This window comes from Peromyscus californicus, unplaced genomic scaffold, assembly GCF_007827085.1.
Source record: "Peromyscus californicus insignis strain IS unplaced genomic scaffold, ASM782708v3 Scaffold_14__1_contigs__length_90479793_seg_2, whole genome shotgun sequence".
Lineage (NCBI taxonomy): Eukaryota > Metazoa > Chordata > Mammalia > Rodentia > Cricetidae > Peromyscus > Peromyscus californicus.
Genome location: NW_026294436.1, coordinates 7,218,515 through 7,340,410, shown reverse-complemented (window position 1 = coordinate 7,340,410; position 121,896 = coordinate 7,218,515). Strand labels below are relative to the sequence as shown.

General features: G+C 49.4%; 3 protein-coding genes across 3 annotated transcripts in view; 2 read left to right on the top strand and 1 right to left on the bottom strand.

Moving 5' to 3' along the window:
* The first annotated feature begins 7,538 nt into the window (after nucleotides 1-7,538).
* Nucleotides 7,539-14,579, top strand: Tmem37 (transmembrane protein 37). The gene is made up of 2 exons (XM_052736540.1): nucleotides 7,539-7,963; nucleotides 13,739-14,579. Exons 1-2 carry the CDS (start codon nucleotides 7,943-7,945, stop codon nucleotides 14,309-14,311), a joined length of 594 nt encoding a protein of 197 aa, XP_052592500.1. The 5' UTR covers nucleotides 7,539-7,942; the 3' UTR covers nucleotides 14,312-14,579.
* A 3,272-nt stretch (nucleotides 14,580-17,851) lies between these two features.
* Sctr (secretin receptor) lies at nucleotides 17,852-69,550 on the bottom strand. Its single transcript, XM_052736743.1, is given in 14 exon segments — nucleotides 17,852-18,256; nucleotides 19,412-19,453; nucleotides 24,228-24,354; nucleotides 25,348-25,439; nucleotides 26,424-26,493; nucleotides 27,052-27,112; nucleotides 34,288-34,441; nucleotides 35,919-36,051; nucleotides 37,090-37,187; nucleotides 41,967-42,070; nucleotides 48,699-48,762; nucleotides 48,764-48,807; nucleotides 57,148-57,265; nucleotides 69,211-69,550. Coding segments are annotated over 14 exon segments (1,380 nt in total). The 5' UTR covers nucleotides 69,313-69,550; the 3' UTR covers nucleotides 17,852-18,085.
* A 12,685-nt stretch (nucleotides 69,551-82,235) lies between these two features.
* The window catches only part of Cfap221 (cilia and flagella associated protein 221), an 81,075-nt gene continuing 41,414 nt past the window's right edge, over nucleotides 82,236-121,896 (top strand). The window contains 7 exon segments of the mRNA XM_052736742.1: nucleotides 82,236-82,524; nucleotides 84,486-84,671; nucleotides 88,349-88,449; nucleotides 92,745-92,831; nucleotides 93,001-93,099; nucleotides 95,914-96,014; nucleotides 116,618-116,721. Of these exon segments, the coding sequence (XP_052592702.1) occupies nucleotides 84,533-84,671; nucleotides 88,349-88,449; nucleotides 92,745-92,831; nucleotides 93,001-93,099; nucleotides 95,914-96,014; nucleotides 116,618-116,721 (631 nt within the window). The 5' untranslated portion in view covers nucleotides 82,236-82,524; nucleotides 84,486-84,532.

Here is a 121,896-nt window from a genome sequence, read left to right as displayed (position 1 = left end):
AGAAGGGGGAGGGGAAGGGAAAGAATGGAGGAAAATAAAGGAAACAGTGTTCAGCTGGTGGTCAAGAGTTTACAGAGGTGGCTGTGGGTGTAGCTCAGTGGGAGAGTACTTGTTTAGTATGTTCAAGGCACAAGGTCCTGGGTTTGCTCCCCAAGAACACACACACACACACACACACACACACACACACACACACACACACACACACATACACACAGGTATACAAAAGCGATAGAGTAGCAAGTTTGGGGATGGGGAGGGACTAATGTGGCTGGAGAAGTCAAGGTGGTCCCCACAGACACCCCAGGAAGATCTATCACATGGACAGCAGTCTGTCCAGAGCCTCTGAGAGTAGGCAGAGCTCTGTCCAGGTCTGAGCAGGCAGGTAGAGTTGCAGCCTTGAACACGAGGAACTGGGACCAAGATACAGGCCAGATGGCTGAGGGAGAAGTCCCTCTGGCCTCATGGTCTTTGGGAAGGGTTAATGAGGATACCCAAAGGGTACAAAATGAAGGTGCTACACAGAAACCTGTGTTAGAGAAATGAGGATACCCAAAGGGTACAAAATGAAGGTGCCACACAGACACCTGTGTCAGAGAAATGAGGGTGTGAGGTGGGCAGAGACAGGGTAACTAGAAGGCCAGAGAGGAGAGGGTAAGAGAAAGACAGAGGGAAAATACGGGGCTATATCGGTGTCTTAGTTACGGTTACTACTGCTGTGATAAATACCATGACCAAAAGCAACTTGGGAAGGAAATGGTTTATTTCACAGTTTTATATAACAGTTTATCATCAGAAGCACTGAGGGCAGGAACTCAAACAGGACAAGTACCTGGAGGCAGGAGCTGATGCAGAGGCCATGGAGGGGAACTGTTTACTGGCTTGCTCTCCCCTTGACTTGCTCAACCTGCTTTCTTATAGAACCCAGGACCACCAGCCCAGGATGTCACCACCCACAACGGACTGGGCCCTCTCCCATCTAGTCACTAATTAAGAAAATGCTCTGCAGGCTTACTGCAGTAGGATCTTAGGGAGGCATTTTCTCAACTGAGGCTCCCTTTTCTCTGATGATTCCAGCTTGTGTCAAGTTGACATAAAACCGGCCAGTACAACTGGGGAGGAAGGGATGGGAATAGAAATGAAAAGGAGGAGATACTTTCAAGGATCATTTCTATAATTCAGAAAATGAAATGTGTGCGTGTGCATGTGTGTGTGCATGTATGAGTGTGTATCTGAGTGTGTGCATGTCCATGTGCAAGCGAGAAGCCAGAGGAGGGTACCAGCTGTCTTCCTATATCACTCTCCACAGCTGAGTCATTCTCCTCCTTCCCTCCCTCTAACCGTTCCCAGTTTACCCCCGCCCCACCCTGCTCCATCTCTTTCCTTTGTATTATTACATATGTACATCTCAATGTATAGATACACCCTGCTCAGTCTAGATTTAGCATTACTTGTATGTATATGATTGCAGGGCTATTTGGTATTGAATAAGCACTTAGGGGTCTCATCCCTGGGGAAGACTGTTCTTTCTGCTCTCAGCATTCCTTGGTTGCCTGTACTTCTTTTTCATGGATGGGGCCCCGTGAGATTTCCCTCTTTCATGTTAGCAGGTCTATTGGTGCTATATTTCTTCAGGTCTTGTTTAGGCAGCCATGATGTTGAAGTGTCACGGGGAGAAGCTTCTCTGTCTTTTCTAGGAGATGATCTCACAGCAGACTTCGTGGTCCTCTGGCTCTTACGATCTTTCCACACCCTTTCCCACGATGTTCCCTGAGCTAAGGTGCAGGAATTGTGTGGTAGACGGATGTATTGGGGCTGGGCAACCCTCGATCACTTATCCTCTGCATTTTGACTGGTCATCTTCTTTTTTTTTTAAGAGTAGTTTCTTTGATGAGATGTGAGAGCTAACTCATCTGTGGGTATAAGGGTAAATATTTAGAATGCAGTTACATACCCGGAGAGGATCTGAACCCTGGTCCTCATCTCACACAGGAAGGACCTTTATACACTGAGCCATCTCCCAAGCCCTGGGAGAATTTACCCCTAAACCCAAACACCTTTTCCATGGAGACTGAATTTGTCTCCCTTCCATGCTGTTTACTTGGAGTGTGTGTTCCTGGCCAGCACAGTGTTGCAGATATGGTAAGTGAGTGATTCAATTAATGTGTGTTAGGTATTCACCGTGTGCCTGGCTGTTAGAGCCTAGCGAAGTCCTTGGCCTGTCTGAGCTGTTAGAAATCATAGCTCCAGGCAGAGTGACACAAAGCTGTCATTCCCAGCCACTCAGAGGGCTGAGGCAGAATGATCAGCTGATGGACCAGAGCTCCAGGCCAACCTGGATCCAACAATGAGATCCAGTCTTTAAAGTATAATGAATTAATCTTGCCTGTGTGTGTTCATGTGACTGTGTGCGTATATGCAAAGACCTCAAATCTTGTCCCTCTGGAGCTTTCCACTTTGCTGTCGCTGTGGTGTGTGTGTGTGTGTGTGTGTGTGTGTGTCACACTCGTGCGACAGCGTGCATGTGGACAACTTCACAGAGGCTGTTATTCTCTTCAACCTTCATATGGGTTCTGGGAATTGAACTCAGTCTTGCAAGGCAAGTAAATGCTTTATCCACTGAGCCGTCTCATTAGTTGTTCCCAACCCCCACCCGCACACACCCTCCTCCATCTTTTTGTCTTTTCTTTCTTTCTTCTTTCTTTCTTTCTTTTTTTTTAAGAATCTTTCACTGGCCTGGAGATCACTGAGTAGGCTAGACTGAGTGGTCAGCATGCCCCAGGATCTCTCTTCTCTCAGTTTTGGGGATTACAAAAACCAACTCAGATCTTCAACGCGATGAGGCATTGACTACACCATTATTGACTGGGGCATTTTCCAGCCTTAATTAACCATTGAATTTGCAGGTCACCTGCCTGCAAGGAACCCGTTATCTGCATTCTGAGAAATAAGGATTAGAGAGACAACCCACCTCCCACAGGCCTACTTCCTTCCTGATAATGAGGCTTCTCCCTGGTTAATCCTTTCCCTCCAGGTAGCTGGAGCAACCTGATGTTAAGCTGATGCCAGGGTTTTTCTACTGTCTCCACCTTGCAAGGAAGAAAAACCAAAATGATCAAACTGCCTTTTTGTTTCAAGTTTCTGTTCTCTTCAAGCTCCCTTTCGGTCTATAAAACCTCCCTTGCTCATCTTAATTGGAGCGTGTGTCCTCTCCTACGGCATGAATGGTCTGATTTATGTGCTGTTGTTCCTGGACAGAGCTGACACTGTGGAGGAAGAGGGGGTGTGAGAAGGAAGGGGAAAGGGAAGAGGGTGGGGGGAGCTGTTGTAGATGTGGTGGCCTTGTCCTTTCTCAGGGGATACCAGAGCCCAGAACCCAAAAGGGTGAGTGGTCTTAGATGTTAACAGCTTTTATTCTTTCTCTTTTCCCTTCCTTCCTCTCTTATATTTTATTTACTTTGTGTGTGTGTGTGTGTGTGTGTGTGTGTGTGTGTGTGTGTGTGTGCACCTGTGCATGTGTGCACATGTATTTTAGTCAGAACACAGGATGACTTGTAGGAGTTGATTCTCTCCTTCTACTCAGTCCATGAGACTCAGCAGCCAGTGTCTTAGCCTGACAAGCCATCTCACTGGCTCTCTCTCTCCCTCCTTCCCTCCCTCCCTCCCTCCATCCATCCATCCCTCCATCCCTTCATCCATCCATCCCTTCTTTTCTGTTTGTCTGTATATGTAGTATGTGGATTGGTGTGTGTGTGTTAGAGATAGAGGCTGAGACAGACAGACACACACACACACACACATTCGACTGGAAACTCCACTTGGGGGACCCCACTCCTCCTTCTCCAGACCCCATCCCCTCAGAAAGACCCCCGAAAGTCCAGGCTCTTCCCCCAAAGCTCAAGGCCTTGCCAAGAGGGTATTTAAGGCCCTGCATCTAGATATACCATGTGATTTCCCGCCCCCACCCCCACCCCCAGTCTCACCTCTGCGTGGGCTGGAGAGTCACCCAAGAGTGCTTGACCCAATAAACCTGGTCTTTTTAATTCAACTTGATATGGCTTACTGCATTGGCAGAGAAACCCACTATCGTGATACAAAAAAACCCTATCAACACACACACGCACACGCACACGCACACAGGGGTGGGGGAATCTGAGCTGTCATCCCTCAGGTGCGTCCACAGTGTCCTCTGAGACGTGGTCTCTCCCTGTCCTGAACTCACCAAGTAGGCTTGGCTGGCCAGGGTGGACACCTGTCCCTGCCTCCCTGCATTGGGATTGCAAGCATGTCCCAGCGCCTAGCTGGCTTTCTGGGGGTTCTGGGTGTTGAACTCATGTCCCTGTGCTCACAAAGCAGACATTTTACCGACAGAACTGTCTCTCCAGCCCTCGTTTCTTTTTCTTTGTGGTGCTGGCAATCGAACCCCGGGACTTGTACACACGTGTGACGTGTGTCCCTGATAGGCAAGTCCTCTCCCATTGAGCTGCACTCCTTGCTCAGGTGTGATGTGTTTTGGGCAGAAGTGGGACCGTACACAAAGCCCAAGCTTAGTGGGAGAGCCGGGGACAGGGCTTGGTGACCGACCAATGAAGTTAGTGCTTACTGGTTCACCAATCAGCATCAGTTCCCCCGGGAACTTCAGGGCCCGTGCCTGGGTCCTATCAGATGAGCGTGGGGGCCAGGGGCCAGGGTTCCTCTTTTCATATCATTCTTTTTTCTCTAAGTCTGACTAGGTTTATGACTAGCAGGAGGGGGCAGAGGCTCAACCTGTCATACCGTCTGGAGAAAAGGCAGAGAACGTCAAGGAAAAGAGGTTCTGCGCTGTCTGGAAGGCCACCAGGCCGTCCATGCTGCCTCTGGCTCTAACCCCTGGGGCCCCACCCTGCCGTCCCCGTCCCCGTCCACCGTACTCCGTTACACCCACATTCCTGCTGTTCCTGCAGTTCTAAGGGTCACAGCCTGGACCCTGGCAACCTGACCAGACTGACTCCGCCACTGATCCCCAAGTGGCCAATTAGACAAGTGAGTGAAAGAAACAAGAGCGAATCAAGACGTCCTGTGACCCCCAAGTCCAGCGAGCCCCGAGTCCAGCCCCAGGGTCCTGACGTGAAGTTCAGGTTTAAACTGAGGGCAAGAGGTGTGCATTGCTAAACAGTCCTGGTTTGGTCCCGTCCACCACTGACCCAACATTGTCTCAGCTTCAGTTTCTCCCGGAAGGTGGTCTAACGAGTTGCCAGGGTTGTGCAGACTCTCTTCCTGGAGCCAAATCTCCGCTCTCTCTGGTGCTGGGCATCAGCCCATCCTTCCCCAGCCTGGGCTTCCTGGGGAAATTCCAATTCCTTGGGGTCTGTGTCTGACAGCCAAAGGGAGAAAGGCATGAGGCTTCCTCCCCTCCCCCTCAGTTTTCGAGACAGGGCCTAACAATGGGGCCCTGGCTAGCTGGGAAGTCACTATGTAGATCTCACAGAACACAGCCTGCCTCTGCATTGGGGGCTTAGCGGCGTGCACCACCTCACAAGCACGGGGGTCTCTCTTTGGAACACTTTTGTTTCTGCCGGGACAGTGTGTGTCTGTGCTGTGCCACTGGGAAAAGGGTGTGCTGAGGGAGTGTCGTGGGTGCCTCAAGCCAACAGGGTCAGATCCTGGCACAAGCCCCACCCAGACTCCAGGCCTCTGTTCCTGTGCCTTTTGGGAACTGGACAGACACTTCCTCATTTCTGCTTCTTAGACCTTCTTGCTGACAAGGCATGCTACTCTCAATTCAACTGATTCAAGACTTTTCTATTCTTATAAACATCAGCTAACAGGCACCCTTCCCACAGACATGCAGTCCAGAAGGCACGATATGGGTGCAGATTATGAAATCGACAACTCCTTTTTTTTTTTTTTCTTTTTGAGACAAGGTCTCATGTGGCCCAGGCTGGTCTTAAGCCGGGTGGTGGTGGTGGTGGTGGTGGTGCGCGCCTTTGATCCCAGCACTTGGGAGGCAGAGGCAGGCGAATCTCTGTGAGTTCGAGGCCAGCCTGGTCTACCAAGCGAGTTCCAGGAAAGGCACAAAGCTACACAGAGAAACCCTGTCTCGAAAAACCAAAAAAAAAAAAAAAAAAAAAAAGAATGACTAAACTTCTGATGCTCCTGCCTCCACCTCCCAAGTACCTATAGCATCCCACCCCATCATGTGGTGCTGGGGATGGGACCCAGGGCCTGGTGCATGCTAGGCAAGCACACTACCAGCCAAGCCACAGCTTCAGCTTAGCTCTTTCTGGTGCTCACTCCAGGCACTGGCCAACCTCAGGTCAGGTGAAAAAAAAATCCCTCTGGCAGAATATTCTAGAGCTGCTTGAATGGATGGCCAGCCCCCCAGGTTGGGGGAGGGCCAGGTCCTTCTCTGTGAGTTCTTCCACTAGAGTCCAGCGCCCCAGAGAAATGAATGCCTGGCTTCTAGAATCCTGGACTGGGGAAAGCAGGTGGTGCTGTGGAGAGAAGGCCTAAGGGTGAAGAAAAGCCCAGTGACTGGACTTGGCCGCCTGCCCTTGGCCGGAGCTCAGGCTTCTAGCCCTAGAGCAGCACCAATGCCACTCACTGCAGGTGTCACCCCAGTCCCACTGGTCAGAAGTTCTGGGAAGGGGCCCAACAGTATGCTTGCCAGTCTCTTCGGGTGACGCTCACTCGGAACCGGAAGGCAAGAGAAGGCTAGGAGAGACCTCCACACCCCATCTGCCTGCCCCAGGAGCGGCCGAGGGTTTCTCTGACGGTGATGGAACCAGATAAACATGGAAGTAGAAGATGCATGTGTGACTGCGTCTTCCTGTTCATCCCCAGGACTCTTCCAGGGAGAGGTACGTGTAATGCTTTCAGTGTCCAGTGTCCTTAGACAAACCAGAGAGATCTTCCTGCTGGCCAGAACAAGCTAGAGGATTTAATCCATCCAATCTATCTTGTAGTCGGCATCTTGTTTTACCTTAAGACCCCACCTACCCACTTCCCCACAGCGGATGAGGAGGTATAGTGCTGGCAGAAACCCTTGCCCTGGGGCAGACCTTCCATCCTTATGAGGGTGGGAGTATTTTAGTATACCCATTTTTTCCCTTCCTATTTACTTATGTTGCTGGGAAAGGAACCTCAGGCCTTGTACATGCTAGACAAAGCTCTTCACCTCCCTCCTCCTCTCCTTCCTCTTGTCCCCCCTCTCCTCCCTCTCCCCCTCCCCTGTTTCTTCCTCTCCTCATCCTTTTTCCCATCCCCCTCCTCCCTCCTCTTTAGGTGATCACAGGGTGTCACTTTATACCAGGACGCTCTGGAACTCACCATGTAACCCAGACTGGCCTCCAACTCGAGGCAATCCCTCTGCCTCAGCCCTTCAAATGCTGGGATTACAGGAATCTGCCGCCACATTGGTATAATATTTGCTGATAGTCCCTGAGGGGATCAGGAGACAAGGATGCTGTCAGTCCTCCTTAAAGGGTAAACTAAGGCAAGTGATAGCCCCCAGAAGGTTCTGGCCCGCTCACACGTCACAAAAGCCCTGCAAGAGCCCAGCCAATCACTCATTGTCTCACTTATTAACCAAGGCTCAGCGACGTTAAACTAGCAGTCCAAGGTCACACAGTGGGTGTAGAAGCCAGAATACTGGCGGGATCCTCCACCTTTTGCCCCCAGGTGCTTCTTCGGGACTCGCGGCCCTTCGAGCTTGGACTGGAACCAAATTTCCCCGCCCTCGAAGAATCTGCATCCAGGCGAGGATCGCGCTCGCGAGCGGGGTCACCGGGTACCCACTCTCTGGAACCCAGGACGCTGAGTCAGCGTAACCCGAGCAGCCTAATGAGCGAAGCCCCCGCCCCCTGACTTGCGCCCCGCCCCGGGAGAGGGCCAGCCCCGCGGTCGAGCGCAGCCGGAGTGCGACAGCTAGGCCAGGCAACAGCGCGGCTGCCCAGGGCGCAGCATGACGGCCATCGGCGCGCAGGTAGCCTCAGGGGCCCGCGGGGAGCAGAGCCGGGGTACAGCCTACCATGGGGGAGGGCTGGGGACCCTCCGTGACTGAAGCCCTGGGTCAGGGTGACAACTCCCCAAGGTGCCCATTTCTTGCTGGGAACCCCGCCTCTCCCCCCCCACCCCCCGGAAGGTTTCTCTGAGAGCGATCTAGGGGTACCTGCTTCCCCCGCGCAGCTCGCTCTCTGCAGTTTTCTCGGCCCCTGAGAGCGCCAGGGGCCACCAAACTTTCCTGCGGGGTCACCAGTGAGTGACCTGTCGGTTAGGCTTTTCGCAGGGGGTCGTTGGGAATTTTTAAAAACCGGGCATCTGGAGTGGAGGACTGTCAGGATGGACTTGCAAAATGCTAGGCTTGGTTTATGTAACGGTGGACTAGTTGCTTGTAAAGCCAGAACTTTCTGGGAGCCAAGATTGCAAATATCATCTTCCCCTAAATCCGTTTGGGGAGCTAGGTAGAACTGAGGTGGGAGTGTACTCACTGGGGACCTGACAGCCCAGGAAAAAGGCTCCTGAGACAGGAGCCTCCGCTTCCCCTAAGATCTGGCTTCTTTTGGAGCACTGCTGAGTGTTTGTGTTGGCTGAGAATCTCCACATTCCTACCCCCTTCAGAGGGCAGTCGGGAAGTGTCCACTACCCTGCGGGCTAGCTTCCTGCTCACCCAGGCATCCCGGTGGCTGGCTGTTCTCCAGGCTGTCCACTGTCCGGTCTTGTTCTGAGGAGCACAGAGAGGTCAGTTGACCCTGCCTTCAGATGCTCAGGCCCCATGACACTGATGATGTTAGGTCGTGTCCCACCCATGAATCGCCATTATTATTTTTATCATTATCGATACTGCTTGACACAGATAGGATCTTGCTTTGTTGCCCAGGATGGTCTCAGACTCCAGGGCTCAATTCACCCCCCTTCCTCAGCCTCCTGAGTAGCTGGCATTATAGGCATAGGCCACCCCTACAGCTCTACCCATTTTACAGAGAGATAACTGAGGCTCAAAAGTGACCTGACCACAGAGGGTAGCCAAGTGACAGAATGTAGACAAATTCAAGTCTTCCGGCCTCCAAACTTCACTTACCCTTTTGGCGAAAAGAAACCGGCCCTGCACAGGCCACCCCCAAACCCTTTAAGCAGAACTCAGTTGCTAGGGTGTGACGGGGACTTTGATTTGGTGGCTTCTTTTTCTTTGTTCCTGGGCATATTCCAGACCATCTCCAGGGAGGGGCCTTGGGAGGAAAACATACGAAGAAGAGAAGATGAGACCAGGTGTAGGCATCCCAAAACAGGTGTGGGGCACCTCAAAACAGGTGTGGGGCACCCCAAAACAGGTGTGGCACCCCAAAACAGGTATATGGCACCCCAAAACATGTGGAACACCTCAAAATAGGTATGTGGCACCCCAAGGAGATACTTAGAAACCAGTGTGGATGTGGGAGGAGCTAGGCTAAGAGGTACAAAAACCATAGATAGGAGCCCCTTTCCAGGGGAGGAGGAGGAGAAAGAAAGAGGAGAGGGAGGAGGGGAGGGGAGGAGGTGGGGAGAAACAAGGCGAGGAAGAGGAGAAGCCTATGGGGAAGAGGGGAGAGACAAGGAAAAGAAGTGATGGAAGAGGAGGAGGGAGGAGGAGGAAGGGGAGACAAATAGCCGAGGGAGAGACAGGGAGTGGGCGGAGGAGGAGAGGAAGAGGGGGTAAGAGGAGGGAGGGTGGGAAAAGGAGAGAAAGGAAAGGAGGGAAGAGAGGAGGAGGGAGGGCCAGAGAGGAGGAGGGAGGAGGAGGAGGAGGAGGAGGAGGAGGAGGAGGAGGGAGGAGGAGGAGGAGGGAGGAGGAGGAGGACAGTCCAGTCATATTTGCCCCAGGCTCAGGTGTGCGGCGGCGGCGGGTGAGGAAGATGAGCTACACCAATGTCAGTGCGGGACACAGAGCTCACTTGTCCCTGCTCTGAGGAGAACTTGGCCAATGACCCCATCCCCATAGCAACCTTAGCACTTAGGTACGATCATCACCTTCAGTGGAGAGGAGGTGAAGGGGGAATAAGTGATAGCTGGAAAGCAAGATCTGTTAGTACAGGTCTTCATACCCTGCTCCTTGGGAGGCTGGGGCAGGAAGATCCCAGGTTCGAGGCCTGCCTGGACTAAAGTGAGTGTAAGGCAACTTAGTCAGACTCTGTCTCCGAATAAAAGACTAAAAAGTGTGCGGCAGGAGTAGAGCACTTGCCTAGCATGCACGAGGGTCTGTGCCCAGCAGCAAGAATGGGCACAAGGCCTGGATCAAGCAAGTGCAGGCAGAGCTGAAGGGAACAGCTAGGCTGGCTCCTCAGCTGGCTGCAGAAATGGCAGTGTGTTAGGAGAGGTATGCTGGGATGGTAACCCGAACCAGGCCTGGGCAGAGAACGCATTGCAGAGTGGCGGATACAGGAATGTGAGGAATGAGTATGAATTCAGCGTGCATACTTGAGGTGCTGTCTGTCTTGGGGAGCAGAGGACAATATGACATGGCATTGGGGTTGGCCTCAGTAGCCAACAACAGGTCAGCTGGGACACAGGGTCAAAGAGGGAATAAAGAGGGAATGACCAGTGTTATCATCGGAGGAGGTCCAGGCCCTTACTGAAGGAATGGCCTTAAGGTTCAAGGAACGGAGGAGAAGCAGATGGCACGGGACCAGCTGCCCACTTCCTCTTTCCCAGCCCTTCCACTCAGCTGCAGGTCCCTACACACACCCATCCCTCCCTGCCCCACCTCCAGGAGAGGATTCCCGCCCCCGGGGTCACTGGAAGTTGGTGGAGGTGCCAGCAGTGTGGGGGTGAGGTACACAATGGTTCCAGATGAAGGCTAAAGTATGCACGATCCTTGCTGGTGTTGATGACCACTCTCAAGAATCAGGAGGCACCTGTGGCCACACATTTTGTATGTGGGGACTAGGGGGACCCGGCAACCTGAAGTGCTGTTCCTCCTCCGGCTCTGTCTACCTTGTTTTCTGAGACAGGGTCTTGCACTGGCCTAGAACTCATCAGCCAGGCTAAACTGGAAGACCAGCAATTCCTAGTGACCGGTGGGTCTCCCCAGTGCTGGCATCCACTATACCCAGCTCGCTTGCTTTCAACATGGGTTCTAGGGATGGAATTCATCTTTGTGCTTGCAAGGCAGGCATTTTTCTGACTACCCTGATGATGTGGCCTGGAACTCACCAAGTAGGGAAGACTGGCTGGCCAGTGAGCCCCAGTGGGCCACACATCTCTCCCTCCCCAGTGCTGGGATTATAAGTATGCACCCACATACCCAGCCTTTTTTTGTGGGTTCTGGGGCTCGAACTCAGGTCCTCACGCTTGCGAGCGCTCTACAGACCTAGCGGTCTTCCCAGTCCCACACGTCTCTATCCACAGGAGCCTTTAATCCTTGCAGTTCTACTAGTGGTCGGAGAGTTTAAACGAAGGCTGCTTCAAGTCAACAGCAGGAAAGGTGACACCAGCTCTCTGTCACCTCTGTCTGATCCCAGCATGGCAGCGTCTTAAGGCCTGAAGATTAAAGTCCAGTCTGGGCCTGGGACAGGCGGGGCTGAGGAAGGGACTGGATGTGCCTGTTTTCCAGACAGCGTGAGGCCTGGGGTCAAAAGGTGTCTGAGCTGGCCTGCGTGTCTTGTGACCCGTTTATTTCTCTGCATCTGTGGCTGCCCCATCCTGTGACCGTATTAGTCTCTAGGGATTTCACAGCCTTGCCAGGTGCCTTCCTGCAGGGATTGCCAGCTTCACCGGGCGGATGAGAAAACGAGGGGACAGCCTGGAGATGGGGCTCAGTCGGTAAAATGCTTACTTAGCAGGTGTGGAGCCCTGGCTTCACACCCTAGCACCGGATGAACAAATGCGGTGATGCCCGCCCGTCGTCCCAGGGAGGAGGGTTAGAAGTTCAGCGTCAGCCTTGGCTGTACAGGGAATCAAGGCCAAGCTGGGATGTATAAAACTCTGGCTCAAAGTAAAGGGAGAGAAGTGAACCGAGAGAGAGAGAGAGAGAGAGAGAGAGAGAGAGAGAGAGAGAGAGAGAGAGAGAGAGAGAGAAAGAGAGAAGAGCATGCAAGTCCATTCGTTTGAGACAGGTCTCACTGAATCTGAAGCTCACTCATTAAGCTAACCTGGCTGGTGAACGAGCTCTAGGGATCCGCCCATCTACCCCCCAGCCCCACCCAGCCCTGGAGTTACAAATATGGCCCTCTACCACGCCTGACTTTTTATGTGGGTGCTGGGGATCTGATCTCGGGTCCTCGTGCTTGTGTGGCAGGCACTTTAATGGCTCCCATCTCCCAGCCCTAGCAGACAGCCTCCTCAGGGCTCTGCCTACAGTCTCCCGGGACCCAGGCTCAGTGTCACGTCGGCTCGCACTTGCCTTTGGAAATCTTATTCACAGCCGACACACAGTGCTCCCCACGGTCTCCTTTTCCTCACTCCCTTCATGTCCCAGCCCCAACCATTCTGTGTTATCTGTTTTTCCTGCCTCCCAAACAGTGATGTAACGTGCTTCTGTGCATCCTATAAATGAGTCATTTAGCTTATTGTCTGGGCAGGAGGCTCAGTCTATAAGGAAACTTGACCAATTTCCCCAGTGCTCTTCCTCCAGTACCCACCAAGTACACAGATCTAACAGCATGCCAGGTACCACAAATACAGCAGTCTCTTGACATGTCGCCTTGCCCTCTAGGGGCACACAGGGTCCCGGTAGGACAGTTACTCCAAAACACCATCAGAATGGAGTGGAGAGCAAAACAGGGCACCTGGTGGAGCAGCAGTAGAGGACCTGGTGGGCTGGCTGCCCGGGTGGGAGCGGCCTCTCCGGAGAGAATGAGGAGGATAGAGAAGGTGTCATTCTTGGGGGTGACAGAGCAGCCCAGGAGCTCAAAGAGGGGGCCAAGAGGTCTGAAAGAGGGATTTCCCGGGCCTGGAACTTTGTGCGTGTGTGTGTGTGTGTGTGTGTGTGTGTAGACCAGAGGCCAACTTCAGCTGTTATTATTTAGGCACCATCTTTCTCTCTCTCTCTCTCTCTCTCTCTCTCTCTCTCTCTCTCTCTCTCTCTCTCTCTCTCTCTCTCTCCTTCCCTGTGTGTGTGTGTGTGTGTGTGTGTGCCTGTCTGTCTGTCTGTCTGTCTCTCTCTTTCAGACAGGGTCTCTCGCTGGCCTGGAGTTCACCCAGCAGGCCAGGCTGGCAGGCCAGCAAGCTCCAGATCTGCCTTTCTCTGCCTCCTCAGCACTGGAACTGCACACACTTATCATCGTGCTTGTCTTTTTTTTTTTTTTTTTTTTTTTTTTTTTTTGGAGCTGAGGATCGAACCCAGGGCCTTGCACTTGCTAGGCAAGTACTCTACCACTGAGCTAAATCCCCAACCCCGTGCTTGTCTTTTGTAAATGTGGGTTCTGGGGATCCAACTGTGGTCCTCACGCTTGCAAAGCAAACACTTTACCAACAAGGCCATCTTTCCAGCTCCGATTTGGGCTTTTCACCCTGGGTAGAGATGCTGAGAGGAAGAAACAGTGAGGGATTAGTTTGCAGTTGGTAAACTCCTGGCGGGCTCTGGCAGAGGAGGAGGACAGGTAGAAAAAGGAAGGCCCCCAGTGGAGGTGGGTCTACAATGGGAAGCCGGGGAGGGTCACTTCATGGTTTCCCACGATATCAGAGCAGAAAACAGGGCTGGAGGAAGTGGGATTGGCTGCTGGGAGTTTTCTTCCCTGGTGTCACAGGCCCTTGCCAACTCACTAATTCCTGTGGTGTCTTCCAGACCCAGAGGCTGTTGGGCCCTAAGAGGCCCCACCGGTCCTTCTTCGAGTCCTTCATCCGGACCCTCATCATCGCGTGCGCTGCCCTGGCTGTGGTACTCTCTTCGGTCTCCATCTGCGATGGCCACTGGCTCCTGGTAGAGGACCGTCTCTTTGGGCTTTGGTACTTCTGCACCATCAGCAACCACAGTGGACCACACTGCCTGAGAGACCTGAGCCAGGCTCACGTGCCCGGGCTGGCTGTGGGCATGGGCCTAGCACGCAGCGTGGCTGCCATGGCCGTGGTGGCTGCCATCTTTGGCTTGGAGCTGCTCATAGTATCCCAGGTGTGTGAGGATGTCCGCTCACGGCGCAAGTGGGCCATCGGTTCTTACCTCCTCCTGGTTGCCTTCATCCTCTCCTCTGTGGGCCTCCTCACCTTCATGATCCTCCTCAAGAATCAGATCACCCTCATGGGCTTCACCCTGATGTTTTGGTGTGAGTTCACTGCCTCCTTCCTCTTCTTCCTCAATGCCACCAGCGGCCTTCACATCAACAGCCTCACTCAACCCTGGGACCAGCTAAGAAAAGTCTAAGTCTCCTCCTGGGGGCCCTGGCTTCTCTAAGGAAGTGTGGTCATGACGGGACTTCTCTGACATGGGACCTCTGGCTGGGAGTGAGTGGGACAATGACCTTGAAGCTGCCTCTTAGACACTAAGCTCTAGAAATGGCCCTTGGGAATCTCTTCAACTGCCCTCCAAGCCAGAGGCCAGAGGAGCGCCTCAGAACCACAACACAGCGAGTTGTAGAGGTTAGCCAAGCTATTAAGATGTCAATTCTAAAATAAGAATATTCTAAAACTTCTGCCTTGGGTGTTTTCTTCCCTGGACTGGAATAGACTGTGAAAAACACCAGCAGTCGGTTCCAGGCAGGCTGCCCAGCTAAGTCGGGTTCACACCTGTTTCATTGATTGCACCAGGATGTGGGCTACAGGGGCCCTGGGATACTTTTTTAATTTTTCTTGTGTATATGTGTGTGCTGTGTGTGTGAGTACAGTCTTCACACGTGTATGAGTTCATGTATGTGTAGATGTCCATGCAAGTGTGTGCAGATGGAGATGTAAGGTTGATGTCTGGACTCATCCTCAATTGCTCTTCTACCTGATTCATGGAGGCAGGGTCTCTTGGTCAAACCCAGAGCTCACCCGTAAGGCTGGTCTCACTAACCAGCTTGCTCTGAAGATGTGCTGTCTCTGCCTCCCAGGCTGGAATTACAGGTCAGCCACCACACCATCCAACACTCTGTGAGTTCTAGAGAGCCCAACTCTGGTTTTCTTGCTCACACAACAAGTACTTTAACCACTGAGCCATCTTCCAGCCCAGCCCTTGGGACTCTTGAGGTTTCTAAAAATGGCTCAGTCCTCCACCTCAGGGACCAGTCAGTGGCTAGGATCTCCCTCAGCTCTAGGGGGCTTTGCATACATTTCCCTGGTTTAGCAGGATTCCCCCAGAAAGCCTTTTGAATAGTAGGTTTTCGATCTGTTGACTTAAAGTCCCCCCCCCCCCCCCCCCCCCCCCGGTCCCTTGTGTGGACCCACAAGCTCCGGAACACCCCAGTTTCTAGAGGCTGGACTCTCAAGCTCCAGAACACCCCAGTTTCTAGAGGCTAGCTGTCCTCCTCCTGGGCTTAGTTTGAAGTCTTCCCCAAGCAACGTCCCTGCAAGAGTGCTCAGGTGATTTCCAGCATAGTCTTCCCTGAGGCCAGTTTAGACGCAGGACTGTTTGTGAGACTGTCATTTGTAAGGGTCAGGTGACCTCAGCGTCCGTTTCTGATCCTGGAACACATTTCAAAGAGCACATGCTTGCCCTGCTGAACTCCACAGCGGGTGAGGGGACAAACAGATGTTGAGTAATAATTAACAGCTTGCAGGGGATAGGTGGAGGTAAAAGCGGTCAAGAACCTGTGGAGATTTCCTTACTCACTGGAAGAACTACTCTCTCACGCACGCACACGCGCGCTCTCTCTCCCTCTCTGTGTGTGCACATATGTGCATGTGCATGTGTGTGCAGGTGCATGTGTGTGCAGGTGCATGTGTGAGCACCAGTATATGGAGGCCAGAGGACGACCTAGGCTGTGTTGTTTCTCAGATGCTATCCACTTTTTTTTTTAACCTTTGTGTGTGGATGTGGGCATGCACACATCATGACACACAGGTGGAGTTTAGAGGTCAATATTCCCTACTGCCCTTCACCTTCCATGTTGTTCCTGAAAGGGGTTTTTTATTGTTCTCAGCTGCATATGCCAGGCTAGCCAGCCTGTGAGCTCCCAGGGATTTCCTGCCTCTCTTTTCACCCTACAAGCACTGGGATTGCAGATGTGATCACTACCATACCCAGCTTTATGTGGGTGCTGGGAACCCCATCTCAGGTGGTCAGGTTAGTGCAGCAAGCGTTTCTACCCACTGATACACCCCCAGACCCATTTTGTTTTTCGAGATGGTCTCTCTCTGGTCTAGAATTTTCTGGGTGGTCTAGCTTGGCTGGTCGGTGAGCTCCAGAGACCTCTGGGTCTCATCTTACCAGAGCCGGGATTACAGCTTTTTTTACACTGCTTCTGAGGATTGAGCTCAGGTCCTTGTGCTTGAAAGGTGGTTAATGAAGCCACTGAGCCATCTCCTCAGCCCCCAGATCTGTTGGCTCATGGTGTTGCTCCATTCCCAGTTCTTCACCTCCCAGGAACAGGTGAACTGTTTTGCGTTCTCTAAGGTCCTTTCTCCTCCAGCCACTGTGTGTGCATTCTTAGACTTTGCCCTGATCTTGTCACAAGGGTCCCTTGAAGGGCTAGATGAATGCACCTGTGATGATTTTTTTCTGGTGCTGGGGACCAAACCCAGGGCCTTCTAAACACTAATCAAATACTTCACCACTGAGGGCCCATTTTATTTTGAGACAACATGTTGCCCAGGCTGGTCTCTCCTTTGTGGGCTCAAGTGATCCTTCTGCCCCAGCCTCCCCAAGTAGCTTCTATTGTGATTTTGTGTATGTATGCATACATATTCACGTGTGAACACTAATGTGTGTGAGGGTACACAGGCATGTGAAACTCAGATGCTATCCCCTCCAACTGAGCCAGATTGCCATTTCCACCTGAGGAGTTCATGGGAGCTGTCTGGTTTTTACCAAAAGTAGAGTTCATCGACCACCCATGCTGGGTCTCAGCCTGGGAAAGGGGTCCCGCAGCAGCCTGCAGGACGCAAATGGGAGGCCCTGTCTCCATTTCTGTTTCGGTCTCCCTGTTAAGTTTTGTTTCAGAAGAAGGTTCAAACATTTCGTCCTCTTTCATGCTCTTACGGAGTCAAGGAGTGCAAATACTCAGGCATGAAGAGCCAGGGTAATGGGAGCTTAGAGTGCAGGGAGGCGGGTCTCTGTCCTTCCCTGTTGGAGAGGTGAAAGGTAGGAAACCAATGCCAAGCTCAGACGTTTAAAGTAAAGAGCTATGCACCAGGGTTCCACGGAGATGGAGCTCAGCTGGTACAGCGCTTGCCTATTGTGCCTGAAGTCATGAGTCTGATTCCCAGGACCACACAGACCAGGCTTGGTGGTGCACACCTGTAATTCTAGCACTTGGAAAGTGAAGGTAAGAGGATCAAGAGTTCAAGGCCATCTTCAGCCACCTAGGGACTAGCAGACCAGCCTGGGCTACAGGAGACACTGTCTCAAAAAACAAGAATTCCAGATCGTTACCAAGTAGCTTGGGCAAGTCTTGGGCCTTCGAGGAGCTGTCTCCCATCCACAGGGAGCATGGCTTAACTTCCTGATGTGCCTACTTTCCATGGAGTCCTCCATGCCACATCAGGGATAACGAAAGGGGCTTCAGGTGCCCCGCGACTTCATCAGCTTAATTTAGCTGCTGTCCTCAACGCTCTGAGGCAGCTTTAGGGCAGATGAGTTGCCGTAGGGGACAAATGAGAGCTGTCTAAGGCCAAGAGTCTTGATTGCTCATGTTTTCTGAGCTTGTCCTTAAAAGCGAGCTGGTATCTGAAGGCAGGGAAGCTCCCTGCTCCTGCAGGGAGAAGTTGGGGAGGGGGTCTAGAACACCCCCCCTCCCCAGGTGGTAAAAGATTGATATACACAGACTAGGGTTTTCTGGGTGTCATTTATTCACCTGCCTCTTCTGGAGCCCCTGACTTTCTCTCAGAAGAACAAGAAAGACCGGACCACAGGCCTGTTTCCTGTGCTCCGTGGTGACCCAGTCTCGCTTAGCTCTGAGGAAGCTCAGACCTGGAGGAAGGCCTTTCAGCCACCGGAACACAGGGAGAGAGCCGTCCTACTGAGCGTCCAGCTTTGTCCGCGGCCGGCCTTGCCGCAGCCTCAGATGACACTGGCCCTGGGAGTGCTCCGGCTCTGCTCCGAGGTGCTGGCCTTGGTGCTGTGGGTGGGACCACTGGCGGCGTGGCTGAAGGAGCTGCTGAGGGCCACAGGGCGCAGCGGGAACCCTTGCAGGTACCACTGGCGCCATTTTTTCTGAACTTCCAGCTGCACCTGCCCGAGACCGGCCGTCAGCTGCAGCAATCGCTCGAGAGGGAAGGCCGGGCCTGTGCCTCGAACCTGACTCACTGATTAGTCCCGGTGCTCCTGTTCTCACGGCCCTGCTGTGTCCCCTCACCTATAGGTCTCTGACTGACCATTTCCGGCCCATGTATAGAAAGAAGGTACTGAGAGCCCTCTCTACCCTGGGGCCCTTGTACAGGCTGTCTTTAATTTTTTAAATTATTTTTTACTTTATCGATCATCTATCTATTTATAGAGACAGGCGTGGAGACACATGTGTGCCATGGCATTCTTGTGTAGGTCAGGGGACAACTTGACCCCTCCTTCCTCCTCAGTTCTGGGGGTCAAAGTCGGGCTGTCAGACTTAGGGGACAGCCCCAGTCACCTGCCGAGGCATCCTGCTGGGCTGCACCTGCCATCTGCTAACGCTGTTCCTCAGAAAACGTGTGAGATTTGCTCCATAAACTGCACAATCAAGTGTCCAAACCTGCATGCTCGCTCCCATAACCGCCTCTCTCTATCCGGGGTCTGAGGGTTTGCTCTGTAGACATTCCCTCTGTGGTTCCCAAGAGAACACTCGGACCTCTGAATTCGGGTTTGATGTTTGATTTTTGGGAAACGTCTGAGGTCATATTCCCATTCAAGTGTGTGAACCAGACAGACTGGCCAACAGCCACAGAGACACTTGGCTTGTACGTAGTACCTGTTTAACCAGGGTCAATGACTGGAGCTTCATATCCTGAAACCTTAGTCTCTGTGCAAGGCCGGGCCAGTTCCAAGTGACCCACTTCACTCAGGGGAAGACTGAGCTCCAGGCCGGAAGTGACCCAGGTCACCCACAGACCCAGCAGCAGAACTGTCAGGAACTTGGTTTCTGAGTGGGAACTGGGCTCCTCTGGGTTTGCTGAGCTTGCCCACGGATAAGAAGCACCCAGAGAGTTTGGTAAGGAACACTTAACAGGCCCAACCCAGCCCCACAGAATCTATTTCTGCTGGCTCTATCCTGGGGACATTGCCCAAGATGTGACTTAGCATACTCCCAGGTGACTCTGCCAGGCACTGCCCCGGCACCCTTCCCAACCCCCTTCTACTGCTCTCTCCAGGGAGCTCCTGTCTTGGAATTCCACGGTTCCCCAGGACACTCACCTCACCATTGAGGAAGCAGTAAAGGATGGCTACCACCAGCCCCTGCCAGAAGGAACTGTGTTAGTTCATGGGTTGTAGACTTAGCTGACGATCCCTCCCACCTGCTCCTGCCCTTGTCCTTGAGCGAGCACACACACACACACACACACACACACACACACACACACACACTCACGTACGCATGCACGCATGAATGCATGTGCACACACGCACACCTCCCCTCTCTTTCGTGGTCTTTTAGCCTGGGGGGATTCCCTACCTTGGGGTCCACAGTACACTGATGTGACATCCTTGCTCAACACAGACAGGAGTCACTTACATCTATTGACCCTGAGGCCTAGCAATATGGCTTCCCAACTCCCGTGCCAGCAGTAATAAGGGAAGAGCTTCTGATTTGAACCCTGACTAATGGGATGGTTCGGGTCTCTGGAATTGATAGAGAGGCCCATTCAGGAGAGCAGAGACAGGAGGCCCCGGAAGTATCACCCCCAGCCCATTGTGAGGGCCAGGGTCACCCCAGTGGGAGATCCTGGGCTCACAAGGAAGATGACCAATTCCTGCTGAAGAACAGACGTCTGGTCAGAGCGAAGCATGTGTGAGGGCAGGTCTAACAAGTGGGAGCAGCTCTGGGGTCCAGGCTGTGTCTCCGGACATGGAGGGTGGAGTTTATCTGGACCTTCTCTGGGAGCTCCTGTTTTCCCGATGCCATTCCCCGGGTCCCAGCATGCATCCGGCCCCGGTTAGGGATGTCAGTCTGCAATGCCTACAGAGCCACGGGTGATGTGTGATGATTGCTACCGTCAACTTGATGGAGACTAGAATCACCTAGGAGGAGAACCTCTGAGCATGCCTGTGAGGGGTTTTCTAGATTTATCAAGGTAGGGAGACTCTCCCCAAGTGTCCAATGGAGAGAAAGTCAACTGAGCACCACAGTGCCACCAGCTGCCTCAGGCCCTGCTGCCAAGATTTCTCCACCATCATGGGCTGTACCCTAGAAGTGAGGCAAATTAAAGCCTCCTCCTTCCCTACACTGCTCCTGTCAGGGTGTTTTATCACAGCAATGGGAAAGTGACTAATCCACAGAGAACCTGCTCCCTCCCTCTCTTGGAGCCCGCCTTACCATCCCGCCTTCTTCACAGGCCTGCCCTCTGTCTCCCTGATAATCTTCCTCCCCCAAGGGGCTTCCATACACAGCTTAAAACTTCAGCTGGCCTGGCCTCTCTTCTCTAGCCTTTAGCTACTTACCGCATTGAAAGACCCCCAAAGGGCAATGGACCTACCCCTCCATGGTGGGCTTAATATCTACAAGTGCTCAGGAATATTGGCTTTGTGAGGTATGTGTGTATACATGTGTGTATACGTGTGTGCGTGCGCATGCACGCACGTGCGTGTTTGTGTACACTTATGTGTAAGTACACGTGTGCTGACTGATGAAGGCCTGAAGTCAACCAGTCCACACCGGTCATTATCCTCAATCAGGTCTCTGCAAGCTTTTTAAAGACAGGTTTCTTTGGACTCTTAATGGCCAGACAGCTGGCTCATGAGCTCCCAGGATCCACCTGTCTCGGGCCCCTCAGTACTTGGGTTACTGGCACCCCCACCCCAGTTTTTTACATGTGTGTCAGGGGTTCTAACCCAGGCCCTCAGACTTGAGCAGTGAGCACTTTGCCCACTGAGGAATCTCCCCAGGCTGTTTCTGAAGGGGGCAGGACTTGAAGGCAAGGCCCATGCATAGTAAGCACATGTTCTACCATGAGGGTATAGAGCCAGAATACTCTGGTGAGTTGTTGTTGCTGTTGTTGTTGTGGGTGTATACGTTTTTTTCTTAGAGATTTGTTTTTACTTATATGCAGTTATGTATATTTGTGTGTATGTGTGTATGCTGTATGTGTTCAGGGATCTGTGGGAGCCAGAAGAGAGTACCAGATTCCCCAGAACTAGTTACAGGAGATTGTGAGCCACCTGATAAGGATGCTGGGAACCAAACTCGAGTCCTCTGCAAGAGCAATAACAACTCTTAGGCACTGAACCATCCCTCCAGCCCACGGCCCCCATCTCTTTTGTTTTAGGAGACAGGATCTGGCTACATTCTCTGGGATGGTTGGCAGATGCAGGCTCATTCTGCTATTCTCTTCACTTTGGTACGCAGAAGAAACTTTGATATGTTTATGTATGAGTACACATATGTATAGATGGGTACATATACATATTTCATTTAAAGTATTTGTATACATAGGAACATACACACAGTTTTGGGAACAGAATCTCACAAGCCACTGGCTGGCTTGTGACTTGCAGTGTAGCCCAGGCCTGCCTAGAGTGTCTTCCTGCCTGTGCCTCCCAAGGGCTGGGATGACCACCAAGCCCAGCTATTTATACATTTTTAATGACCTCATTTATAAGCAAGTCCATGGGACATGAGGAAAGCGTTCCTGTTTTATTTTTATTTATTTATTTATTTATTTTTTAATCTTATCTTCCCAGTTCTGGGAACAGGAAGTCCCTATCTACATGGAGAAGCCGTTCTGGAGACCCCAAGCTCTCTGAACGCTCACTGCCCACTTTGGTGGTCAAGCCAAGTACTTCCAACGGCCTGGACCTCAAAGCCCCCGACGGGATGGGTCATGGTGAACCCACTGTTACGTGTGCAGTAGGAACGGGGTGCTGGCAGAGGCTCTGGTCAGGGAAGATCCTCAGAGAAGGGTACAAGGGACAGCCTGGGGTTGGGTTTGAAATAGGAGAGAGGTCACGATCTGTGTCCCCAGTGAAGAGTCTTCCCTGGAATCCAGAGCAGTAGTGATAGCTCTGCCTACCAGGAGCAGAATCCAAGGGATGAAGGAAGAGTGGAGGCCTCACTTTGAGGAGGCTCCCCTCCCCATTGGCAGGGCTCTGCTAGAGTCTTGCTGCCTGTGGGAATATTAGCAAGGAAAACTAGCGGGGATGGGGTGGGGGTTGGGGGATAGATGTCCTCAAGCCCTACAGCATGATCACAAGGCTTTTTTGGAGCAATGGGCTTGCTTTCATTGGTGTTTAAGCGTGTGTATGCGTGTGCGTGTGCGTGTGCGTGTGCGTGTGCGTGTGTGTGTGTTGGTGTATGTGTGTGTGTATGTGTTGATATGTGTATATGTATGTCTCTGTCTGCATACGTGTGTGAACACATGCATGCACAGATTGTACTGGGGATGGAACCCAGGGTCTCAGGCATGCAGGGCAAGCGCTCGACCAGTAAGCCACAGGCCAAGTCCGCTGGCCTTGTCTAATGGATACTGTAAGTCTGGAAACAAACTGTTCTTTTGGCTTCTGGAAAGCTCCAAACCCAGGCTGACCTCAAACTTGCTCTGGAGTGAAGGATGACCTTGACTCCCACCTCCTCCCAAGTACTTGGATTACAAAGTACACTACCAAACACCAGGTTTATATTTTTTTCCACTGATAAGTCATCTACATATTTTTTCTCCCTCTGTTGTTGCTGAAAGTGACTTTATGTTATTTTTGGAAAGAAATGGCTACATGCAAAAAAATAAAGTAACAATGTGAGGCTTGAGACTCCAACTAGGAAATCTTCTCACCCTTTTTTTGTTATTGCCACCCTAACTTCACAACATCTTGGTGAATTAGAGGTAGGTGGCCTCCCCCACCTCCCGTCAAATGATTCTGGTGAAAACCCCAACAGCCAGGGGCTAAGAAGACTGCTCAGTGGGCAAGCACCAGGCCCTGAGTTCCAACCCAGAACCCATCTAAAGTATCTGCTGTGTGGCGCACCCGGGAGACAGTGATTGGCAGGTCCCTGGGCTGGCTGGCCAGCTAGCGTGGTTTAGCCTACTTGGGAAGTTCCAGGCTCCAGGGAGATCCTATCTAAAAAACAAACAACAAAACAAAACAAAACAAAAAAGTGGGCAGTAGCTGAGGAATGCTGTCCCCTGGCACACTCACGAGCACACACACACACACACACACACATACACATACACACACACGTCCAGCATCCTCTTGCCACCCACTCCCACTTCCTGCTCCTGGGGGTGACTTGAGTCCAGCCTGAACTCCCTTAACTGATTTTTAAATAACATGCTGATGGTGTGAGTTTCCAGTTTCTCAGCTTTCGGCGTTTCCTCTGGACTTTGCAGTAAGAAGAGGAGGCTCATCTGCCTGCCTGTGGTTTTCCACCGTGTGCCCCTCACTGGGGCTGGGAATGTCCTACCAGCTAAGGTTGTATAACACTCTGTACGCCACGCTCGGTGGATTTCCGCTTTCTTTCTCCCAGGAGTCAACCTCCCCCTTTCCAGTACGCTTTTACTATTGGAGACTGAAAATCAGTTGGTATCCTAAGGTCCTCCCGCTGTGGCCCCTGGGTTGACACTGTATGAGACTGACGTTCAGGCTTGCTATCTCTGCAGCCTCATTTCTCTCTAAGGAGATTGAAAGTGCACGCGCGCGCGCGCGCGCGCGTGTGTGTGTGTGTGTGTGTGTGTGTGTGTGTGTGTGTGTGTGTGAATGTGTACATGTGTGCAGGTGAATGCATGTACATAGATGCGGAGGTCTCAGGTGTCCTTTGTGTTTATCATAGGGTCTCTCATTGGCCTGGAACTTCTCCAAGTAAGCTAGGCTAGCTCAGTAGTGAGCTCCAGGGATCCCTGTGTCTCTGGTCCCGTCTCAGCATCAATGCGATTACAGGCACGCACTCCACACACAGGTTTTCTGTAGGATCTGGGGGCTGAACTCAGGATCCCGTGCTCTCCATGCCCGTGCTCCACTGACCGAGCCATTGCTCTGGTCCTGAGGAATCCTCTCATGAGTCACAATCCCCAAAACTTACCTGGAAGGAGCCCAGGGCCAATTCAAAGAACAGCCGGACCTCCATGGCGTCCTCTGTGGAGAAGGCGAAGACAATGTAGTGGATGCCGAAGAGGGGGATCAGCAGGAGGGTGGACTTGGCCAGGCGCCTGGGGACACAGGGACATGCTGCCACTCCTGACCTGCCTCAAGTTCTCCTCACACAGGGTTCGACTCATCTAGGGCCTGATTGTTTCAAGTTTTACTGCAATGTCTCCAGATATTTCTTTAATTTGGGGGTTTGTTTGTTTTTCTGGATCTATCTATCTATCTATCCATCTATCATCTGTCTGTCTAACTATATCTGTTGTCTGTGTACCTAGCAGCGATTTATCTATCATTTGTCAATTATCTTTGTATGTACCTGCTTATCTATCATGTACCAATCAACTGTTTATCACCTACCTATCTACCATCTTTGAATGTTTGTATCTGTACGTATCATCCATCTACATAACTACCTATAGTGGCCTCTACCTGTCTACCCACCTATCTATGATCTGTGTATTTTGCAGTGCTGGGTGCTGAACCTTGGCCCTCACTCACGCCAGGCAAGTATTCTGTTACAGAATAACATCTCCAACATGTTTTCACTTATTTTGCAAAGTCTCCAAAGTCCCTGCATGCTCATCACCCAGACGCAACACTCGCCAGACTCATGGCCAAGTCTCAGTGCTTCCGGCCACCCACCTCTATCGGTAACATCTAAATAAATATCCATTCAACAACTTGACTAGCGTATAAACCAGATGCCCGTGCTAGTGCTGCTGTGCTCAACAAATGTGGAAAACCAGCTTTCTGCCTTGCTGTGCCCTTTCTACCCCACCTCATCTCAACACCTCCTACCCACTCCCCCCCCCACCCGCCTCCCAGGCTTGCGGTGGTCAGATCTCTGCTTGCAGGCTTCCTGTCTGATTTCAGTTTTCTCTCTCCACAGTGTCCGAGCCTTCATAGTCAGGCATATTTCTACCCACTCACCCCAGTTACACCATAGGTATGCCTTGGGCCTGTCTTTGTACTTGGCACTACTGGAGTAAACAGTAGGTGCTCAATAGATGCTTGCTGATGGCCCCAGCAGGCCAAGTTTTTTGCCTTACACTTACTTATACTGGTTCACTTCATTTCCTCTTGTTTCTTGGCTTCTGAGTTTTCTCATCAGGATTCTTAGAATGTTTATAAAAAAGATGAAATTGATCTGCAAAGCACAAGGCAGAGGTCATGCTAAAGGGATCTTGTTTCCTGAGTCCTCTGTCCTGGCCCAGACCCCTAGAGCTGGGGACAGGAAAGACTCCCCAGCCAGGACAGCAAATCATGGCTGTTCATCCCTGCGCCCAGAGTTCCGGTGACACATAAATCCAGAGACCACAGCTGGAAGCGAAACACCCTGTGTCCCGGCTCAGTGGCTCACGGGTCTAAGCAATTGCCAGCCAGACCACTCGCTCTTGGGGCTTGGAGTCCCCTGTAAATCTTGATGAATGCAGGTTTGGATGAGCCTTGGAGTCCATTTTTTTAAACTTTATTACTTTAATTATATCTGTGTTTGCACACATTCTCCCACATGCGCACACATTCTCCCACATGCGCGCACACGCGCACACATGTGCACAGACATGCGTGTGGCCGTCAAAGGCTAACTTGCAGTAGTCACTTCTCTCTTCCACTGCAGGTTCTGGTGATGGAACTCCAGTGGTGAGGTGTGCACAGCAGGGGCTTTTTCTCACTGAGCATCGTACCAGCCCACACTTTTCTCTTTAATACAGCATTCTACAGCGGAGCTCAGACAAGCCCCAAACTCTCAACTCTCCTGCCTCTGTCTCCAGAGTGATGAAACTAACACCATGCTTGGGAAGGATTCGATTTCTGTTTGTTTTGTTGTTGGTAGTGAGTTTTTTTTGGGGGGGGCGGGATATTTTGGAGTTGTTTATTCTCAAATCTATGAGCTCTAGGTCCTAGTGAGAGACTGTGTCTCAAGAGAGAAGGTGAATGACTCCCAACAAGCCTTACTCACTCCGTCCTGCACTCCTTAGGGAACAGTTTGCCTGCCAATCTCTGGGATCCTGCAGTTTCTACCCTCATGGCACCCGCTGGGAACTCAAGCTCCAAGCTGTCCAACCCTCGGGTTACTCACTGGTCCAGTGTCCCCTACTTGTCCCCAGCTCAGGAGAGGATGGCTACTCACCAGGATGGACAGAATCACAGGCCCTCGAATAAGCCACCAGATATAAGTGTTGGAGTTGATGTCCCAGCATCTATGGAAGAGAGTGTTTAGGCATCATTAGGAGTGGGGACCTAGGCTGACTGGCAGACATGTTTCCCAGGGCAACCCTTGGAAGGAAGACTGTGTTTATGCCTTTAGTCATCACAACATGTGCCCACCACCATTAAGGTCTGTTCCTCTCAGGGCTGGAGAGATGGCTCAGTGGTTAAGAACACATACTATTCTTGCAGAGAACCTGAATTCAATTCCCAGCATCCATGTAGAGCAGCTCACAACCACCTGTAATTCTAGATCCAGGGGATCCAATGCCCTCTTCAGCTTCCATGGACATCTACACACACATGCACACACCTACACATATGCACATAATTAAAACATTCTTTGATCTTAAGGATATATCTATCCTTCTCTGCTACATCCAGTTAATGCAGTGCTGGAATCAAACTCTGGGCCTCATGCATTCGAGGCAAGCATTCTCGGGCCAGCAGCATGAGGCTGGTTGAATGCCTAGCTGCAGAACCAGCTGCTCCAGAGGCTGGCTGTAAAATGCCGTGCCGGGATCTTGCTTCTCCTCCTCCTACCAGCTTACCCGATATCTTCTAGGAAGTGCCTGGAGATAGCCCATGAAGCAACAAAAATGGCCGGAGAACCTGATGGTCAAAACAAAGGGAGACACAGTGTGATGTTTGATGTTGACTGTCGGCTTGACAGAGTTTAGAATAACTGAACACACAAGACTCTGGGTGTGTCTTCAAACGAACCCTTTCTTAAGCTGCCTCTGTCAGGATATTTTCTCACAACAATGAGACAAGCAATTAATACAAGTAGGAGGGAGAGAACTCCTGCGTCAACACAAGGCATGGTGAGTGGACATTTATCCTTGTCTGGGTACCAGGCAGATGACAAGATTTTATTGCCATAGAAACCCCTTTGGCATCTTAGATTAGTATGCAGCCACATGCTTCTGGGGTTCTGTTAACACCCCAAGAACTGCAGTGGGTTCATATGGAACCTGAGAGCCACATGGGGTTAGGATAGTCCCAGGAACCTGGGCCAGATTCCTGAGGACTTCCAGAAGGGAGAGAAAGCATATGGATGCAGTTTGGTGAGGCCCTGGTTTGAGGTAGGATATACCTGGAGGAGTGGGGTAGACAGAGGAGGAGCCAGCTGGAGGAAAAGCCGTTAACTTTGCTGAAGTATTGCCTTATGAAAACCTTGTCCCCTGGGGCTGGGGAGACGCACAGTGGGTGAGAATGCTTGGCTGTGTGGTCAGGAACTCCTGAACCTGAGTTCCCAGAAGCCACATAAAAAGCTGGCACCAGGAGCCCACAGCGTCAGGTCTGGCTGTTTGCTTTGCTTTACTTTTTCTTTGAGACAATCTCATTTAGCCCAGGCTGGCCTGGAACTCAATACGTAACTGATTTCAACGTAATTGAACTCCTGATTTTCTTGCCTCTACTTCTTGAGCTGGGCTAACAGGTGAGCACCAGCATGCTGGGTGCTAGAGACCGAACCTAGAGCTTTGTACCTGCTAGGCAAGCACTCTACTATCTCACTGTGTGAGAGACGAGGTTTCCCGGTGTTAGCAGTGGCCTCCAGCTCCTGGACGGAAGCCACACTCCCGCCGCAGCCTCCCTGGTGGCTGAGGCCCCAGGAGAGCACCACTGTGCCCAGCTTGCTTAGTTTTTCACTGAAGTTTATGCAGTGATTCTATTGGATTTGCTGGTCTATACAGTAGATGGAGAGAGGTCAGGTGCCCAGGCTACTATGTTTTTAGATCTCTAGGAGGCAAATCTCTACCTCACTTTGCTCCGCTGACTCCAACCAAAGGCATTAAAGGATGCTTTTCAGAATAAACTGAATGACCCTAGACAAAAGGCCTAGAAATAGGGCTGCTGAGATGGCTTGTTGGTAAGAGTGCTTGCCACTAAGCCTCATAATCTAAGTTTGATCCCCAGACTGAAGAACCGACTCCCACAAACGGTCCTCTCACCTCTACATCTGTACTGTGGCATGTGTATGTACTGCACAACACACACACACACATACATACACAGATATACATACACACACATACATACACATGGATACATACACATACATACACACACATACATACACACACATACACATACACATACATACATACACACACATACATACACACACATACATACACACATATACATATACACATACCTGTACATAATAAACAAATAAACTTTTTTAAAAAGCCTAGAAATAGCTGAGGACCCCCAATACAGTAGCCACTTCCAGGCTGGTTTCCCTGGGAAATGGGGCTTTCCATCAACACTGGACTGACTCATTCTTAACCAGGAACAGAGAGCCAAGGTCACGGACATCAGATTACATCAAAAGCTAGAAACAAAACAACCAGAGAAAAGGGACTGAGAGGAAACAGACCATGCAGGGAGCAGAAGGAACTTGAACAAAACAACCCCAAGGAGATCACAGAGAGTCGGGAAAGATTACATCTACAAGAGACAGCAGGATGCTGCCAACCGGGAGCATCCAGAGAACAAAGAAAGAGGGCAGAGAAACGAACACACGGTTTCCAAAATAAACAGTCAGTGGAGGAGCTGGAAGATAACAGCAAGATCCCCGGAAGGCAGAAGAGACCAACAGGAACCTCGGGAGGCAGAGCAGGAGTTGAGAACAAGGGAGGATGGATCAGTGATTAAAGAGTTTCAGCAGAGCCTGAAGCCAGGGCAGGAGGAAAGGATCTAAGAGATAGCCTAGGAACATTTTCCAAAGCCAGGACGTGGTCTGGTAAGATGGCTCAGTGAGTTGCACCCCAGGGGCCTATATGGAGGAAGGAGAGAGTCAACTCCCACAAGGTGCCCTCTGTCTCTCCATACACATATCACACCATACACACTCATGCACAAGTGCATGCACACACATATTAAATACATTAATACTAAATATAAAAGAAAGAAAGAAAGAGAGAGAGAGAGAGAGAGAGAGAGAGATAAAGGAAGGAAGGAAGGAAGGAAGGAAGGAAGGAAGGAAGGAAGGAAGGAAGGAAGGACCAGAGCCACTAGCCTGTAGCCTGTAATTGTAACCCTGAAGAGACTGAGGCAGAAGGATTGCATGTTCAAGGTCAACCTGATCTAGATAGTGAGTTCCTATCTCAAAACAAAAACAAAAAATACAAGAAAAACAAATGGAGACATTCATTTGTAGAAGAAAGGGCAACCAAATGTCAGAGGAGGGTAGGGGGGCAGGGGAGGGCAGGGGAAGGCAGGGGAGAGCAGGGGAGGGGAGGGGAAGGGCCAGAGGAGGGCAGGGGAGGGAAGGGTAGTGGACAGGGGAGAGCAGGGGACAGGGCAGGGGAGGGGAGAGTAGGGGAGGGGAGAGCAGGCAACAGGACAGGGGAGGGGAAGGGAGGGCAGGAGAGGGAAGCTGTGTTAGAGTACATCCTTGTGACAGTCGAAAACACAAAACATCTCTCATTTTTTTCTTAATGTTTTTGTGGTGTGGGGTTCAAGCTCAGGGCCTCCAGCATGCCAGGCAGGGCCATACCATTGAGATACATCTCTAATCCTGGCATTTTTGAAACCAGTCTTTAGATAACATCCTCTCTCTCTCTCTCTCTCTCTCTCTCTCTCTCTCTCTCTCTCTCTCTCTCTCTCTCTGTGTGTGTGTGTGTGTGTGTGTGTGTGTGTGTGTGTGTGTGTGTGTGTCTCTGACTAATTGCTTTTCAAAAAATTTTAGGTATACATGGCTGGAGAGATGGGCTTAGTCAGTAAAAAGACTCCTCTCCACAGGTGTGAACCTGAGTTCGTATCCCCAGCACCACAGGGAGCTGCAGAGATGGCTCAGTGGTTAAGAGCATTTGCTGCTCTTCCAGAGGGCCTGGATTCAGTTCCCAGCACACACACACACACACACACACACACACACACACACACACACACACACATACACGGTGACTCACAACTGTTTGTAACTCCAGTTCCAGGACACCTGATGCCCAAATCTGGCCTCTGTGGTACACATACATACATGAAAACAAACACACATAAAATAAAAGAAAATGTATCTTTTTTAAAAAGGCATGGTAGTAGGTGTCTTAGCATGGGAGAGGGAGCAGACGCAGGGGCAGCCCTGGACTCCACTGCCCTTCGGTCTAGCAATCAGTCTGCTCTGGTTCAGCCAGAGACCCCATCTCAAAAGATAAAATGGAGAGTGGCAGTGGAAGACACTTGACAAAAACCTTTGACTTCTACATACATGTGCACACACACACATCTCACACACACACACACACACACACACTATACTCACACTAGACACACACACTACATATACACACACACACATAGACACACACATTACACACAAAATTCAGGTTGACAAAACATATAAGAACTTAGAGATTTCCTATTGCATTTAATGATTTGGGAAATAAGACTGAAGGGTTTTTCAGAGGATTTGGAAGAATTAGTAAAAATAGTCTGATTGGTGGCCTCTCTTCTGGTCTACCGGAGAGACGAGCCCCTAGCACCTGGAGACTTAGACAAGCAGAAGAGTCAGAGGAGGGCATTCCTAGGAGAGACACTTGTTAATTCAGTGCACAAAGGAGGGAGAGGAGCTGGAGAGATAATTTAATGGTTTAGAGTACTTGCTGCTCTTTTAGAGGATCGGGTTCAGTTCCCAGCACCCAGCTGGTTGGCTCACAACTGCCTGTAACTCCAGCTCCAGAGGATCTGATGCCCTCTTCTGGCCTCCACAGGTACTGCACTTACACACACAAAGCCACAGCAACATACACACACACACATACACACACACACACACACACACACACGTACATATAAAATAAAAAAATAAAATCTTTAAAGGTACCAGGGAGAAGCCAAATGAAGCTAGCAGTTAGGAAACATGGTTATCTCTCTAAACTTTGAGTCACTCACAGGAACCTGAATCTGCCTAAGCCCAATAGGTAAATTACATCTGTATGTATCAAAATAATAATAATAATAATAATGTACAAATAAAATGTGACTCCAGGAACAATAAAACATTAAATAAACAGAAAACAAAATAATTGCACACCACTTGGCTCACGGTAAACGGTATTTTCACAGCTCTGATAACGTTCACACTGGATATGTAAATGAATACGTGGGCTTAAGCCACAGCTGTGAAAACTAGTAATAAGGAACATAGGTGCAGATGAGGAGTTCTGTACCTTTATCTTCCATCGGAACTCAAAAACAATATTTCAGGTGGAAGATCAAGAAAGCGTGGTGTGTTGTTCAGGAATGTGAGAACACGGGCTGGGGAGACGGTTCACTGGATAAGAAGCTTGCCTTGCCAGCATGGGGGTCTGAGTTCAAGTCCCAGAACTCGAGAAAAAGCTGTGTGAGGTGATGCATGCTTGTAATGCCAGCACTGGGGAGGTGGAGACAGGCAGCGTCCTGGAGCCTGAGCACCAGTCAGCCCAGCACTTAGAAAGTTCAGCACCCATCTTCCTGGTGGATGGATCCCAAGACATGATGCCTGGGGTGGTCCTCTGGCACGCACATGGGTACCCTCTCAAGTGCACCATCCCCCATAGAGAGAGGAACACGAGGATGAACGTTAGGAGGAACAGTGGAGCTGAAGAGCAGGGCTGGGGAGTGTGGCCCAGTGGTAGAGCACGTGTGTAGTATACAGGAGGCCCTGGGTCCAATCCCAAACACTTTCACATCTCCCTTCTTGACTGAAGTCCTGTGGGTGATGAGATTGCTAATCTGGTGTTAGTAATCTTTACATTGCTTTAGTAAATATGTGTGGGAGACAGCATCTCCTGTTGCCCAGACTGTCCTTGAACTCACTGTGTGTAAGAGAACCGCCTTGTATTTGCGATCCTGGGATGACAGGTGTGCACCACCAACCAGATTAGTGCGGTCCAGGGAGTCGATTCATGAATGGAACACAAGTGCTCTACCAACTGAATCACACCCCCAGCCTTAACTCCTGTACTTTTGTGAGCACTGAACACAAAGAACTGCTTGGCATTGAGTCAATTGGGGTCCTGATCTTATAGATTTCCCAAATCCTGACAGATTAGGGCTGTGGAGCTCCGTGAGCTGCATTCTAAATCAGGGGCAGTCCAAGGCAAGTCCCTGATCCCCACGGACATCTGCAGGGCCCCACAAGCCCCTGCTGGTCAAGGGTCATGTGCTAAATAGGCCGAAGTTCTGGAGCAGGAGGGGCAGTGTGTTTTGCCAGCCTCCCTGCTGGTCTGATGGAGAGATGTGACTCTAGCCTGTGGGGATTTAGACAAGCAGAAACCCCAGAAGAGGGCTTCCCTTGCAGGGTCACTCATAGTTAAAGGCACCAGGCAGACACCAAACGAAGCCGTGAACCACTCCTAGGAACCTTATTCTACCTAAAACCTTGAGGTTACTTACATATGTGATAAATCAAAAGAACAATAAAAGGGTAGGTAGATGGACAGATGGGTGAACTGATGGATGGGTTTGGGCTTCATAAGTGATGGCTAGATAGGTGTATGGGGAGGTGCATGGGTTTATGAATGGATACATGGGTAGGGGTATGGGTGTGTGTATGTATGTACGCATGGGTGGGTGGGTATAGATTGTGTTCACAAGTGGGTAGATGGATGGGTAGATAGACAGCTATTTGGCACCTAAGTGACTGAGTGGGTGGGTGGGTGGATGTTTGTTATTGGCAGGTAACCCTGGATCCACCCTTGTCTAGAGTGTGAGTTGAACATATGTGTCCCATCTCTGAGCTCAAGTCTCTGAGAGACTTCTGGAGGTTTGTGACTTGATTAAGTGACCAGTGTAAAGCACCAAGCCACCACCTGAAATATAGTAAGTGATGGAGAAATGGAAGTTATTTCCCTTGGCTAGAAAGGACAGGAGAAAAACATGCTGTGGGGCCTTTGCACAACTGATTGCTATCATTGTCTCTTTCCTAGAAACTGAATCCTGAGCATCCTTTGGAAACCAGGTAGTTTGAGAGGCTTGCGGCCATCAGTGCATTCCAGTGCATTCCATTCTCTCAGTCCCCTGTGGTTGTCTCAGTCACATGTATGAGATAAGTGGGACTGTGTGTGTGTGTGTGTGTGTGTGTGTGTGTGTGTGTGTGTGTGTGTGTGTGTGCACCCAGAGGTTCCTCGTCTTTATCTTATTGGAGCCTGGTAGTGAGAAAACAGGCATCCCACAAGCTCCTGGTGATAACACAGAAAACAGTGGGAATAAAGCTGCTGTTACAAACGGCAATGTAAAGGCAAAAGGGAAAACATTAAATGCCTGAATTCGGCTTGGTGTGAAGTTGGTGATCTCTGTACTCAGTCGGTTATGTGGGTCAGTTTGTCTTCTGTATGCTGAAGTCTGTCTGAGCCATCTCTCCTGAGTCCAGACTTGCAAGGATCCCCGTAAAGAGGACACGAGAAGGAATCATCTACGGAAGAGGAGGCAAGTGCTGGGCAGAATAAAATCGGAAAGAGCTCAGATTCCCGACATTGAGTTGATGCTAAATTACAGTTCTTATTTCACGTTTGAAAGAAAGGAACCTGAGGATGGTGGGTTAAATATCCAGCACCTTGCCAAAGATTACCCAAGTTAGTTCAGTGTGGATCTGGGTCTAGACAAGAAATCCCCGGTTCTTTCCCTGCATACTCTACATGTTGAATGGATAGGCAGGTGGGTGTATGGTGGATAGTTTGGTGAGTGGATTGATGGGTGGACGGATGGAGTTGCAACTAGAGACGGAATCCTCCCATCTCTCAACTTAGCATCCTTCCCTGCAAACCACACAGGTCCAACCCCCTGGACAGACATACCCCATCCGAGGAGCACAAACGCCTGCAGGCTCTTCCTTTCTGAGAAGAAGGAGATGGCGAGGAGCGTGTGCAGGTAGAGGCCCTCCACCAGCAGCCACGCGTAGTTGGCCATGATGCAGTACTGGAAGAAGACCATGACCAGTTTACAGCCCCCCTGGAAGAGACAGGCGTGTGAGCATGGGTGGGGTGACTGAGCCTCCCTTGGGGAACTGCTTCCACAGAGAATAGCACTACACTGTAGGAGGCAGGAGGCAGGCCCAGAGTGAAACCTGAGGTGCACAACTATCTCCACAGGACTGTGGAGGTGACCCAGTGGGTGAAGTGTGTGCTGGCTAAGCATGAGGACCTGAGTTCGATTCCCAGAACCCACATTTAAAAAAGGCAGATACAGTAGTGCATGCTTGCAATCCCAGCACTAGGAAGGTAGAGACAGACAGGTCCCTGAGGCTCACCGGCCAGTCAACCTAACACCCTTGGAGCTCCAGGCCGGAAACAGACCCTGTCTCAAAAAATAAGAGGCAGCATCTGAGGAAGTTATCTAAGCTTGACCTCTTATCCCCACATGCACGTGCACACTCATGCACAAGCATATATATACACACAGGAATGAACACACTCAAGGGTTCTCCTGAAGCCTTCCTTGGTCAGGAGACCAGGCCCACAGTGTTCTCGAGAGCCTCCAAGTCCCCAGGCCCAGTGAAGATGACCTAGGATGTGCCAGAATCAGGAAGTGGATTCCACTTGTGAACTGGCCCTGAGCCTTGGTGAGGAAGACACTTGCATTCCTCCAGAGAAAACCACCCAGCACTGACCAACACCTTCACTTTCCAAGGAGGATACTTATAGACTAGGGAGAGAATGGGGTGCTGAGTCAAAGTTAACAAAACTGCCTTTTCCTCTTCCGTGTGTGTGTGTGTGTGTGTGTGTGTGTGTGTGTGTGTGTGTACTTCCTGGAAGATAAATAAAAAAGTAAAATCTCTCAAAATGAAAATAAAATGTGGATGTGAAACTTGGAGCTGTAACACCCATATTGCAGCCCTGAGGTAAAAGCCTGAGGCCGCAGGCCCACATCCGGGCAGAACACACAGAGGGAAAGGCTGTGGAATGCTAGGGATTCTTCAGCAGTGAGCTGTTTATGGTGGGCAGTCAGGGACCCCAGGTGACACACGGTGTGAGTGCCATGACTTAAGCGCCATCTAGACAGTGGGAAGGAGAAAATGGGTCGGACTTAGAAAATGACGTTCTTCTGAAGGCCTGGGTAGGCAAACATTCAGGCAGGAACTCACCTTCTTCTTCCAAGACTTCCCTCACACTTTGCTTTGTCTCTAGCTGGGAGTTGGCAGGGGTCCAAAGGAGAAGCCTAACCCCAGGTCTAGTTCTCAGAGTGGCTGGTCCACTCTGGGGTGCTGGGGATTAAAGGCAGCCTCCTCCACCAACTCCCAATACACATGACTTACATCACACTTCCAGGGCCACAGAACCTTATAGAACCTCCTGGAACTTTCATGTCCTGCCAAACACCACCTTTGACCTGGAGCATCTGTGTAATCTTAATGGATGCTTGTAAGGAGGACAATGGACTACGGGGCTTGGTCCTCTCCAAGGCGGTCTAGGACACTTAGGCACGTTACCCTATGGGCGTTACAGTAGGTGACGTCATCGGAGGGGAAGAGGACAGCATCCTTGATGAAGATGGACAGGGCGCGCAGGATGAAGGACACGAACAGGTGCATGTGGATGTAGTTTCGGGTACAGTGCAGCCTCCTGTCAAGAGAGAATGTGGAGCTGCAAGACCATGGAAAGAGGGGTTGGTGCTCTGACAGGGTCCACCTGCCCCTCCTTGCCCCTTCCCTTACATGGGGAAACCAAGCCCTGTCACAGCCCTCAGGTCCCATCTCTCTCTGTCGATGAACCTGCATGAGGGCACAGGTCCCGAGGTGGGTGGTGCCACCCGTGCAGTACAGAAGTTACAAAAGAAAAGAAAGCCAGGGGCAGTGGTGCATGCCTGTAATTCTAGCATGTGGGCGGTGGAGGCAGAAGGATCACCTCGAGTTCTAGGCTAGTAGGGGCTACATGGCGATATGGTGACTCAGAATAGACCAGCCGAGAACAGAGTAACATAATCACTGGTTTTGCAACAGCAACCTGTCTTCGGCTCTGACCGAGCACCACCTCCAGCTCCCGAACTTTCTCCTGTGCAGGATGGTTACTGGTCCTCCCTGTATTTTATTTTGAGATAGGATCTTAGGCAGCCTAGTCTGGCTCCCAATTGCTTACATAGTGAAGGACGACTATGGACTTCTGATCCTTCCACTCCACCTAGGGTGGACACAGACCTGTGTCACCACAGCCAGTTTATGCAGAGCAGGGATTGAACCCAGGCTTGTGCTTGCTAGACGGGTACTCTACCAACTGAGCCACACCCCTAGCCCCTCAAGGAAGCCCCTCAACTTTTTAGCTTCTCTGGACTGTACTGGACAAAGAATTGTCTTTGTATACACATTAAATCCGGGGCTGTCCAACCACAGGGCATTCATATGTTTACATACAATCATTTTGCATGACATTCTAATGGCACATTGTCATCTACAAAATTTACTGGGTTTTTTTTTTTCTGAGTTAAAAAAATATGTTTTAAGTTTCCAATTTTGTGTTGAGCCACATTTATAGTTGTCCTCAGCTTCACAAAATCGCCAGGCAACCCACCCAGACCTCCCTCTTTTCATCCTAAGAATTTAGGAAGACTTGAGAACTGTGTCCACGAGGGCTGGGGGTGCTGGAGAATGGGCCATATGTTCTTACCGGAAAGAGCACAGGATGCTGAGGGCGACCAGGAGCATGGCCAAGGAGGAACTGTAGCCTACAGTGTACATGACCTTGAGTTTCAGCAGGTATGCATGCTGCAGAGAGAGGCACAGGTCAGCCCTACCTGCCCATCGGCTCTGGCTGGCCCTTCTGTGTCCCAGAGCACCAGCTCGAGGCAGCATTGGTCCCGACAACCTTGACGACTATTCCAATGGCTGTTGGTAGGTCCGTCTGTCCCTTTACCAGCACTATGAATTCAAGACTTAACTGGAATACTTTCAGAGACAAGCTGCTCACTACTTTTGGAGGAAGTCATTTGGCATACAAAATGCAAAATACCAGAATATATATTATATATAATAGATAATTATGTATATGTTTATATGTATATTGAGAAAGGGTTTCATGTATCTCAGACTGGCCTCAAACTTCCTGTGTGGCCAAACTTCCTGATGACCTTGAACTCTGCCTCCACTTCCTAAGTGCTTGGATTACAGGTGTCATGTGCTGCCATGTCTGGTTATAAGGTACTGGGGGCCAAACACAGGGCTCTGTGCATGCTAGGCAATCACTCTTTCAACTTAACTACACCTCCATCCCTTGTTTTGTTTTGAGAAAGGATCTCATATATTCCAGGCTGGCCATGAACCCATAATATAACTGAAGATGACTTTGAACTCCTGATCCCTCTGCTTATACCTTCTAAATGCAGTCATCAAAGGTGTGTGATAACAGTCGCAGCCAGAAACTTTTTGTTGTTGTTGTTACTTTTCAAGGCAAGGATTCTCTGTTTAGCCCTGGCTGTCCTGGCACTCACTCTGTAGACCAGGCTGGCCTCAAACTCAAAGATCCACCTGCCTCTGCCTCCCTAGTGCTGGGATTAAAGGCATGTGCCACCAAGCCTGGCTCAGAATCTTTTGGAGTAGCACTCAAAGTAGCTAACTTTTGCATTCCACCTATTAGTCTTTTCTTTTTTTTCTTTCTAGAACCACCTGAAATAAATTAGTCTTCTAGAGGAAGGCTGTCTGTCGTATGTAGAAAAGTTGTGATTGTAAGCAATGCCTTGTCATTTTCAGATAAAGCTATTCCTCCCATTGTCCCTCGATTACCTCCTCTGCCTTCATGGTCTGTTTTCGTCTCTCTCCACATCCTTCTCCACATTGAACCATCCAGTTCAATTAAAATGGTGAGGTTTGGTAGTGCCCTTAGTTAAGACACCCAGGGGCTGGAGCAATGGCTCAGCACTCAAAAGAGCTTGCTTCTCTCCAGAAGACCCAAGTTTGCTTCCCAGGATCTAGGTCAGGCAGTTCACAATCGCCTGTAACTAACTCCAGTTCCTGGGGAATCTCTCTGGAGGTAGAGGTTGAAGGATCAAAAGTTGAGAGTTCTTCCCGGCCACACAGAGAGATTAAAGCCACATTTGACTACGTGAAAGTCTGATGGAAAAGAAATAAAGCAAGCCACTGGAATTTGCTATCTGTGCAAGGCATTTTTTTTTAAATTGATTATCATGTTCTGGGGGTCTTGCTTGGGACCTGCATTTATATATCCTGTGAATGGATCTTACAGTTACATTTTAAAAATCTGTGGAGCCCTGTAATATAGTGAGTTTGAAGCTAGTCTATGCTACACAAGATCTTGTCTGGAACGAAAAAAAAGGATATCAGCCAATCTGTACTGTTCAATTTCTTAGCTTCATTAAAAACAAGCTTGTGAGCCGGGCAGTGGTGGCGCATGCCTTTAATCCCAGCACTTGGGAGGCAGAGCCAGGCGGATCTCTGTGAGTTCAAGGCCAGCCTGGTCTACAGAGCGAGTTCCAGGACAGGCTCCAAAGCTACACAGAGAAACCCTGTCTGGGGTGGGGTGGGGGAGCTTGTGGTGGGCTGGTAGGGTCGCTCTAGTAAAGACACCGGTGGACAAACTTGATGGTGCTAGTTCAGTCCTTGGGCTCCATATCATAGAAGGAGAGAACTGATTATAGCAAGTTGTCCTCTGGTCCCCGGAGCTGTGGCACAGGTACCAGCCCTCTTCCCCCATAACACGAACAAAAATGTGTAATACAAAAATATGTTAAGGAGACGTGTCACGTGTCAGGAGGTAACTGACCTTGGTTTCACGGCTCTGAGCAGAGGTGTGATTTCCCCCCATCTTTTTCTCTCCTGGCATTTTTCTACAGTGGCTAAGTGCTGTTCAGTAAGAGCGAAAAGGGGAATTATGATTCTAAGGCACAAGAACTGTACAGGGGACCTTGCTGGCTTTGCACAGCAATGGCCTTGGGATCGGAGTGACCCACAGTGTCACACAGTAGACAGCAGAGAAACAAGACAAGCTTCCAAACCCAAGAAGGCCAGCCTGCCACTCACCAGCTGCGCAACCTTGAGCAAATTACTAACTTCTCTGAGCCTCCAGTTCTTTGTCTACGAAATGCGAGTCATATTATCTCCCTGCAGGCTTGTTGGAAACAGGAGGAGGCTAGTAGACGGGGTGTGTCCACAATGCCTGGCATTCAGAAGACCCTCAGCACGTGGTCCTTCCCCAGCACCATCCACTCTTCAGCATGAGTCAGCAGGGCCAGACGGCAGGAACCCTGAGGTATGAGTTAGCCTCCAAAAATAAAAATGGACTTATTTTCTCTTTCACCAACAGAATGCTCTGAACAGGTGGCCTTGTCACTGGGCTGTCATGAGTGCAAGTGTGTTATTTTAAGAGGCACCTTAATGAATCTTCAGGGCGCTTTTGGAAGCCGGTGATCGGCGGCATCATCCGAAGTGCACAGGACCAGCCGAGCGTGTGGGGTGGCAGAGGAGTGACAATTTATGGGGAGAACATTGGAATGATTGACAAAATGAAAGACAACACTTCCTGTGTAAGGTCCAGTGGAGGAAGCTTCGAGAAAGCATGTAGATTTTGACTCAGAATAAACAAGGACGTTTTTGGCATCAGATGACCCTCGACGTGATGACTGTGAGGTGGAGCCTCCCTCCCTCAGCAACTGGGGTGAAGAGAAGAGCTGTGGAGGGTGATGAGTTGCCTTAGATTAATGACCTAGAGTCTGGGACACCAAAGAATGGTGTAGGGTTGGTGTACAGACCAGCTCCAGCCGCATAAAGTGGGCATGGTGGCACCCTCCTGTCACCCAACATGTGGGAGGCAGAGGCAGGAGGATCAGATGTTCAGTCACTTCAGCTACATGAGGAGTTTGAAGCCATCCTGGGCTACATGAGACCCTTCCTAATAAAAACAAAATAAGATAACGTAGAATGCTTGTGGCTGGGAGCGGTTTGGGGAGCTGGGGAGGGGAAACGGAGTGGTTGGTTCAGTAGGTGTGGAGCATCCCCTCCCTAAGATGACAAAGAGTTGATCAAACGCTTGCCTAGCAGGTTAAACGCTCCGAGTTCAAGTCTCATCACCACATTCATCAGGCATGGTGTAGCATGCCTGTAATCCCAGCACTCTGGAGGAGAAGGCAGGAGGAGCAGGAGTTCTAGGTCATTCTGGGCTATTTAGGGAGGCTGAGGCCAGCCTGGGTTGAACAGGAGTTCTAGGTCATTCTGGGCTATTTAGGGAGGCTGAGGCCAGCCTGGGCTATATGAGGCTGCTTTAAAAAAAAAAAAAAAAAAAAGTAAGGAAAGAAAAAGATCTGTGGAATTTCACAAGTTCTTGGCTCAACCTGTTGGTGTGCAGTCCCAGCTCCTGAGTTCATGCTCTTAACCACTACCCCGTGCCCTTTCCTTCAGCAGAAAACTTGGCACGGGGAGGCCCACACCACTGAGGGTGGCGGTCTGGTCTGGTGATGCCTACACCAGTTCATGGGAGCCCAAGAAGGCACAGGTTGACCGTGTGAAGTGTCCTGGCAGAAGAATTTGTCCTATTCGGTACCAAGTGACCTTCAGCCCCGATTTCCTATCTGTGAAGTCTGACCCCAGCATGACCCTGACTCCCAGGAGCTCTCATGTGACCCTTGTTCCCTCAGCTTTTAACATCTGCAGCTGTGTGTTGCCCCTAGAGGGCTCAGAGTCCGGGAACATCCAGGCTCTCTGTCCTGGGTCAAACTCAGCGTCTCTCCCTTGGAGCCTGGCAGTACCACCTGTTTGCTGTCCCTCTACCCAGCTGACAGCGAGCGTCTCCTGTTCAGAGACAGACAGTCAATATTTTAGGCTCAAAGTACCACACAGTCTCTCACAACTACTCAGTTCCATCCCTGTCACCCAGAAGCAGTCTTGCGGAGCTAATGGACTTGGCTATGCCCCAACAAAACTTCATTTGCCAAAGCTGGTCATGACCCAAGGCCACAATCCGGCAATCTTTGCTCTAAGTAGGAGCCCTAGACATTGTAGACGCTTAAGGGGCATCTGTACCTGGCCTTTCTCTCAGTCTGAGCACACTACTGATATTCGTCATCACTCTAGTGACATGGCCAGGAAGGGGATTGGAAAAGGAAGGAAGGGAGGGAAGGGAGGGAGGGAGGGAGGGAGGGAGGGGAGGGAGGGAGGGAGGGAGGGAGGGAGGGGGAGGGAGGGGAGGGAGGGAGGGAGGGAGGGAGGGAGGAAGAAAGGAAGGAAGGAAGGAAGGAAGGAAGGAAGGAAGGAAGGAAGGAAGGAAGGGAAAGCCAAGCAGGACCTGTCATCATCAGCCGGTGGAAGGAGGAAGGTTTTAACAAAAAGAACAAAGTTCCAGCATAGATGTTGCTCGGCCCGACGAGCACTGCTTGCCTAGTCTGCACAAAGCCCTGGGCTCCAACCTCCACACCCTGTGAACTAGGTGTGATGGTGCATGCTGATAATCCTGGCACCCAGGTCCTCTGACTCCATGTCTTTCCTGGACCTCATCCGGCGCTCACCCACCCACACGGCGGTGCAACGTGACAGGCTTACCCGTTTCTCATTAGAGGAGTCATTCATGTTGACCCCGCAGGCCAGGTCAGGCCTGGGGAAGGTTTCTGACCAGCCATCCCATGTGCAGTTCCTGAACAGAGACCCTGAGGGTGACAAGTAGACAGCGGATGAGTGGTGGGGATCAGGCAATGGAACCGTGACAATAAAATCTCCGGGAACATGAAAGTATTACCGTCACTTTATAAGTGGGCAAATTGAGGCACGCAGCGGTGCTGTGACTTGCCCACATCATTATCTCAGTAAATGGAGAATGAGAGTTGGATCTGTAGGGCTCTTCACATCATGCACAAATTCCCTTTCTTGCTCACACCCCAGTTCTGCTGACATAATAAGTCAGTCCTGAAACATCTGGGTGGATGGTGAGGACTTGGTTTCTGTTACAATGAATTCTTAGGGTCTCAGAGTTCTCTCTCTCTCTCTCTCTCTCTCTCTCTCTCTCTCCCTCCCTCCCTCCCTCCCTCCTTCCTTCCCTCTCCCTCTCCTTCCCTGTCTTTCTGTCTCCTTCCCTCCCTCCCTCCCTCTCTCTCTCTCTCTCTCTCTCTCTGTCTCTATGTGTGTGTGTGTGTGTGTGTGTGTGTGTGTGTGTGTGTGTGTGTGTGTGTAGGTCAAAGGTCAACCTTGGGTCCCATTCCTCAGTTGCCACCCACCTTGGCTTTTTGAGACAGTCTCTTTTTTTTTTTTTTAATTGTTTTACAAATATTTATTTTATTTATTTATTTTTAATTTATTTTAATTTATTTTGCAATACAATTCAGTTCTACATATCAGCCACGGATTCCCTTGTTCTCCCCCCCCTCCCGTCCCCCTCACCTTCCCCCCAACCCCCCCCCCATTCCCATCTCCTCCAGGGCAAAGCCTTCCCCACAGACTGAGGTCAACCTGGTAGACTCAGTCCAGGTAGGTCTAGTCCCCTCCTCCCAGGCCGAGCCAAACAATCCTGCATAGGCCCCAGGTTTCAAACAGCCAACTCATGCAATGAGCACAAGATCTGGTCCCACTGCCTGGATGCCTCCCAAAACAGAACAAGGCCAATCAACTGTCTCACCCATTCGGAGGGCCTGATCCAGTGGGGACCCCTCAGCCATTGTTTCATAGTTCATGTGTTTCCATTCATTTGGCTATTTGTCCCTGTGCTTTATCCAACCTTGGTCTCAACAATTCTCGCTCATATAAACCCTCCTCATTCTCGCTAATTGGACTCCCAGAGATCCACCCAGGGCCTAGTCATGGATCTCTGCATCCAGATCCCTCAGTAGTTGGATGAGGTTTCTAGCACAACAATTAGGGTGTTTGGCCCATCCCATCACCAGAGTAGGTCAGATCGGGCTGTCTCTCGACCATTGCCAGCAGTCTGTTGTGTGGGTATCTTTGTGGATTTCTGTGGGCCTCTCTAGCACTTTGCTTCTTCCTATTCTCATGTGGTCTTCATTTACCATGGTCTCCTATTCCTGTTCTCCCTCTCTGTTGTTGATCCAGCTGGGATCTCCCGCTCCCCCTAGCTCTCTTTCCCTCAACCCTCGCCTTTCATTACCCCCACTCATGTCCAGGCTGTTCATGTAGATCTCATTCCATTTCTCTGTCATTGGGCGATCCCTGTGTCTTTCTTGGGGTCCTGTTTTCCAGGTAGCCTCCCTGGTGATGTGAGTAGCAGACAAGTCATCCTTGTTTCATGTCTAGTATCCTGCTATGAGTGAGTACATACCATGTTTGTCTTTCTGAGTCTGGGTTACCTCACTCAGGATGATTTTTTTCTAGATCCATCCATTGTCTGCAAACCTCATGATGCCATTGTTTTTCTCTGCTGAGTAGTATTCCATTGTGTATATGTACCCACATTTTGTTTATCCATTCTTCAGTTGAAGGGCATCTGGGTTGTTTCCATGTCTGGCTATTACAAACAATGCTGATATGAACATAGCTGAACAAGTGCTCTTATGGTGTGGTTGAGCATTTCTTGGGTATATGCCCAAGAGTGGTATAGCTGGATCTTGGGGGAGATTGATTCCCAATTTTCTAAGAAAGCGCCATATTGATTTCCAAAGTGTTGTACAAGCTTGCATTCCCACCAGCAGTGGAGGAGAGTTCCCCTAGCTCCACATCCTCTCCAGCATAAGGTGTTGAGACAGTCTCTTACTGGCCTGGAACTTGCCAACTCGACTAATCCATCTGGTTCGTGAGTCCCAGGGATGCACCTGCCTCTGCCTCCCTGACGCTGGCATTACAAGTGCATTTTACAAAGGTTCTGGGATCAAAACTCCGGTCTTCAAGCTTGACCACTGTGTCCTGCTCACCTCACCAGATGGAAACCATCAGAGGCCATCGAGTCAAAGCTGCCCCTCACGAAGGAATTGGGTTATTATTCCGTTAGCTGAAACACTGAGACTGCCTGCTGGGATAGCTGCAACTGTGTTTGCCCTCCATCCCTGCCGGGCACAGGGTTGCTGGGTAATGGTTTCCCAGAACCAAGAGTGTGGCCCAGAGTCCTTGGGCACCAACACTGGCTTACTACACAGGCAGAGTAAGGCATGAGGTTGGCAGACCTGGGCTGAGCTCTTTTTGTAGAGAACAGGGTTGAGTTTCCCACTGCGTGAGGTACACCAGGAGGCAGGATTTCCCACTGTGGGGATGCATGGTGTCCTTGTGTATGTGAACATGTATGGCTCTGGGGAATCTCACCAGGGACTCTTGCATGCTAGACATACATTCTAACACCTACCCATCCCTGTCCCCCACCTGACTTACAAAGCCAGGATCCAAAGACAAAGGGAAGAAGACACTGATCAGGAAGGATCCACTGGCCGGGAAGGAGACACTGGCCAGGAAGGCCTCCTGCATTTCCAGAAGTTTCTCTCCTTGTTCTGAATGACCAACTGAATTTTCATTCTAGCCACCAAGGACCTGTGTCCGTCACAGGCTGAGGGTGCCATCGCCAAGTTCCGTGAATGAGAACCCTGTCCAGTGGCTCCTTAACAGCTATTGCTGGGGCTGGCTTGATCTCTCCTAGTGACCCCAGGGCCTAGGCTGCTGTTCGTGGTTTGGGGTCCAACAGGCTCCGCTGAATGGAGAAACACTATCAGCTTTTCTCAGACCAGTCGCTGTTCTAAACTCCTTCTGTACAGATGCGTGTCTCACCCCACAGCCCAGTGAGGGAGCCCTGGATAACAGTGCCCACCCAGGGTGGGGTCCCATCGCTAGTCCTCACCCATCAGGAAACTCACTGTGGTCCCTCCCACAGAGGCTCCTAGTCTCCGAAGGCCGTGTCTTTAGGGCCCTAGACATGTCCAGCCTTCCAAGGTTCAGGAGGCCTGAACCACCAGCCTAGAATCATCCGAATCCCAGTTCTCTGCCCAGCGCTGTTTCTTAGTCTTAACGTGACTTTACAACAAATCACTCTCACCGTCGTCGTCGAGATGAGCAGGATACAGCCTGTCACAAGAAAGTGCCCAGGCTGGTGCCAGCCAGAAACAGCCTTCCCACAAGAGGCAGGCATGGGCAGGGTTGTGTCTTAGCATTCTAGTGAGGGGTGAGAGAGCTTTGGAATGAAGTCAGGGAGCGAGGTTGGGGGATGGGAAAGAATGATGGTCAAATGTGAGCTGACTGGATAGAAACACTCCAGAGCCAAAGGCTATGGGCACATGCTGAGATGACGGCTCCCTGTGGGTCCAGCCCAGCACAGCTGCCCACCTGTCTAGGGCCCTCCATCCTCGGGAACCCAGGAGCATTCCCTAGACCTCTGACTGTGACTCGGGTTGACAAGGCTCTGTGGTGCCTGTGGGGCACCCGTACGGGACAGCGAAAGGATGGGCTCTCTCCATGCCATCAGCTCCACTCACTTCTCCTGGGATTCATTCCTAACGGGAACAGTGAGTCCCTCATAAGCGCCCTGAAGGCTTAAGTGTGCACGTCTGTGGGTGCGCATGCACTGCAATTCAGGAGAGCCTGTCCAAAGCTGCCATTTGATTCTCCCTGGGGTCCTATCTAAAAGACTGGATAAGCACCTGGTCCCACCCAGAAATGGTGTGTGTGTGTGTGTGTGTGTGTGTGTGTGTGTGTGTGTGTATGGGAAGGAGGAGTGGGAGAGAGAGAGAGATTGGGGATTGAACCTAGGGCCTGGGGCATGCTAGGCAAGAGCACTTTCACTAATTTTTTCCCCCAAGACAGGGTTTCTCTGTGTAGCTTTGCGCCTTTCCTGGAACTCACTTGGTAGCCCAGGCTGGCCTTGAACTCACAGAGATCCGCCTGCCTCTGCCTCCAGATTGCTGGGATTGAAGGTGTGCACCACCACTGCCCGCTCTCTTTCACTAAATTTTATCTCTAACCCTCTTTAACTCTCTCTCTGTGTGTGTGTGTGTGTGTGTGTGTGTGTGTGTGTGTGTGTGTGTGTGTACAAGGAGGCCAGACGGTGACATCAAGTGTCTTCCTTGGCCACTCTTCACCTTATTTGTTTGAAACAAGGTTTCTCACTGAACCTGGAGCTCACCTAGTATTCTAACCTGACTGGCCAGCAAACCCCAAATCTTAATGCCTCTGCCTCCCCAGCACTGCGGTTACAGCGTGTGCCTCTGTGCCCAGCTTTGCCCTGGATGGTGGGATCGAACTCAGGTCCTCGTATTGTGAAGTAAGTACTTTGCCAACCACGCCGTCTCCCCAGCCTCTTCTTTTACTCTTTATTTTGAGACAGAGTCTCACTGAGTTTCTCCAAAAGGCCTCAAACTTGGGATCCTTCTGCCTCAGCTGCAGAGGAGGCTGGGATTACAGGCCCATGGGATCATGTCCTGCTAAATACACTTTAGACAAGGAACTTTGAAAATACCAGTACTGTTATTCAAAGGAAAATAAATCAAAGGAATGTCTCCTTGAAGGAAGATTCTAGCCCTGGCATGAGAACTATCTGGGCTAGAAATCAGCCTGCAATTTTTCTAGTCACTCAGATGCCTGTCTGGGCCAGTACGAAGACTGTTGTGGTAAGAACGCCTTAGGGATTAACTCCAGAATGCATTTTCCTTGTTCAAAAGGAAGCTGTCTGGAACAATGACTGGTGTCCACGAGCATGTTCCTCTGGGGTTGGGGACACACTGTGGGGAGCCTTCCCCTCTGGAGGGCCAGAGGACAAATGTCCAGTTGGATCCGAGATAGAGCTATGGGACAGAAAAGTTCTTGGTGACTAGCAGGCCCAGACAGGTCCTGACCTATGCTCTTGGGTCAGCCAACGCCCTGAGGCTAGGTAGGAGTCCACCCAGTGAGCTGATCTTCCTACCAAGCCGGGAGCCAGGCCAGCACCCAGAAGGCAGGGCCTCAGGGTAAACCTGCGGCCCCACAGCGACACCGTGTGGCAGCAGGCCAAGCTGCAGCAGGAGAAAACTGACTCGGCTGTGAATCACCAACTCAGAGGTCTTCTAGTTAATGAGGAGGGCAGGAGTTCAAGCCGTTCACTGGGAGGGCGGTGACCGAGCAAGCCTCGGTCACCGTTGTGCCCACAGGCAATGGTTCTTCCTACCCACGCTGCAGAAGGATAGGTGTGCCAGCTCTGAGAAGCCTCTGAGGGGGTGGCTGGTAGAGAGGAGAGTCACAAGTCCTTTTTAACAGAAATCTGGCCAGCACATTGTTCCAAGCCAACCATGGGGGGCGTGAATGGCCCGAGTCCTGAGCTTCACAGAACCAAGTGCCCACGAGGGGTCCTGACAGGAAAGACCATTGATAAGATTGAAGGTGTAAGCATGACAGGAAAAGGGGGCTAGCGTGGAGGTTCAGAGGTTAGTGAAGAGAATATGAGAGATGGAAGAGAGGAGAGGGATCAGGAACAAAGGAAGGTGTTTAAAACTGACTCCCGGGGCTGGGGAGAGGCCGGGTGGGTAAAAAGCTTGCTGTGCAAGCATGAGCACCCAGGTTTGGATGCCCAGCACCCATGAAAGCTGGGCATGGCAGCAAGTGCCCGTAATCACCCCAAACTGCAGGTGTACTCAGGTAAGGCATCCGCCAGGAGGCCAGGGCACTCAGGGACACCTCCGGTTACCAGCAAGGCCCAGAATAATGGGCACAGAAAGTGAGTGTTCTAGAGGTTACTCGGGTTCAGAGGTTGGCACTGTGGGGTGTATGAAGTAAGGTGGCTGGTCACTAAGAGAACAGAAATATGGAAGAAGGGAAGAGGGTTCCTAAAATGGGGACACAAGGCACATCTTGGTCTCTGCTGCCTCCTCTTCCTCCTCCTCCTTTTCCCCCTCCTGCTCTCCTCCTCCTCCTCCTCCTCCTCCTCCTCCTCCTCCTCCTCCTCCCTCCTCCTCTTCCTCCTCCTCCTCTTCCTCTTCCACATCCCCCCTCTCCTCCCCCTCTTCCTTCTTTATTATTACTTTTTTTGGACACCTGTGTGGAGGTTAGGGAACTGCTTGTGGGAATCAATTCTCTTCTTCCATTATGTGGGTCATGGGGATCGAACTCCAGATCCACAGACTCGGCAGCAAGCATCTTTAGCATGCTGAGCCACCTCCCTGGTCTCAGCCTTCTTCAGACTTCCCTAAAGACATTGTCTCCCTGGTTCCTTCCATGGGACCCTGGAAAACTGTGCTCTCACACCACCCACGCACGGATTCCAGTCTCCAGAGGTTTCCCCTGGTCATTTCACCCACTGCTTGTCCTCAGAGATTCCTGGCGCCTGAGTTTTCATCCAGGAGCCATTTCAACCTCTGGTCAGGGCCCTCGGTGCTGAATGGTTACCGTTTCTGCCCGTGAGCATCTGGAGGAACTTCGGACACTGCACTTCCACGGTCTGTGCTGGTGCCCGCGGAGGGCCAGCAGTTCATGTTGTCCCACAGCCCCTCACAGCCTGCAGAGAAGAGCCCCACGCTGGATCAGGATGGAGGCCTGGACCAAGGCTGCCACCATCACCACCCTTTAACCCCAGTTCCCATATGTGCTTGGCTCCTCGAACTCCACCTTTCCAGGGTTGGGGCATGGATGGAAACCAGGGTCTTCTTGCAAGAACCATGCCTCTGAGAGATTTCTTCAGTTCCTGGCTCCTAGATTTCAGAACCTTTCAAAGTAGCACCACCGACCAGAGGCCCAGTGTTTAAAATGGGAGCCTATGGACACCATTTCCTATCAACTCCTAACAGCGGGGCTGGAGATGTGGCTCAGGTGCTGGAGCACCTCCTAGTGTACCCAAGAGCCTTGGGTTTGGCCCCCAGCACCACAGAAGCTGAGTGTGGTAGCACATGCCTATAACCCCAGTAGGGAGGAGGCAGTAGAATCAAGGTCATCCTCAACTACATAGAAAGATGGAGGCCACATAAAATTCTGTCAAGAAAACAAAACAAAACAAAAACATTGCCATCCAAGTAAAGGGGCTCCCCAGGGTCACTCTCTTCTAGACTCCCACCATCCTTGTTCCAGGCCGTAGCCTGTCCTGCCCTTCATCCCACCTCCAAAGACTCTCCCCAGCCCACTAGATGCTGCTAACAGGACAGAAACACGTCACATGTGACTTACCTTCTTACCTCCCCAGACCTCTATACCCTCTGCTGACCCATTCATCCTGGCCAGGCCCATCCCTTGTGTTACACACACACACACACACACACACACACACACACACACACACCCCTCCTTGCCTCTTCATTCTGGCCCCTGAGCCTGCCTGGGGTTGACCAATGCCTCGAGACAGGTCAGGTGGTTGGAGACTATAAAATGGCACCAAACGGTGAGCTAGGCAGACATGTCCTGCCTCTGTGTTTCCTGGCTGTGCTAACTCAGTAAACCACCCCTCCTCATTCTACTTCATGGCTTCTACATCACTGTAAAGTGGGGGTTGAATCATATGCCTTGTGTTCCCCCCACAAATACCAAGCCAGAGAGTGTAGAAGGCCCTGATGAAGACACGGACCTGAGAAGTTGCAGAGATGTCAAGGACAAGTCTACATGCAGAAAGGACTGTGCCAGCATTGGTCCATCCACCAGTCCATTGGCCACATACCGAGGACCTTCACTATGCCAGGCCCATGGGAGGCCTGGGGACTCCAGTTATGAACCACCAGATAGGCGTCTGCTCTTGGGAACCCTCTGCTTGGTGGACAACGGTGTTTGGAAACTAAGTTAATAACTGCCTCTGTCACTGTGTGCTGGAAGCTGGGGTACTCTGGACCCCGCAGATCAGGAGGTTGGGAAGGCTGAGCAGATTCTCCAAAGTCCTGATACACATAGAGCAGCATCTTTGGGGAGTTTATGAGATGCAGGATTCTGGGTCCGACCTCCCAATGGCTGAATTAGAGTCCTGTAGACCAAAACCCAGAGAGCTGTGAATTGGACATGATTCCAGTTGCTTCCAATGCAAAGTGAGGGGCAGAGCCTCTGTGGTGGGGCAGGTTACCATGGGGTAATGATGTCATGAGGACACATAGCATGGTTGGACTGATGCTTGAACATTGCCTCTCTTCTCTCCCCCCTCTCTATCCTTCCTCTCTCTCTCTGTCTCCTATCCCCCCTCTCTCTTTCCTTTCTCTCTCTCTCTGAGTTTCAAGTATCCCAGGACAGCCTTGAACTTGATATATGTCTCAGACGGGCCTTGAACTCCTGATCCTCCTACCTCCATCTCCTGAGTCCTGAGATCACAGATTGGACCACGGTTCTCTTTCATTTCTGTTGCCATGATACAATATTCTAACCAACAGTAACTTAGGGGAGAAAGAGTTTACTGTATTATACCTCCAGGTTAAATCACAGTGGCAGAACTTGAAGCGTTTAGTCACATCGCATCCCCATCAAGAGCAAAGAGGAATGAATGATCACATGTTTGCTTCCTTTCTCGCTTATTCTCAGCTCAGCTTCTCCACTTTTATACAGTTTGGGAGCCCTGCCTAGGGAATGGTGCTGTCCACAGCAATCGGGATCTTCCCACACCTATCAACTCAGTTAAGACAGTCCCCCACAGATTAACCCAGTCTCTTCTCAGGTGAGTTGACCTTGATCAAGTTAACAACTAAAGCTAACCATCACAAGCGCCATGCCACGCCTGGTTTACAAATTGCTGGGGATGGAGCCCAGGGATTCACGCGTGTTAGACTATCCACTGAGCCACATGGCAGACCTGAGTGTCCTGATATGAATAGAAACGTCCCCTATTGGCTCATGTTAGTGCCCAGCAGGTGGCGCTGTTCTGGGAGGTTCTGGAAACTTTTTGAGTGGGCCTTAGTTGAATGGAGTAGGTCACTCGAGGGCGGTCTGTGAAGGTTTTACACAGTACTCAATCCCTTTCTTGTGCTCTGCCTGCGGTCCACCATGAGGCGAACAGTATCCTTCTGAACATGTTCTTATCGCCATGGCCTTCTGCCTCACCATAGGCCTGAAATCAGTAGGACCAAGGACTGCAGACGGAACTCTCAGAAACAATGAGTCAAAATAAATCCCTCCTCTCTTGGGTGGTTTATGTCAGAGCAACAAGAAAACTAATACAGATGGGGTTCTGTGGGGCAGCAAACCGGTCTACAAGACCAAGGACTAGGCATTGGTCCTCTGAGGAACCCAGGAGGTGAGTTACCCTTAGATGCTTCTGAATCTTCACCCAGCATCTCACAGTGAGCCTGGCAGGTGGAAAGCCCTGTGCATTTCTGCTTTGGAACTGCCACAGAGTGTCTGTCTGTCCTACCATCCCAGAGGCTGCTCTTCTTCCAGCCAGTCATGAATGTTCCCTCCCCGTCTGAGAAGGATCTTCCCAGGTGTCCCTGGGTGTGAGAGTCCGTGTTCACTGTCAGCTTGATAGGCTCTATAATCGCATAGGAGGTCAACTTCTGACCTGTCTGCTCGGAGTTCCAAGATGGAGTTCATAGAGGTGGGAAAAGCGACCTTGAATGTGAGCAGCACCATCCCACGGGCTGGGGCGAAATAAGAAGGAGAAAGTCAGCTGAGCATGGACATGCATCTCTCTCTGCTTCCTGACTGTGGATACCATGCGACCAGCTGCCTTATGTCCCTGCTGCCTGCCTTCCGCACCGTGATGGACTGCGATGCAGTGTGAGCAGCTACGTCAAGGCCCCGAGGCTGCGCCTACCCTGCCACGATGGACTGTACCCTCAAACTGTGACCAAGTCAGCCCTCCTTCCTTTAGCTGCTTTTATCACAGCAATGAGAAAAGTATCGGAATGGGTGTGATTTGGCCCTGGCTGGGTCCTTCCCGGAAGATGCTGCCCTCTACTTCCAGCATCCGGAGTCCAGAAGGCCAAAGAGGAACCTGTGTCCCCTTCCTTAAGCACACATTTCCATGTGGCTGCAGGATGCAGCCTCCTTGTCTACTCAGTGGCTTCTCCAGTACTGGAGGCAGGTGACCACTTCCAGGGCCTATCAGTCACCTGAGAAGAGGGACTCGGAGCTGGCTGGGGCTGGCCAAGCCACCAGGGCACTAGCCAAAGGCTCCAGTCCATGTGGTAGATGACCTTGTCTGCTTGGTCAGACGGAATGAGGTGTCAGAATGTCTGAGAGCCTTCTGGAGGTCATGTTGGGCAGGGACCACAGAACAGTCAACCTAGAGCTGGCTGAGGCCTGGTAAGAGTGCCTGGGGTAGGTAGGAACCCCTGCCAGCTGGCTCAGAGACACTCAGTCAGCCCCTGGCTGGGGTGGAACCATGCCAGGCTTGAGCAAGGCGTAGCAGACGCTCTGGAGCTGACTGTCCCAACAGCCCAGGTGTCATGGAGTGTCATGGGGTGTTTAGAGGAAGAACAGAGGACTCCGGGGTGGGGGCACAGTAGCAAATGCAGGGGGACTGATAGAGTGGGAATCCCACACAGCTTTCCTATCTTCTCAGCCCAGGGAAGGGTGACCCTGCCAAGCTGCCCCTCCACAGCACACTTACTGAACACCCACAGATGCTTGTTCAGCCAGTTCAGCTCCACCCTCGGGGCAAAGAAGGCTAAGAGCAGACCCAGGAATTCCTGGCTGGCAAGGAAACCGTCCACATGGAGGCCCTAGTTTTTGGGTGGTACTTTGAACAATTTTTATATTACTAGTTTTGTGGGTTTTTTTTTTTTTAAAGAGAATTTACTATGTCTTCAAATGGTGAAAAAAAATAGTTAACAGGGTTCTGGGGCTCTAGCTCCGTGGGGGGTGGGGGTGGGGCGCTTGCCTAGTGTGTACACAGCCCTGAGTTCCAGCCTTAGCACCACATAAACCACCGTATAATGGCACAGACCTGTTATATCTCAGCACTCAGAAAGTGGAGGCAGGAGGATCAGAAGTTCAGGTCATCTTTGACTACCTAGTGAGTTTGAGGCCAGCCTGGGCTACATGAGACCCTGTCAGGAAAGAAAGAAAGAAAGAGAGAAAGAAAGAAAGAAAGAAAGAAAGAAAGAAAGAAAGAAAGAAAGAAAGAAAGAAAGAAAGAAAGAAAGAAAAAGAAAGGAAGGAAGGAAGGAAGGAAGGAAGGAAGGAAGAAAGAAAGAAAGAAAGAAAAGAAAGAAAGAAAGAAAGAAAGAAAGAAAGAAAAAGAAAGAAAGAAAGGAGTGAAGGAGGGAAGGAGGGAGGGAGGAAAGAGGGAGGGAGGAAAGAGGGAGGGAGGGAGGGAGGGAGGGAAGAAAAGGAAAAAGGCCCAAGGCTGCTGGAAAGCCGTATAACTTATGTGATGCATGGCCCAGAGGAGAATGGCTATGGAGATGGGACCACAGACAGCCTTGCAGAATGCACTTCCCCAGCCATGTGCACACGGGCCCTGTGGCCAGGGATAGGGATCTGTTAGTTACTACCCACACAGAGCAAAGTTTGAGGTGTTTTTGAGAAACTACCCAGGTTTACGTGTCAGCCACCCCAGGAGAACGGAGTTAAAATAAAGGCCACAGTGGAGACAATGTTCTACACCCAGTGGAGGGTGTAGGCTCCTCTAGATTTGGAAAGCCCCTGAGATGGCTCCAGGCCCAAGGCAGACACCCAATACCATGTGTGCCTGCATCTTGCCTAGAGATGGCCCCCAGAGGCAGGTCTAGGGTGAAGCTGGACAGGGATGTGGGAGGCCAAGCTGGAGAACAGAATGTGGCTTTGGGGATCTTCAGGGCCCCAGCCAGCAGGGTCACAGAGAGCCAGCCCTTGGGCAACTTTCACTTTTCCCTGTGCTGACCCACAAGGGCCACCCTTCAGTCCCTGGCTTATTTTTAAATCAGCACAGATGGCCTGATGATAACCCGGGACTATTTCTGGAGCATATGACAGAGGAGTCGGAGCAGCCCTGCTCTGGGGCCCTGCATCTGCTGACGGAGGTCAGCAGGGAGTCCACAGTTCCTCCTTGCCTGATGAGAGCATTTTAGAACTTAATACAAGAGGCTGCATAGTATGACCAGTGACAGGGGATTGTAACCCTCCAATGGGTTGATTTAATATGAATTTCATCTTGATAGAAAAGTACAAGAGTACAAAACGTCCCGTGCCTTCCCACTCATGCTGTGGGGAGATCAACCCTCTGGTAGAGATAGAAGAAAGTGCTAGCATGCTCCACTTGAAGGAAACAGTAGGGTACCAAGGTCCAGAGAGGCACAATCTTGCTGGAGGTCACACAGACCCTATGTGACAAAGCTGAATGGATGCCCAGGTCTGTTAGGACCACAGAACCTACAAATATCTGGCCACCATACTATCCTTCCAGAATATTCTTCTTGTAGGGAGAGTCAGAAACATCCCCCAGCCCACTCTGAGAGGGTGATGGCTTCTGTTTTTTTGTTCGTTTGTTTCGTTTTTTGTTTTTGGAGCTGAGGACCAAACCCAGGGCCTTGCGCTTGCTAGGCAAGCACTCTACCACTGAGCTAAATCCCCAACCTGGGGTGATGACTTGTGTAAGTCAAGTAATAAACATCCCAGTAGAGTGGCAACCAGGAGGTAGGGGGGAGGGTCATGACCCTGAGACATTCCCACGTAGTGGACTTGGTCACCTAACTCAACAGATCTAGAGAGTTAATTTTTTATTTGTTTTAGTATTCCAGGCTTGGTGACACTCCACGAGTGGCATTTCCTGTCATTTATCTAGCTTTCAAACATTAACCTCTACCCAAGAGAATCAACAGCTTAACCATTAACCCCAGGCCCCCAGCAGAGAGTCCCCTGACCGCTCCTCAGTGAGTGAGGAGCCAAGATGGAACCTTGGGAGGGATTGAAGGCTGAGTTCCTTGGGAACCCACTGAGGTCACAGGGCAGGATGAGGAGCACACCTCAGTCCCTCTTGGGTCTTGCATCAGGCTCAGAGCATATGACACCTGCCTGGTTCTAAGAACAATCCTCAACCATGTGTGTGTGTGTGTGTGTGTGTGTGTGTGTGTGTGTGCATGGTGTTCCAGTGTATTAGTGTATGTGTGTTCCTGTGTATTTGTGTGTGTGTGTGCACGTATGTGTGTGTTCCGTATGTGTGTGTTATTGTGTATTCATGTGTGTGGGGGTGCATGTGGAAGTCAGAAGACAGCCTCAGGATACCACGATCCTGTTTGTTGAGTCAGTGTCTCTCCTTCATCTGGGACTCGCCAACATGGCTAATCTGGCTGTCCAGTGAGCCCCAGGAACCTGTCGGTGCATGTGCCTCCAGTCCGGCACTGAAATTGCAAGTGCATGCCACCGTGCCCGGCTTTTCAAAACTGAGTTCTTGGGATCTGACTCAGGCAAACACTTAGCTGACTGAGGCACCTCCCCAGCCCCAGGTTCTTTTCTTAATGACACACTCTTAGATGACAGACTGCAAAGAAGAGGACAGGAATGCAATTAGCACTTAAACACAAGAGTTATAATAGTGTTGATTGATAATGCTATCAGGTATTTATTGACTGACTGACTGACCGACCATGGTGCTAGGCATTGAATGGACAGTCTTGTCCTGTCCCATACCCACTTTACCACACTTACCATCATAACTCTGAAGCAGACGTGATAGCCCCATTCTAGAGATCAGGGAACTGAGCCTCAGAAGGTTAAATAATTTGCTACAGTCACACAACCAGTGAGTGCCGGTCAGCACTCCCTAAACAAGAAAGCTGGGGTGATTAGCAGTGCCCTCTTTGGAAGCTGGGAGTTGAAAGGTGCTACACATGGCCATGTTTGCTAAGATGCTCCCTGGTAGGGCTGGAGAGGTGGCTCGGTGGTTAAGAGCACTTATTGTTCTTGCAGAGGATCTGGGTTCAAGTCCCAGCACCCACATAGTGGCTCACAACCATCCATAACTCCTGTTTCAGGGGATCCAATGTTGTCTTCTGACCTCCTCAGGCACCAGAAATGCTCAGGGTACACAGACATACTTGTAAGCAAAATCTCATGCATATAAAATAAAATAAATAAAAATTTGAAAATGTAAAGATGCTTCCTGGCCCTTACAGGGCTTTCAGAGAGGGGACATCAGGAGTCATCCAGCAACGGAAGATGTGTGTCTCTCTCTGGTGCTGAATGAAATCCTCTCAGCATGGTGCTCTCAGGCAGGGTCTCTTTTGAGCTTCTTGGTCTGCACCATCAGCAACAGGTGTGTTCTCTTCAGCCGTCCTGACACCATACTGCCCCTCCCCCTACTCATCACAATTCGCCAAGAGTATGGATTTGAGAACAATGACCCCGGGAAGCACTTCCCACCAGACCTTCGCTTTGGGTTGGGGAGGTGGCCCAGTGAGTAGCAACATGCTGGTTATACCAACATGAGGACCTGAGTTCAGAGCCCAGGACTCACATAAAGCCAGGTGTGAAATCCCACATCTGTAATCCCGCGGTTCCTGATGGGGGAGGAAGAAACAGAAAAGTCCCCGGAAGCGCTCTGGCCAGCTAGCTAGACTGGCATGCGCAGCAGTGTTGAAGCTTGCCTCCAACAAGGGCCAGTTGTCCTTGACTTCTACACATATGCCCTGGCATGTGTGTGCCTACACACATACACATGTATCACACACACACCCCATACATATACACACACACTCGAAGACTTAAAAACTAACAAAAAAACCTCACCTTGATAAACTGTGTGCAGAAGCAGATGGTGAGAAAGCATTGGCCGTCCCCAGAGAAAGGAGGTCTGATGCTTCAGAGTCCGTGTAGACCATGGCCCCGATCCCTCAGCTGATGGAGCAGACAAACCTGGACCCACCCTGGACAGCCCACCTGCGGACAAGTTCCCCACCCCAGATGACTGGACAGGATCCACCTGCAGAGTGCCCCCGGGCTGGGGGAGGTCTCCTACCTGATACTGTCTCCAGCCCCAGGTCTCCTGTCTTCTCTGAGGAGAGTTCCTGCAGGCACTGGGCCCGTTCCTCTTGCAGCACTCGGAGCACGTCACACAGTCGGGGCAGAGCTCCGGCCTGCGAGTGGAAATCCGAAGAGTGTCATCAGTGTCCGTCAGCTGTTGATGGACCCTGACTCCTCAAGCAAGAGCAGGCAGGCAGACCAATGATGGTGAGGGCAGGAGTGTCGACTCCCACGTTGGTCTCCAACATCAGCTCCAACACTGCAGTGGGGATGACCTCCTTATCTCTAGAAAGACCTAACTCTCCACCGGCCTCCTCACAACCACTGCTCGGTAAAGAAGGGGACCTTTGCTACCTCTAGGACGGTGTCAAACTCATCTCTATAGAAACCAGCCCTCCACCTCATGGCCAGGAATGAGAGAGAATGAGGAAGAAGAGCATCTGGGGTCCTGCTCCCCTCTTCAAAGGTACACCTACGATGACCCGGAGGCTTGGTCCTCACTTAAAACTTCCACCATCTCCCAACAGCGCCAAGCTTGGGTAACTCTTCAACACCTGGGAGTCAGGGAACATTCCAGAATCAATTTTTAGAAAAATAAAAATAAAAATTTAAGTGTAATTCTAGCAAACATGCACAAACTTGTGTGATAAGAAATATATAATGTTGATAGCTCTGCATGAGGATGTGCATGAGTGCAAGTGACCCAAGGGGCCAAAAGAGGGCGCCAGACTCCTGGAGCTGGAGGTTCAGGAAGTTATGGAGCCAGGATTCTTGCTGAGAACCAAACTGTGGGGTATACTTCTCCCTCTTAGCCCCAGCTCTCCAGCTCTTAAGCCAACACTGTTTCTTGGGTTATTGGGATGACCCAAACTTCCTATTAAGGAAGTTAAAGATTTAGATGTTTTAAATTCTCCCTAGAAGTATTTCTCACCCCCGGATTCCGTACGCTCCGTTCACATCACTTTTAGTGAAAGCATCGCTCAGTGTTTATAATGACTTCTTTTGACAATGAGATATTGTTAGCTGCTGAAGCACGTCCCACAAGAGGATTATGTGTCCTCGGGCATTGTGTCCCGTCCCCTCCCCCCAGGTCGATGATTTTTTTTTTGTTCCGTTCGATTAGTTTCTGTGTACCTATGCTGACTTCCCGTTTCCCCCTCCCCCTGTTTTTCTAGAACCCCTGCTGGTTGAATGATGCGCATCTGAGCCAACCCTCCAGCCTTTCATCTTTCTGAACTTTTTCCTTCCATTTCCTCTTGGCAATCATCCCATGAAAGAGTTCCTTGATAGTATCTGTGGAAGCTCTTTTGTCTGTTTTGTTCTCTTGTGAGAACACACATGCCAGGCTAGCCTTAAACTCCTTGTGTAGCCAAGGGTGACCTTGAACTTCTGATCTTCCTGTCTCCATTCCACTCTCCCCCCATGCCCAGTGCTAATAGACTTAAACCCAGGGTTTTGCGCGTGCTAGGTAAGTATTACACCAATCGAGCCACATCTTTGGCCCACTTTTATTTTATTTTATTTATTTATTTTTTTTTTGTTTTTTGTTTTTTTCGAGACAGGGTTTCTCTGTGTAGCTTTGCTGCGCCTCTCCTGGAACTCACTTGGTAGCCCAGGCTGGCCTCGAACTCACAGAGATCCGCCTGGCTCTGCCTCCCGAGTGCTGGGATTAAAGGCGTGCGCCACCACCGCCCGGCTCCACTTTTATTTTTTAATCTTACATATTTTAATTCAATTTTGGTATTGCTGGGATGTGCACTATGTGCATGCAATGCCCTTAGAGGCCACAAGAGGGCCCTGATCCCCTGGAACTGGAGTTAACAGGCATTTTTAAGCCACCATGTGGGTGCTGGGAATTGAACCTGTGTCCTCTGCAAGAGCAGCAAACACTCTTAACCACTGAGCCATCTCTCCAGCTCCAGTGATTTCCTTTTTAAAGCATTGGTATGTGACATGTCATCTGTGTGAGTCTTTACACATCCAACAGTGTCTTTGTGGGTAATGTCACTCGGTTGAGGTTGGGCATGCTATCACACACAAGCTCACATTTGTCTCTGGGCAGTCCTCTGATATCCACCATCTCTGTCTTTGGGATGTTTTCCTAAATCTTCTTGACCTGAGAGCCAAAAATTGGCCCCTGGGTCCTATGATATGAAGGCTCCTGTGAGGCTGAGAAGATGTGCATGAAGAAGCAGGCAGAGGCAGGTGGGAGACAAGAACACAGGAACAGCAGAAGACAAGGAGGCAGAGAGTCCGGACAGAGCCCCAGCAACATAGGAAGCAGGAAGCTGTGTTCCTGAGCCCCTCTGCCTGGGACAGCAGGGTGTGGGCTTCCTGACCCCATGTCTCCACTGCTGTGCCCTTTCTCCTGCCCAGATGATGTGCTGCTGTGAATGTGTCACCAAGGTTCTTATGTTGGAAATCAATTCCCAGTGTAATCGTGTTGAGTAGGGGACTCTGGAGAGGAGATGAGATTATTAGGGCAGCACCCATAAATGGATTAATGCTATTATCATGATATATTAATATATATTGTTAAATAATAATACCACTATACAATTATATTATACATTATATAATTATATTTAAGTTAAAGTATATGATACAATAATGTGTTAATATAATATAATTAACATATTGATAATTTATATACACATGTATATATTTCGAGAGTTATACTAGAAGTGGGTCTCAAATAAAGGGATATTTGCTTGCTCTCTCTCTCTCTTACACACACACACACACACACACACACACACACACACACACACACACAGAGTCTCTTGTCCTTCTACCTTCTGTGATGACACGATGATGTAGCTTGAAGGCCCTGGCTAGAAGCAGCTCCTCAATACGGGATTTTCCGTCCTCTGAAACTGTACTAAATAACTCTGAGCTGGAGAGATCTCTCCGTTGGTAAAGTGCTCGCCATGCAAGCGTGAGGACCTGGGTTTGATTGGTAGACCCCATATTAAAAAGGCAAACGTGGCTACGAGCTCTGTGATTTCAGCCCTGGAGAAGTGGACACAGGTGGATGCCAGAGTCTCGCTGGCCCACCACCGAACTGAGTCAGCAATTACCAGGCCAAATGAGAGATTTTGTCTCACAAAAACAAGGCAGATGGCACTTGATAAATGACACCCAAAGTTAGCTTCTAGCCTCCATATGCATGTGCATCTTCATATACACATGCACACACATGCACATGCACACAGGGAAATAAAGGAATCCCTACCATGATTGACGGCACACTTAAGGGTATTATAAGCCCGTCATAGAAAGACAAATTCTGTATGATATAACTTCTATAGAATCAAAACAAGTTAGATGTGTAGAAACATGCTTGTCCACGATGAGTGAGGCTCTGAGTCAAACCCCAGCATACACATACTCCAAAAAATAAATGGATAAAAACCAGTAAAAAGGTGATTACATGGAGCTGGGAGATGGAGGAAAGGGTGAGATACTGAGGGTTGATATCAAGAGCTCTTCATACACACACACACACACACACACACACACATCACACACACACCACACACATACACACACCACACACCACACACCACACACACACACACACACATACACACCACACATACCACACACACACACACACATACACACACACACCACACACACACACACACACATACACACACACACCACACACACACACCACACACATACACACCACACATACCACACACACACACACACATACACACCACACACACACATACACACACACCACATACACATACACACACACACACCACATACACACACACACACACCACACACACACACACACCACACACACACATCACACACACCATACACACACACATACACACCACACACACATACACACCACACACACCACACACACATACACACCACACACACACACACACACATCACACACACACCACACACACACACACACATACACACACACACACACCACACACACACATCACACACACCACACACACATCACACACACCACACATACCACACACACACACACATACACACCACACATACCACACACACACACACACATACACACCACACACCACACACACACACACATACACCACACACACCACACACACACATACACACACACCACATACACATACACACACACACACACCACATACACACACACACACATCACACACACACACGGGGTGGGAGCTCTATGAAGGGACAGATGTAAATTTGCTCAACTGAGGCAATCATTTTATAATGTACATCAGAACATCGAGTCCCCTTAAACACACTTGATTTTTAATTGTGTGTGCATGTGTATGTATATTCATGTATGTACAGGTGTGTGCACATGTGAAAGTCAGAGGACAACCTTGGGTGTCTTGCTCAAGAATACCCTCTACCTCCTTTGATGCAAGGTCTCTCACTGGCCTGAAGCTCACTACCTCAGCTAGACTGTCAGGACAGCAAGCCTCCGGGAATTCTCCTGGCTCAGTCTCCCTAGTGCTGAGATTGAAAATGTGAATGGACCGCATGCTTGATACCTTGACATGGGTTGTAGGGATGGAACTCAGGTTCTCATGATTGCCAGGAAGCATTTACCAGCTAAGCCATTCCATCCTGAGCCCCAAACACATACACTTTTAAAGATTTTGTCTTTAAAAGACGTCTAGCAAATGTGGCTGAATGGAGGCCGCTGATGAGCCTGATTCTGTGGGTGTTAAGAAGGAGCCAGGCTGCAGTGTGACCGGACAGTGAATCCAGACACATCGTCCAATGAGCTGCCACCAGGGGGCAGAGGTGGGACCAGGAATGAAGGGTCCAGACTGTTACCAGCATGGAAGGGACGGAGCAAGGTGGGCATCTAAAGAGAGGGAACCTCTCAGTGTGACCTCGCTTCTGAGTGGACCCTGAAGAAGTCAGGCCCAGAAGCAGGGCTGGGACAGACCTCAGGGGCTGGTCACGCAAGATTTAGTCACCCGGGGAAGGAAGTTTCTGAGGTGTGAGATGGTGCTGGAGTTCGGACCTAGAATGTTCCCCCAGGGCCTGTGTGTTAGAGACTGTTCCCATCTCAGTGTTTTTTGGGAAGGTTGTAGGACTTTTAGAAGGCAGGAACTGGTAGAAGATTGGTCAGCGGGAGTCCGCTTAGCTCTGTGTCTGTTGCTGCCATAAAACACTCGGACAAAAGTGAATGAAGGGAGAAAGGGATTGTTCTAGCTCACAGTTCCATGATACGGTCCACCGTGGCAGCAGGAGCTTAAGAGAGCTGGTCCCATGACTCACAGTCAGAAGGAAGCAGCAGTGAATGTGTGCACACCAATGCTCTGTTCCTTCCTCCACTCTGACACAATCAGAACCCCTACCGGAGAATGGCAACTCCCCACGTCCTTCCACCTTAATTGATGGGATCTGAATAATCTCCCAGAGATATGCCCAGACGCCAGCCCAATCTAGACACCCCCTCAATGATACTCCCTTCCCAGATGATTTGAAACAACCATCCCACAGTCTACCTTTGAAGGGAATTGTGGGGCCCCAGCCCCTCCTGTCTTCCTTTTGCTTTCTGGCTATGAATCATGAAGTTTGGCTCCTCTGTGAACTTCTACCACGATGCTGGCCCCACCACAGGCCCAGAGCGCAGGCTAACTCACCATGGACCTACACCGTGATGCTGGCCCCACCACGGACCCAGAGCAGCAGGTTAACTCACCATGGACCTACACCGTGATGCTGGCCCCACCACGGACCCAGAGCGCAGGCTAACTCACCATGGACCTACACCGTGATGCTGGCCTCACCACGGGCCCAGAGCGCAGGCTAACTCACCATGGACCTACACCGTGATGCTGGCCTCACCACGGGCCCAGAGCGCAGGCTAACTCACCATGGACCTACACCGTGATGCTGGCCTCACCACGGACCCAGAGCGCAGGCTAACTCACCATGGACCTACACCGTGATGCTGGCCTCACCACGGACCCAGAGCGCAGGCTAACTCACCATGGACCTACACCGTGATGCTGGCCTCACCACGGGCCCAGAGCGCAGGCTAACTCACCATGGACCTACACCGTGATGCTGGCCTCACCACAGGCCCAGAGCGCAGGCTAACTCACTGTGGACTGAATCTCCGAAGCTGTAAGCCAAAATCAACCTTTGCCTTCTTAAGTTGATCATTCCATGTGTTTGTTTTAACGACAAAAAGCTGAGCAGCACAGACAGGCAAGGTGGAGGGACTGGGCATGACGAGAGGGCAGTACCCCTCCTCAAAGACTGGCACATCATCCCAAATCCACACACTTTCATACACTGAAGCCCTCACACCCGGTGTGGGCGTGTTTGGAGACAGAGGCACTCAGAATGTAATGAATGTTAGTGAGGTGGCGAGGGTAGAGGCTGGACTCTAAAGGATTCATGTTCTTGTAAGAAGAGACGATATCCACCCACCATGCTCCCTGGAAAGGTCATGTGATGACCGAGTAGATACCAAGAAGCCAGGAAGTGAATCCTCTCTAGACACCACACCTGCCGGACCTGGATCTGGACTGCGGCTCCAGAACCAGGGAAAGGAAATCTTAATTGTTTCTGCTGGTCAGTCTGTGGAGTGTGTGTGTGTGTGTGTGTGTGTGTGTGTGTGTGTGTGTGTGTGCATGTGTGTATGTGTGTTTGTGTGTATGTGTATATATGTGTATGTGTGTGTGCGCGTGCACGTGTGTGTACATGTGTGTATGTGTGTGTTTGTGTATGTGTGTATGGGTGTGTATGGGTATGTGTGTATGTGTGTATTTGTGTGTATGTATATGTGTGTATGTGTATGTGTGTGCGTGTGTATGTGTATGTATATGTGTATGTGTGTGTATGTATGTATGTGTATGCGTGTATGTATGTGTGTGTGTGTGTGTGTACATGCGCGCACGTGCAGGTATACCAGAGATCAACCTGTCATATTATTAGTCTTCACATGCTGTGTATCTTGTTTTTGGTTTTCTCTCTCTTCATCTCTTGTTTGTTTTGTTTTGTTTTGGGGGTGTCTCTCACTGGCCTGGAACTTAACAAGTAGGCTAGGCTGGCTGTCCAGAGGGCCCCAGGGGACTCTAGTCTCCACCTTTCCAGAGCTAACACTATAAGCATGAGCTACATCTGACTTTTTAAAACACGGGGATCTGGGGATCAAACAGGTCCTTGTGATGGCTAGACAAGCGCTTTCCCAGCTGAGCACCGCCCCAGGCCCTAGAACATGGTTTGTTAGGGCGGCTGGCTGGCCTAGAGGAACAGGAAGGAGAGAGGCAGAGGCTTCACTGTAGACACATCCGTCAGAGGAATCTGTCCAGGGAGTCTCGACTCTCTGCAAATGACAGGCAAATGCATCAGCTAGGAACGAGAGTGCGAATCAGGGGGCCAGGAATTCAAATAGACGGGTCACACGAGAGGGCCTCTGAGAGCTGAGGGTGAGGGGAACGACGTGGGGGCTCCAGATAGAGTCCTTGGGGTAAACTGAGGTTGTGGGCTAGGCCCTGATCCTGACAGACTCATGGTCTGGGTTGCAGGCACAGTTGACCAGGTCTGCCTATCCCCGTTAGAGTTCATCTGTCAGAGCGGTCTGCTGAAGCCGGCAGCCCCAGGACAGTCTCCTTTTTTCAAGTCTTCACAATACTAAGCAGCCTTCTATTTTTTATAAGCAAGTAGATAGGATCTGAGTGTTGTGGGTTTGCCTTGGGCTGCAAGGTACCCCAGAGCCTGGTGAAGGTCAGCGTCCTTGACAGAAGAGAGACTGGGGTCCAGTGAAGAGACACCGGAAGGGGCCACCACAATGGCAGAGCTTTAGTTTTGGAAAGTCATTCTGGGCCCGTTCAGACCAGCAGGGTGCTGAGAGGATGACCCAGCTTCTGTCTGTCAGGCTCTGCAGCTGGAGAGTTTCTGTTTCCGGGGCATCAGCTAAGGAGGGGGGGGGGGTCAAGAAGGAGAGAATGCAAAGCCAGGAAAGGGAAGACAAAGAATGTGTTCCCTGCATTCTATCCGGTTCCCTGCATTCTATCCGGTTCCCTGCATTCTATCCGGTTCCCTGCGGAGTCTCTACCCGGTTCCCTGCGGAGTCTCTACCCGGTTTGGAACGAGGCTGTGATTCTGTACACTCGCGTGTTAGTTAGCTTCCCATTGCTGTGACGAAGCACCAGAGAAACTAACTAAGGGGCCGAGATTTACTTTTCTTAGAGTTTCATTTGGGCCCATGTGTTTTGGGCCTGCGGCAGCCGAGTATATCATGGTGAGAGCATGTGGTAGAGGACGCCGCTCACTTCAGGATAGCCAGGAAACAGAGAGAGGGAGAGGAAGGGCCAGGGTCACATGTCCCCTAACTTCCTCTCATCACTCTCTAGTCTATGACTGGACACCAAGCCTTCGACACCCCTCTGGAGAGCATACAAGATCTAAACCCTGGGGTCGGGGAGGTGGCTCAGTTGGAAAAATGACTGCATTCTGAGCACAACGACCTGAGTTCAATTCCCCAGAACCCACGTTAAAAAGCCAGCCTAGTGACAGATACTTAAAATGTCAGTGCTAGAAAGTAGGAGCAGGCGGGTCCCTGGGGTTTTAAGCCTCTCAACCAGTCAAATCAGCAAGTTCCAAAATCCAGTGAGAGATCCTGTCTCACAAATCCAAGATGGGCAGGGTCCTGAGGAAAGACACCCAAGGTGACCTCTGGCCTCCACACACTTAAGATCCAAATCCTAACAGCCTGTTTCCACCACTGGGCTCGGATTCTCTATCATCAATCTCGGTGCCTCAAATCCAATGCACAGCAAACACCTACTTCTAGTCCTGTTGATGTACCCTCAGAACCATGACCGCCCTCAAGGCAGTAGTTGTCACACAGGGCAATTTCCTCCCTTTGCATTTGACAGACATTCTGCTGTCACAGCTTTGCAGAGATATTTCCAGCCTCTAATCTAGAGAGGTCAGAGAAGCTGCTAGAACTCATACAACGCGTAGCACTGCTATGTCTGGTCCCCATGTCAATAGTCTCCGAGTTGGGGATGGGGCTCAGTTGGTACAGTGCTTGCTTGTATGCATGAAGCCCTGGGTTCTAATCCCCTTGCACAGCATAAACTTGGCATGGTGGCATACACCTGTACTCCGTAGGTAGAGGCAGAAGGATCAGAAGTTCAAGATCATCCTTAGTTACATAGGGAATTGGAGGCTATCCTGGGCTACATGAGATCTGTCTCAAAAAAAAAAAATTGTGTCAAAGCTAAGAAACCCTGTTTGAATCACCAGGCACAAAGGTGACAAGAGCCACAAGTTACAGAGGACTGTCATAAGGCAGTGCTTTCCTGATACACTGCCGGGGCAATCCGACATACGAACTCATTGCAGCTGTGGTTGCCTAAACAAATCAAGCCGGTCAACATCCCAGCATGGACGGGGAGGGATTTATGAGATGCCACCTGCAGCTGAGGAGCTACTGGCAGGTAGTCACTGATATGCGGATCAGTTTTCTTCAGAGATGTGCACCCTGATAGGTTCCCCATGCACCAGTGGATTGTCTTACCCATGAGTATATGGGCAGCATAGATTACACTCGGTGTGTTATTGGACTGAGAGAGAGAGAGAGAGAGAGAGAGAGAGAGAGAGAGAGAGAGAGAGAGAGAGAGAGAAAGAGAAATTTGGGAGGGGGTGGGGATGGGTCTGGGAGAAGTTAGAATAAGTAGGGAGTGGATATGATCAAAACACATTGATAAAATATTTCAATAAGAAACAGCAGAGCTAGTATAGAGAGCATAATAACCTTTAGAAGCTTTTTATATGTGTGGTCTGTGCACTGTGTGCATGCCCAATGGTCATAATTTGTGGCAAGTTGACATAAACCAACCAAACTAACCAGTGTTGGGAAGTGGAAACAGGAGGGTCCCTGGGGTTCACTGACCAGCCAGCCTAGCTTCCTTGGTGAGTCCCGGGCCAGGGAGAGACCTTGCCTCAATAAACAAGGTGGGCGCACCTGAGGGATAAAAGCCAGAAGTTTCTCTCTGGCTTCCACATCCACACACATGCACCTGCACACGCAAACACGCACACCCATCCGTACACACAAGAGACACTCTCTCCTGTGGACGCTGCAGTCATTTCATCCTTCGCCATCATTCATTGAACACACGCCTACTGAGTTCTCTCTCACCCTGAGGCAGGTCCTAGGGGTAAAATTGGAAAAGACAAAGCTCACTGCTCAAGCTACAGCATGTGTCTGGTGGGACAGTGTGTGTGGGGAGGCAGGTGTTACTGTCCCAGGTGAAAGCCCTCATGAGCTTATGGAGCAGGGCTGTAGAGAAGGTGGTGTGCTCCGTTTCTTATGGAAAAACAAAACAAAAGGCGGCCCCCTTCAGCGGTCAATAATTTTCAGTTTCTACTTGCAAAGGACTCTTCTGGTACCTCCCCTGAAGGAAGCGGCAGGGAAGGGAGGTAGGAACAAGCATTTCAGCCTCAGTGGTCTCTTTGGAAGAGGCCCACGATGTCCCTCTGAGGGAAATCCAAAAGGAAGGAAGAAATTGTTATCCTTGAATTTCAAGATCCCACGTCTGGCCACCCAGAGTCAAACAAGCCAAAGGGAAAGGTTGCAGAGGCTGGGAGACTGTCCAAACAAAGTAGGTCAATTCCACCCTCATTTATTAAAGGCGGTTTCTGCCGCAAACACTAACAGATAGACGCACAGTCAGGATAAGCCCATGCAACAGAGACGCACGTGAACCCTTCTCCTAGAGATACACGGTGCATATGTGTGTGCAAATAACAAGCAAATACAAGGGGCACATGGGACAGAACAAACCTCAGACTGGCCGGACCCCCCACTCCAAGTTAGGAATCTAGAGATCTGGGCCCTAGACCCAGCCCCGCTCCTGACATGCTGATCTCAAGCAAGTCCCTCTCTGAGGGCTTTTGATCTGTAAAATTAAGGACTTGAATGAACTATACACAAGCAGCGCTCCGAGGTGCAGTGAAGATTTGAGATAACCTGGAGTATCCCTTCCAGACTAAAAGGAAAGTGAGCTGACCTGTTTCTGCAGCCCTGGAGCTGCACAGAACGCCTCAGGAAAGGGGAAACTAAGTCGTTGACCAAGACGGGAGTCTCAGGATCTGTAGTTTCTTAGAACCCAGACCTGGGGGGTGGGGCACTTTGCGGAGCTTGCCCAGAGGAGGAACCCTGGAGTCCTCAACCGGGCAGCCTTGACCTTCTCTCCAGTTCCTTCCATCCCCGCCAGCCTCAATTCCAGGCTGTCTCTCATTCGGATATCCCAGGGGAAGCAACCCAAAGTTCCCAGGAGTTTCTATGGGAAAGAAACACAAACTATCCCCTGGCTTCTCTCCTCCAACTTTCTCCTTCTCCTGCCCCGAGTTTGTTGCGACCTGCTGCTCCCAGGAGCCCACAGACACAGACTTTAGGAAGCCAGTCCCTCCAGGCGGGGGGATGGGGGGCACAGGACGGGACACGGGACGGACCCGGGACGGAAAACGATCCCACCACAGACGCAAAAACTCTGCTCATAGCTTTCTGAAATTTCCCATCTGCAACCCGGAGTGTGTAAACCCGTCAAGGCTCTAGCTAGCCTGAAGAATGTGGGTTCTGACTTTTTTTTCTGATGTGGGATAAGCCTCTCCGGCCCGTTTTCTGAGCCTGGGTCTTCTTGCTTGTGAAGCCTGAGTGACCGGGGTCTCAAAGGGGGAAGAGGAGGTTTTGATGAAACACTAGAGAGCAAGTGTCCAGCATACTTGACATTGCTGGGGCCGCTGCAGAACTGTCTCCTGGAAAGAAGTGAGCTCAGCGGGCGGGAAGGGATGAGTGAAGGGCGAGGGGACTCAGCCTAGCTCTGCCTCACCTGGGACACAGAGCCCAGGAAGTTTTTGCCTTCGGAGAAGGGGACTCCGAAGGGGACTCCGACGGAGTGAACGGTATTATTGTTGAGGGGGGCGGGGGGGGGGGAGATCGGCTACTCCTCATAATTCCTAGGACCCAGTAGAGGAAGGCGGGCTGGTCCCTCGGGTCCATGTCCTGGAGGGGCGCGGTACTCACTGTGTGCGCTGCTCCGGCGAGCAGCAGCAGCAACAGAAGCAGCGACCGTGGCCCCCACGATGACCGCCACGATGACGGCCAGGGGCTCACGGTGCCTGGCATGCTCGCCGATTGTAGTTCGCCTTTGCGTTCTGGCCACTCGGGAGCTCGGTGTCTATTTCGGTGACTCGTTCAGCGTCCCGCACGGCGTCCAGGACCCTGAGCGATCCCCAAGCCCAGAGAAACCATGTCTGAACCTATCCAATCCAACCAGGTCCACGGCTAGGCTAGGGTCTGCTGCTCCCTGAAGGAGGCGGCTAGAGTGTTAACCTGCCCGTGCCTATTGATAAGGACTGGATTCGGCTCGAGACTCCACCCGCTGGGAATAGCAGGGAGGCGATGGGGGAGCACAGAGCTGGCAGGGAGGAGAGAGGGGGAGGGACCCCAGCCACTGGCCTGGAGGCAGCTGCAACCTCCCTCCTTCCCCTCCATTCCAGAAACTACTCTCTGGAGTATAAAGATATAAGTCATGCACCTTGAGCAATGACAAAGTAGGCAACATTTTTTTTTTTAAATCCTCTGAGGACTGAGGCAGCGCCTTACTATATAGCCCAGGCTGGCTTTGAACTCACAAACCTCCTGCCTCAGTTTCCCCAGGGCTGGATTTACAGATGTGAGTTTCCACATCTGGTCGAGGCCATCTCTAATAATCAGCTAACACTCCCCAGGCTGACGTTTAGACAAACAGAAGTCAATGTCTACTGTGTCCTACAGGACAGCTTGAAGTGACATAAAAATCTCTTATTAGTCAGCTTTCACTACTGCAGTAAATGCAGCAGCTAATCCACGCAAAAAGAGAAAACGGTTGTTTTGCTCATCGTCTGGAGGGTTTGGGTCCATGACTGTCTTCCCATTGCTTTGAGCCTGTGCCTGAGCAGCCCACCACGCTCAGGGTGTTGAGAGTGCATAGCAGAGCTAAACTTCCTGGCTAATGAGAGGTCAGGGCCCAGCACTCCTCTGAGGTCATATCCTTATGACCAAAGACCTCTGACTAGGTCCCACCTCCTGGAAGCTATCACTTTCTCTAGTCCCACCCCAGGGACAGAGGCCACACAGGGGCCTGAAGGCAAGTAACACTTGACACCCCAAACTGTAGAAGGTTTTTGTTGTTGTTGTTGTTTGAGGTAAAGTCCCATCCTGACTCCAAACTCATTACGTAGCCGGGGATGACCTTGAACTTCTGACCATCCTACCTCCACCTCCTGGATGCTAGGATTGTGTATATGCCGTGCTAGAGAGCAAACTCAGGCTTCCCTAAGAGTTAGGCAAGCACCCTAAAAGCCCGGCAAAGAGCACTTGTTGGTGTCAGCACGGGACTGTAGATACCATGGTAGCCACTTCAGGGAAATACCATACTGTACATCCTCCAAGCTCCAATGTCAGCCTCCCTGTGAAAGAGAGGGACCAACCTTTTATGTCAACGGTGTCTTAGTTCTTAATTCTAATCCAGTAACCCCAGTCACACAATACAGGAAAGTGGTTCATCTAAACCGAAGTCCCAGCTATCAGAACTCTAGAAAGTCAATCTGTTCTCCCACGAGAGTCTTAAAGGTTATCCTGAGGACAGGGGAGTCTGTTCTCGGCTTCAGGGCAAGTCTACAGACACTTGTGGTGTGAGAGTGTGTGCCTGTGTGGAGGTTTGCGTAGATCAGCGGTGGGTGTCGTCCTCAATCACTCTCCCCTTACTTTTTGAGGCAGGGTCTCTCAGTGAAACTGAAGTTCCTTATCTGGCCACCCTGCTGGCCACCCACCCCAGCAGTCCTCTTTTCTCTGCCTCCCCAGTGCTGGGTAACAAGTGTACTCCACTGTGCCCGACTCTTTATAAGATCTCATGCTTGTCCGGCAAGCACCTTACACACTGGACCATCTCCCCAGCCCATTTGCACACACACTTAGAACCTCACTGAAGCAGATTGTAAGGGTAAACACAATCTTCTTCAAGAAACAAAAAAGTCAATGAAAATTTTACCTGGTGCCAAAAGAGAAAGAAATCTTTCCTCCTCTTCCTTCAGTGTGTTCTTCAGAGTACTTTCTGTCTCTCTACAGTATATACAAATCCTTAAAAATCTAAACAAACCTCTCGGCAGTTCTAAATCGCAGTACCCCTCCAACTCCTTCTAGCCCTTATTTTTTGAGAGTGTGCCTCTAGCCCAGATTTGCCTTTAATTCCCTAGGATACAGCTGAGGATGCCCTTGAAGGTCTGGTCCTCCTAGCTCTCCATCCCAAGTGCTGGGATTACAGACAGGTTCCATCATACCGAGCTTTGTGTGATGCTGGGACCAAACCCAGGGCTTTGTGAATGTCAGGCAAGCATTCTGCTGGAGCTTGGTTACTGCTGGGAGCTTCCTACTTGTGGGAATGGGCTGAGGAGTTTCCTCCTTTGTTTAGCTAAACACAGTCCCGTGAGCAAAATGAGCATCCTTTCTGACTGCATCAAAGGGTGAGGCTTCTGTTGCTTTTGTCGAGGGCTGGTTACAGCACATTCCGCCTGACTTGAGGCTGACTGACCGTGCTAGTCATTTCTTTCTGTTGCGGTGATAAAATACCACGACAAAAGCAACTCGGACCACAAGGGTCTGACTTGGCTCATGGTTGGAGGGCACAGTCCACCATGGTGGGGAAGGCGTGGAGGCAGGAGGCAGGAGGCAGCGGGTCACACGGCAACCACAGTCAGGAAGCAGAGAGACGGATGCTGGAGCTCAGCTCACTTCCTCCTTTTTACTCAGTCCAGACCCCTGGGCCATGGGATGTGCTGCCCACATCCAGACTGGATCTTCTCATCTCATTTAACCTAATTTCCCTCACAGACATGCCCAGAGGTTTGTCTCCATGGTGATTTTAGATCCTGTCAAGTTGATAACATTAACCATCACGCTGAATTAGAAAATTGTCTAATTTTCTTCACTTTGTAAAGAGGATTTGCCAAGCCAGCTGGAGACCTTTTTGTTTGTTTGTTTTTAAATTATTTTTCCAGTTATCTCTTGTGTTGGTTTTTGTTTGTTTTTTCTTTCCCCACTGTGGTAGAATATTATTGTAAGGTGTGTTACTTTTGTTTATGTTAAATTTGTTTAACTCTGTGAAGCTGTGTTACTGTGCCTGTCTAAAACACCTGATGGTCTAATAAAGAACTGGTCAACAGCGAGGCAGGAGAAAGGATAGGGGGGCTGGCAGGCAGAGAGAAGATATAGAGAGGGAGAAATCTGGGAGAAGGAGATCTAGCAACCAGAGGAGGAGGACTCCAGGGGCCAGCCACCTGACTACACAGCAAGCCACCGAGTAAGAGTAAGATTTACAGAGTAAGAGGATGGGAAAAGCCCAGAGGCAAAAGGTAGATGGGATAATTTAAATTAAGGACAGCTGGCAAGAAACTAAGTCAAGCTAAGGCCAGGCATTCATAATTAAGAATAAGCCTCTGTGTGTGATTTATTTGGGAGCTGGGTGGTGGCCCCCTCAAAAAGAAAAAAAACAAAAACACCCCACAGCAACAACAAAAAAAACATGGTAGAGAATTAACATTATTTGACAAATATTTGCTGAGCACCTGCCCTGCTCCAGGTGCTACATGGTGGTGCTGGAAGCCTGGGGAAAGACCTTTGTCAACCTCAGTCCCATGTGGAGAGACTAAGGTGCTCTGCCTGCACCCACTCTAGAAGGCTAAAAGGGACGACTGAGCTGCCATTTAAGAGTCCTATATCACCACAAAATGAGCAAGCCTGTTGGTTGGCAGACGTAAGCAACTGTAAAATGCAGTGGAAAATTTTTTTCAGCCTGCGGTAAATGCTACGCAAAGTATATAGTGAAGCTATGAACATGGTTCCCTTGGTAAAGTGATTGTAAGACAAGCATGACGACCTGAGTTTGATCCCCAGCACCCACATGAAAAAACCAGGCTTAGTGCTGTATATCTGTGATCCTAGTTTAAGGGGGTGGAGATGGGCAGATGGGGGGGCTTGCTGGCCAGCTAATCTAGCTTTATCTGTGAGCCTTGGGTAAGAGACCCTGTTTCAAAAATCAATCAATCAATCAAGGTGCATGGTGCCTCAAGAATGACTCCTGAGACTGACTTCTGGCCTTCACATACATCACACATGTGTTCACATGCCTATAAGGCACACACACACACACACACACACACACACACACACACACACACACACACATACACACATGCACACACAGCATATAGGAAGGTATCAGACAACAAGCCTGGTAGATTTGTACATCAGCTAAGCCCTCCCTGTCACCAGGCTTATAGGCCAAGAACATTTGACTCTCTATATTTTATAAGGTAAGGGCCAAGCCTGCAGCCATGTATAGTTTTGTCTGCCAGCCCCCATTCTTCTTTTTAATTGCACAAATTTCTCTTGTCTGCTCTCAGACCATGGACCCTGTTGGGGCTTTCAGGAAGTACAGCCTAAGAGTTATCACATGACCCAATATGGAAGCTGCATCAGCACCCTTCAATCAAGTAACGAGTGATTGGTTCTGAGACAGGCATGGGGCTCATTCCAAGCAAGAGGAGTGGAACCAACACCTATGTGGGCATCATGAGCAAACTAATAGCAAGATGTCAGTCTTTCCCAGAGCATGGGGACCTCCTCGTTGAGAATGAAACCAGGCAGAATGGAAAGACCCAGTGGTGGAGAGAGGAATGACCCAGTGTGTGTCATCTTGGGTCAGCCATCACTGAAATCCCAACTTGCTGTTCTTGGTTATTGACTTGACCACATCTGGAATTAACTAAAACCCAAGCAGCTGGGTACATCTGTGAGGGTCTTCTTTTTCTTTCTTTTTTTTTTTTATTAGTTTTTAAAATTTATTTTACATACCAACCACAGTTTCCCCTCCCTCCTCTCCTCCCGTTCCCTCCCCCACCTCTTTTCTACCCACCCACCCCCATCTGCTCCTCAGAAAGGGGCAGGTCTCCCATGGGAGTCAGCAAAGCATGGCATATCAAGTTGAGGCAGGACCAAGCTCCCCCCAACCTGCATCAAGGCTAAGTGAGGCATCCCACCATAGGGAACAGGTTCCAAAAAGCCAGCTTATCCACCAGGGACAGATCCTGATCCCACTGCTAGGGGCCCCACAAACAGACCAACCTACATGACTGTCACCCACATGTTTTTATTTTTTTTCTTAATTAAATCATTTGAAGTGGGAAAACCCACTTCTAATCCCGATCTTGAGGTGGGAAGATCCGCCTTTAGTCTAGACCACACTTAATGGCTGGCGGCCTATACAAAGGACAAGGAAAAAGGAAGCTTCCTCTCTTTGCCAGCTTGCTCTCGCTCTCACTGAGAAGTTCATTCCTTCACTGGCATTGGAACCTTCTTCTTCAGGATTCCAATGTCACCGAAGACCAGTTAAGACATCCAGCCTTGGGAACTTAGCAACTACTGGATTCTTGGACCTTCTATTGGCAGACAGCCATTGTTGGACTAGCTGGACCACAGCCTGTAAGCCATTCTAATAAATCTCCTAGATAGATAGATAGATAGATAGATAGATAGATAGATAGATAGATAGATAGATAGATAGACAGATAGACAGACAGATAGATAGGTAGGTAGGTAGGTAGATAGATGATAGATTCATTCTGTAGATTCTTTCCCTCTGGAGAACCCTGGCTGATACACTTACCCTCCAGCAAGGCTTCCCTGAGGAAGTAATAGTTGAGATTCAGTGGTTTGGAGGTTCTGGGAAGAGATAACAGAGAAAAGAGGAAGAAGTTGGCCACTCCAGGTGTCTGAGTCCAAGGTCCGCACCAAATGACCGCACAAGTTCAAAGAGAGGCACCAGAGGCCTGGAATCACTACCTGTGCCCTGAATGGCAGCCTTACTGAGAGCAGAACTGATGTTTTATTGATGAGCCGTAAATAATGGGCGAGAGTGATTTCAGAGTGCTTTCCCATTGAGCGCTGAACTACGAAGGCTTAACATTCACATTTTAATGAGGCTTTTATGGGCCGGCCACCGTGTTTACTCTCTAGAAACATAAACTGCCTTTCAAGGGGAAGCAGTTTCTTCTTTACTTTTTTATTTTCCTCCACCACTTGTCAGCATTCTTTTGAACTTTTTTATGAAATATGAGAGTTTAAGCAGAACCAATGAAAGAGGAAACAAAGCCACCCCTGGGAGCGCGTCAGCGGGGCGGGGCGTTCACAACCTCCCCTTCCCGGGAAGGTCAGGAGCACCCAACCTTCCCGCAGAAACCCACATGGCATCTGGTAAGAAAAGCAGAATACTTGTGGGGTGTTGAGAGGGCTCAGCAGGTAAAGGTGCTTGCCCCCAACTCTGATGATCTGAGTTCAATTCCGGGGACCCACATGGTGGAAGGAGAAAACTAGCTTTCTTAACTTGTCCCCTGACCTCCATGAATGCTCTGTGGCACGCGCACACACACAAGATAAACAAATGTATAAATAAATAAATAAATAAATAAATAAATAAATGTTATAAGAATTTAAAAAGAATACTGGTAACAGCCAAACCTGGATTCAAACCCTGACTTATCCATCAACTACTACTAGAACCTTGGGCAAATTACTTGTACCCTGGAGACTTGGGTTTCTTTATTTGTGCAGTGGGGGGGGGGGGGGGAGCAGTAAATACCTGTCTATTTTACCATGTAGTAAAGGGACAGACATTGTCTTCAGCCCTGTGTCTGCTGCTGCACCCGCGAAGTTCCAACAGACAGCTCCAAAGCCCTGGTCACACTCAGCTGGCCCTGGTCACACTCAGCTGGCCCTGGTCACACTCAGCTGGCCCTGATTACACCCAGTTGGCCCTGGTCACACTCAGCTGGTCCTGGTCACACTCATCTGGCCCTGGCCACACTCAGCTGGTCCTGGTCACACTCAGCTGACCCTGGTCACACTCAGCTGGCCCTGGTCACACTCAGCTGGCCCTGGTCACACTCAGCTGGTCCTGGTCACACTCAGCTGGCCCTGGTCACACTCAGCTGGCCCTGGTCACACTCAGCAGGTAATGAAACAAAAAGACTTGGGTGAGAGACAAGGACTTGTAGGGAGGGAGACTAAAAGGCACCAGGGTGGGATTCAGAGAGAGAACACATTCATTATACATGAATATATAAAATATATAGTGAATATATCCAGTGAGCTACCTTAGCGAGTAAAGGTGCTCACCTCCAGCCTGACCACCTGAGTGAACCCCTCAGGTTCCAGTGGGTAGAAGGAGAGAACTGACCTCGCTGGTACCTGCTACTTTACACATGTGTGCCATGACACATACTCACAAAACAAATAAAATATAAAAAGAAAAGAATGTACTATATACATGTATGGGATCGTCAAAGAATAAAGTCAGTAACTGTTTTGTTTTGGTTGGTTGGTTTTTGGTTTTTGTTTTGTTTATGTTTTAAGAAAGAACAGAATTTAGTGTGTGTAAATAGTTGGCTAAAATGAGATGTCCAGGAAGAGTCCCAGTGAGGGCCCAGCATCGATGGTGAAGCAGAGACCAGGGGCCTTGAACCCGACCAGTGATTCTTTGCAATGAACACCTGCATGTAAAGATGTGTGGATAAAGGGGTTTACAGTGTGACTCACTGTGTCACACTGCAGCTTCCACGATGAGATTTTCCCTTCCTTCCTTTTTTTTCTTTTTATCTCTTAAGTGTTATTTTGTTTTATTTGGGGGGGGGGAGGTTGCAGGGGCAGGAAGGATGTGAGGGAACAGGAGATGGGTGGGATTGGGAGGCATGATGTGAAAGACACAAAGAACAAATTAAAAAAAGGTTAAAAAAGAAAAACTAATAGTTCGCTGAGAGCTTCCTTTAGAGTCCCAGCTGACAGCATTGGTGTCCACCATCAGATGATACCTTCGAAGGTCTGCCTCCAAGATTCCTGGCTTCAAACTGAAGCTCTAGCCATTGGGGAGGAGAGACAAGCTTTCTCTGCTGTGTCTTACTATATATATATATATATATGTGTGTGTGTGTGTGTGTGTGTGTGTGTGTGTGTGTGTATACACATATATATATATAACAACTTTTGAAAGATTTATTTATTTTATGTGGATGAATGTTTTGCTTTAGTGTATGTATGTGTACCACATGCATGCCTGGAGCTGTTAGAAGTCAAATGAGGGGTTAGAGAGATGGCTCAGAGGTAAAGAGCACCAACTATTCTTCCAGAGGTCCTGAGTTCAATTCCCAGCACCCACATGGTGGCTCACAACCATCTGTAATGAGATCTGGCACCCTCTTCTGTGTACATAATAAATAAAAAAATCTTTAAAAAAAAAAAGAAGTCAAATGAAGCCTTCAGATCCCTGGAAATTGAAGTTACAGATGGTTGTGAACCACCATATGAGTGCTGGGAATTGAACCCAGGTCCTCTGCATGAGCAGCATCTCTCCAGTCCCCTGTTGTTTCTTATTTAAATCATTGTTTTAGAGAAACCATGGGAGCAAGAATGAGAGAAAGATCATAAAGGATTATAGGAGTTTGAAAGGATCATTAGATAAATACAGCGCATTAAAAAAATCTTCAAGACAGTGGGACAGTGTTGACACACACCTTATTAATCCCTTTATGTAATGTGGATCTCTGTGAGTTCAAGGCCAGCCTAGTCTACAGAGTGAGTTCCAGGACAGCCAGGGCTGTTACACAAAGAAACCCTGTCTCGAAAAAACAAAAAATAAATAAATAATAAATACATTTTAAAAAATCTTCAAGACAAAAATCATTAATAGCATATTCAAATATCAAGTGTGGTGATTAATTGTCAACTTGACAGGATTTAGAATCGCCTTGGAGACAAGCCTCAGGCATACCTATAAAAGATAATCCAGGTTAGGTTAGTCTCTTGGAATGACTAAAGAAATAATCTTGATCAGGTTAACTGAGGTGAGACTAGCCGACTGTGGGTGGCACCATTCCCTGGTCAGTCCTGGACCGTATAAATGGAGCAGGCTTGGTAGTCGGTCATATTCCTGACTATTTGATATTGCACTATAAAACAACCACCATGCTATTCTATCTCACAAACTTGAGGATCTTAAATTCAGGTGGGGCTCAACTGGGTAGTGAAAACAGTCACAGATTCATTAAGATCCACGAGGAGAGGACAGGGACCACAGCTCTCCACGGGAGTAGAACAGATCAGTAACTGGTCTAAACCACCACACTGCAGGCAAAGGACAGTGGGGGAGGCTGGCAAAAAGAGAAGGTAGGAGCCGGGTGACAGCTGGGTCCTGCCTATCCCTGAGAGCGTGTTAAGCATTTTGAGCTTTATTCCCCATACAGTGTGAAGGCACCAGAGAGATTTAAACAAGGAAATCAATGGCCCTTCCTGTTCTTGGAAACTTGTGACAAGCTTCTGTGCCTGTTGTCTTGCTCATCGCCTCTTGTTCTCCTGGGGCCTGGGGCACCTCTCTGTCTGGTCATTGTGAATGCCAACTGCGGCATGCACATGAATAGAGGAAGTAATTGACCATCTAGACCAGCCATAATTGTAGGGCATCCATGGGATCCAGAATTCTCGGACTTTAATGAGCTTACAAATATCCTGGTGGAATTTTATTAAAATGCAGCTTCTGATTCAGGAGGTCTCAGCTAACCTGAGATCCTACAGTCTTAACAAGCTCCAGTGCCAGGGCTTATGCTGAATGAACGTTGAGGGTTTAGAAATCAGGCTGGCAGTGGGGCTGGGGATAGCTCGCTCAGTCAGTAAAGTGTTCACCTTGCAAGCATCAGGACCTGATTTTTGATCCCCAGAGCCCACATAAAGAAAGCCAGGCATGGTTTCACCAGCTTGCAACTCTAGTGCTGGGAAAATGGAGACAGGAAGATCCCTGGGACTTACTGATCCCATCTAGCCAGCCTAGATGAAGTGGTTTAGTTCCACGCCCGTGAGAGACTCTGTCTCAAAAAACAAGGTGGGTGATAATTGAGAAATGACAGCGGAAGTTGTGTTCTGGCTTTCACATGTTCACATGCATGTACCTGTACACACATGAAAGCATGTGCAGGTACACACACGAAAGAAATCATTGTGTCAGGTGTTGGAAGGGGCAGCAAGGGGGATTGTGGGATGTAGGGACTTAACAAGCAGGTGAGAAGGTGAATTCAGGTCTTCTTTCTGGTCTCCTGTCCTTGGCATCCCTCTAACACTTCTGACGGCTGCTGCAGCTCTGGAAAATATCTTCAGACACTCCATCACTCAGAAAGAGAAAGATATGGCAATGGCTCAGAGAAACGATTAATCCAACAGGACCTAGAGTCACCCGGGAGGCAAACCTCTAACTGGTCTGCAAGGGAGTTTCCAGGCTGGCTAAACTGAGGTGGAAAACCCACCCGGAATGTGGGCAGCACCATCCCACAGCCTGGGGTCCTGGACTGAAAAGAAAGGAGAAAGTGAACCCAGCACCAGCGTCCATCTGTCTCTGCTTCCTGACTGAGGATAGAATGTGACCAGCCGCCTCACACTGCTGTTGCATATCATCCCATGGCGGACTATGCTCTTGAACCAAGCCAAAACGGACCCATCTTCCTCAAGTTGCCCTCCAGGCTTCTATGTCCCCCACCCAACGCCGCTGCTGCCCCCCCCCCCCCCCCCCCCCCCCCCCCCCGCAGCACGGCACACACTTGCAGTTCTGGCACTGGGGAGAGAGAAGGAGGAGAATCAGACATTCAAGGCCATCCTTGGCTACATAGCAAGTTTGAAGCCAGCCCAAGATGCACGAGACTTGATCTCACAACCAAAATCAAGGCGCACACACAAATAATAATGGGTGTAACTTGTAAAGAGATAAAGATGCTGGAACACAGTTGGGTGTGGTGGCACAGGCCTGCAATGCCAACACGTGAGAAGTAGAGACAGGAGGATCAAGAACTCAAAGTCATCATATATTATTTGGCATTTTACTCTTTTTTTGGGGGGGGGCGCCACCCAGCTCCCAAATAAATCACACACAGAGGGTTATTCTTTTTTTTTTTTAAAGATTTATTTATTTATTATGTATACAGTGTTCTGCCTACATGCACGCTTGCAGGCCAGAAGAGGGCACCAGATCTCATTATAAACAGTTGTGAACCACCATGTGGTTGCTGGGAATTGAACTCAGGACCTCTGGAAGAACAGCCAGAGCTCTTAACCGCTGAGCCATCTCTCCAGCCCCGAGGCTTATTCTTAATTATGAATGTTCTGGCGAACTTTCCTCAACTTAAATTATCCCATCTACCTTTTGCCTCTGGGCTTTTCCTGTTCTCTTCCTTCTGTATCTTACTCTTACTCTGTGGCTTGCTGTGTAGCTGGGTAGCTGGCCCCTAATCTCCTCCTCCTTCTCTAGCTCCTAGATCTTAGCGCTCCAATGCCTCTTCCCAGGTTTCTCCTTCTCTCTATATATATACTCTCTGCCTGCCAGCCCCCGCCTATCCCTTCTCTTGTCTTGCTATTGGCCAGTTCTTTATTAGACCATCAGGTGTTTTGGACAGGCACAGTAACACAGCTTCACAGAGTTACACAAATGCAACATAAACAACAGGAACACACCTTAAAATAGTCCACTACAATATATGAAGAATTCTAGGCCATTCTAAGTTAAATGAGACCTGGACTCAAAAAAGGTGTGGAAAAAAGGTCTATGAAAACCCGAAGAGTCTCTGTGGCTGGGAAAGTTATGAGGAGGGTTGAAAGCGAATCTTCCCTAATGCCAGTGTTGACAGACACTATTTTAATTGTGTGTGTGTGTGTGTGTGTGTGTGTGTGTGTGTGTCTGCTCACACGTGCTTACACATGCACTCATGCCACAATCCTTCCAATCCCAAGATGAGGTTTTTAATAGGTAGTAATGACGGTAAGGAGAGAGGGAAAAGTGAACAAAAACAACAACAAAAAAAATATCAATGAACCTTTGCAGGTGGGGGAAGGGCTACATCCAGCACAGCAGATGTAGGAAGTCGACAGTTCCTAGGAAGTTAAGAGTCTTCTGGAGTCTTATCACATATGGCTGTAAATAACATCAAGTGCCAAGTCATACAGGAAGGGAGAGAGACCAGAAGAGCATGTGGAAAGAGGGAATCCTGAGTGGACTTTATAAACTTCCAATGCTTTGGGATTAGATTTGAAGTCTTCTCCACAAGTAGGAATCCAGGCCTGGTACTTCAAACCCAGTCAAAAACTCGTGGCTGCTGAGGTCCATGCTCTAGGAAAGAATCTACTAATGTGGTTTCGCTAAACCAGATGTTGCCAATCGGCCTTCTAAATATTTATGCCTATACCATAGATTAGCACAGTCCTCCACTGTGGCCCGAGAAGCTGCTCTCTGCAGTGGGCAGCAGAGATTCACAACTGATTGCAGCACTATGTGTCTATTGAGTACTCAGCCTAAATAGAACATCTGTATCAACCCCACTTCTGATCCAGTGCTCAAGGAAAATCAAAGGAGAGTAGAAAGACCATAAGAGCCAGAGGACAGGAGGAGGGCTGTGAAATGCTGGCTTCTGGGACGACACACACGGCCATTGCGCCCATGAACTCCCTGCAGCTGTGGTTATCTGCACCAGACAAGGTCTAGTCAACAAGATCAGTCAACATTCCCCCTGCAGCGCTAATTGGAATCAGTGTGTTATTCACAGAAGAGGAAGTGGAGGTGGAGGGGATGTGTGGAGGGCTCTTGGTCAGGGCTGGGGCTGCGGATCATCAAGATACATTGTTTGCATGTATAAAATTGTCAAAGAACAAATAAAAGATACACTATTTTCAAAAAATATGGATACAAAGGCATGTGGGAATGTCTTCAAAGTAATAGAAAGTACAGACGAAATTTGATTGGCTGAGATTTGATCATGGTTGCAGCTCGGGAAGCAGAACTTCATTTTAGCGGTCTGCCTACCTTTGCTAGTGTATAAACTTTACCATAAACCAAAGTGTGAAACCGAGGGTGGGGTGGGGCGCAGAATGTACTGTAGGAGGCCCCGCCCACTGTGCTGGGAGGCCCGGCCCCCATCTGCTCCGTCAGACTCCCCAGTCCATGGTGTCGCCAAACTTTCTCAGCTCCTCTGGGGAATCCACTGGTTTTCCACATAGTTAAGAGGCTCTCTCTAGTCTTTCTCAGGCCCTGCACACTGCTCAGAGCCCTAAGAGTCCTAGCTCCGAAACAGAACCGCCCAACTTCCCCCATGTTTGCGGACTGTTTGGGCGCATCCCTCAGCATATCCTGGGAATGCGTCCACGTTGTCATGGCGACGCTCTGAGTAGGTTCCTGCACGCCGCGGAATCCCGCCCCGCCCCGGAACTATCATCTGCAGGGTAAGAGGCCTCGGACTTGGGGTTTGAGTGTCTCATGGTGACCGCTGAGTTGCTAAACGGGGGAACCCCAGGTGTCCAAAAGGTGTTCATCTTGGGACTGGGCCGGGCGTCGGGGTGGGGGCCCAAAGAAATGATGGGGGGTAGTGGGAGAGTCTGCGTTCTACCCAACCCTTAGCATGGATTGGAGTTAAAGGAAGAGGGGATTAGCCAGGGTGAGGCCCTGCCCAACTTGACCCTACCTGAAATACAGGCAGTGACTGTGTGGGGCCCAGGGCTGCAGGGCCTGGAGGGGTGAAGTGGGGCACCGCATTGGAAGGCAGGTGTGCAGGAGGAGGGTTTAAGCTGTGCTGCAAGCCGCCTTTGCTACTTGGAGGGGGTGCAGGGGAGAGGACAGACCAGCTTATTTCTGAAATGATTGTTAGGCCGCTATTGAGTGCTCAGCCTAATAGAACATCTGTATCAAGCCCACTTCTGATCCAGTGCTCAAGGAAAATCAAAGGAGAGTAATACCTCCCTGTATTTCCGCGTTCTCCGGGGTCTTCTCCAATGCTATGGGACTTCTCCAAGAAAAACAAAAGCAAAACTCATAAACATTCATTCTTGATTTTACCTTCAGTTTCAGGGGCTTCTCAGAGCAACAACCCCCTCCCTGACTTGTGCAAAGGCCTCTAGTTAAGAGTTACGTCTGATGTAGAAAATGTGGGGTTTGGGGCCGGGGAGATGGCTCAGTAGGTAAATGTGCTTGCTTTGCAAGCCCCAGAACCCACATAACAGTGGAAGGAGAGAACCAATTCAGGTTTATCCCCTGACGGCCACATGTACAGTGCTGCTCCGCACCCCGCGCGCGCGCACACACACACACACACACACACACACACACAATAATAAAGTTTTTAAAAATGTGGCATTTATAAAGTCCTGTTTCAAGGTAATAAATTATTAATGCCAAATGACTGATAAAATAGTCATTGAGAAAGAATGCTGAAGGGGTTGGGAATCAGTGTTTATGGGGAAAGCAAAGTGGGATTTCCAATGGCTGTCAAGGACAGTAGGGACCCCCAGAGTTCCTAGGCATGCCCCAGGTCTGTGCGACCTGGCCACCTGCAGGCTTCATTACCTCTCTGTCACCTGTTAGCAGCCGGGGAAGGTGACTTAGGAACGCCTGTATCTCGCCAACGTCAAAATGTTGAAGGGACCCTTGTTCACATATGTCTGAATGTGATGTGGAGACACGTCAGAAGAATTTTAACTGTCAGCTTGACACAGTCTAGAATCGTCTGGGAAGAGGGTCTTCATGAGGAAATCGGGGTTAGATTGGCCTGTGGGGATCTGCCAATGGACTGTTAACTGATGTGAGAAGGCCCAGCCTGTGGTGGGCAGCACCATGCCCTAGGCTAGGCTGTGCCCTGTGAAGAGTGAAGAAGGCCAGAGAGCAGGTGGCACGGGAGCATTCATTTCTCTCGGCCTTTGCCTGTGCATGTTAAAGTGACTAGTTGTTTGAGTTCCTGCCTCAACTTCCCCTTGATGACCTGGAGTTGTAAACCCAAATAAACCCTCCCCCCCCCCCCACCCCCGGCACTGCTTTTTGTCAGGATGTCTTGTCATAGCAACAGAAAGGAAACTAGACACACTTTCCAAACTTATTAGGCTTTGAAAGCCCCAAACCTCCCCGCTCCCCCCGCTTTGTGTGTCCACGAAGCATCCCAGGAGCATACTTCAGAAAAGCTCTAAAGAGTCATGAGAGAGTTTGGAGTGTGTTGCCATATTGGGTTATGGTGTGTGATGTCAAATGATTAATGAGACAGCCGTGTGTGGGAATGCAGCGTCCAGCAGACGAGAGCAGGGAGGGCTGGAGCCACAGCACACCATGCACGGGACAAGAGGTACATTTGTCAGAAGCTAAGAAGAAATGTGTGCGTGATTTCTCAGCATGAGTCTACCGCCCCTGTTTTTCTCCCCAGGAAATGACCTTTGGCCCTAGAAGGACAGCTCCATTTTTCACGAGAAGATGGCAGTTGTGAAAACGCCCATGCAGGAACTAAGAAGTGCAGAAGAGCCCTTCGATAAGGTGTCATCCATCCTCCTGAAGAGCCTGGTGGAGGAGCCCAAGAAAAGAGCGGAAGTGCCCAACCACCTCCTGGAATCCAGTGAGTGGCAGCGGCCATTTGTCTACCAATTACGTCTCCAAGGCATCCAAAGCCCAGGAAGCTGGGATTGTGGGTGCTGATTAGCTGTATCATTTTATAGGCTCATAACAGTTTTCAATATTAAGAACGGTAGTTCTATTTAGATCTGTTTGCATGGCAGGTTTAAAAACATATGTTTTTATTTTCATTTATGTGTATGTTTGCATGTATAAGCCACATACATATGTGTGGGTGGCCATGGAGGCTGTAAGAAAGCCTCAGATCCCCTGGAGCTGGAGTCACAGGCAGCTGTAAACCATCCAGCGTGGATGCTAGGAACCACACTCTGGTCCCCTGGGAGAGCTGAAGTGCTGTGACCATTGAACCATTTCTCTTGTCTCCAGACAATAGGTTTATGTGGTATAAATGAATCACCAAGTTCCGTGGCTTCAATCCCTCACACGTCTGTGGCTTCAATCCCTCACACGTCTTTTCATCCTCGCTGTGTGAGGAGAGTAGGGTGGGAAGCAAGGCAAGATTAGAGCCTGAGGCTAGGGAGAGAGCCCAGTGAGTCAGTGCCTGTCTGAGGAGCCTGAGGACAGAGTGGTGTGCACTTGTTACCCCAGCCGCACCAAAGAGGATCCCCGAGATTCGGGATCCCTGAGGCTCTCCGGCTGGCCACCCTAGCCTAAGTGGCTATTGCCAGGCCAGTAAGAGACCCTGCCTTAAAAAACAACGTGGACAGTGGATGACAGCCAACAGTCTACACACACACACACACACACACACACACACACACACACACACACACACACGGTTAACATATGAATAAAAATCCAATGTCAGAGAAAGACTGGAATACTCTCCCACCAAGGCAGATGTGTAGTAAAGCATTTGCAGAAAGTGTGAAGGCTACTCAGATGACCCCAAAGCACACCACACTGGGGGGATATGAGGATCCTGATGTACACCATCCACCACTGAACTTCCGACCTTTCTCCAGCCCTGCTCCTCTTCTGTCTCCTGAAGTGCTTTTCTCTCAATAAACTATTTCCGTTTTACCACCACTCACATGTCCTGGTGCACAATTCAGTTCCTTGCTCTGGGATGCAAGAACCTAGAAATCCCAGGGAGCACCCTTGAGGAGCACCCTCTGGGAGCACCCTTAGGGAGCACCCTCCAGTGTCTAATATTTGCCTATAACACCACAGGCCATCTCCATCCTCAGCAGCTCTTGGGACCACCACACTCCTCACCTCAGTCTCCTCCCCTTGGCCTCCTTCCCTTACACCCATCTCTGTCCTGCTTGAATACTCAGGGACTCTCTGTATACCGGATAAAGTGACAGTTCTGCTCAGCATGAGGGGACAGAGACAGGGCTCTACACGGTCACCCTTCACAGCCTGGGGAGCTCCCCTAATCTTTTAGGGACCTCACTTGGGCCAAACCAGGATTCATTTCTTTGACATGGAAAAAAAAATTCAGAACTAGCCAGTTTAGGAAGCAGAGCCGGGTTTATTAAATACATTTTGACAAAGGCTTAGGCACAAGGGTTAAGAGAAAGAGAGGCGCTCAGCAGAAGGCAGAAAGACAGATGGGAAGCCATTGATGCGAGCTTCTCCAAGAAAGTCCCCGGGAGTAACACATACCCCAGTGTGGTGCAGGCTCCTGGAGGGACAGCTGGAATTAATGGCCTTATGATTAGGTGTATATACCATTTTGGTGGCTCTCAGGTGACATTTCAAAAGGTTGCTAAGAACTCTCTTCTTTCCTTGTCTCTCTCTTTTGATGAGATTTCAGGGTGACTCTGGCGATTCTTTAGATGGTTTATAATCTGATAAAGTAAAACAAGAAACCACTAAGCTTGTGCAAGGGGTTTCCCGCAGTCCCTTCTCTGTAAAGGGGGTCTGTGGCTGCTTCAACCGGACCCCAGGGCGAGGGGCTCCTCTCCCTTCTGTCTCTCTTTCCCACCTCACCCTGAGCCGTCTGACCTGACACCATTGCCGTGCACATGTCATGTCTGACTCGTCCCCAGGACCAGTCACACAAGTCACCCACCAGGAAAGACTCTGGGAGAATCCTGCGGCTTGATGGGAGAGGGTCACCATCGATCTGCATGAGTTTCACCTGGCGTCCCTACAACAGCTTCCTGAAAACATTCTAGTTCTGTTTCACTGTTGGAGCAGCTGACGCGTGGGGAAGTCCCACCGGTTACCCAAAGTGGACACCTTGTGAGGGAGGAGGTGACATTCAGCTGGTGGCCAGCCTTGGCCAGCTCCGCATCTTCACGTTTAGTGACCCCATTCTGGTTTCATTTCCAATGCTGCGGTCAAACACCCTGACAGAAGCAACTCAGGGGAGAAGAGTCTATTCCTGCCCACAGTTCCAGGTCACAGTCCATCCTAGCAGGGAAATCAAGACGGGGGTTTGAAGCAGCTACTCACGTCCCACCCGTAGTCAAGAGCAGAGAGAGAGAAATGCATGCTTGTGCTCTCTGATACAGTCCAGGACCCCCAAATCAGGGAATGGTGCCTCTGGCTTCAGGCTGGGTCTTCCCACATCAAGACAGTCTCCCGCAGACATGCCCACAGGCCGACTTGATCTGCAGTCTAGATTCTAGACAGTCCGTCATTGAGACTCTCTTCCTAGGTGATGGTAGGTTATGTAAAGTTGACAGTTAAAACTAGCCACACCCCCCCTCAGCATTTATACCCTGATCCTGCAAGCCCCACCTTAAACCTCAGCACTGCATTGGTTCCGCGTCACTCTTTGTCACCTCAAGACTGTCAAGGACACATTGGTATACCTAACCGTTTCTGGGCCGGAGCACAGCATGCTGCTTTATGACCCCAAACCAAAGAACACTGCAGCATTAAAAAATGGCTGCAATGGATGGCGCCCAGCTGGTAGCGCCCTGCCTGACACGAGTGAGGCCCTGACTCCAGCACCGTAGAAAGGAACGCGGTAACACGCGTCTGTAGGTCCACACTCCGGAGGGAGCTTTCCAAAGGCACGTCAACTACGTGCTTGTGATCCCAGCACTAGGGAGGCAGAGGCAGGCAGCTCGCCGGCCAACCAGCCTGGCCTACTGAAGACTGACACCAGAAGTTGTCCTCTGACCCCCCCAAGTACACACACAAAGACACGTGTGACATGTGAGAGTAAATAACTAATAGGTCATAAGCGTGTCTGAACAAAAGTGAAAAGGAGAGGATGGTGAGAAGGCCAATCCTTCAAGGGCACGGGCTGCTCTTGCAGACCTGAGTTCGGTTCCCACCACTCCTATCAGGCAGCTCACAGCTGTCTGGAACTCCAGCTCTGGGGGATCTGACATCCCCTTCTGGCCTCTACAGGCACACACACACACACACACACACACACACACACACACACACACTCACACACATACACACACACACACACAGACATATGCACACACACAGACATATGCACACACACACAGATACACACACATGCACATGCGCACACACACAAATAAAATAAATCTTTTTTTTTTAAATAGAAAAGGAGACTCAGTCCAGTTTGAGACTCATCATCCATCTTATTGGCAGCTGTATCCACTGTCTGCACATTGCACGTGCCTAAAGTGCCCTAAACTAAAGACAGCCCCCACCAATAAGACCTTCTTCAGTGCGGTATTCTCCATAGCTCACGACAGACTTGTCTTTCTGTTACAGAGGTTTATGCCAAGCTTCTGAACAACAAGGCCATCCAGGCCAGACCAGGCATAGTCCATTTTGGAGGTTATGAGATAGAGAAACAACATGAACAGATTCTGGTAGGTACTTCTTAAGGGCAGGGGGTCGGGGGACCATCTGTGGTACTAATCCAGATACAGAGCAGGAGCCAGGGGGATGGCTCAGCTGGAGAGGGGCGCGCTGCACAAGCCTGAGGACCTGAGTTCCATCCCCAGCACCTCATTAAAAAGCTGGGTTTGGTAGCATGGGCTTGTATGCCCATTTGCCAGGAAGGTGGAGACAGGTGGATAACGGGGCCTACTGGCCAACCAGACCAAGTGAATTGAACTCCAGGGAAAAGTGAGAGTTCTTGTTTCAAAAAACGATGGCGGTAGGCAGTGAAATGACTCTGTGGGTGAAGGCACTTACCAACAAGCTTGACAACCTGAGTTCAAGCCGTGCGACCCACACAGGAGAGGGAGAAAACTAGCTCCTACAACTTGTCCTCTGACCTCTATAAGCAGCCATGACACACGCCACCCCCCACAAGTAAATAAATGCAATAAAAATGATTTTAAAGGTAGGGCCAACAAGATAGCTCAGCTGGTTAAGCACTTGCCGCCAACCCAGACAGCCTGAGTTCGATCCCTAGGATCCCCTTGGCAGAGTGAGGGGAGTTGTCTGAGCTTTATACATGTGCCACGGCACATGCTCACCCTCCAAATAAATAAAAAAAATTTTTAAATTAACTAGAAAATGATTAAGAAAGATACCCAAGGTTGACTTCTGGCCTCATACTCACATGCACAGGTGTGTACAAGTGCTTGAACACACACAGTACACACACAGAGAGACAGACAGGAGAGAGAGAGAGAGAGAGAGAGAGAGAGAGAGAGAGAGAGAGAGAGAGAGAGAGATTGCTTACTCAGAAAGGCAGTTCCTTGAAGAGAAGTTAGAAAGGGACATCGGTGTCCCGGAATAAACTAACTCCAATCTGCCAAGGGTCCCCTCTCAGCTCTCTTCCCAAAACTGTGTCCCTCCTGTGCCACTGAGACCAGGGTCTGGACTTCCCAGCAGCCCTGTGGACGGGGCATCTAGAGAAACTCCCGATTCCATAAGTTTAATCCACTTGTTCAGTGCACGGGATACTGAGTGAGAGGTTGGGACTGTCTTCCTTCAATACTAGGGACGATGATATCCCTTTCTTAGGATGTTCCAGGCAGGGCTGCCTTTGACCTGCTCTGGTCAGGTGCCAAGCCTGCCCAGAGAAGATGTGTCTAGGTCTGGGAGGAGACGGTGGTCACTCCAGTGTACACATTCTCTCTGCCGGAATGGCCGATTTAGGCATGGCACCTCTTTGCTGTTCTTTTTACCCTGTGGGGTGGGATTCAGCTATTAACATGAACAGCAGGAGGGGACTGGAGAGATGCTTTAGCAGTTAAGTGTGCCTACTGCTCTTGCAGAGGCCCTGACTTTGGTTCCCAGTGCCCATGTTGGGCAGTTCACAACTACCTGTAACTCTAGCTCCGTGGGATCAGACACATCCTCCTGGCCTTCACAGGCACCAACATGTGTGTGCACAAACACAAAGGCATACATGTACACATAGTTGAAGATAAAATCTTTGAGATCTGAAGTCTCAACTCTGCTGCACCCTCTTGGAGGGCAGCCACATGCCTGCCTTTTTTCACATGGCTACTTCCTCAGTGCCCAGCGGCGCAATGCTCGACACACAGAAGACACTCAATAAACCCTGGCAAAGGGAAGACTCTGGACTCACTCTCAGACAAGGTTGACTTGGCAGTTGACTCATACAATAAGGGCGGTGTGATGTCTAAAGCATCACATTGATCCTATCAGCCACTAAAACAAACAAGTAGATAACAGTACAACATGATTTCATCTTACTAGCATTCTGGGGGACGCTGGGAAAGCCAGCTTCCTGTTCCCATCAGTAAAGCTAAACAGAAGCCCAAAGCATTCACCTTAAGATTCTTATTAAAAGCATTCATAACTGTTAGAAGCTGGGAATAAGAAAATGCTTGGGCTCAGCCGCAGAAGAGACGTCTATATGGACCCGCTTCCCCACCCGCAGAGCTCAGGGGACGGTAATGAGCAGGGAGCAGAAAGAATGGAAGAGCCAGGCGATGGGAAGATGCTATGAAATACGGCCTTCCGACAGGACTTGGCTTTGCACATAACTCACTACAGCCATGGCTGCCTGCACAAGACCGTCGGAAGATCGAGCCAGTCAAAATGCCAGCAAGGCTTGGGGGAAGGCTGCCGAGGCCCCACCCCCAGCTGAGGAGCTACTGGCAATTGAAGGCTACTAGTGGAGGGAGAGTCGGGTTTCTTCTGAGGTGTGTTCGCTGCAGGTTGCTTATGCCTCAGTAGATGACCTCACACTCATGCACATACGGGCGGCCCTAATTTCTTGCCAAACACGGGGAGAACTCTTAACTGTTATGTTTTACCAGGGTTTCCTCCCCTCATCCCAAACCCTGCAGCTCAAACCAAGAGATCCCTTGTTCTGAACGGTGGTGTCGATGGGGACGTGGGCACAGGCTTGGGAACCTTTGGAGCTCATCTTGAAGTGGAAGCCGAGTCTCCGGCCTTGGCCATGTTCTGGGCGAGGCTACAGATGGTCCAGGTAGCAGCCAGCTCCTGGTGGTGTGCTCTCCTGTTCAACTGGAGTCTCCTTTTCTGTCCAAGGAGATTGAGCCCTGCACAGACACCTTTGAGGTCCCTCAGGACGGTTCAGGGTAATCACATCCCCTCAGAGTGAGGGAGACATTTTCTGGAATGTGGGTAGTCTGATTGCTAAGATGGTCTTCATTCTTGTAGTAGATGAGACAAGGACTTCTACTAGGTTTTGGCACAGGAAACTATGCAAATTGCCCACAAGTGGAATGATAGAGTATATGTTCATTAACACTGAGGTCATGTAAGGTTTGAAGCATTCTGTGTGCATGAATATTAATATCAGTGCTTCAGTCTACTTGGAAATTTTAAATGATCTTTGTTTTGTTTTGATTTTTCAAAACTCAAGACCCCTTACATTCTTTTTTCTCCTTTAGGGGACTGATTTTTTTTGTCTCAGAAATTATATTTATTAATAAATAAGCCATCACTTTTCCTAGGAGACAGCCAGTGTGGTTGTGGGCCCAGACAAAACTCATTAACCTGTAATGAGCGGTGCCCTCCGGCTTTCTGTTCAACCCCCTGTTGCAGCTTTTAAGGACTCTATCCTTCCCAAGATGTTGATTCTCAAAATTAGGGCCAGGACGAGCAATGTCTTCTCCTCGGGATGAGGGATGCGGGACCTTAACATACAGGCACGGTGCATCCTACCTGAGCGTTAGTGTGGTTTATTTATTTATTATAGTCATTAGTTGGCCATGAATGCAAGAGTTAGGCAAAAATCAACAAGATCATTTAGTTATCTATTTATTCATATATGAGAATGGTCTGTATGAATGTATGCCACATATGTGTGGGTTCCCTCAGGAAGTCAGAAGAGGGCTTTGTATCCCCAGGGCTGCAGGTACAGGTTACACTTTACATGTGTGTTGTATGTGTGTGGGGGGTATGTGCACGTGAGTGCCAGTGCCTGTGGAGTCTAGAAAAGGGCGTGGGATCTGCTGGAGGTGGAGTTAGAGGCGTTGTGAGCCTCCTGGTGTGGGTGCTGGGAACTGAACTCTGATCCTCTGGAAGAGCAGAAGGTATTCTTAACTGCTGAGCCATTTCTCCGGTCCTAACAAATCATTTTGTGATAACCAATTGGTAATCTAGAACTTTAAATTAAAAGCCATCGTATGTCTTTTTAAAGTTGTGTGCTATTGATCATATTAAACATTATATTACATGTAAACATATGTGCATAAATGCACATGTATAACACACATGTTCTAAGAAGATAGGAAAAGCCATTTTTTTCTCATTACCACTCTCTACTTTGTCTTTCGTGTGTGTGTGTGTGTGTGTGTATGTGTGTGTGATTACATGCACCCATGTGTATACACAAGCCAGAAGAGGGCATGGGTGTCTTTCTACCATATTTTTTGAGACAGAACTGGAGCTAATCCGTTCTTCCAGGCTTGCTGGTCAAGGAGCCCTAGGGCTTCTCCATCTCCTCCCCAGCACTGGGGTCCCCAGGTACAGCTGCTGCGGCCGTACCCAGAGTTTTACATGGGTGCTGGGTCTGAACTCGGTACCTCGCACCTGCCAAGCAAGCAGTTCCCTGGCTGATCCATCTCCCATCCCGTATTTCTTGTCTTCTAAAAAGTTGAAAATAACATGTGTCCTCGAATCCTCTTTATCATAAAGATGAGGTGTAAGCAGTGAAGAGATGAATCTGTAAATAAGTCCAATTCTAACTCACCTTCATCTCCCCCAGTACATTGCCAATATTTCAGATGAAGACACGCACCTTCATATTTTACCACCGCAGACCAAATACTTCAGGATCGCCTATGAGAAGAAGGTACTGTCCCTGGGTCACCTTCCCTGCTGAGGGAGATGTGGGGTGGCTGGTGGTTTCTGTCTCGGGCCTGCGGGGTCGGGAGTGTGTGCATCCTCCATCCCCCCCCACCCCGAGTGCTGCTGTCCGTCAGGTCTGGGGCCTGTCCCAACACAGCCTCCCTGCCTTCCAGGAGCATCGCCTCATCCCAGGCTTGTCGCTCATGGTCACGATCACATTTTCTCCAGATGAGTGGCGTTACTATTATGACTGTATCCGCATTCACTGTAAGGTGAGTTTCTGGAGGAAGCTATCCTTTGGGCTGGGACGTGTGTGGGAGATGGGGGGGGTACACTTCATATCCTGAAGGAGGATGAAGGAGAGCTAGAAGGACCTTGGTTTTTCAGTGTTGTAGGAGCTAGATGGTCCTCGGCTGCACCTTCCTCCTAACTGGAAAGAGATTTGGACATGGTGATCCCCACAGGCTCCCGAAACATCCTGCTGGTCTCCCCTGGTGCCTGACATTTAACACATCATCTCCCGAAAGGAAGAAGACAGAGCCAGGATGACCCCTCAGCACTCTCTGAGTGGCAGATGAGGTTGTAGGCTCAGGGCTGTGCCTGCATCCCAACCGGGAAGACCTTAAGGCACAGAGAACACGGGAGGACTCCCAGGATACCGCCCTGCAAACCTCCGCTGTGTGGGTCAAGCCTCCATTTATCTTGTGGTGCTGGGGCCCCGGGAAAGCTTTGTCCAGTGACTTTTATGTGCTCCTTTAAGTGCAGGGCTAGAAAATAAATAGTGCCCCGTTCTGTAGTTATAAACACCGGGGACTGGCCCGAGACTCCAGCAGCAACACCCACAGACGGGGAGGCCTTGGAGAGGTGGCCTGAGGTACCCACACTGGTTGAGCCCTCGGGAGTCTATCCCAGACCTCTTCACCGACCCTTCGGCCTCCAGCCTGAGTCCGCAACTCCCACGGTCACCTCCACTCGCCTTTCTTTTTGCTCACAGGCCCTAGTCTCGGAAGTTCAGAAGCCACAAAGTCAACTGCACTCAGTGGAAGGTTACAGATTAGCAGCAAATGAGTTTCTTCTTTCTTTCAAATAATATTATTACTTACAATTTATATAGTAAGGTCCGGCTTAAAGATAGTTTCCCTTTGAATTTCGTTTTTAAAAGGCCTATGCCCACAGTTTCAGCACTGAAGAGGCTGTGGCAGAAGGGTCTCAAGTTCAAGGCCATCCTGGGTTATATAGCCAAACCTTGTATAAGAGGTAAAGTCAAGGCTAGGGAGACAGTTCTGTGGGTAAAGCACCTGTTTTGCAAGCCTGGGGACCTGAGTTCAAATCCCCAGAACCCAGGTAAAAACCTGGGCATGAATGTACACACCTGTATCCCCAGCACTGTACGGGCACAGAGACAGGAGGATTGCCCGGACTACCTAGTTCTAGGTTCATGGAGAGACCTGGTCTCAAGGGAGTAAGGCAAAGAATGACAGAGCAGGGCACCCACACCTTCCTCTGGCCGCCTCATGCATTCACAGGCGTGCGTGCTGACACACATGTGTGCAAACACCACGTACATATACAATAAAAGTAAAAAACAAGCAAATACATAAAAACTGAATATTCTGACATAATACACTCCAAAGATCCACTAATTTGATACATGCCAAGGAGTAATAGAGAAAAGAAGAAGACACTTCCCATCACTGCCCAGGAGCAACAGAATAAAAGTGAAGTCCGCATTTTCCATGATTAAAGCATTACGTTCCTATAAGTACAGAATTATTTCAGATGTACAATTAAAAGAACTCCACAGTTAATAGTGTGCAATAGTCTTGACTCTGAGCCCAAGTGTTTCAGACAGTCTCAACAGTCATCGTTTGGAGTCACAGCACACAAGTGTACATGTCCCATATTCAGAACCAAGGCTACAGTGACATTGAGCGATGAACCATGGGCGAGTGTTACTAGAAACATCTCAGATTCACCACGCATTTGATTTTTAAATTAATCTTGGATCTTTGTGCATTTAGAAAACTTTTACTATTACCAAATATTGTATAGCTCCACATTCAGTTATGTGACCTCATACAGAGTCAAGAAGCTGGGGTGTGGAGTCCCAGGGGCACATTCCATAAGGCAAATAAAGATAGTCTATATTGACGCAGTACTTTTTATATTTTAAGGCCGTAGCCTGCTTTGATTTTTAAAGATATCCTCAAGGGAAAGAATGATTATATCCACTTTGTTGAGGACGAAACAAACCTGGAGAAATCAAAGGCCTTGTTCAAGGCCACCAAACTAGAATGAACTAGAACTGGTCTTTGTGCTCTTCCTGCTGATGGCTTTGCACTCTGCCTTGCGCTTCTCTTGGTCCCCTAAATAATGTCTTCCCTTATAACCTCTCCAAGTGGAGGCAGATAGGGCAGCATCTTTGTATCCACACAGGGGGATTAGCACCTTTAGCTTCCATGGGTAATAGCGAGCATTGGGCCCGTAAGATAGCCTTAAACATCTTTTGTGCTTCGTCTGTGGTTTACGAATGCAGTTTTTAGGGGTTGAGAGATGCTCAATCAGTAAAGTACTTGCCATGCAAGCATGGGGACCTGAGTTTGACCCCCGGACCACACTTTTAGAAATGCTGCTATGGTGGTGTGGACTTGCCATCTCATTGCTGGGGTGGGGTGGAGACAAGAGGACCCTTGGGGCTCACTTGCTAGCCATTCCAGCGTGTTTGGTTAAGTTCCCGGCCAGTGAGAGACCTGTCTACATAACAGAAAGGTGGATGGCACCTAAACGTGATATCCAAAGTTCTGGCTTACACACACACACACACACACACACACACACACACACACACACACACGCACACCCGTGCAAATGCACCTACACACACACACACACACACACACACACACACACACACACACACACACATGTCCACACACGGACACTCACAAAAGAAACCCAGTATTTCTAATGTTTTACTTAAAGCACTGAGGTTTCCTAAGGAAATTCTCTAATGGTTAAAAAAAAGTTTATCTTTCCAAATGATAGTTTTCTAAACGCTAAATTTAACCTTCTTTCCCCAATTTCAGGGAGATGACACCTTGCTTGTTCCCATTCACGCCTACCCTGTCTTGAATAACCTGGACTTCCCCACATTTATAAATCTACCAGATGTCCTCCTCGGAGAGAGGTAAGTTCCTGGAGTGAACCAGTAAGACATCACAGGGGTGGAAGGTTAAGAAACTGAGTGCTGGAGGATGGCTCAGCAGTTGAGAACACTTGCTGCTCTTGCAGAGGATCCGAGTTCAGTTCCCAGCACCCTGTGGCTCACAACCACCTTAATTCCAGCTCCAGGAGGTCTGACACACTCTTTTCACCTCCGCAGACACCCATGCACAAGCACACACAGATATGCACACATACACATAAATAATTTTTTTTTAATTAAGAAACATATATGTGGGGCTGGGGAGATGGTTCAGTGGGTAAGAGTGATTGCCGCACAGTCATGAGGACCTGAGTTCAAATCCCAAGTGTATATAAAAAAAAAAAAAAGCTGGGTGTGGTGTGGTAGTTTGAATGTAATTGGCCCCCATAATCTCATAGGGAATGGCACCATTAGGAGGTGTGGCTTTCTTGAAGTGGGTATGGCCTTGTTGGAGGAAGTGTGTCACTGTGGGGGTGGGCTTTGAGTTTCCTATGCTCAGGATATGGCCCAGTGAGTCAACTTCCTGTTGCCTACAAGATGTAGGACTCTCAGCTCCAGCACCACGTCTGCCTGCACACAGTCATGCTCCCCGCCATGATGATAATGGACTGAAGCTCTGAACTGTAAGCAAGCCATCCCAACTGAATGTCTTTCTTGTAAGAGTTGTCGTGGTCATGGTGTCTCTTTGCAGCAATAGAAACCCTAACCAATACATGTGATCACGCGCACCTGTAACCCACGTGCTAGAGTTAGTGGAGACAAGGAGAATCACAGGGTCTTCATGGCAGTTAGACAGGATTTACAATAACAAAAGACAAAACAACACAGTTCAAACAGTTCAAACAAACTCATTCAAAACGCTGGTAAGGAAGAAAGAGGATGGACTGGGTCGTTTGAAGTCCCCAGGTATGGCTGGATCCAGAATCAGTTGGAGCACTCTGGCTCTCGCCATGCCCTGTTTCTGCTACCTGAGCTGTCCTCCTCATAGGGCCCTCTCACAGCAGGCCCATGCTAGTGGCCCATGCTAGCCTGGAATAGAGGTGACGGGCAGGGGGGACCTGAAGAATTAGGTCAAAACTCATGACTCTGTCTATTGGACCAGCTCGGGTCACATGACTTTCTATCACCCAGTCTTCCTTTAGAAGTGATAGAAGAAGGGAAAGCAAGTGAGACCCGATCTCAGAGTCTGCTCTTCCTGCTGAGGAAATGGCTAATTATTCCAGTTGTGGTTCAGTTTGTATCTCATCTGTGTGTGTGTATGTGTGTGTGTGTGTGTGTGTGTGTGTGTGTGTGTGTGTGTGTATGTATGTGTATGTGTGTGTCTGTGTCTGTGTGTCTGTGTCTGTGTGTGTCTGTGTGTCTGTGTCTGTGTATGTCTATGGCAAGAGCCAGAAGATAATCTCAGATGTTGTTCCTCAGGTGCCACTCACTTTTTGTTTATGTCTATTTATTCTTTTGAGATGGGACCTTTCACTGGCCTGGAACTTGCCAAGTAGTCTAGACTGCCTGGCCCGTGAGTCCCAAGGATCTTCCTGTCTGCACCTCCGCAGCACTGGGATTACAAGTGCATACACCACCATGCCTGGCTTTCTCTTATGTGGGTTCTGGGGGTCAAACTTAGGTCCTCAGACTTGGAAGGCAAGCACTTTACCAACCGACCTGTCTCCCCAGCCCCATGTATCTCATTCTTTCAGCAAATACTAAATGCTTACGAGCTAGCATAGTGCCATCTGCCCTAGAGATGTCAAGGAGATGGTATTTGGCTGCTCTCTATACATAGAGTGGGGCCATGTTGGTTGTTCAAAGCTTAAAACACTCAGCTCAGGTTACATAGAGGGCTGGTCTCTAAAAGAAAAGTACTGAAATCTTTTTTCAGCCAGAGAGGTGACTCAGTGGGTAGATGGTACTTACTTCCAAGCCAGACAACCCGAGTTCAATTCCTGGAACCCATATGGTCAAAGAAGAGAGCCCACTCCTACAAGTTATCTTATCAGCACACACGTGTGACACTCCCAATGAATAATAAAATTTAAAAACATTGTTTTGGTTTTTTTTCAAGACAGGGTTTCTCTATGTAGCGCTGGCTGTCCTAGAACTCACTCTGTAGACCAGGCTGACCTCAAACTCAGGCACCCGCCTGCCTATGCCTCTCAAGTGCTGGGATTAAAGGTCTAGACCACCACCCCCCACCATAAAATAAAAGTTTAATTTTTTATTTAAATAAATCTTTCTATTCTGTTGGGAAATACCTACTGTCCTGAGAACTCCATCTCTCCACCCCAGCTGCCTGGCTCTCTCCTGGCCACCTCCCCTCTTTCATTGTGATAAAATACCCTGATTAAAAATTACTTCAAGGTGAAAAGTGTTATTCTGAATTACCGTTGAGAGGGATAGTCCATCTTGGTGGGAAAGACATAACGCCAGGCAGGGAAGGGATGGCCGTAGGAGCAGGAAGCTGGCTGATCACATTGTCATCCGTACAAAGGAAATAGAGAGAGAAGTGAAGTAGGAGGAGGCATAAACACCTGAAGCATACCCCGATCCCTGTGACTTACGGCCTCCAGCAAAGTCCGGCCTCCTAAAGGCTCTGCAGCCTTCCCAGAGCTCACCATCAGCCAATGTTCCAACACCTGCACCACTAGGGGATGCTTCACATCCAAACCACAGCCCACCGAGTCATCTCCCAGCACACGGCTTGTACATTCTTGGCCCCATGCCTTCCTAGTCCCCATTTCCCCAAAACCATTCTGACAGAACTCCATGCTGGTGCTTTCTCCCTCTCCCCCTCAACCCCTCCTGTCCTCGCCATCTCCTTCTCAGACCAAGTGGTCCCTATAAAGACCCCAAGCATCTAAAATGTGAACTTGCTGCACTTGCAAAATAAATAGCTACTTCCTGTAGGTGGGCAATGCCAGGCGTCTTATCAAAATCAGCGTGCCAGGGAACAAGAACTCCCTGATTCGAGAGTTCTTCTTTCTGTCTGTAAATCACCTCTCATTTGGGTCATAAGCAAGGCTTATGGGTTGAGGAGAAGAAATGGTCCAAGTGGTGCAAACAGCATGCCTTCTCCTGTGGTCATCAGTCACTGGCCCTTGAAACAAATGTCCACCCTCCCGGGGGCCTCCCCCAAGCTATTTTCCACATAATGCATCTCATTTGTATTCAGAATGAAAAATTCAGCTAAACAATTTACTTAATTGAGTTACTGTTTATAACGGTATAATATATTTTTTAAAAATCTCTTAAAAGATAAACACGCTATTTTTCTCCTCCAGACATCCTGGCAGCAGGCGGTACCTTCCCAAGACTTTCTGCCTTTTACAGTCTCCTTAGCAACATTTAACCACTCAGACCCTTCTTCACTTCATTTGACCCAAACCATGCGCTGCGAGAATGATCTCTTTGAATAGGCATTTCCCGAAAGTGTTCCGTATGAATCCCAGACCACCTTAGTGGTCCAGTGTATCATTTGGATGGGTTCTTTATCCAGCATCCATTTCATTCATTCATTCATTTCCTGAATGCCTGATGTGTTAGGTACTGTCTCGGTCAGTTGTTTTGTTGCTATAATAAAATACCTGAGACTGGGTGAGTTATGAAGGAGAGTGTACTTCAGCTCTTCGTTCTGGAGGCTGGGAAGAGCATGGTGCCAGCACCCCTCAGCTTCCAGGCAGAACCTAAAGGAGGTAAAAGAGGGGGGGTTGCTTATCAGTGACGTCACTGCTGTGGCAGTAAGGGATCACAGTTGGAGGGCACAGTCCATCACAGAGGGGAGGCACGTAGGCAGGAGAGTGAGGCAGCTGGTGTCATGTGACCACAGTCAGGAAACAGAAGGAGATGGACACACTGGTCTCAGCTTCCTTTCCTTTTTATTGAGTCCCGGACCACAGCCCATGGGATGGTGCCGTCCACATTCAGGGCGGGTCTTCCCTCCCAGTTACCCAGTCTAGAAACTCACAGACATGCCCAAAGGATTGACTTCTACTTAGGATTCTAGATCCTGCCAAGACGGCCGTCAGCATTGACCATCACTGTGCCCCTTATACATCTGGGTGCCCCGCTCCCCTGCAACCCCCCTGGGCATCGTGCACAGAGACTGAAGTGGAAGGGCAAGTGTGAGGTGTCCCAAGCTAGGCTTTCACAGAACCAGCGTCCTTCTCTTTTTGACGTGGATTATTGGGCTCACAGTCAGGTCCTCGTGCTTGACCGGCAAACACTTCACGGACTGAGCCACCTCCCCAGCGCTCTGTGTGTTCTCTTAAAATGGCCCAGTAAGATAGCATTTCTTCTTCCAAAGAAGGACCGCTGGCCGTTATGAAATGGAAAAGCGATGGAAAGACGGAAATCCACCAAAGGGCGGGGTTCTGGTTTCATCCTTTCTGTGACAGATACTCTGGTCAGATGCATCTTAGAGGGGGAATGAATTCCACTGGAGTCCAGGTCGTGAACTTGAAGGCAGGACTGTTTGCTGTTCCATGCAGCATTACCTCCAAATAAGGGGCTCACCTCACAGACAAGTACAGCAGGAACCCTGGAGGACGCTGGGTACCGGGATGGCTCCAAGGCTGCCTTATGTGATTCAGGACCACCTTCCTAGGGATGGTGCCACCTACAGTGGGCTGGGCCTCCTGTATCTATTAACAATCAAAACACCCAACCCCCCGCCCCCCACCCCAGATATGCCGGCAGGCTAACCTGGTCCAGACAGTTACTACAGCGAGGATTCTCTCTGATGGCTCTAGGCTGGGTCAAGCTGACAGCCAGAGCCAACCAGGACACGTGGACTCGAAGGAGCCTGTTTTTCCCTTTTCACATAAAAGAATTTGGACAAAATTGTCAGAATCTGAGGACTTGTGCCAAAGTCACTCATGTGGCTTTCTCACTGTGGGGTACTTATATACTGTGGGGTGCTTTCTCACTGTGGGGTGCTTATATACTGTGGGGTGCTTTCTCACTGTGGGGTGCTTATATACTGTGGGGTGCTTTCTCACTGTGGGGTGCTTATATACTGTGGGGTGCTTTCTTACTGTGGGGTGCTTATATACTGTGGGGGTACTTTCTCACTGTGGGGTGCTTATATACTGTGGGGTGCTTTTGTACTGTGGGGTGCTTTCTTACTGTGGGGTATTTCTGGGGAGGAACAACCATGATCTGACCAAAGCTTCTGTGAAATCTGGTCCGTATCTCCATCCATCTTCCTCTCGGTCCCAGGGTGGACTTGTTCACATTCATCATCTGCATTTTTTGGTGGCTGATCTGACCGTTGTTAAGTTTTCCTTACTGAGATAAAATGCCGTGAGGACACTTGCCAGCTAGCCATAAACAACTCTGGTGGCTTAAGATCTGCTAAAATGCACCCTGACAGTCCCTGTAAATAAGAAAGTTGCATTCCAGTGTCCATCCAACATCTCTAAATCAAACAGTGTCACTGGGTGCAAAGGACCTGCAGTTCTCTGTCCCTCCACAGGGTCCCTTTATAATGTGCAACTAGATAAATTCAACTGTGCTGGCTTGTTGAGTGTGGTAACCATGGGGCTGGGGGAGTGGCTCAGAGAGCAGGTGCTTGCTGCACAAGCTTGAGGACCTGAGTTCGGATCCCAGCACCCACATAAAGCCCAGATGTGCACCTGTGGCCCTGGCACTAGGCAAGTGAAGATGGGAAGGTCCCTGGAGCACATTGGCCAGCCAGTTAGCCAAACCAGTGAGCTCCAGGTTCAGGAAGAGACTCTCAGCAAAGTAGGTGGAGAGCAATAGAGGAAGACACCCAATGTAGACCTCGGAGCTCCTTCCACATGTATGTACACACACACACACACACACACACACACACACACACACACACATCCACAAGAACACATGCATGCAATTCCCATACACACAATTTGATAATCACTTGATATCTCTGAGATTATTGTAGTTACAATGGAATCTTAGTCTTCCTATATACCAAAATAAATAGCATGCTTGTATTAGATACGGAGATTTTGTATCGTTCCTTCTCCTGGATCTGTGTTAACTCACCTTCTGCTGTAGTTTTTGCACACTGTCTCTCTGGCTGGGTGTGATGACAATACCCCTGGGATCCCAGCACCCAGTGCACAGAGGCAGGAAGATGTAAGTTTAGGGTCATCCTCAGCTATATAGTGAACTGAAGGCCAGCCTGGGCTACATGAGACTGTCTCAAAAATAAAACAAGAGTCTTTCTGGTACCACACAGCCAGCTGAATCCCAGAGCCATGTTCTCCCATCATTCTATCTGCCTCGCACCATGCAACCACTGACGACCAAGCGGCTAGTGAGTTGTAAATAACTTGGGATGGTTCATCTTGATCGTCAACCCAATAAGACTTAGAATCACCGTAGAAACAACCCTGGGTGTGTCTGTGAAGGAATTTCTAGATTTGGACAATTGAGGTAGGAAGACCCACCCCGAACATGGACAGCACCATCCCATGGGCTGGGGTCCTGGGCTGAGCACAAAGGAGAAAGTGAGCTGTGAGCCCCAGTATCCATGTGTCTCTGCTTCCTAACTGTGGATGCCGTGTGACCAACTGCCTCCAGCTTCTGCCATCATGCCCTCGCCACCATAATGGTCTGCATCTTCAAAGCATGAGCCAAAGTGACTAATGCAGGTGTTGGGCCTCGTGGCTCACTTATGTGTGGGAATGGCCAAAGTCGGAATGTGACGTTCTGCCTGGCTTTTAAAGCCCATGGGCTGTTGCTAGAGTTTTCCTGCCTGGCCCACAGTCAGGGCAAATCTCTCTCACCTGCCAGTCCCACAGCCGTCAGACCCGACCAAGTAAACACAGAGACTTGTATTGGTTTCAAACTGTATGGCCATGGCAGGCTTCTTGCTAACTGTTCTTTCAGCTTAAATTAATCCATTTTTATAAATCTATACCTTGCCACATGGCTCGTGGCTTACCGGCATCTTCACATGCTGTTTCTCATCGTGGCGGCTGGCAGTGTCTCTCACTCAGCCTTCCACTTCCCAGCTTTATTCTCCTCCTTGTCCCGCCTACACTTCCTGCCTAGCCAATGGCCAATCAGTGTTTTAATTATTGACTAATCAGCAACACATTTGACATACAGAACATCCCACAGCACTTCCCCCCTTTTTTTAAAAAAAAAAAAAAAAAAAAGGAAGGTTTTAACCTTAACAAAGTAAAATTACATATAATTTGGGAATTTGGGCGTAGCTTCTCTTACTACTTCCTGCTGGAGGGGGGCGCTGTATCTTATGGGGATACAAAGAAAATTTTAGGATCATGGAAAAGTCCATGAGGGTGTATCGTCTGAGCCAGTTGCCTTCAAACCATTCTGGATGTTGGATCATCTGGGCCATGGTGTCATCAAAGACCTTTCAGGGGGTCTTGGCTGGTCAAACCTGATGTGTCTTAATCTGGAACAAATCCATAGCCTCTGGCTTTCTGTGGAAACAAAAGCAGAGTCTCCTTTCCAAAGTAACATATCCTTATATTCAAATTTTGAAGTCAAGATACCTTTAAAATATACATTTTGGCGTAACTCAACAGCTTTTACAATGAAATGTTTTTCTGCAGTCCCAAAGACAACACAATGCAGATTCTCTGTGTAATATCCATTTTTACGTGGCTTATTTTTTATACTACCTTTACTGTCTCTTTAAAGACTTTATTTTTTAAAACTATTTGTTTCTATAACTCTATATATCATCTTTTTTGTCTCTTTCAAGCCTACGTATCTTTTACACACATTGTAAACTATTACATCTGAATCTGTCTTATTGTGAATCTATTGCCTTAAACTGCAGCAGCAGCTGCTGGCTCCACCCACCTTGCTTCCCAACATGGCATTTTCCACCAGCTCTGGGAGCTATCGTGGGTCTCTATGCTTTTATCCAAGCCATGTAGCCCAGAAACCTCTTTTTTTTGTTTTGTACCTGCTAAATCCACCATGCAGCTTAATGTGCCACTTGCAGAGGTCTTATCCCGCCATAGGCAGGTCGAGCACGCAGCTAGGAACCCACCAGTAGCTCAAACCGGCAGCTGCCGCTCATTTGAGAGAGACAATTAGGAACTGTTTTTGGGCCTCGTGGCTCACTTATGTGTGGGAATGGCCAAAGTCGGAATGTGACGTTCTGCCTGGCTTTTAAAGCCCATGGGCTGCATGGGAATGTGCATTCTCCAACCAGTGCTGACAGGAAAGATGGTTGACACAGCCAACAGCCAAGCCAAGCGCGACTTGCTCTTTGCAGACTCTGAGCCCCTATGGGAGGCTCTGAGAACCACTGCCGCGGGTCACAGCAAACACATTGGAAGAAGGCTAGAAATCCATCTCCATGAAGAGCTTCCCAGAAGAGAAAAATTACCCTTCCTCCTAACAAGGACTCTGGTATGTGTCTCAGACTCAAGGTAGAGTTAAAGATGTAGCAGTATTCTACTAAAGTGTCCCCATGTTGGCAAAGATAACAGCACATTTAAGAGACTGAAGAAAATGAAGCAGTTTTTAATACACTGTTCTGCAGGAAGAGATGCCAGCATAGAGAGAAGGCAAAAATGGCTAGCACACTGATTTGTGTGGTTTTCTCATACAGAAATGGAGAATAGCAGTTTGTTTCTTACACCAATAAGGATGACTTGACCTTGGAGAAATGTGTCTTTATTTCAGCTTCTACCTGGGTCTCTGGGACAGTGGTTAGTTTACATCTCAAAGTCAGTCTTTGGAAGAAAGAAATGGCCATGGGCTGAAGAGATGGCTCACTCCACTTGTAGACTGCTTGCCTCACGAGTATGAGGACCTGAGGTCAATCCCTAGAAGCTCATAAAAAAGTTGGGCTTGGGCTGTGGTGGTCTGAATGAGAATGCCTCCGATAGGCTCATGTGTGAATACCTGGTCCCAGATGGTGGAACTATTCGGGAAGGATTAGGAGATGTGGCCTTGTTGGAGGAGGTGTGTCACTGAGGGTGAGCTTTGAGGTTTCCAAAGACTGTTAACCATCCCCAGTGTGCCCCTCTCTGCCTCCTGCTTGTACATCAAGATGTGAGTTCTCACTTGTTTGTGCCACTGGGCTTTTATTCCACCACCTTGAACTCTAGGCCTCTGAAACCACACACCCAATTAAATACTTTCTTTTTATAAGTTGATTTGATCATAGTGTTTTATCACAGAAACAAAAAGAAACAAATACAGTAGTGTGTTCTTGTATTCTCAGTACGAGGCAGGCAGAGACAGGAAGATCTCCGGGGCTCCCTGGACAGCCAGCCTACCCTCCTGGTGAGCTCCAGGCCAAGGAGAGACCCTGTCTCAAAAAACAGGGAGAGTGAGGAGCAATATCCAAGGTTGACCTCTAGCTGCTACACACGTGTGAACATGTGCGCGCGCACACACACACACACACACACGGGGGGGGGGGGGGGGGACTGACACATACAAAGTATTCCTGGATAAATTGCTAGGCCTAACACTTAAGAATATATCATAAAGAATGGCAGTGTCTCCCCAAAGCACAGTCCTTCGTGGCGCGAAGGGAACTCTGGATGGTCTCCAGGGCTTGAGCAACAGGTCTCCCCTTCCTCACTTGGTTCACATGACTGCTATCTCCTACACTTACGTCACCCCAGAAGCCAGCTGGTCGGAATGGCTGCTGCATCCCAGATCTGTAGTACTGCACACATGACATGCGATACATGTGCACAGGCCCACATGAATGCACATGTAGGCACACAAAGACACGTGCATGTATTAAGTGTGCTTTTTATAGTATGAAGATTGAGTGCCTGTCGAATAGTGAGGATGAAGGAGTAGCTGCCGGCTCCTAGATCTATGATTAAAATTCCTTTCTTTCCTTCTTTGTCACACTGTAGCCCAGGCTAGCTCCAAACTCCCTATATGGCGCTGAGATCACAGATGTGTGCCACCATGCCTGGTTTGTGTGGTACTAGGAATAGAACCTAGGGCTTCCTGCATGCAGGGCAAGCAAGCATCCTGTCAAGTGAGCTACATTTCCAGCCACAGCTGTAACTTCATGCACAGCTGTCTTCTCTTGTACGTGGCCCCAGTTCTTAAACACAGCAGCTTCAAAACCAGAAGTATTTGATTTTCACTTGTTTTACTTTACAGGGAATCAATTTCCTTTCCCTAAGGGAAGAGCACAGCAATTGTTGTCCAATTGGTCAGCCCCGGAAGCATAAGTACAAGTAACATTACACAGACTGAGCAGGTTATATTTATGTATTTAGGAACACATGCACATTCAACAACAACAATTAAAGAAAAGAGACCATGAATTTGACAGAGAGCTGGGGGTGGGGTACCTGGAGGGTTTGGAGAAAGGACAGAGAAAAAATGATGTCATTATATTATAATCTCAAAAGAGAAAGTCTATTTTAAATAAATGAAAGAAATACATTTCTTATGCCAACAAAGAAGGAGCCTTTTCTTTTGATAGCTGCAGGTGGCCGGGCCACCAGGACAGGCAGGCTGGCAGCAGGGTGCCCTGCTGGCTGTGTCAGTCAAATGTTCTTACAGGCTCTGGAACAGGTTTGAATACAGTCAGCACGTGGTCGCTTCTATCCCTCCTCTAAAGGAAGCCGCTGTTCACAGCTTTTACTCTTCATATCTTACCCCAATAATGCTCTATTTTTCTCCCTATGAAAAGCCGGTACCTGCGGGAGGCCTTTCTTCTTCCCATCAGTCAGCTGAGCCCCTCCCCGCCCCATCCCCTCTCCCCTGCCCCCATTCCCTCCTTTTCCCGCTCCCATTCCTCCTCCACCCCCATTCCCTCCCCTCCCCGCTCCCCATTCCCTACCCCCCCCGCCCCCCACTTCCTCCCCCCCCCCGCCCCCCATTCCCTTCCCCCCACCTCCCTTCCTGGATCCCACCACCAGCTCACCCTCTTCTCTAGGCTCCAGACACAGACCCTGCTTCCTCCCAGGGAGCCGTCCCTGAATCTCTCTCTTTATCTCCTCTAGCCCGCCTTCCCTACACCCGTGGGAACTGTAAAGCACTGTTTGCTATCGAACGCATTGTTTCTATTAAGAATTTTGTGTTGAGTGAATTTAACATTTAGTTTTTTTCGTGTGTACATTTAGGTGTGTGTTTGTGTTCATATACAGGGTGGGGGGGCGGGGTCCGATATACATTTACACATGCGTGTGGAGGCCAGAAGACAACCTTCGTGTCATTCTCTGTAGCTACTTAAGACAGGTTCTGTCACTGGGACCTGGAGCTCCATGGTTCCACAAGGCTGGTTCGCCCCCAAGCCTCAGGCAGGAGTCTGCCTGTTTCTGCCTTTTCAGCATTGGGATTAAAAGTGCAAAAACCACTCCACCCAACTTTTTACATATGTGCAGGGATCTGAGCGCAGGTCCCTATGCTTGCATAGCAAGTGTTTTACCGACTGAGCTAGCCCCCAGCCCCCTTACTATGTAGTCTGTAAAGACATTTTATCCTGCAAGATTCTAGTCATAGGAAGGACCTACAGTCGTTACATTCTTGGAGATGGGTGTAGTTGTGGCTGCCAGTGGCTGGGGAGGGGAAAACGTGAAATTGGGCATAATGGGGACAGGTTTCAAACAAAGAGAAAGAGTCCTGTGGGTGGCTGAAGGTGGCATGGCAGTGTGGTGTATTTAATGCCTCAGAATGGCATACTTAAAATGTTTACATAGTATATGTTATCACGATTTTTTTTAAAGAGTGGGTTTTTGGGTTTGGTGCTGAGATTTGAACCTAGGACCTCACACATGCTAAGCAGGTGCTCTACCATTAAGCCGCAACCCCATACTTGAAGGTGTTTATGAAATGTGAATAAGCTGTATATCCTGTACAGATGACAGATAACATATCACCTCTGCCTTCTGTGTGTGTGTGTGTGTGTGTGTGTGTGTGTGTGTGTGTGTGTGTGTGTGCTCATGTGTGCTAAAAGTTGATATTGAGAGGCCATCTTCTCCTACTCTCTACCTTATTCTTTTAGACAGGGTCTCTCTGAATCTGAAACCTGCTGTGATCCCAGACAGGCCCTGGGATCCACCTGTCCGCACTCTCCCAGAGCTGGGATTCCAGGTACACCGGGCCACACCTGGCTTCTGCTGATCCTGGGGATCAAAACTCAGGTCCTCATGCTTGTACAGCAAGACTTCACATACTGGGCCATGTCCCCGCCCCCAACCCCATCTTTTTCTAAATTCAATTCTGTTCCAATGCCCAGAAAAAGAGCATCTTTCATCAGGTCTGGAGCGGCGAGTTCACTGAATCCAGGCTGTTCCCTAGTGTCTTAAACTGCTGGTCATAATTGCACATGTGGGTTGTAACAACTTTGGCAACAGAAAAAGTCTTCCAAATGTACGTCCACCAAAAATTAATTCAAAATCCAATGTGTCGTGAATCTCAGGTGTTTTGAGCTGCGCTTGCCTGTGTTGCATGCAGATACCGTGTGTGCTCACTGAAGCCTCTGAGCACAGGGCATGTGGATTTTGCATGCTGTCACACAGCACAACGCTGCTCGGATAGGAGACTTTTGCATTCTATGAATGGCACATACCAGGTTTTTTCTCTAATAGAAACATAATGGGCCCCACGGTAGAGGAGCTGTGTCCTGTGTTTATTGCTGCTTTATTCACTACAGCAAAGTCCTGGTCACCCAGTTGTCCATTAACAGATGAATGCATAGTGAAAATTTGTTTTATATGTATACATATATACATACACTCATATATACATATATACACACATATATATACTATTCAGCTCTAAAAATGAATTTTAAATTTTGTGGGAAAATGGATAGATTCAGAATGTATAATATTAAGCAAGGTCTCATAATCTCAGAAATAAAAACATCTACATGTTCTCCTTCATATGTGGAATCTAGTCAATAATACATGTTCATATGTGAACAACTGTGCATGTGGCTAGAGTGAGGACAAGATGCATGTAACATGAAGAAAGGACCAAAAAGGCCAACAGAAGAGGGGGGGAGGACTGAGTGCAGCTGACAGACACGTCATAAGGAGGCTATAAAGCCGATTGTTTTTCTAGTTGTAACTCTCATGGAGTTTCGGGTTTTGGTGCTAATTCTAATTGTATAGAAGTTCATTGAGTTGTGTAGACTTTGGGTCTGCTTCATTTTGGTGTGTGACATTTATATTTATTTGCAAGTTTTTCTGCAATAAAGTTTATAAAATTAAAAAACAATGATTTAATTCTAGAAAACCAAGACTTTACTATTAAATATTAGCATTGATGTTTTAATATTTTCCTCGTGTAAGCATGTAAGCGTGAAGTCAGTATCTTTGGATATGACAGCATTTCTCACAGTTCTGGGGCCCAAGCTCATGGTGTCAATGTGAGCTGGTTCTAGTGAGGGTTGATTTGTGTGTTTCCACTTCAAAGAACATTAATCCTACATGTCCAAGGTCCAATGTGCATGATGGAGGTGGGATGTGTAACTAGGTGTACATAAGGTCGTATGAGTGGGTCCCTAACTCTGGCTCTGTGTGTGTGTGTGTGTGTGTGTGCGCGCGCACGCGTGCATTTTCATCCTGCCCATCTTTTTATGTGGGTTGTGAGGATCTCACTCAGGTTCTCACACTTGCAAGGCAAGTACTTTGCCAGCTCTGTTTCCACAGGCCTTTCCCTAATGTTTTATGAAACACAATAACTAACAATTAAATTGCCGTGGCTGCTGAGTCCAGCCATCATGGAATAGCCCACATCTGTCATGCTTATTGTCCCTTGCCCTTCATTCTCTGGCGAAGGAGCCAAATCCTATTATGGTAAAGTGTTCAGGACTCTCTCCAGACACTCAGGGTTTTAAACAATTTATTTGATTTTAAGTCATCTCCAATAAGTTCACTTTTAAAAAAAATCAGAGATGGGATGAGAGAAATTTGAATTTATTCTCTCTCTGACTCTGCCTCTCTTTTCCTCTCCTTTCTTTCCATCCTCTCCTTTCCCTTCCTCCCTCTCTCTCCTTCCTTCCTTCCGACAGGCTGACCTCAAGCTCACTAGGTAGCTGAGGATGACCTTGATCCTCCGGACTGCTTGGATTGCAGGCATGTACCACCCTGCTGGGTTATGCAGTGCTGGGGCTGGAACCCAGGGCTTCATGCATGCTAGGCAGGCACTCTACCAACTGATCCACATCCCCAGCCCACCTTTCTCATACTTTCTATAAGGCAAATTTGTGATCTCTTCTGATGATGATGAAATTTGTACATAATACAAAAGGCTTAGTATTTAAAAGCTTTATGCTGTAATTTATTTAAAGACAGGAAGTGATTCTTGTAAAGTATTTAATGTACTTTTATACATAGTCCTAACAAGATTGATGAAATGATTAAATAATAAAGTAAGGGGGATAAAAGTTAAGGTTCCCTCCTAGAGCACTAACTCCTACCTGCTTTTCTGTTTAATTACCTGATTCTTGTAAGTTGAAGAATTCTGACTTAAGGTCCTGTTTGCTTCTGAGGAACAAGAATGAGGTGTTTTTCTTTACTGTAGATCATTTTAATGTATTTATCAATCACACACGCACACACGCATGCACACACGCACGCACGCGTGCGCATGAGAGGCCAAAGGAGAATATCAAGATCCTATCTCTACCATTTCCTGCCCCATTCCCTTGAGTCGGAGTCTCCCTGATCCTGGAGCTAGGCTGGCGGCCGGCAAGCCTCAGCATCCTCGGGCCACTCTCCGCTCTCGCGGTACTAGAGTTGTAGGTGCCCTGAAGTCTCACCCAACGCTCTAGGTGTTTGAACTCAGGCCCTCAGACTTGCACAGAAAACACCCTTAGCTGGCTGAACCGTGTCTCTAATGCTGAGGACATTTATCTATTTGAGATGCTGTCTCAAGAAAGTTGCCAGGCTGGCTTTGAACTTCTGATCCTCCTGCACCTGGGATTACAGATTTGCACCATCAGTCTCCGCAAACACCAAACGACATCAGTCTTCTTTTTTCTGGTACGGGGCTTGAACCCAAAACTTCACATCTGATAAGAGGCTCAGTTTCCTTTCCCGCTGCTGTTACAAAAGGCCCTAACTAAGCAACGTAAAGGAGAAAGGTCTCAGTTGGCTCACAGTTCCAAGTGCTCGGCTTGCTTCCTCCATGTTTGTTTGCTTGTTTTCTGCTCTTCTATGGCTCAGAATCCCACTCGCCCACCCTCACCCTCTGCCCAGGGAACCTTCTGAGGTCTTCCTCCCTTAGTTAACATAAGTAAGATAATTCCACACAGCAGGAGGCGTTGTGGTGCACGCCCTTAATCTCAGCACGGTGGAGGCAAAGGCAGGCGGATCTGTGAGTTCAAGGCTTGTCTCTCAGGTGATTCTAGATTCTGTCACTTTGGCAAATTAAAATTAGCTGTCACTTAGGGAGTGGAGAGACGGCTCATTGGTTAAGAGTGCAAACAGCAGAGGACCTGAGTTCATTTTCCTGTGCCAACATCTGCCAACACCTGTAACTCTAGCTCCACAGGTTCTCACAGAGACCAGCACTCGTGTGATCATACACACACACACACACATACACACACACACACACACACACACACACACACACACACACACACACACACAAGGCTGGAGAGATAGCTCAGAGGTTAAGAGCCTTTGCTGCTCTTGCAGAAGAGCAAGGTTCAGTTCCCAGCGTCCATATGGTGCACATACATACATGCAGGGATTTAACACATACGCAAATAATAAAAATACAAACAGCTAGTCACTATGGTAGTTGAGCACTGGGCTCCTGAGCTGCAGTCCAGCCCCACCATCCCGACTGCCTTGACACTGATAAAGGAACAGCAGTAACCGGAGAGCAGTACAGACTCGTTGCGACCTGGGTGACTGGCGTGGGTCTGCTGCCTTCTGAATCACGGAGCTTGGAATTCTGTTCCTTGAGGAACTGTTTATTTTTCCAGGCTGGCAAGTGCATCAGGAACTTGGCTCCTGGTAATCATCACTAAACAAACACCTCAACACCTTTTCTGAGAACTGTCAGAGCTTAGGGGTTAGTTGAAAATGGGCCATTTATCACCAACGGGAAGAACCCCCAAGGGAGTTTTGGGGGGAACTGTTTCAGTTCAAAAACATTCAGCCGTGTGGCGTTTATCAGAAGAGCCTTGAACATCAGACAGGGCCTCACTGGGACAGCTCTGAGCTGACACCTGCAGGTGTTCAGGAGAGTCGTAGAGTTCCCTGCCTTATTCCCAGAGACCGAAGTCATTGCCCGCACCCTGCTTCCATCTTCAGGGTGGATATTCCTCCTCCCCCCCGTTGCTGTAAGGAAGGGTGTTAGTTCAGTCTCAGCAGTTTGGTGGAGCGGCTGACACCAAGAGTGTCTCAGTGTCTGCCAGGCTCATCTTGTGCAGTAGACAAGATTGGGAGCCTCCAGCGTGGTATGACCTCCCACAGCCATGAGTTTTCATACTTTTCTGGATGCTGTGACAACAGCAATAACAACAACAAAATGATAAAAAGCAACTAAACAAATCGTTTGTTTTGGCTTGAAGTTCTAGGGTACAGTCTGTCATGGTGGGAAGGCATGGCGGCGGGTCATGGGACCACGAGGCGTCTGCACTCAGGACGCACAGAAAGGAGAATGCGGGTGCTCAGCTCCCTCTCTCCTTTTAGTCAGTCTCGGGTCCCAGCCCATGGGATGCTGCTACCCACACTTAGATAGGTCTTCCCACCCCAGTTAATCCAAACTAGAAAATTCCTCACGGACATGCCCAGAAGTCTCCATTCATGGCAACCCTAAATCCCATCCAGTAGACAGTTAAGATGGACTATCACACCTTGAAATGCAGCCACCATTACACACTGGTTTTCAGAATCAGAACACTTCTCAGGGAGTTCTGGTTGGCTGTACTCCTCTAGCAGAACCTGAGGTGGAGCAGAATGTATAGGTTTGGTAGAAAATCCTGTAAACTGGGCTGAAGAAAGGAGCCCGTGTGACCATTACCCAGGATTTATGCAGGAAGTATCATTGTTGGAAGCCTGGGGCAGCCTTGTTTCCTGTGGGGGATACCTACCCTAGTATCACAGAACATCACAGCTAAGGAACAACATTTAAACAAGAAATACCAGAGGAGGGCTGGGGGTGTGACTCAGTGGGTAGAGTACCTGTCTACCACGCAGGAATCCCTAGGTTCCATCCCCAGCACCACATAAACCAACTTCGGGAGCACACACCTGTCATCCCGGCATTTGGGAGGTGGAGACAAGAACAGTAGTTCAAAGTCATCCTCAGCCACACAGGAAGATTGAGAAGAACCTGGCCACCTGAAACCCTGTTTCAAGAAGGGAGGGAGGGAAGGAGGGAAGGAGGGAGGAAGGGAGGGAGGGAGGGAGGAAGGGAGGGAGGGAGGGAGGAAGGGAAGGAAGGGAGGGAGGGAGGGAAGGAGGGATCAATTACCAGCGACATTGCCTGGCAGGTGTCAGGAGTGGTCTTCAGTCAGAGCACAGATCTCTTCAAAGTCATTAGGTACCCTTCCTCAAATGGAGCAGGAGAGGGTGAGATGTCTAGTCAGTAAGGTTCTTGCTGGGCATGAGGACCTGAGTTCAGGTTCCTAGCATGAATGTAAGAAAGAGAAAAACAAAACAAAACAAAAAAACAACCTTAGGTATAGCCCCCTGCACCTGTAATCCCAGAATTTAGGAGGCAGAGACAGGTGGTTCTTCGGTCGCCCAAGTGAATTGTCAAGTTCTAGGTTCAGTGAGAAACCCTACCTGTCTCAAGAAAATAAAGTGGAGAATAATAAAGACACCAGGTGTCTTCCTCTGAACACCACACACACATACACACGTGTGCACACACATGTACACACACACAGATGGAACAGGGAGTGTACCCTTGCCCAGCACCGCTTCTACTCCTGATACCTATCAGTGAGCACTGTGACACCAAAGAGACCTCAGAGGGACCTGTGCAAGTGAAGCAATCAGACAATGCCCTTCAGCAGAACAGGGAGAAGCTGCAACATGCAGGCTCAGGGGCTGCAGCGGGCTAGGGGCTGCAGGGGGTTCAGAGGCTGCAGCAGCGGGCTCAGGGGCTGCAGCAGCGGGCTCAGGGCTGCAGGAGGCGCAGGGGCTGCAGTGGGCTCAGGGGCTGCAGTGGGCTAGGGGCTTCAGGGGGTTCAGAGGCTGCAGCAGCAGGCTCAGGGGCTGCAGCAGCGGGCTCAGGGGCTGCAGCAGCAGGCTCAGGGGCTGCAGCAGCGGGCTCAGGGGCTGCAGCAGGCTCAGGGGCTGCAGGGGGTTCAGGGGCTGCAGCAGCAGGCTCAGGGGCTGCAGCAGGCTCCTAGCTGTGGGGTTCATTCCCGTGGGATCAAGGAGGCCACAGTCCCACTGATCCCAGGGAGCAGCACCCTCCCTTGCCTGGACGCTGAGTGGAGACAGGTTCTCTTTTTCATCCAATGAAAGAAAGCCAATACACTTCCCTGACCTGGGCCTGGCCTATACCCAACTGGGGATAGAGGCAGGTAGAGGACAGTGACAATCAGGTTATGATGCTGAGGGGACCGAGCTGCCTGCTGGCCCAGTGGCTGGGGGCAATGTCCCCTAAGACAGCTGCCCTATAGGAACCCCAGTGTGACAGCTAACTTTTTATTCTTAGGGATCTCATACATGAATACAATACACCCCGATCCTTCCAGCGTCTCCTGTGCACCCCATCCAGAACTTCCTCTCAACTTCATGTCCTGGTCCAGTTTTTTAAACACATCACCTGCGGAGTCCAGTTGGTGTCCCCTGAGTGCCCAGGGGTGGAGAGCTGGCTCCTAGAGCCCGGGCAGCCTACCAAGGCCGCGTCCCCGAAGGAAACCGCCTGGCTTTCCTAGTAGCGCCTGACGCAGGAATGGGCTTTGTGAGCCCTTCTCCCATCCATGCTGGAATCAGCTGATGTATCTTCTGCAGGTCTCAGGAAGTAACCGCAGCTGTTGAGAGTTCTCGAGTGCACTGGCAATTTGACTCAAGTTTGAAACCACCTAGAAAGCACACATGGGTGTGCCTGGGAGGGCATTTCCAAAGGAATTTCACTGAGCTGGGAAGACCCACCCTGTATGTGGGTGGCGCCATCCTGTGGGGTAGCGTCCCAGGTTAGTAAAAAGGAGAGAGCAAGCGGAAGACCATCATTGCTCACCATCTGCCTCCCTGACTGGAGATGTGGCGTGATCAGCCGCCTCCTCCTCCTCCTGTGGCCATGTCTTCCCAAGCATCAAATGTCGTGATATTATTAAATACGTAGAAATTTTAGACAGAAGATCCTCAGTAAGGGTCACCCCCACAAAGGAAGAAGGAACAGAGATAGTCCATCAGTGATGCTTTATTTCTTTGGAAATGCTTTAGAGTTCTTAGGGATGAATAAAGAAATCTTGATTGTTTGAAAATATTTATCTTTGAACTATTCTAGATACTTCACAGATTTTTAAAAGATAATGAATTTCAAAGCCCAATACAAATGCTTTGGACATGCTTTTAAAAGCCACATGTGTAGTCTCCCAAATGGTTACTGAAATCCAAATATTTATTGAGCATTGTGTGTGTGTATGTGTATGTATATATGCATGTGTGTGTGTGTGTGTGTGTGTGTGTGTGTGTGTGTGAGTGTGTGTGTGTGTGTGTGTGTGTGTGTGTGTGTGTGTGTGTGTGTGTGAATCTGGGATAGCACTGAGATTCCTGTACATATGACTCCATCTGTATAGGACTCCAAATCCAGGAAAGCCTTGTCCTGGCAGGTGAGGCCCAGGGTGGTGGGGAAGTCCACAGTGATGGGTCAGGTGGGTACCTCCCAAGAAGGCAGATTCCAGCAGCTCCACTCACAATGGTTACAGTGCAGTTCTCCCACAAGTGTGAACAAAGATGGAGCTCAGTTGGTAGAGTCTTTGCTGACTATGCTCGCAAAGCCCTGGGTTCCATCCTCAGCACCGCATGAGTAGCACATGGCGGTGCACGTCTGTAATCCCAGCACTTACCAGCTCGAGAAAAGAAGACCAGAAACTCAAGATCAGCCTTGGAGTGATGGTTAGTTTTCATCGTGAATGCGTCACAATCTAGAGTCACCAGAGAAGAGAGTCTTAATTTGGGGTGTCTAGATCCCACTGCCCTGTGGGTGTGTCTATGAGGATTATCTTGATTACATCGACGATACAGGAAGACCTGTTCCCTGTGGGGGGCGTCATTCCTTGGGCATGGGGTCCTGAACTGTGTAAGAGGGAGCAAGAGCTGAGCACAAGCAGGCGTGCATCACTTCATTGCTTTCTGCTCTTGGCTGTGGGTGTCGCTGCTTCAAGATCCTGCTGCCTCAGTTTCTCTACAATAGTGAACCCTAACCTGGCGTTGAGAGATGAATAGACCCATCAAGTTGCTTCTGGCAGGATTTTTTCTGGAAACAGAACCCAGACACTTGGCCACATGGCAGGTTTGATGCCAGCCTAGGCTACATGAGAGCCTACCTCCAAACAGATCTCTTGGTCAGTGTAGGACAGGAGGTGCCAGTTGATGCTGGGTGTCACGGCTTGTGCTTCCTGAGTCCCTGGTCCTTTCTAGGTCAGTTAGAAGAAAGTGAAAGAGAAGAATGACGTGTTCCACTTCCTTCTTGTGCTTTTTTTGCAGCAAAAGCTACGTGATCCCCCTGCAGTGCAGCTGTCCCGTGGATTTCGAATTCCACATCACTCTGCTTCGGTCTCATCAGGCCTTTACAATTGCGCCGAGGTCAGGTGAGGAGGGTGTGACGTCACACAGCCAGCTGCCCCAGCAGTCTCGGGGCAGAGGCAGGGCTTGGAATATTTGTCACTTTCCTTGTTGCTGTGGCAAAAACAATGTAAGGAAGGAAGGCTTGTTTGTCTCACAGTCTAAGGGGACAGCCCACCCTGGTGGGGAAGGCGAGGTGGCGTGAGGCAGCTGGTCACATGGCATTCGCAGTCGGGAAGCAGAGAGGGATGAACGCTGGTGCTCAGCTCACCCTCCCCTTTATGTTTAGTCCAGAATCCCAGCCCATGGAACAGCGCTGCCCACATCCAACAGGTCCTCTCAGCCAGGTTAGACATGTCTGGAAGCACTCTCATGGACATACAGAGCTGTGTTTACATGGTGACTCTAAGTCCAGTCCAGATGACAATAAACATTAGCCAGCATGCTTGAAGAACACACACACACACAAGCAAACATGTGTATACATATATGCATGCCCCCCTGCCACACACACATGAAAATGGGGGAGGATAAAATAGGTCAAGTGCAAAATGTTTCAAGACACATTTCCTCTTCCAAACAGGTTGGTGGTAACTGAGCCCACTGTAAGTTACTGCTTGCTTGTGTGGCCTAAAGACTGGGAAGTTCGGTTTTCAGACAGATGGTATTCACCAGCGTTCATCCCAGACCCACAGATCAGTACGTCCTTTAAGCCTTGTCCCATTTTACAGATGAGAAAACTGAGCCTCATTTAAGGCATTCAAGCTGAGTTGCAGAGTTCCTGAGTAACCAAAGAGAACTGTGAGGAGACCCAGTGACCCTGGGGCCACTCTCTTGTCCTAAGCCCTGGGGGACGGCAGTGGCCTGGGACTCACCACTGTGAGGCAGAATGGGTGGTCCTGTCTTCTGGGTGCCTTCTTCCACAACCCCTGTGGTAGAGCTTATCATCAGCTTGTCCGTAGATGACTTTTAAATCATGCAGCTGTTAACTAAATCTTACAGAGGTTAGTTTACCCCAAACCCCACAGTCAGTGGGACCCTAAATCTTAGAAGGTTAAAACACAAGACTCCAAGCATGAGGCTTGGGGACTCCATGACAATTCATGGCGAATAACCTGTACTTCTGAGCTGCTGGGTGGAAATGTTTAAAGCTTATGATAACATCGGTGATCCCACTTACATGTGTGGCATCTAAAAAGTTTGGTGTCATGGGGTGTAGCTCAGCTGGCAGAGTGCTTGCCTGGCATGCAAGGAGCCCTGGGTTCCACCCTCAGCCCTGCATAACTGCACAGCGGTAATCCCAGCGCTTGAGGGATGGGACTGGGATGCCAGGCACCCAGGTCATCTTCAGCCACTAGAAAGCGAAGGCCTGGGACACATACGACCCTACCTCAATTTTTTTATTTATTTTTTATTTTTGGGGGGCCAGGTGTGCTGATGCATGCCTTTAATCCCAGCGCCCAGGAAACAGATGAAGGTGAATCTCTGTGAGTTCCAGGCCATCCTGGTCTACACAGGGAGCTTCAGGACAGCCAGAACTACACAGAGAGACCCTGTTTCCAAAAACAAAACAAAACAATTTTTAAAAATTATTTCGTGGAGATAGAGACTAGAGCAGTGGTTACCGAAGGCTGGGCCAGGAGGTGGGATGGTCAGCAGGGGACAGTTAGAAGGAGCAGCACACAGTAGAGTAAGTGAGGCCGATAACACAGAGTTCAAAATGACTCGGAGCGGGGCTGAAGAGAGAGAGGTCATGAAAACCCCAGTCTCCGGCACCCGCCTAAACCCAGGCGTGGAGGTGCTTGCCTGCAATCCCAGCACTGGGGTGCAGAGTCAGGAGGCCTGGCACTTGCTGGCTGGATAGCACAGCCAACCAGTGAGCTCTGTGTCCAGTGAGAGGCCCTGTCTCAAAAAGTAAGGTGGGTGTGGTGGTTTGAGTAGGTGTGGTCCCCGTAGACTCCTGTGCTTGAATGTTTGGCCCATAGGGAGTGGCGCTATTAGGAAGTGTGGCCTTGGTGGAGGAAGTGTGTCCCTGAGGGGGTGGGCGTTGAAGTCGCATATGCTCAAGCTGTGCCCAGTGTAGCATACAACAATTTCCTTCTCTTGCCTGCGGATCAAGAGGTAGAACTCAGCTCCTTCTCCAGCACCATGTCTGCCTGCATGCCGCCATGTCCCACCATGATGGTAATGGACTGAACCTCTGAACTGTAAGCCAGCCAATTAATTGTTTTTCTTTATGAGAGAAGCCACGGTCATGGTGTCTCTTCACAGCCATAGAAACCCTGACTACGACAGTATGGGACGATTTTTTTACAAGTTTTCCCGTCTAGGTCTTAGTGCTCTGTGTTATAATGTACTTTTATTTTCTATCCTCTTTTAGTCACTGACCATGCCTATATTTTCTATTAATTTACTTACATATTTTAAAAGGTCCCGTTTGCATTACTTTATCTACATATTTGAATATGCCCATATTTGTTTTATGTTAGTGTCACCTAGGATTTGACACAGCAGTATTTCCTGGTGTGCTACAGGCCACAGGGATATATTATAAGAACTCAGCTGGTTATGGCAAAGCCACTACCTAAAGGGATCAAGGAATTCCTTCAGAGGAAACCAAACCTCAGGGAGTATTGGGTGCTGTATGGCTCGTTATATATCAGCTGTCTTCTGCTATGAATATCATGTGTGCCTTCATAGCTTTCCCAATTGATTTTTTTCCCTAAGAATTGCTAACAGTGTGAACTGATCACTCTTTGGACATATACATTCGAGGTATTTGGAGAACAGCCTCAAGAGAAGCTTCCTTCCCTCAGACCCATCTGTTTCTCCCCTTTCAGCACCAGAATCAGATATCTCCCTTAGCACATCTAAGGACTAACAGAAATAACAGTCCAGACCACCACATACTAGTCTCCTGAATTGAGGTAAATTCCACACGGAAACATCGCGGAGGTCAGGTGGACCTCAAGTAATAGTTTCGCACAATTTAAGCTTGGTCCCTCTTTTCTTACAGCTTTACTAACATTATAGACTCCTAACTTCTTACCTAGCCACTCCTAGGAAGGTAGATTGAGCACATAAATTGCCTTTTTGATCTACTAACTGGTATTAGCGCTCAGTTGACCTCCTCCTTTAACCACTCCCTCTTTGGGTTGTGAAAGAAAGCCTGACAGTCACTGCCAGAGGAAAATTCTTACCTGCCTTTATGACCTTGCAGGAATTCAGGACTAGTGGCCTGGCTGGAGGGGGAGGATTGCTATTGCTTGGGTTTATAACTGTAAACCTGAGAGACTGGGGGGGATGAAGAATAAGCCAATGGACTAAGGGCTCGGTGTGCTAAGATTCTTTTCCCAAAAATAATTCTTGATGTTCGTAATTTCTCTCCTGGGCCCCTGGGAAGAATATTATTAAGGCTGGTCCTTAATAATATTCCACACCTGTTGCCCAATGTGGGGCCCAAACCCACAACCCTGAGATTAAGAGTCTCATGCTCTACAGACTGAACTAGCTGGGCCCCACGTGACTTCATTGTTCAGTGTTGTTCTGTGTTCTTCATAATGCTTACATTGATAAACTGAGGCCTTCTTTATTTTTATTTTTATTTGGGTGTGCCTGTGTGTATGTATGCCACCTGCATACGGTGTTCATGGAGGTCAGAAGACAGCCTTAGATCCCCCTGAAGCTGCCTGATGATGGTGCTGGGAACCAAACTCAAGCCATCAACAAGAGCAGTAAATGTTCTTCACCACTGAGCCATCTCTGCAGTCAGAACTTTCTTGGCTTTGAGTTTTTGTTGTTGCTATTGTTTGTTTTTCTTTGCTTCTGTTTGTCTTGCTAGGTAGTGTAGACCAGCCTAGACCTGGAGATCCTCCTGTATTAGTCTCCCAAGTCCTGGAATGCATCACCACACATCACCACATCCGTACATCACATACATCACCACACCCAGCTTCCCGCCCTGTGACTTAACATTATTCATTATTCCTGGCTGTGCTGAAGGTAGTGATCTGTAATTGATCCAAGAATAGTATTCTAGGCTTTACATTTTCATGACCTTTTCATGAGTTTATTTCATGTACTTGTGTATGCATGTTTGTGTTGTGAGCAGAGGACAAGTTTCTAGTTAGTTCACTCCTTCTACCATGTGGGTCTAGAGATCACACTCAGGTCATCAGGCTTGGGAGCATTCGCCTTTACTGAGAGCCATCTTACTGCCTGCTCCACAGACACCCATGTTTGCAGGATGGCCCAGAAGTCACTATGTAGCCAAGGACAACCTTGAATTTCTGATCCTGCTGCCTCTACCTCCTGAGTGTTGGAACCACTAACGCTGGTTTGTGTGGGGCTGGGGATCTTCATGCATGCTGGGCAAGCACCCTACAGACTGAGCCACATCCCCAGCCCTCAGGTAGACTTTTCCAAATGAGGTTGAATATTGAGAATACCTTTCTCACTTATAAAACACAGGACATCACTCCTTTGTGCCACTGTGAATTTTGGCCAAGCAGTGGCTGTCAAAACTTGGCACATATTCTACAACTGTCAACATTGAACAGCCTGCCACCATCATGTTCAAGTGACAGAGCTGCACTAACAGAAAAGAAAAAAAAAAAAAAAACAGCTTACTCGGGTTGCCTTGGCTATGTCTCCACAGTGGGTTTTATTACGTCTAGGCTGGGAGCACTTAAAAAACTAAATCTCCCAGGTCAAGGTAAACATTAATCCTCATCCTCACCCCCAGAGCTGGAGATGCTCTTGGCCTCAAGTCCTGAATGGTCTGAGGTCCCATAGGGTGATGCTCTGACCAAGTGATGGTCAAGGTATTAAAATCTCTTTAGTTAGGATTCCTACCCAAATGACCTGCTGTTGGCCCGCAGACCCATTGTCTCTGGTGACTCTTTCTACCTGGCCCCGGGCTTAAGATGCAATAGTGGCCATCAATTAATAATTTTTACCTCTGTCTGTGCTCAGGAAATTAACAAACGCCTACTTTGTAGGTATGTGTGTGCATGCTGCAAGCATGCGTTTGTGTGTGTGAGAGAGCATAAACTCGTGCACTCGGTGCATTGGGATGCCTACCGTAATTATTCCCCCACCTTACCTTTTGAGGCAGGGTCTCTCACTGTCTCTGCTAGGCTGGCCTGTGAGCTCCAGGCGTCCACCTGTCTCCAGCCCTCCCAGTGCTGGGGTTACAGATG

Excerpts from the sequence above, each read along its gene's own strand:
- Tmem37 (XM_052736540.1), top strand. The coding sequence starts at position 7,943 with ATGACGGCCATCGGCGCGCAG. Across the intron at positions 7,964-13,738 it reads TGACGGCCATCGGCGCGCAG|ACCCAGAGGCTGTTGGGCCC; the intron begins GTAGCCTCAGGG and ends GGTGTCTTCCAG.